Below are 144,179 nucleotides of genomic sequence, written 5' to 3'. Positions count from 1 at the left end.
GAAAAAAGTTCATATGGTCATTCTATGCTTGTAGTTATGGCCCAATTGAATAAATAAATATAAAGTAAACAAAAGTAGAAAGTATTAAACGCTATGAATTAGATGGTACACTCCAATGACCAAGATTAAGCACGTCGTGTACCACCGTGTACACTCGACTACAGTTCCTACTACAATGCATCTAAAGTGGAATCACCATTCATATAAATACAAAACTAAAACAAACAAAAGTAACGTAGCAGTGCAGGATTAACGTCACAGCTAAACAACCCATAGCTTAGGGATTCTCTCTTGGGGGTCCCAAAAATTGAATGAACATTTCGAAATTATACGAAAAACAATAAATAATATAAAATGTATATATGGCATTGTGTTTCGTGTTCTGTAGGCTCCTACGATATACGGTAAGTAATGGGTCCTTTCTGGCAGCCTGGTTCCTTTATTTTGTATATTGGGTGTCTACGTTCATCCGGACATATAAAGAGCCCCATTATCTCCATAGCTTACGGCCCCACGAAGCCTAAATCCAGATCTGAACACTAGACTAATAATCATGCCTTACGTTTTCTACGTTATCATTATTAACAATAAAAGTACAGTACGTATCTTGCACTTATGTAGAAATCCTTGCATATATATATATATATATGGGGTGTTGCAAAATAAGTGTTACAACTGTTGAGAGGTGACTACTGCCACTGAGACAAGAAAAAAGTTCTCTTGAACTTTCGGCTATCGGACATAGTTTCGGATCTATAAGGTGCCGAAAGCGTGGGAAAATTACTTTCGGACGCCAGTGGTTCGGAAACTATTGAACATCAAGAGGGCAGGTAAAAAAATCCTGGAAAAGTCATGCCTGCTGTATTGAATTTTACATGTTTCACAATCCTACCACAGACGCGCAAAAGATTCCCCACAGGAACGTAGGAAATCCCGGACAATGTGCCAAACGAAAATTGGTCTAAATGGATATGAATTGATAGGGTTTCTACCATGTGACAATAATTCATTTGCATTAAGTCGATAACTGGAACAAACACAAAATGGCGAACACCTTCACGACCGTTGTGTGTGTTGCATAATCGCCACCCACACAGCAATGAAATATTTTCAAAACGTTTCTAAAACGTACCATCATTTTCCTTCAGAAAATGTATCCTACTTCCCTTAAGGAAATATATTCTATATGTTGTTGAAAACATTTTCCAAATAATACTGAAAATATTTTCGCAATATACTCAAAAACGTTGTAGAAATATTTTATACGCCGTTAGAAAAGTTTTCCAAAAAATGTTTTCTGTACTATTTCCACACATTACTGAAAATGTATTTGAAACGTTTTATACAATGTTAACGGAATGTTTTTTAAAATGTTTCGCATGGAATATTTTAAAATCATTTGCCAATAACACTGAAAATCATTTGTCTACAATAAAGAAATTATCTCTAAATATTTTTACAATGTATTGGGTACTTAGTTTAAATGTTTTCTGAACATTTCTAATACATTTTTAACAAAAATTAATGTTCTGTAAAACAATAATTTAAAAATATTTTCCACTCATACCAAAAAATATTTTCTATACATGACAAAAAATATTTAGTGAATATTTTCCGTACATCACAGAAAATATTTACTGAACATTTTCTGTGCATGACAGAAAATATTTAGAGAATATTTTCTGTACATGACAAAATATTTAGAGAACATTTTCTGTACATGACAAAATATTTAGAGAACATTTTCTGCACATGACAAAATATTTAGAGAATATTTTCTGTACAAGATAGAAAATATTCAGAGAATATAAGGTAGACATATCAAAAACATTTTCAAATTGTTTTCCTTGGTGTTTTGTAACAGTAGAAAATGTTTAGAAAATATTAAACTAATTTCAGATATGAATTTGTGCTAAGAAAGAAGATATTTACGATTCATTTTTCAAATAGCAATTGATGTTTTTTATTTGTTATTGTATGTAGTTTCAGGACGTACTTAAAATACTTTCTAACGAATTCTGGTTTTCACATAGAATATTTTAAATTCTTTCTGAATATTTTTTCGTAATTACCACGATAACACCTACAGTTTGAAATACATTTCTTTCTTCAATACTGAAGGAAATGCACACTGAACAGTTTTCCAACTCTTGTAAGTTAAAATATCTGGATTTCATTTTTACAAATTGATGGGGTTGTAGAAGTCTGCGTATGTTGGAACCGGTTTAGAACACACGGATACTTCTATCATCACATAAATTTGTGGAAATAAATTCTAGTATTCTAACTTATAGGTTGAAGAAAGAAATGTATTTCAAACTGCAGGTGTTATGGTGGTAATGACGGAAAATTATTAGAAAGAATTTAAAATATTTCTCTGCAAAAACCAGAAAATGTTAGAAAATACTTTAAGTACGTACTGAAACTACATACAATAACAAATCAAAAATATATCAACTGCTATTTGAAGAATAAATCGTAAATATTTTCTTTTTTGTTAGCACAAATTCGTCTGAAATTAGTTTAGTATTTTCTTAACATTTGCTACTGCTACAAAACACCAATAAAAGTAATTTGAAAATGTTTTTGATTTGTCTACCTTATATTCTCTGAATATTTTCTATGTACAGAAATTTTTTTCTAAATATTTTGTCATGTACTCGGGATCCCTTAATATTACAAGCCGACACCACAGGGGGCACTGTGCAGTACAAGTGGAGAAAACTAAATTATCTCGGACACACTACATTCTATATCTATGCCAATATTCATTGTAAAATGATATAGAGGAACAATGACAATCGGAACAAATCACATGCATTTTGTGAAAAGTATTCTTAATGGAACTCCTAAAAAAATGCTATAGTACAGTTTCTTACAAAAGTATTAAAAATATACGAAACTTACAAACACGTGTATATAATGAGTTTTTCTTATAAAGAATCACTATAAAACGTGATAATATCACCATGAAAACATTTTATTGCACCATGACTCTTAACACAAGGACGACGTGGACCACTCACATGTCCACAGTCGAGGTGTCTTAATTGTGCTCTTCGTTGTATGTTTTACACAACACTAAAACAGCTATTGTAGTGCGTAGAATAAATGACAGCAGAAGAAAGACATCCCAGTTATCAACATGTGAGTGGTTCATGTCGTCTTTGTGTTGAAAGTGATGATGAAATACCTCGAGTATAAAGAAATCAGCTCTACTAAGCTAAAGTACATAATTACAAAAGGAAAGAAAATGCATGACTGGACTAAGATTTGAACCTGTAACTTCAACTTACCGTGTCGATGCATTAACCACTAGGCTACTCACTGTTTCCTAACAGTCATTCATTCTAACACTCCTGAAGTCAGTGCTCAAGCAACCAGACCGCATTGACTATACCGCAACTTGTGAAGTACTTGGGCAACCAGTGTCTATACTACAAAACCCCACTGGTGGTAAGATTTATACATGATAAATGGGGAAAATAACTTATTTTATATCATGTGAATATTTAATGCGATATACAATCGATAATTTCTTTGAGTTATCGTATATAATAGAGAAATTATCCTTAAAATGATCTAAATTCCACCATCCTACATTACTTATGATTACATAACAAACTGAAAGCCAAATAAACGAATGAACCTTTAAAAGACAATACATAAAATAAAAATCCTGTAGATTTATTGAGAATAATTACAATAATAATTACTTAATTTTACATTAAGTATACATTTGTAGTACACAATATATTTAATGTGAATACATAAACAAAAGGTCTATATTAATTTAAGTCTACTAATTGCATACCGTACATTATAATAGTTTGAAATGTATATACACCTCATCAGTGTATCAATTTTAACAAGTTTTATTTAACATTAAAAAAAAACACTTACTTTGTGAGAAAAGTTCGAACAGAGTTGCGCCTTACAAACTCTTCCCCACACCCTAGTATTGTAGTTCAGAAGATGACTGTACCAATCACCGAAAACCAAGCAGCAGAATCATGCGTTTACTTACGTCCCCCCACCTCTCAACACACACAAAATAAGTTAAACTATTTCTTGAAAAGTTCTCTGTCACCTTCATTTAAGAATATATTTAACGATACGAAGTAGGTATATTATACATTACTTTAGAATCTGAAGTGTGATTTAACTGCCATAAATTAAAACTAAACATAATATGCACGCAAATTAGCTTAAATGAGTACCATACACATCACACGAAGCGAGCTACGCCAATAAAAAAAATCACAGTCAATAAGAAGTAATTAGATCTTCAGTCTATATTTTTAAATTGGTGTTATGTTGACGCTCTGAATTTTGGGCTTCCTATACTAAATGTCTCTATGCCAAACTCTCTCTATATAAAACGTTTTTCGTCGAATCTGCAAATTGAGAATGCCGCGCGCTAATGATGGGAGGCTGATGGCAGTTCATCACATAGGAAGACACTTTTAAATGCTAGGTGAGTCTTCTTTTTTCTGGGATTCATCCTTGCTTACGGTCAAATTTGGTACCGTCTATGTAGTACCTGTGTGCGGCGTACTTTGAAATCATCTCGGTTGATAGCCTCCAAACACAGTGGACTCCTAAAATAAAGCAATTGTTGTAAAATTTTTAGCATGTGTGGCAAAATTTAAAAATATCTCAGAATCAAGGTTGTCAACCGAAGCGTTTTATGCGTTTTTTTTATCATACCTCAGGCTATCGAAAATACTAAAACATTCTTTCCTATACTTTTGGAAGTTGTATACTAAATATCTTAATAACTATCACTCAAATTTAGTACGCTGAATAAAGTTATAGTGTAGATATAGAATTGAAACTATGATCCAAACTTAAAATAATGATATTACAAAACACAATAAGCTTAACTTAGGATGAAAATGGAAACTGTAGATGCATGAGTATTACTGAGCGAAGGAAGGAAAGTAACTCAGCTGGGTTACGAGTTTGACAGAGTTCATACACAGAAATCGTTCGGTGGTTTATATTTCTTGCTTCGAATTAAAAGATAGAGAAGATAAGCTCGCTTTAAAAAGAGTTAAAAAGAAAAAAACTTTTAAAAGATTTAATTTATTCTGAATTTTTGTTCAGTATTTGTAAATAAATAATGTAGAAAACCGACACAGAGCTTGCCCGCTGGACTCTGGCACCCTAATCCCAACTCCGCTATATGCATGCCTGCCATAAAGTAATAGAGATATAAACTTATTTTTAAAAGTGCAGATTAAGGCTAGCTTAATATTTACATTTTTTTAACGATACCTACAGTATGGCGCTAAATTCGTCGTACAAAAGCAGAGGAGTGTTTCCAGAGATTAAAACAAACAAAAAAGTTCCAATAAACTTAGGGCGAAAAGCCCATCGTTCACGTGTTATAGGCTGCCAAAAACATGAAAAAATCAATTCCAAAGGTCCATAGCTCCAAAACTATGGGACCTACCAAAGTGAGGTCAAGACTTCACTTAGAAACTAATATGTGCTCTATCCAAAAATACATGTTTTAGAATCCTAAGGTACTCACGCAACAATTTTTATGGAGGTAGTTGGAGAGTACTTTATATCATAGGCCCGTAGTCAAACTCCCTCTATAAACATTGTTGTGGAAGCACCTCAGGATTCTGAAACACGCATTTCTGGATAGGGAACATACTAGTTTCTAAGTGAAGTCTTGACCGGACCAAGGTAGGTCCCATAGTTTTGGAGCTATGAACCTTTAAAGTTCATTTTTTCATGATTTCAGCAGCCTATAACACGTAAACGATGGGGTTTTTGCCCTATGTTTATTGGAACTTTTTTTTTTTTACTCTCAGGAATCATCCCTCTGCTTTTGTACACCGAATTTAGCGCTATACTGTATAAATTAATAAGGTAGAAGTATATGTGGTCCTTCTCACTATGCTCACTTATATATATCTTAAAGGCTAGTGATAAATAACACCAGCCCTCTGCTCCTATACCACCCTGTGATACCGGAGCAGGACGTTTGGGCGCGAGACGTTTGGAAGCAAAGCCGTATATCTAAATAGGTTAATCTACTTAAATGGGTTATAATGTACTTCAAAAACCGGATGATTACGTACTAAAAGCCTTAAAAATAGGCACTAATATCACTAAAACTCAAAAAATAACTGCACAACCTAAAATTAAAAAGTTCGGAAAGGTTAAATTTGATCCAAATTTTCTTTAAAATATCATCTTCAAGACTTTAAATTTTCGTTACGTTATAGTACTATGGCAAACAGTCACTGAAAGTCTCAGTTGCAACAAATGCTTAATTTAGTTCTAATATTTTTTTGTATAATGCAGAAAAATGGGTCTAATTATTTTGTTTTTAGAATGATATATCCTAATTTCAGGAAAATCGGAGACAATGACACGCAGAATTTTTTTTTTCAGCATGAATCTATATTGGGCTAAAATAAAATTTGCTGTAGGCATCCTACAACACCCCAAAGTAAACTTCTGTAAAGTTATCTTTACAATATCTCTAACGTAAAGGATATTCATAACATCATAGCAATTCATAACACTGCATTACTGCTTATTACTACGTAATTGCAAGACAGATAATTGGAAAGGAAACAACAGTGAAATCTAATATACTTATTGAATAATTTACTTTGTCTTATGTTACAATTACCATGACATTAACATTCCATGACGGAATAATGGGCCAAATCCAGCATTATTCTGCAATGTCAACAGTTTCAAAATTCTGTACGGCGTATTCTTTCATCAGCTTGCATATATTTTCTTCTTTCAGTTCAGTTGATTTTGAGTTTAACGTACAATTCATGAATTGTAGAAAACATGGAAAATGGTCAAATTCGGAGCCTCACAATTCAGCAATGGAGACATGTAGAGTTATAATTCTTGTTGTGGTATGTACATAGGGATATGAATAAACAATATTTTATTATAGTTTGGTTTGCGCATGCGTATCTTTTTGTACATAAATTAACAAATGAACGTAAGTTTATGTGAAAAGTCGAAGTTTATGCTTTTTTTCGAGCACTTCCGTTTCGAATTTTAAATTCCGTTTTCACGGTTGGTAAGACCTAGTTACCCGCTTTTCCCCCTCCCAAAAAAATGTATCGCTTCTGTGTGCAACCTTTTTATCGCAAAAAATTCGAGAAATCGTCAAATTTTCAAAAATCGAAATTTTCTCGAAAACATCATAATTTAAAATTCATAAATTTTGTCAGATGGTTCAACTGTACATGAATAATAAACACACCAAATAGCATTCTCGACCAATGCTTCATGAATGAAGTACAGCCTTTTTAAGTTAGCGAACTTTCGTTAACTTTGAAGTCACAATTGGCAACCATGAAAACAATGAAAGTGTAAAAACAAAGCTACCGCAAAGCATCGTGTAAAATTTCAAGATACAAATTCTATTTTACAGCATGTGGACTTCGCTTAAATTGGACTGTTATTCTGCAAAGGGAAGTTCAGAGTGATCACTGGAGAAACGAGCAAATCTCCTTCTTTACGGGAGTGATATATTATTATGAAACAACTGACAGTTTTCCGTAATAAGCGACGACAAAACACACGATTCGGCTCGTACTCATAGCCATGAATAAGATTCTAAAAATACTCGAAGAAAAGCGAAAATATACGTTATAGAAAAAGGTTCGAATACGTGAAAATAAGTGTCAACAATTTAATAAACCGTTTCAGTGATTTCTGATGCTGTTGCATTCCACTTTAAAAATTGCTTTCAGTTGTCCAAGACGCAGACAGGTCCGATAAAGCAGTGGCTTTTCAGTGAAACCAGCCGTGGTAAGGGTCTCTGTGACGTATTGGGGAGAAAGGGGATAAGAATCTGGCAACATGGAAAAACGAAAAACAGATTCACAGTATTAAACCTGCAGAAAAATTCCTGAGTATAGTGCAAGTACCAACTCCGGGTATTACTCTCGTCTTGTACCAAAAACCGAATTCGACAATTAAAAAAAAAAGTGGGAAAGTGTGCGACTGGTAACTGGTATTTACCGAAGTCATCTTTGGCTTTTATAGCAGTAACGGGTCACCATGGACTAACTTCATGCTTTCCCCAAAATCAGCTTCTGCAATTCAAAGTGTAGATTTAAGAAATCTACAAAAATGAACTTCTGTTATATACATATATGATAACCAGTGATGGATAGCAGAAATATTATCAATAAATTATAAATTACATGAAATTGCAGTGTTCTTTGTGTTTCCAGGAGACATGGTGGCAGAGTGGTAGAGCGTTCACTTCAGACAACACAAAAAATACGGGTCATTTAAAAAACATGTCTAGTTGCTATAAAAAAATCAACAATATCTGAGATGGTGATGGTACTTTTTTTTTTTTTTTGGCTGAGTTGAAATGGAAGGCATCAAACACTTATGTTATTTATATGTTGATTCATTTTGCAATAGCAATTTACATGTAACTATATATCTGAACCTTACATCTATTATAATATTTATCATAAGTAGAAATACGTAATACATAGTACTGCGTAAGGAAGCTATTATGAACTCAAGGCATTATGTAAAGTGATGATGCAGAACCACAGGAGTGAAGTAAAGCTATATTAGGTGCAAGGCATAGTTGTATGGGATATAAAATTTTTGCACTACTCTCGGTTACGTGCATATCCACCGTCGCTGACATGCCCACTCCATACGGAAGCACACCAAGCTCATCCTGCTACGCCCTCGTGCTCACTCTGTTAATAATATTCGTGCTTTCCAGTGGCTATTTAGCACTGGTTGGTTCGTATTTTTCGCACTGTCGTTCTATCATTGCTTTTTTTCATGGTAATCTTTACTTTCAATTTTCAATACATATATATTTGCACCTGATTTACATAAGAGTTGTACTTCTGCACTTCTGAAGTAGAGTTAAGTTTTTCTAAAGGAGTATATACTTTCGGAAAAACTTACTCTTTTCTATATCATAGCACTATCTTATTCTAGATTCCTCGTCCAACTAAATGAGGATTTCAACTTACGAAGTATCAATAACACTAAAACTGTATTCTGTAACCATAGCCGCCCGCTGCCGGGAGCACTTGCTTTAACAATGGATTTTTTAATTAGTATTAAAATATGCTAAATTTTCTTATTCACACACAACAGTTAGTGAAGTTAGCAGTGAGTTATGTTGTGTTTTTTTACATTAAATATTATGTGGTTCTAGGTATTTGTACCCGCGACTTTGCTTGTATGTCCGTCCTTTTCCCCACTCCCCCTGTAAAAAAATCCTGTGGGAGTTACTATGTCTACATTTCCCTTTAAAATTCGCTTATATTCTACATATACATCTATATAGCAACTAATTTTTAATAAAGATGAATATATTTATGATTACGCCAACCAAAACGATTAAATTAATCGAGAGCCGTAATTAGTAGACACTACTTTAATTGGTTAGTGCATCGCATACATGACAATGACATCTAGCATATCTGAGGATGTTTCATTCTGTGACCAGAAAAATTTACTTCGAAATATCCCATACTACAGCTAATTTAATATTATATAAGAATTTCGATACTCGAAAAGAAAGATCAATTGAGACGTGCTAATTTATCCTGAATAACTGAGTCCTGCAACCAAGGAAGAAGGGTTAAAATAACTAATTGTCTATAGCAGCCCAAGTACCGGCAATAATTAAGTGCAATGAGCAATTACAAAGACGAGACGGCTATTTTTTACCGCAAAACTGCACAGTTGTTATTCCTTATGCTTAATGTAACCAAGTAAGTTGGTTAACACCTTTTGACAATTTTCTTGGTAACTAAAGGTCAGAAGGTATAGCGTCGTTGGCTTCCCGCACTTAGACCTGCTCGTCACTGGGGGTGTGGTAGGATGATAGCAAATCACCAGCCACCATTCACTGCGCTCAACGAGCCACGAGTAACCAAGCTGGCAACTCCTTATAAACATTACTACAACTTTTCGCGGGAAAGCAACGACGTTATACCTTCCGTACTATAGTAATCCAGGAAAAGGCAAAGTGTAGTTTTACTGAGTACTGATCGGTTACTATTCGGCTACACGACTTCTAGCGTAGTTTTAACCGAAATTCGACTACCAGCAGCTAAGTTATCATTTAATTCTTACTCTGCACACGAAAAAAAACGAGTTCATATGGACCCGTTCATATTCAAACGTCTATAGTTACAGGCTGCCGAAAACGTGGGAAAAGGAAATTTAGAGGTCCAGAGTTCCACTACTGTGAGACCGATCCCAGTCGAGTCAACACATTACTTAAGAGCTAGTACGTGCCCTATCCAAATATCTATATTTCAGAATCTTGCGGCACTTACACATTAATTTTTATAGAGCCAGTTGAGGAATACTCACAAAAGTTGAAGTGCTCATAAACTGTCCATTGATACGCAAGCACCGCAGAATTCTGAAAGATGGGTATTTGAATAGGGCACATACTAGTTCGTAGGAGATGTCTTTCTTGACTGCGCTCGGTCCTACACTGAAGCTATAGATTTTTAAAGTTTATTTTCTTATGTCTTCCACAGTCTATAGCTTCGAAAGTATGAACTTTTGACCACACGTCAATATGAACTATTTCTTTGCTCTGATGGGAAAAATCACCGTAGCAGATTGACTTACGGAGGGCTCATTTTAAATAGTGTGGACTATGTCATAAGAAGTACAGTTCATGAAATACGAACAATGTTGTGCTATGTGGAAACTAAAAATCACAAATGCTATCTAACCGAGTCAGAGAGGGGGCGTGAGTCCGAATGGAGCAGGCGGGTCAGCGAAAATGAAGATAGTGGAAGAGCACACTTACACATACAATACTTTCACTATCACTCAAAATTTATTTCAATACGCTGTGCTCTGACGGTAATTATTTATATTCATACTCGCATTCCCTCACGAGAAATATTTCACATAATATTTTACCTTTAAATTTTCTATTTGCTAGAAACGTCTGCTCGAATGAACCTTATATCGGATTTTGGGGGCCGAACATTTTTGGTGAAAATTGCTACATTGTTAAATATTGGCTAATTTTGGTTACGTTATTTTAGTTTAGCTTAATTTAAGCCAGGTCTACTTTGCTACTTCGAAGTAATTAAATTTGTACAAATAGAAAGTTTACAGATAAAATACGATGTGAAACTTTTTCTTTTGTGAAGGAATGAGTGTGGATATAAGTAATTACTGTCAGTGCACACTGCACAGCATATTGAAATGAATCTTGAGTAACAGTGACAGCATTGTATGTGTTAGTGAGGTTACGTTCCAAAGATGGTCGTCCGTATGTAGTAAAATTTTGAAAATTTACCCGCAAGAAATAAATTTGCTTGTTCGTGTGCTTCATAATGTATAAGGAAAGCGAAAATTGTGTTTATTTTCTTATATAAACGGTTCTAAACATGAAACTATTTGGCAAGCGCAGAGAACTACTTGGCGCAAGGTTACTTCATGGTAGGATTATGGGAATGTAATGTGCATTTCTTTTTGAAAACATTGCTGGTGATAATCAGGAAAAGCTATTAAAAGTAAGTAAAAGTCATGGCTTAATAAACCTAAAAATGAATTGTAGAGAATGAGGTAAGCAAATAACTATAAAGAAACGTGGAGAAAGTTATATTATTTACTGTAACGGTAAGTGACATAATCAGCAAGGCAGCAATCTTCTAGAACACAGGCCCGTCTTTCCATTTTGCTGTAATAAAAACAGAAAACAACGTGCCCTGCGGGGCACTAACCCGTCTCCACTCGCTAACGCTCACTCGGCATTATTATGTGAATTAAATGTAAAACTACGTGCCTGAAGTTGCCCCCCCCTCTCCCAAATTACACCAAACGTTGCACATCGTTAGTGCATCGTTAGTGCACGTTAGTGCACTCAGAACTAACGTTAGTGCTATCAGCGTTTACGAGATATTGAAGATTTTTGGTGGGGGGGCCAACTTCATATGAAGTTAGCCCCCCCACACATCTTTATGCAGACAGATTTTCACAGAACTTAGCACATCGTTAGTGCACTTAAACGTACTAAGCACTGTCGTTAGTGCTACCATATTTTGGGATTTATTCAAGATTTTTGGTGGGGGGGCCAACTTCAGAAATATCAAATTCTATACAAATAGAGGTAGAAACATGGGGTTAACGGCAATCGTTAGTGCACCTAAACGCACTAAGCACTAACGTTAGTGCTACCATATTTTGGGATTTATTCAAGATTTTTGGTGGGGGGGCCAACTTCAGAAATATCAAATTCTATACAAATAGAGGTAGAAACATCGGGTTAACGGCAATCGTTAGAGCGTTGTTAGTGCACTTAAATGCACTAAGCACTAACGTTAGTGATACCAATTTTGGGATTTATTCAAATTTTTTGGTGGGGGCCAACTTCAGAAATATCAAATTCTATACAAATAGAGGTAGAAACATCGGGTTAACGGCAATCGTTAGAGCGTTGTTAGTGCACTTAAATGCACTAAGCACTAACGTTAGTGATACCACATTTTGGGATTTATTCAAATTTTTTGGTGGGGGCCAACTTCAGAAATATCAAATTCCATACAAAGTGTCAGTATTTTCAGGAAGCACTAACGAATGCACTAATTACTATGTTAGTGCTTGAAGTAGGCGCAAATTGACGCTGACCAAAAAATATATTTTACTTGTAGCACCTACACCAATTTAGCACTAACGTTAGGGGTTGGTGCGCGAAGAAGCACTAACGATGCACTAAGGATTGTACTAGAAATGATCATTAGTGCTTTTTAATTTGGTAGAAAATTGACAGTGAAAAACTCCCCTTAAACTTCTTATGTGATTTTCCTGAGATGTAACTGGCCATAACTATACTAATAGTGTTCGTTATTGGTTGAAGTGGGGGCGCCAAGTTCATGAAGGCTCCCAAAGGTTTTTTTACTTGTAGGACCTACATTAATGAAGAACTAACGTTAGGTGTTAGTGCACTATGAAGCAGTAACTATTTTAGTAGAAGAGGTCATTAGTGCTTTTGATTTTGGCGGAATTTTGACGCAATGAAAATTTCCCCATGAATTTCTTATGGGATTTTTGTGGCATATAATTGGCCATATCTACAGCATTAACGGAACTATGAGTGTTTTGCAGAAGCGCTAACGATACATTAACGAATGGACTTATTTTTCGTTAGTGCTTGAAGTGGGAACCAAGTTCACGCTGGTCCCCAAAGGTTTTTTTACTTGTAGCACTTACACTAATGAAGCACTAAACTTAGGTGTTTGTGCACTAGGAAGCACTAATGTTACAAGTAAAGAAAACTTTCGAAATTAGCGTGAACTTAGCTCCCACTACAAGCAGTAACGAAAAAAGTAGTTTTATTCGTTAGTGCATTGTTAGTACCTCTAGAAGGTACAAGTTGTTTCGTTAATGTTTCACCATTAGTGTAGATATGGCCAATTATAAGTCACAAAACTCCCATAAGAAACACATGGGGAATTATTCATTGTATCATATTCCCATCGCATTCAAAAGCACTAATTACCTCTGTTAGTGCATCGTAAGTGCTTCTTAGAGCACAAACGCCTAACGTTAGTGCTTCATTAGTGTAGATGTTACAAGTAAAAAAAACTTTGATGAAGTCAGCGTGAATTTCGCACCGACACTTTAAGCACTAACGGAAAAAATAGTGCAACTCGTTAGTGCTTCAATAAAGCACTAACAATTTCGTTAGTGCCTCACTATTAGTGTAATTATGGCCAATTACATATCACGAGACTCACAAGAAATTTATGGCAAATTTTTCATTGAATCAAATTTCCGCCAAATTCAAAATCACAAATGATTTCTTCTAGAGCAATCATTAGTGTATTGTTAGTGCTTCTTAGTGCATCTACACTTAAGGTTAGTGCTTCATTAGTATAGGTGCTACAATTAAAATAACTTTTAAGGCCAGAGTGAACTTAGCGCCCCACTTCAAGCACTAACTAAAAACTAAGTGCCATTCGTTAGTGCATTGTTAGTGCTTCTAGAAAACACTAACCCCATGTTTCTACCTCTATTTGTATAGAATTTGATATTTCTGAAGTTGGCCCCCCCCACCGAAAATCTTGAATAAATCCCAAAATATGGTAGCACTAACGTTAGTGCTTAGTGCGTTTAGGTGCACTAACGATGCACTAACGATTGCCGTTAACCCCATGTTTCTACCTCTATTTGTATAGAATTTGATATTTCTGAAGTTGGCCCCCCCACCAAAAATCTTGAATAAATCCCAAAATATGGTAGCACTAACGGTAGTGCTTAGTGTGTTTAAGTGCACTAACGATGTGCTAAGTTTTGTGAAAATCTGCCTGCATAAAGATGGGTGGGGGGGCTAACTTCATATGAAGTTGGCCCCCCACCAAAAATCTTCAATATCTCGTACACGCTGATAGCACTAACGTTAGTTCTGAGTGCACTAACGTGCACTAACGATGCACTAACGATGTGCAACGTTTGGTGTAATTTGGGAGAGGTGGGGGGCCAACTTCAGGCACGTTGTAAAACTTTGTAAAGAAAGGAACCAATTATTAGACTTTTAGCCAAAAAGTAGGCGACGATCAACTTCGGAATAATAGCCTGCTAGTATGCTATTCCACTATCATCGTTTATGCGCATAAACCCCGTCGCTGAAGCGCCCCCTCCCTACGGGCGAACCTTATCACTTAGGCTTTCGTGCTGCACTCCTGCCCTGACTCAGTTAGATAGCACTCGCGCTTTTCAGTGGCCACCTAGCACAAACTGGTTTGTGTTTTATGCACGGGTTAATTTACAACGGCCGCTCCAGCAGGTATACCCACTCAGAAAGGAGAAATTACACATTAATAATTTTATGAAAATGGATCAAAACTTACCTAATTTTAAGCTAACCCCTACCCTACTTATTTATATCTGACTCTACTTTACCTTACCATATTCTACTACATTTTTCCAATGGGCCTTACTTATCGATGCGCAGTTCGAGCGTGTCTTGTAGTAAAGTTTACCCTTATGCACTGTACCTTTCATATTGTACGTCCATACCGTCCTTATACTGACCTCCTCTTATGTTAATCTGCAAGTAGTAATGGATCTCTTTAATTATTGCATGCTCCGTTAACAGAAATACAAAGCTCTACCCTAACCTAAAAATGGAAGAAATTTGTCAAATGTTATATATATATATATATATATATATATATATATATATATATATATATATATATATATATATATATATATATATATATATATATATATATATAAACACTTAAGAGAGAGGGGGATAAGAGTACGCAGCGTCTAAGAGTGCGCGACCGTGTTTCTTGGGAAATGGTAGCACTGATCGAGATATCGAATGCATAACGTGATTGAGTGAGTCCCGCCAGTTGTATGTGAGTGTATTGAAATTGGTCGTCAGAAGGCACAGAAGAAAAACAGGTAAAGATTTTGGATATGCAATTGTTTTGCATACATTTCAAGTACGTTTATGATTTTCGAACATAAGCTTTTTTTCTCTGTAGAATAGTAATTACCAGGGTTGTTATATCACAAATAACTGTAATGTCTGTTGTTAGTGCCAACACTTTGTTATGGAAGCAGCATAACGTGGACTGTCACGTACGGACGATTTCAGGAAGCAAGTGAGGTGCGGGTAAGAATCCGCATGCACGAGACGGGTAAGAGTCCGCATGCGAACTCTTGCCGAGCCTAGGACAAATCTGCCAATTACCAAATGCGCCAAACGCGAAAATGACCAAATGCGCCAATTGTGAAAATGGACAAATCTGCCAATTACCAAATGCGCCAAACGCGAAAATGACCAAATGCGCCAATTGCGAAAATGAACAAATCAGCCAATTGACAAATCTGCCAATTACCAAATCTGCCAACTACCATATCTGCCAATTACCAAATCTGCCAATTACCAAATGCGCCAAACGCGAAAATGACCAAATGCGCCAATCGTGAGAATGAACAAATCTGCCAATTGACAAATCCGCCAATTACCAAATCTGCCAATTACCAAATGCGCCAATTGTGAAAATGGACAAATCTGCCAATTGACAAATCCGCCAATTACCAAATCTGCCAATGGATAAGTCACCGAACTATCATTTTACTTTAGATGTATTCTTAAATCATCGTCCCACAGTATTACAAAGAAGAAGAAGAGGAAGGAGAATTTATGAAAGAGCGGAAGAGGGTATTTTAATTTTAATGTGTGTTACTTTTATAAATTTGCAATTATGTTTCAAAATGAATGTTTACTGTTGGTTGTTGGAGTTTAGTATCCCATTGCTGTACTTAGGTTATATGAGACTTGACGTAACACGTTTGAATTTTAATGCCCTCTCACTGGGAATCGAACCCGAAAAGACTAATGTTTGTTGTAATTATTGGATAGCCAACAAGCCTATTAGGTCTTTCACTTAAGTAGCTATTGCTTCAATTCTGTTCATCCGATTATCTTGGTTCATATGCCATTCACTTCAGAATATACCGAGCTTGCAAATGGTACTATACGCATGCGTACATGATGTATAAGAAGAAAGAAATTCAAGGTAAAATTGGGAATTTCCCGTCCAAAAGTCCCTTTGTTCAAATGTAGCACCCCCTGGTACTGCCCCAACTAAAGGCACCCAAATATAATATACCTTTAAAACTACTGTAGTTTATAAATAATATATGTGCCAAGTTCCATTGTAATACCTACAATAGTTGTGACGGCAAAAATATTTCTCAGTTCTGCTAGACAATACCAAATTTCATATAGGAAGAAAGTGAGATAACTATAAAATCAAAATAATCCGAACAGTATTATTTATTTGAAATGAAATGAAATCTGAGTTTTACGTCCAACGGTTATGCCGGTAAGGCTAAAGGAGACGGTGATGATGAGTAATGAAAAAATGGTAGAATGAAGAAAGTGGGAGGAAACGGGAGAAACCCGAGGAAACTCACGCACACGATGTTTGTCCACCACAAAGTTCACTTGGCAGGGACTGGGATCGAACCCGGGACCCCAAGCACCAGAGGTGAACGCTCCACCACTGAGCCACCGCGGCCCTATTATTTATTTGAGTATCATGACTTATACGTCATTCTCTTCAGAATAAAACAGGCTTTCAACTGATATCATGATAATATGTGTGTGTGTATTGTACGAGAAAAGGGGAAATTAGGGTAAAATTGGGAATTTTCCGTCCAACAACAATCGGCAAGAGCAGAGTTGCTCCAGTAGCCCGGATATCGTTTCTCTATTACGGTTCTGGGTTCAAGCAGCATAGTGCTGCATGGTGCACACCATCCTCAACCAGCCTCCGCGGAGAACTCCCTATTCCTCGCCCTCAAATAATACAGCTTTGCACCATTTTATTTGTGAGCTCGGAAAGTTTATCCCCGCGACGATCGTTCGAGGGAGGCGCGACACACCTTACCGTTACGGTCCAGCTTCGGACGGATCACCTGGGCGAAGACCTAAGGCGTATTACGAAAATAGACGAGAGCATCACCTATTTTCGTGAATTGAACACAAGTTATCCAACAATCACGTTCTCGTTACGTCATGCAATCTGTGAAAGAAAATTGACAAAATTACATCTTATTGTGCCATTTATTGGAAATAAACTAACGTACCTGAGATAAACAAACTTTTCTTTACATTTGTCGCCCCATTTGTGTAACGAATTCGTAAGTATACTTTTTTATCACTCACTTCGATGTTTTCTGTCCGCCATGGCTTATAGACTGGTGTGATCACATTTTAGTTGGAACACTTTATATCCGTCGAATCCACTCACTAAAATCGTCCTTTCTTCCAATATTGAGAATTTAACAGACAGTCATTCCAAATGAACACAGTGATGGCATTATGTTGTGGTTTTAGATAAAGAATTGACTTGTTTTGATATATTTTTGTGTTAGTCGCTCACTACGTGTCCGTTGCCCTTGAGTGCCACCTTCCAAGTCCTTTGTTTCACTCTTAATCTTGATCACGCAACCTCGTTGTTATGCAATATTACTTAGGGTCGATTTACTTTAATAATGTTTTATTTCAAAACTACCAAAACATCCACATTAACAGCACTGTTTTAAAGGATGATTGCGCGATATCACGAATATTAAATTTTTCTTAAAAAAGAATATTACTATTTATATTCTTCAAAATGTTTTGGGTTCAGGATTCAGCGTTATTCTAAAATTTTAGCTGAGTCATTCATAGCACACACACACACCAACACACATTGAAGTCCAACTAAAAACTCCATTCTTTCCTTTTCCTCTTCTTCTAATCTGACTTTTAGTACCACTAGGCGGCAGCACGATCAACAAGAAGCATACACTGCACAAAGTGTACGAATTCAGATAAACGTCACATAATGCTCTAACGCAGAATTTGCGTTTATACGAAAAATATTTTAAGCAGAATTTTGGTACAGTTACATCTCCATCATAGATAATTTGGTAGAAATGTTTCCCATGTTCATCAATGACTGCTCTGCAATTTTCTGGGAAGAAATCTATGTGGGAGTGCAACATATGTATTTTTAGTGATACATTACACCCTATTGCTTGGTAGAAGGTATTAGGTGAAACTCTACTTTCTTATAGTTCTGAGACCGCTCGTTTTCCAAAACATTCGTCACCACTTTTCGGAAAGAATCTCATGCAATCACCTCTTCATTTTCTAACACTGCATCAAATTCAGGATCATTGAGGAGTTGAATTGAGGAGGCGAATTTGAGTGCCAATAAGGATTCATACCTGATTTTAGTTTCAGCAATTTGTGGAAGTTTACGCAGAATATATTTGAAGAATGTTTTTATGCGTCTATGAATAACCGCCATTCATTGAGATTATCGTCTATGTTAAGTTTACTCATAAGATCAGTTAGGCCTACATAGTTACAACGTAATATGTCACTTTCCACTGAAAATACTGTTTGGAGATTCTGACCTGTTGAAAACACGAACACTTTTAGATCTTCAGAATAAGCTCCCCACTTCTTGAGTTTGGATGCCAGCAGTTCTGCGCCACTTTTTGAAAACCCCAGGTAATTTAATTCAGGTTGAGTATCATATGGTGAATAGATAATGATATTTTGGTTTTGTGAGATTAGGATCGTTGGAAGACGATGAATCTGCAGCAGAATTTGACAATGTGAGTCGACATTGTGCACCTTTTGTTCTTCATCGGGTAAAACACTGGAGTAAGGTACGAGAAGTTGTGGAACCTTTAGTTCTTCAGAGTGTGGCTCAGTGATGAACATTTCAAGGAATATTTGAATTGAATAAGTATCAATCCACTTTTTTTTTCTTTTTTGGATATTCCTTTAATTGGAAGAACTATGCAAAAATAGCAGTTTGAAGTATGATCTGTCGGTTCTCTCCATATCATTGGAACTGCAAATGGCACGCATGGCCTTTTTCCGTGTAGCCAGTCCCGCAAATTTGTAGAACAAGTATTACAACATATATGTGGTGCTCAGTTCTTGTCCACATCTCCCACTTTACAGCCAAAGTACAAGTGATAGGCTTTCTTTATGATAGGAGCGAAATGCCACTTTTCGCTTCACTTCGTTAAAAACAACAATTTGCTCTTCACTGCAAACACATTTACGCGACATGTTCCTGCTTAGTATAGTCATAAAAAGATAAATAATAATAATAATAATAATAATAATAATAATAATAATAATAATAGCAGCACCCACCCACCCGCCCAATATACCACCACCACTACGTTCGAGATGGCAAATTGTAACTACAAAATAACGTTACACAACATGTTTTCTCTGTCAAACTCTTCAATACAAACTAAACCGTGAAGTGGTTGATATTTCTTTGTCAGCGATGAAGTGCGAGCAATATGTATAGCCAGAGACTACACAAGAATTTATTTCGGGAGGGGCCCTAAGCTTTTCGGGTGTCCAAATACAATTTGAAGCTAAATTATATTAAAATTTGTAAAATTTAACCTGAAATTAGACTAAATTTACAAACAAGTCGGGGTGTCAAGACCCACAGGACCCACTCCTGCGTATGTCCCTGAGGGGAGCAATGAAACTAACCGTCAAACAATGGAAGTTTATTGAAATAAGTAGACAGCTTCTGTTGCTACGAACCCTTAATTTGCCCAGCAGAGAACATCGGATGATAACGTATTTCTTTGAAACCCGAACCAATCTTCAAAAACTAATTTCATATTCGTTATCAGCACCCTAAAATTAGTAAGAATTGATTAGATTTTATCTCCGAAGCATTTTCACTGTTGACCAGTGTTTTCAGAGCAAGTTTCTCTTTATGTAGTTAATACGTTTAATGTGGATTAAATATGATCCAAGATCAGTTGATATAAAAGGAAAATTAGTATAATTGAGTTAACTTTTCATCTATTAGTAAATTCACATTAGCAACTAGTGTTTTGTAACTTGTATGCTTAGTGCATAAAATAATTTTGTGATCTTGATAACAGATTCCTAAAGTGAAAAATATTAACTGTTAACAATCGGATTGTACTTTTGTTGCTTGATTTCTCTTAACACTGACACACATATTTCCAAGAATGATACGCGTAGTCCTAATAGTCTTCCAATGACGAGACATATATCATTCCATTGATAATATTGAGGTAAACATAATGCCATGTAAAAACCCGTGTAAACTTTTCTAGAACATGTACTAAAACATCCTATTCGTAGATATGAAAATTGATGCTTTGTTACAGCTACTTACTGATATAAAAGTGAAACTGAATTATATCGTCATTAACCATGCGCGCTGATCTTGGGAATCGGCCTCCCTGGATGTAGATATCTTTATTCGAATTTGTGACAAGGAACTACACATATTTCAATGCCTCCCCAAAGTTATATAGAAGTCGTCGTCTCTTGTCATTAAGATCTTTATTACACCAATTCTAAGACTACATTACTCAGTTAATGAAATATAGTCCAGAATGTTGATTGATTTTCTTCCTTTAAAAATAATATATATATATGTCAAACACATTATATATGTAAAATCAATAAATCACATCGAACCAATTAAAGTAAGATGCTCGAGTACAAGTTTAGTTTATTTAAAAAAAAAATATGCTGCACTAACAACTGAATCTTTCGTTGCCAATAATCAGTGACAGCTTTCATTCATTGTCCTGGCAGTAGCGAACTAGCAGCTTGCTTGTCTTTTCGTAAGGTGACACACATATACTTTTTCGAACATGCTAGTTGTAATCGTAGGTAATAACAATCAAGTTAATTAAGAAGTCTTGGTAATAAGTAGTTTCAAATTGGTTAAAATGAATCCGAACCTGTTTTCGGGACGGGTAATTTGAATAGGGACATCAAAATATAAGCCGTCACTTTAGAATCTTTTTAAAGAAAATTACAAAAGTGTTTACTTAAAATATTTACTTTATTTATTATTTATAAGGCTATGAAAAAATATTTATTCACATTCTTTCAAATATTCACAACTTTCACAATTACAAATTAGAATTTCTCACTAAGTACAAGGTCGTACAAAAAATAAATACCAAAATTTATAGCTGTAAAACAATTTCTTCTATTATAACTTTCGGTTTTAAATTTCACGATTGTAAATCAGGTCAAGAGGACAACAGTTACTTGTAACATGGGCAAAGTTCCTACAGTCTAAGAACCCAGCAAAGCTGACTCTCAGTGAACTAAAGAAGCTGCTGGATGTATAAACTAACGTCTTATGATAATGTAGCCAACTACGAGTGGTGGTGAAGCTAGAATTAGAATCACAATGTTGAAATTCTTTCTTTTTCTTTTTTTTTTAAAAAAGAAAAAATTAGGAAAAGTGCTTCGTAGTTTACCGTACTTAGTACAGCATTACATAAATTGTGTTGCATTAACTGAAATTTTTCATGTTACAGAAATAAAAGTATACTGTCAGTCATGTGTGCCCGAAAGAGGGACAGGGGGTCGCTCCCCTAGTTAACGAAAACGTATTAAATTTCTTAATACAAATAAAAAATATCAAATGTAATAGGGTATATAGTAACCAGGGAGATGAGTTCCCTAGAAAATTTTCATCGGGCGCCCATGCTGTCATTATTTTTTCTGGATTAATGAATTATTAGATTTGAAAAATATTTCTGTAAATATTTTTATCTTTAATTTTGTTCTGAGTACCTATAATCTGTTCTGGTGTCTTGTTAATACATTTGAGCGTTTAATAAACATGCAAAAGTTCGATACTCTGGAAGTTTGGTGACTTTTTTCTTTTTTTGAGCATTGATGCCACTCTTACATAATTATGCAAACACGTATTTATTAATTTGGGATAGCGGATACTGGATACTGTAGGCAATGTTGTGAGAAATCATATGGTTTTACACTTGTTTAGTCATGGTTCTGGCCATTCTAAGCTATGTTGTCGGGTGCCTGCTTGGTTATCTGAAACCGTAATAATGCGACAAATCGAATGAATCGCTGATTAGAATATTTGAGGTCTATTAGTCTACTGGCACTCATAGCGAAAATACATGCGATAAAGCTAGTCTTAACACTGCAACAGAATATCGATTTATGAATATCTTAAAAGGACATGGATGTTTGTTCCAACTACAGTTTCAAAGCGTGCGAAAGCTCAGCTATAAAATTCAAGAAGTAGTTTTTTTTTTGTGTGTATGTAATATCGAATCCTCTTCTGGTGTTTTGTTCAATACATGACAAAATTGGTAATTTTGAAAAGAAAAAGCAATGTATGTTCAAGATGATATCAGAACAAGGGTTCGATATTACGAACTAAGAATTAATTTCAATTTTATTCTTATGGATATTATGCACGTCGTAGGTGCAACGCTTCTTTCATTCACTTTTGTGTTTTCTTTAGTTAAGTAGCCTTTAACACCAGTGGACCAGCGTGCACTCTAGTTGCATCCATCCAGGAAAAATTATTGCTAGCTAGTGTGTGTACTGATACAGTTTCCAGCAATTCGATGAAACTTGGATCAATATATATTGCCCAGCAAGAATTCTTACTGGATCTAGCAAGAGGGCACGCTGGACCGCCAAGGACCTCTAGATAGGGAATCGGTGTGATAATTACCATAAATCTTGTACGGTAATAACACACCTGTGTTTTTTTTTTAAAAAAACGATCCCTAAATTTTACGGTAAATTACCGTAAAATATACGGTACCAAATTTGTTTCTAAACACGGTCATTATTATTTTGCTTATAATATACGGTCTGCCGTTTTTATGAAAAAACGGTGGTCCGTAAAATTTAGGGTAATCGGATGGCAGCGAGAGTTGACGGTAATCGGTCAGTAAATTTAAGGCTAAGTTTTTTACAGTGTATATGAAAAATAACTAAATATTCTAAACTTTCTAAATATAGTACTCAAAAAAGATCTCAAGATACGTGTTTGTAAACAAGTCATGATTATACTAGCTACTGCTTACTTATTAACGATGTTATTATTGTTATAATAACTACATTTCTTCTTACTTTCCTTATCCATTTTCTGTTAAAGATTATAGCTTCTTATTGAAGACTTTTTATTATTAACTGATTACCAGCTGCATTCTTCTATTATAATAAGGAATACATATATTGGTTTATTTCGAAAATATAAAACAGAAGCTGACATCCGCTTAATGAATTAGGTCAGCCATAGACAGGGCTGCTCGTAGATTTTATAGTCTTTTACACAAATTCTATGAGAGGTCCAACCAAACTTGTGAAATCTCCATCCCCGTAAAGGTCGTCAGCATAGTTGTAATTTTGTTTTTGTTGAAATAGTAAAGTAACAATATTTATATGGTTCAAGTCCATTTTTATTATTTCTTCCCCTACTTTTAAAGGGCCTGAGACACATCCATAAGGTGTCTGGGCCACAACCCTTGATTTTGATGGAACTTGGTAGATTAATAGGACACTTTGCAAAACTAATGTAACTAGCAGGAATTTGTCGAAAAAGCTGTAGTTTCTGAGATTCGATTCAGTGCCAGTCGATTCATTAAAAATTACATTTGTCGTGATATCTCGGGAACGGTTCCACCGAGAACAAGCAAACTTTGCAAGCCATAGTAGATACATGATACCTTTGAAACGAAATTAAAACGAATTGTCTGCACCAGCGCAGAGCGTAAGGATACACTATCAGGCCTATGATCGTGGTCTATTGGAACACATCAGTGTTGCCACGAAACGAAACCTTTTTCATGTCTCGTCTCGTCTCGACAACGAGCAAACACTTCGAGACGAAAGCTGTCTATTATTTGCAAGACGAGACGCGCGACAGTGTTGTAAGGAGACAAAATGCGACAGCCCCAATATCCTGCCTCGTCTCGTAGCAATACTACCCAGTTGTATAAAGCAAAGGCTGACGTAAGAGATCCGCGACGGTAGTTACGCAGGCTTGTTCGGGTCAGGACTAGCATATAGTCGGTTTTCCCTTCAATTTTATCATGAGTTTTGTCTCGTAATGTTCTACGAGACGACACGACACCAGCATCGACACTGGCACAGGCTTCGAGACAAAGACACGAGACGACACCAGCATCTCATGTTTGCGACGAGACTGTTTCACGTGACGAGATGAGACAACACCAAAGGTTTCGTCTCATGGCCACACTAACTATATATAAGTAAACCCTATGACCTATGATTTTGACACTTTTCTTTGAAGCATAGATGTCTGCATCACACTGATGTGTTCGAATAGACTGCGTCTATAGGCCTGATAGTGTTTCCTTACGCTCTCTTAATACTGTGTTACTGTTGTGTAACATTGAAGACTTACAGTACTTGATATCACTACACCCGAATATGGTGACTATTAATGTTAACTATATGACTTCTACACAGGTGTAATGGAAATGTATGACTGAGAAGCCAGATAAAGTGCGTAACTAGAGGCGTGTGTCCGGGGCCAGACCACCCTAACATCTCACCTGAATTGCTTGAAAACGCTCACCTTTGAGTCTAGTTTTTTTTCTTGCATTATGTTATACTTGTCATGTAGTTCAAACTAAGCAAGAGAAAAATATATCGCAGTCTTCACGTTTTCGAGATATGCGAATGCGCACAATTATTTTCGCATTATGCACAGTTTTGCGCAGGTGCAAACAATTCGTTTTGATTTCTTTTAAAGCTATCATGTATCTACTATGGCTTGCAAAGTTTGCTTGTTTTCCGTGGATTCGTTCTCGAGATATCACGACAAATTTCGTCTTTAATGAATCGACTGTATCTCAGAAACTACAGATTTTTCGACAAATTCCTGCTAGTTACAGTAGTTTTGCAAAGTGTTCTATTAGTCTACCAAGATTCATCAAAATCGGTTGTTGTGACCCAGATACATTATGGAAGTGTCACAGGCCCTTTGAAAATTGAAAGAGCTTTTGTGTAAAGTGTATCCCTCTCATAGTGGGCTACTTACATGATGGTACACCACAGGCACTTCGTCGGTAACTTCAAACTTGAAATACTCATAATTGAATAAACAAAATAAAGAAAAGAAATAAACTGGCTCCAAAAGACTTGTCCAACAATATTTGCTACGGTTACACCCTTTTGGTCATATTAGTAAAGAAACGCAGTTTGTCCTTTACAAGATAATATTTCCTCGACATACATTTAAATTCTTTTTAAGATTAAATAATCGTCTCTACCGTGACATTTTTTAAAAATGCATTTTTTCCGCTCATTGAATCACCTAAGTTACATTCTTGCACTCGGTAAATTGATGTAAGTTAATTCCCAATAAAAACGGATTTTCAGTTCAAAGTTTGGAAGACATGTTTCACAAAGTTGTTCATGACAGAAAGGTATATGTTCACTTACGAATTTATGTCAGAAATATAATATTCACATTGCAGGAAACGTATATCTGAGCGCACATACAATGGATGGGCGTAAGTTGAATTCAGATCCGTATTAAAGCAATTGCGACTTCAAAATAAGCCACATTACGTTATATATTTTTTCTCCAATGCTTTATTGTAGGCGGTGAATAAGTAAACTAAATAATGTTGCAGTTTATGGCATTATTGGCGTTTCTTAAGTTTTACAGTGTGTATGGTTTTTGTAGTTGAGATGAAGAGAGTGATCAGGATGGACGGTGTTTCGCTATCGGATTAGGAAATATCCAGGCTTTTGGAGACAGACGACTTTGGACACTCCGTTACTGATAGTAGACTATCATACGATAGCGATGCCGACTTGGATTTTGAGGTGGACAAAGGTGAAAGTACTTCAAATTATGAAATGCTAATAGAAATAAATGTGGCCACAAAATCATCACATGCATCCAAAGCAAGGGACATACGAATCCCATGAACTGGAAAAAGAAGAAAGCCAAACTTAATCGTAATTTGTGTAAGAAATATGTTACCAGTGCTGGCAAAATTCGTGATTCGCGCAGAGTACCCAATTTTTCATGTAGATGCGTGTACAGTTGGTAACAAATTATCAAAGAAAAAAAACTGGGACTTTGTGCATCGTTTATACTGGAAACTAGGAGACATACATAGACAGAGAGATTATCTTCTGCGTCACATGAAGCGAAGGTTAAAGTTACGCGGAAAATATAACACCACTTCCAGAAGGCAATACACAGTTGACTATTATTTAACTATCGATGGGAAAATGATACAAGTTTGCAAGCAGTTTTTTCTTTGTACTCTTGTCGTTAGTGATAAAGTGTGTCGTTTCGTTTTGCAGAAAAAGCTTTCTTCGGGAAGTACAGGTCACGAGCTTTGAGGGAAACACAAACCGAAACACAGTTTAATATCAGCAGTCGAAAATATTGTAAAAGAGCATGTGCTATCGATGTCCCGAGTTGACTCTCATTATTGTCGATCTTTAACCTGCTATTATTATGTTGAGGCAGGACTGTCTTATGTGAAGCTTTACAACCTTTATAAGGAATACTGCAAGGAGAAGAAAGTCCCACCTGGAAATGTGATGGGGCTTACTTCATACTGGAAAATTCTGAAAGAAATGAATATCAAGATACACAAGCCGAAGAAAGATCAATATAAAACTTGTCAGTTTTAAAAATTTGTCTTCTGAGGAAAAAGAAAGAGAGAAATTGGTTTATGAATAACATTTGAAAAGAAAAGAAGCAAGGTAAGAAGAGCAAAAAGACAAAGAAAAAGCAACAAAGGACGATACTCATAGGCTTATAGCTATCTGTTTTGATCTCAAACAAGTAGTGACAACGCCTTCCCGTAAAACGGGTGTTATGTATTATGTTCGTAAACTTAATGTTTACAACCTCACCATCTACAATCTAGCCACGCGCGCAGGGGTTTGTTACATATGGGATGAAACATGGGGTAAGAGAGGCCCTGATGAAATTACCTCCTGCATTCTACTCTACTTGCAAAATTTACCTCCTGGAGTAAACAAGTGACGATATTCAGACTGTTGTAGTGGACAGAATTTGAACAAAGAAAATGCAAGGAATGTGTATGTATGCAGCCATAATACAAGTGTAACCTGTATTGACCACAAGTTTCTTGAACCAGAACACACTCAGATGGAAGTTGATTCCATGCATAGAGTCATAGAACGCGCAAAGAAGAACATAGATAATTATACACCTTCTGATTGGTGTATAGTTGCTAAGATGGCAAGACGAAAGCTGTAGACATTCACGGAACATTTGATGACAACAAAAGATTTCTATAATTTTGATGCAGCAAAAAGCTATTATAAGTTAGCTACATTCGAAGATCAGAACCGTGTTACTTTTCCATCGCAAAAGTTAAGATGGTTGAGATTCACAAAATACGAAAATAAGATTCTTTTCAAGGAAAGGATGACAGAGCCTTTCAGAGAATCCTCACATTCAAGATCCTTCTGAACACCTAGAAAGAAATACAATCCTTTTGTACTCAGGCTGCTACCAATTTCCAAGGAAATGAAGAATGATTTAATGAAACTCTAACACTAAAGTAATCCTGTAAGAGTATCACAGCTTTTTCATAAATCCTGTTACATTCGATTACGCTAAGGACTACTTAGAGATTTCCTACTCGGGCACTGAGTAAAAGTACTTGTGCGTAATCTGAAATAGCTAATGAAGATTGGAATTAATCTTGTTATGGCTAAAAATTAATCAGCACTATTGAATCTCACTATTGCATCTCTATGTATGAAAAAAAAAGTATTGAATATTATCTTTCGTTATCTTGGTTGTGTAAACAGAACGTGGTAAAGTCCAATCTGGAAAAATTACTATTCCTCTGATAGAAAAAAGTACTGACGGAAAGGACTACTGTTATAATTGTGTTTTTAATTCATTGTGTATACTGTATCATTGTGTATACTGTTTTATTATTGCTAAGTAAACAACAGCGGTATGTAGAAATTCATTTAAGTACTTTGTTGGAAATAAATTGTTTATGACATAAGGGCGTATGTACGACACTAACATGCAGAAATTCAATAAAAATGTTATGTATGAAAATGCACATGATAAAAGGCATAATAAATAAACTTTGACCTCAAATATCAAAATAACAAAAAAGATTTGGGTTTGTTTCTAATCTGAGAAAGTATCGAGAGATTCAAATCAAGCAAAATCTTTTTTCCTCTCTCCTGTAAAAAATTAAAAATACAACTAACGCCCCTCTACCATGAGGCCGACGAACATTACTCACATATTTATCTTCATATTCTCTTGTATTTCTTTCATTATAATATATTCATGGGCATGTTCAGTTTCGTCCTTTGGAACAAATGCTATAACTTCAATAAAAGTATCACAAGTTGCCTATTTATAATACAGTATATATAAAGTATATATATTCTCTTATTATTCGGGTAAGTGTTATTCTCTTACAATTTTCACTTTATGGTTTTCAATGAATAGGTTAGGTTCTCTAAAATAACGATTCGTATGACATGTTCCTTTTTCTGTACTTATAAATTTATTTACAACTATAAACTTATTTACACAAAACTTAACATTTCGACTCATATTTCTTTGATTTGCATAACTACTATAGTTATATATTTTTCATTAGTCATTTCGATAACCTGAGAATAGATATAAACTATAAATTTATAAAGTAAGTAGTCGTAACTTCGAAATCAACATGTATTCTTCTTCCATTTCTCATTCAGTTACCTTGTTTTAGATATAAAATGTACTTTTTTTTTACAATTGCAAACATAATATAGAGTCACAATTACACAATTTAATGGCATGTATAAATATTATAGTGTCTTACGTATGTTCGTTAAAATGTCATACATTAAAGCTTATACACACCACTTTCTTGATAAAGTTATTACAACCTATTGCATGCCAATAGAGGCATCTTAGGAAGAAGGGCAATGCATTATACGACATTACATTAGTAGAATCGCTTTTGGTGTTCTTTTAGGTACCTCATTGCAACCACAACATTGGCCTACACCATGGGATGTAGAAAGAGTAGAAACAACATTTTGATTTTTTTCCAGTGATTATGTAACAAATTTAAGAAAAAAGACGATAATAGTGAAATGAAGAAAGTGAGAGGAGGCGGAAATAACTGGAGAAAACTACACGATGTTTGTCCACAAGGCGCACTTGCTGGAAGCTTGGATCATAGCAGGGTCTTCCCCCCCCCCAAAAAAAAACACTAGATAACTTTGTTTAAGTCTAATGAAGATACTGTTATAGTATTGAAACTTCACATCTTATACAGTGTTTTTACTAAAAAGTGTTGTACCTTGTTACGACTATTGAGTTAAATATAAAATATGTTTACAAGGTCTACAGGTGGTTTATTTCACGTTAGAAATATTTTTTGAACATATCGTTGTGCATGTTAAGGAGATACAAAGAATTTTCACCTATACAAAATTAAACATCACTTTCATTACTGCTTACAGTAACTGTATACACATACGTAATTTTCAACTTAACCGATGGTTTTCATTTGATAATCAGACAAAAGTGTCAAGGAAAAGCATATATTATAATTACACATGAGACTGGATTTGAGACAGGTCTAGTGCTTAGGATATATCTGCAACACAGGAAGTCCTGGGTTCGATTCCCAGTGGGAGAGATTTTAAGTTTAAGCGCATTGTGGTGGTTCGGATCCCATCTCAAACTGTAGGTCCAAGTTATATATAGCCTCGGTGCTGGAAAGAAACGCTAAACACTAATAATTAACTAATCAGATGGGTGCTTCTAGGATCAAACATTTATAGAGGATTTTTGATAGGCGTTCAGCACCCGTAGTAGTTTTCGCTGGAATTTATTCCGAAATTTATCACTCTGATGCCGATCGATGCAGAGGAGAAAATGATTGTCACCTAAATTGAGGTTAACCAATGAATATCCCTATTTAATTGCACGAATCACTCTTAAAACGGTAGTTACAATCAATCCAACCCACTTTCCCTTTACTGTTTTTATCAGGCGCATACACAACAATTTCTTTCTAGAGGGGGGTCCAATTTCAATTTGAGAATAAAGAATTTTAAAATTTGTAAAATCGCTCCTAAAATTAGACTAAATTCACAGAAAAGCAGCTTTGGGGGGGGGAGCTGAGTCCGGACCACCAGAACCTATCGCCTGTGTATGTCCCTGGTTTGTATTTTATTGGTTAAACTAGCTGAAATGCCCGTCCTTCGAACGGGGAGATCAGGTTTATAAAAATATTTGAACTACCAACTACCCTAACAATATACATTTCAATAATTGATTACACGGTTCATCCCGACTATACATGTCATCCCCCATGTGACCCCGAAGGGTTGATAGGGGTTTATTAGCCACATTTGGAAAAAAACGCCATCGGGTTTGGCACCATTCATCTCCACAACCCCGAAAACCATGGATTCCAAACAAATATCGCTCATTTTCGATTATTTGTACGTCATTCCCCTTGTGACCCCCCTAGAGATGGTAGGGATATCTGAACTCTACTGAGACTGAAACGCTATCTGGATTGTCACCATTTATCGCCGTGACCCCGAAAACTGAGAAATCGACATTAATACCTGTCATTTTCGATTATTTGTATATGTCATCTCCCTGTGACCCTCTTGGGGATGGTAGGTATATCTCACCCCTACAACATTTTGTGTTGGTTATACAGGGTTTGTATGATAAGTAATGAGACCAGGTCTGGAAACATTGTTTTATTGATCTGATCTGTACAGGGACTTAAAAGCTTTCGAAGTACTCTCCTCTTGCGTCGATGCACTTCTGCAATCGATGTTTCCACGCTGCAAACGCCCCCTGGAAGTCAGCAGCCGGCATGTCCTTTAGAAATGTGGTCACGGCTGCTTGGATGGCTGTGACGTCTGCAAAACGGGTTCCTTTCAAGCGTGGCTTCAGCTTCGGGAAGAGGAAGAAGTCGGCCGGGCTCACATCTGGGCTGTAGGGTGGTTGTGGAAGGACTTCCACCCCAATCCGGGTCAAAAAGGAGGTCACTAAGAAGGCGGTGTGGGCAGGGGCATTGTCGTGATGCAACTTCCACCGGCTAGCGATCGCCGGTCTTTTCCGCTTGACGCTCCTGTGCAGTCTCTCAAGGACTTGTTTGTAGAAGGCGGCGTTGACGGCTTGTCCTTGGGGTACAAACTCCTTGTGGACCACCCCCACATTGTCAAAAAAAACAATCAACATTGTTTTCACCTTTGACTTCGACATTCTGGCCTTCTTGGGGCGCGGGGACGCAGGAGTGTGCCACTCCGCGCTTTGACGTTTCGTTTCAGGGTCGTACTGGAACACCCACGACTCGTCACCTGTTATGACGTCATCTTCAAAGTTAGGGTCACTGTTCATGAGGTTCAACAGTTCCTGACAACAATCAACACGTCGTTGCTTTTGTTCGTCAGTCAACACTCGCGGCACCAGTTTCGCACAGATTTTTCTCATTCCCAATTGTTCCGTCACAATCTTGTGCACTGTTGTGTGGTTCATATCGAGTTCATCAGCAATCAATCTCAACGATAATCGACGGTCTGAGTTCAGGAGATCCCTCACTTTTGCCACAGTTTCGTCCGTAGTCACTGTTGTCGGGCGTCCAGCCCTCTCCAGATCCTCAACGCTTTCCCGGCCGTTCCGGAACGCACTGTGCCAACGAAACACCTGGGCTTTGGATAGGGCTTCCTCTTTGTAGGCCTCCGTGATGAGAGAAAGCGTCTGAGTAGCCGTTTTCCCCAGGCGAACGCAAAATTTGATCGCATAACGCTGTTCGATGGAACCCTCCATGTTTGTTGATTTTCCGCCGTGACAAGAATGTTCACAAGGGCTTTGTCCAAGGCTTGTCCGCGCTCCACTAAGGCTCGGAGCCAACTGACGCGCGGTGCGTTGCTTTGCTCGGACCCCCCCCTACATCCTCCATCACCGACAAACCCGCTCCAGCGACACGCGCGCCGCGGCGCGGCGAGTCTCATTACTTATCATACAGACCTTGTAAGTAATATGTGTACCAAATTTCGTTAAAATTGCTCCGGGCGTTCCAGAGTTATGCTTCACAATATATAGATACATACAGACACACCTACATACTTTATTTTTTTTTACATATCATCCTCCTAGGGATGAAAGGGGTATCTTTCGCCCATAGTGTTTGTTTCCTCACTGTAAGTAATACGTGTACCAAGTTTGGTTGAAATTGCTCCAGGCATTCTAGAGTTATGCTCGAACATACATACATACACACATACATACATACATACATCCTTTTTATATGTATAGATAATGCCTTAAAAAGTTTGAAGTTTTTAATCTACGTACAGTACAACCACGTTTATCCGGCCCTCGTTCACCCGGATCTCCTGATAATCCAAACCGGATTTGTAGAAACTTTTTAAAATTTAATGTTCACATAGATAATAATTTTTAACTATGATAGCAAGAACGTAACCATAAGTACGACAAACATTTTCTTTTTGTTTTGATTAAATGTACAGTTCGTGTATAGATTTCACAGTAAATTATGGTAATACTGTACATAAAATGATTCTTATCGAGTTTTAGAAAACTTTACTCACAAGACGTTGAAGTGAATTGACTCAGGATTTGTTTTGCTTATTATCCATATTATCAGGATTATTCGGATTTTCGATTTTCCAGATTGCCTTTGGTCCCAGATAGTCTGGATAAACATGGATGTACTGTATATAAAAAATACGTATGTATGAATTGTGTATGTGTGTATATGTTCTAGCATAATTCTGGAACGCCTTGGGCAATTTCAACCAAACTTGGTACAAGTATTACTTACAGTGAGGAAACAAACACTATGTGCGAAAGATACCCCTTTCATCCTTAGGAGGGTCACAAGAGGATGATATGTAAAAAAATAATGTATGTAGGTGTGTCTGTATGTATCTATATATTGTGTAACATAACTCTGGAACGCCCGGAGCAATTTTAACGAAACTTTGTACACATATTACTTATAACCAGGAAAAAATGTTGTAGGGGTGAGATACATCTATCATCCCTAAGAGTGTCACAGGGGGATCACATATACAAATAATCGAAAATGACTGGTATTAGTGTCGAATTCCTATGTTAGTGTTCGGGGTCACGGAGATGAATGGTGACTCCCAATGCCATTACTGTAAAATATTGCCTCCACTGGTATGGGAAGTGAGGGGGGAGTTAAAAATAAAAAGTCACGGTGAGTATCACATGAACAAAGAATAGATTCAGTCGAAGTAAACCGGGTAATCAATCTTTGAAATGAGCATTATATGGGGAGTTGGGGGATTCAAATATTTTTCACAAACTTCGTCATACTGTGCGAAGAACTAGCATTTTAGCTAATATATATAGTGAAACTTGTATAAAACAAAAGGCGGTGGGTCCGAATTTTACTCGAAGGAATAACAGCGATAAGGACTGTGAGGAGTTTCCGTTATAGACAGATTTCCGTTTTATTCAAGTCATTTATTAGCCATACGGTTCTAATAATTTGGAAGATAAAGTAAAGAAATGGATATAAATTCCTTCCCGGGAATTTATAGGCCAGGGAAAAAACCCGGGAATATTCCCATTTTTTAAAAAAAATCCCTTCCCACTGGGAATATTCCCACTGCCCATCACTAGTAATATCCAAGAGGTCGGGCGCCCCAAAATATAACCTCAGTGCAGAAAGTGGCCAATCACTTCAGCAAATAACAAAAACATTCATTTTTAACAGTTATAAATTCATCAAAATTAACACATAATTACAAGCAAATTATCTCTCATTGCCTTAGAGCATGTACGATTTATTGAACTTTTACATCATATGTCTCTCCGTTCTTCACAAAATAACCAACTTTTTAAACATACAGGGGAGACCGGGACTGGTTGGCGAACTTTTCATTCTTTATTTTTTTTATTAGCAGATTGTGCACTGTATTGCAATGTAATGGATGTGTACGGACAGATCAATGTTTCCTCTAATAAATTCCATTTTTGTTTTTGTTTTGTTGCTTACAGTTTTCGAGAAATAATTTTTCTTTCTTTTGAAACGGAGTATGCCAACCGACCCCTACTGAGCGTCTGGTTGGCTGATAGCGTGGGGCTAGTTGGCATTCTTTTTAAATATAGCAAAGCACACAAAAAATTGGATTTATTAGAAATATACGTTATTTTTCGGAATTCTATTATATATATTGCAATGAAGTAGGCTATTTGAAGTTTCAAATTACTTTTATTCACACCATTTAAAAGAATCAGCATTATGAAATATGAAAACTTCTTTCTTTCATTCTGGCTTGGTTGTCATGACATTGAAAGCTACAAGATTATCAAACCACATCAGTTTTAATATGATTTGGTGTACGTTAATTTTTCATATTATTTCAAAATGTAATTAAAATAACTTAACTATCAAGAAAGGTAGTTTATTTCCCACTGTTCACAAAGTAGCTAAGAGAAACTAAGATATGTTTAGCTGAATTATCAAGAAATGCAATTTATTTCCTACTTTCCACAAAGAAAGAAAACGCAATAGCTAGGCCTCTATTTTTGTAACAAAAGAGCACATGCAAAATATTCTTGATCCTGAGAATTAGGCCTATTCAGAAAATTTAGAGTCCGGCATACAGTCTTTACTCGATTTCTAAATTTTGACAGCAATCCAATACCTGCATGCTATTCTATAACATTGAAGTAAAAGATTGGTAGAACTGTAAACTATTTGGTCTAGGAATTAATTCGTGCGGTTGGTACGCACACATTGAAGCTGTAGTACAAACACAAAATACATAAATACCTTAAGAAAAATATTGTCCATCGCTAGCCACCATTTAGCCCATCTGTCAGGCAATGTACGGATTCCGTGGCGAAAGAAGTCCTCATCCTTGGAAGCGATCCAGTCAGAGACCCATGTTTCGATATCTTCTGAAGAAGTAAACCGCTGTCCAATCAAATCGTTGTTCATGCAATCGAACAAGTAGTAGTCCGAAGGAGCAACGCCTGGTGAATACGGCGGGTGGGGTAAAACTTCCCATCCGACATTTTCTAAATAGGTTTTGACCGGTTTTGCGACATGTGGGCGAGCGTTATCATGTTGAACAATAAGTTTATCATGTCTGTTCTCCCATTCTGGCCAGAGCTTGCTTCAAACGCATTAATTGTCGTCGATAATGTTCTCCATTCATAGTTTCACCCGGTTGCAGCAGCTCATAGTACACCACACCTTTCATATCCCACCATATGCACAGCATAACCTTTGCACAGTGAATATCTCGTTTTGGTTGTGATGGACCTGGTTCACCTGGTTTCATCCAGGCCTTTTTTCGTTTAGGGTTCTCGTAATGGATCCACTTCTCATCACCCGTAATAATTCGATGCAGAAACCCCTTTCTGCTCTGTCGTTGAAGCAGCAATTCGCAAATGGTTTTTCGTCTTTCAACGTCTCTGTCTTTCAATTCATGTGGAACCCAATGTGACATCTTTTGAATCATTCCCATGGCTTTCAAGCGTTTGGAGACTGTTGTTTGATCAACGCCTAATGCTGCTGCAAGTTGTTCCTGCGTTTCACACGAATCCTGCTCGAGCAATGCTGTCAATTCTTTGTCTTGAAATTTTTTTGGCTGTCCAGCTCGCTCTTGGTCTGCCAAGCCGAAATCACCACTTCTAAACCGTGCAAACCACTTCTGACACGTTCGCTCAGCTAGAGCATGGTCACCATACACTTCCACCAAAATACGATGACTTTCAGTCGCACTTTTCTGCATGTTGAAGTAATGCAGCAGGACACCCCGCAAAAACACTTTATCAGGCACAAATTGCGCCATGTTCACTTAACTACAAACTGGTGTTGTTGACGCTTTAATCCACTGCCCTATACTACGAACGATACGCGATGACAGGGGTTTGCAACACATGTGTGGATACACGGAACTGTGGGACGCTCCGTTCGTTGCGCCATCTCTTGTCCACCCGCACGAATTAATTCCTAGACCAAATATATAACAATAAAACAAACAATGTAACAATAAAAATAAAATGAAATAAAATTTCACATGAGGTTGTTTGGCGCACTTGCCAACCAACCCCAAATGCTATACGCCAACTAATCCCAAGACAATTTTGTGCAACAAAGTCGTAATTACTCAGCAATTGTTTGGCATTTTCCGTTTTATTGTTTGAATATCCATAAAAACAAAGTTCAGATGTAACTAATGCTATATTACTTACCTCTGTACCCCAAGTAGTGACGATTCTGTGATGTTGTAACAGAGAACTGAAAAAAATACTTCAGACTGGCAAAAACACTCTTTATCTAATAGACACCATAATCCGCAAGTTACAAATTCCATATAAAGGTGGCAGCTGCATCCATAGGTCGCTCTTTTATAACAGTAGCAACAGCTCATTATGTTAATTAATGAAGGAGTTATATGCAGTTCGTCAACCAGCCCCGGTCTCCCCCAAAAAGTAAATGTTAATGCTATTGTAAATGGTTACCTCGTTCAAATCCTCAAATATTTGGGCGATGATTTGATTACTTTCTCTTAATTACTCTTAGTTTCTTGCTTGTTATTCATAAATACTTTCTTTCTTTATGTTTTTACTAGATTATCCAGTTATTTGATGATAATACAAACAGAGTTGGGTTTTTTCCGTTTGGCAGAATTGCCAATTGGAAGATTTGTCCATTTTCACGATTGGCGCATTTGGTAATTGGCAGGTTTGGTAATTGGCGGATTTGTCAATTGGCAGATTTGTCAATTGGCAGATTTGTCCATTGGCAGATTTGGTAATTGGCTCATTTGTCCATTCCCACGATTGGCGCATTTGGTCATTTTCGCGTTTGGCAGATTTGGTAATTGGCAGATTTGGTAATTGGCAGGTTTGGTAGTTGGCTGATTTGTCAATTGGCAGATTTGTCCATTCTCGCGATTGGCGCATTTGGTCATTTTCGCGTTTGGCGCATTTGGTAATTGGCAGATTTGGTAATTGGCAGATTTGTCAATTGGCAGATTTGGTAATTGGCAGATTTGTCAATTGGCAGATTTGGTAATTGGCAGATTTGTCCATTGGCTGATTTGTCCATGTTCACAATTGGCACATTTGGTCATTTTCGCGTTTGGCGCATTTGGTAGTTGGCAGATTTGTCCGGGTCCCCTCTTGCCCACCACTCAATATGTTTCAGGTATATTGTCTCAGACTAAAAATTTGACTGTAATATTAAAAGTGATCAATTTCTGCTTTATTTTTCGAACACATAGAATGACCAAGAAATTGCAACTACTAAATTAGGGGAGGGGTTTATGGCATTTAAAACTCTGCTACTATTTTATTGTTCGTTATCATCTTTGAGCTTTAAAACAATTAACAAGTTTTGTAACTTTGAAATGAAAATGAAATGAAATCTTTGAGTTTTACGGCCCACAGTGATGCCGATTAGGCTAAAGGAGACGGTGATGATGAGTAATGAATGAAATGGTGGAATGAAGAAAGTGGAAGGAAACGAGAGAACCCCGAGAAAACCCACGCACACGGTGTTTGTCCACCACAAAGTTTACTTGCCGGTTACTGGGATCGAACCCGGAACCGCAAGCACCAGAGGTGAACGCTCTACCACTGAGCCACCGCGGTTTACTCTGTTTAGTTTTACATTAAACGTAATTCATTTTCTGCTCTGTGTCGTTTCAGGGCACTATTCCGGATTCCTTAGGAAGATTTTGCAATGTGTTTGATATGGAAATGGAGAAAGAATTAGCGACTATATTCGACAAATGGATGAAAGGTTTTATGGCTTAACTCGCAGGCAACTCATGGATTTAGTTTATGAATTCGCGGAAAGATATGGTATTCATTCCAGATTCAATGCAACTAAGAAGAGAGCAGGAAAAGACTGGCTGCTGAGTTTTTGTAACAGGCAAAATCTATCCTTACGGACACCGGAACAATGTAGTACTGCCAGAGCTGTTGGATTCAACGAAGTCCAATGTAAAAGGTTCTTTGCCGATCTAGAGAGATGCTACAAAGACTCAAAGTTTCCACCAAACAGAATTTTTATTGTAGATGAGACGGGTATTTCGACTGTTCCTAACAAATTACCTAAAGTGTATTCGGGGAAGGGTAAACGCCATGTGAGCAAAGTTACATCTGCAGGACGTGGTGAACTAGTGACATCCGTATGTTGTGTTAGTGCTTCGGGTATATATATCCCTCCTGGGTTAATACTTTCCCGTAAAAGAATGAAGCCGGAATTGTTCTTTGGCGCCCCAACTGGAACTTTACAAATGGTGTCTGATAAAGGGCAAATGACAAGTAAGTTGTTTATAACGTGGCTCGAACATTTTACTAACTACATTAAGCCATCGCCAGACGACCCAGTTCTAATTTTAGATAATCATGTATCTCATTGTTCTCTTGGTGCAGTATTGTTTTGTTGAGCTCATTATATTACTCTTCTATCGATTCCACCTCACGCAAGTCATAAAATGCAGCCACTGGACAAAGGATTTTTCAGCTCATTGAAGAATGCTTATGAGCAAGAAGTTGACAAGTGGCTAACATCTAATCCTGGAAAAGTGGTTACAGTAATGCAAGTTGCCAGGCTTTTCAACGCTGCGTATACAAGAGTGGCGAATGTTCAGAAAGCAGAAAATGCCTTCTCAGCAACTGGCATCTACCCTTTCAATCCCGATATATTTTCCGATGAAGACTTCGCCCCATCAGAGGTAACCAAAATTACAGTCACGGATGATGATAACGCTACTGAGTGCGAGAATGTTCTACCTGTTCAGTCTGCAGATAAACAAACCAATATGACTGACAAAATAATTCAAACATCGTCTCAGACCAGCAAGCATTGTTCTGCATCGTCAAATTCTCCACAGCCCTCAACGTCTGGCAATGCTAACAGCTCTTCAAAGTCCATTTGCACAAAAGTTATCCACGTCAAAGTATTTTTGATGTGAGTCCATTACCAAGAGCTTCGATCACTAAGAAACGAAAATCTAGAGGGAAGCAGTCTGAAATATTATTATCGTCACTGTACAAGAACAAATTGCTGCAGAAGGTAACAGAAAACAAAGTGAACACTACCAAGAAAAAGAAACATTTAGAAAAAGCAAGGCCAAAGCCCAACAAGACTCCAGATGAAGAACAACTAGCAGTTCCAGGACCATCCTCAACCCAAGAGGACGAATTAAATGAAGCTGAAATAACTTTTTGTGTGGGATGTGGTAAATCATTTGATGATGACTGGGTTCAGTGTGGACAGTGCAAAGCATGGTGGCACGACGCTTGGTCGGGATACAAAGGACAGGGACCGTTCGTTTGTGATTATTGTTAATGCGCACTCTTACACATGTGTTTGCGCACTCTTAGACTCCTAGCAGTCTAAGAGTACGCATTTGACTTGTTTTGTTTAATTTGTTTTTTCTCAAACACACTATGTACCTTGGGTCTAGAATTGTATCGTTTTGTTGTCCAAGGATCAATGTTTCCATTCATGTATGAAACTTTCTTTTAGTTCTCAATATAATGTAGCTAGAACGAAATTAAGCTTATGTGCGTACTCTTACCCCCTTCTCCCTTACTTGTTTGAAATGTTAGCTTTGATCTTCTTTACTTCACATACGCTTCACAAACGAATGGTCCACCAATCTAACACTCGTTTTTCTTGTCTTCTTCACCATTATCGGTGTTCCTTATATAGCATCAGCTATTATCAGCTAGTATGCTATTAATGTATGTTATGTGTTTATTTAGTAAATCCAAGGATGTTATAAAATAGAGGTTCTGCCCTTACAACAAAATCTTGAAGCCATACGTCAGTTTCGCCACTCTTACTCTGCCCACTCCGCCCAATAGCATCGCAACGTTTTGAGCCAACAATCATGGCGGAAACGAAAGTAGCCAATCAGACGATGGCAGAAACGAGAGTATCCAATCAGACGTGCCGATCCTCGGCTGTTTTTTGGGTTCACTGATTTAATAGGATGAAGGTACGTACGAGCAAGATCCTCTATTTTATAACATCCTTGAGTAAATCCGTGATTAACACTCATTTGTTTTCAAAACTTGCTAGTTCAAATTAGCGTTGCCAGGCTGACAGCTCGGAATTATTCCAAAACCTGATCGAAATTATGCTAGATTCGGTCAAATTATGCTAGATCCTCATAACTACTAATTCAGGAGTTTAAAAAAAACGAAGTTGAGATACGATAACGTAACTTAAAATACGCAGAACGCAAGAATGCGTAGATAGAACTCAATAATTCACGCACCAAAGCTTTAACTCAACTAAACTAGTGCAGTCGTTGCCCGACTCAATGGCATATAGATCGTATAAATGAATGCAAAGTGTTTGTTTACATATTTTGAAAGAAAATTACCTAGCAGCATAAGCGGAGTTGGGAATTGTCTGCTGGGGGGGTGGGGGCAAATTTTTGGTCGGTCTCGGACCTTTCATTTCAGGAATAAAGATGGTCATGAAGTCAGAAATAAAAATGGTGAAGTTGTCAAAAAGTTGGGGGGAGAATATCTCCCATAGCTTCGACCATGCATCGCAGTTAAAGGATTAGAAAACCCTGGGTGGAGCCACAAAAAAAAGCCCAAAGCCGTTTTTAACTTACTTCGGAAAATAAGACTGTCTGTATGGTTTACCGACTATATGAATCGATGGAAGAGTATACATTTCTGTCGTTCTTTTTCTCCCCACGACCAACTTCTTTCTCATCTTCAGGTTTTACGGCTTTTTGATGAACTTGCTGAAATTATGCTAGATTTGGGCAGGATGCTAAAAGCAAGATGCTAGATTCTAAAGAAATGCAAATTATGCTAGATCTGGCAACGCTGGTTCAAATACTTGCGCCTGGCGCTGCATACTACAGGTAATAGAATGACGTGTAAGGCTGCGCCTTCATTACTTCCGAATGCGATTGCGAATGCGAATCAAGTTGCAATGTCTCTTTCAACGCTTCAATGTGAAATAGTTTTGCTTCAAAATTCGTACCTTAAAGTCTTGAGAGCACGAACAAGACGAATGCGGATAAATGACATATTTTGCACATTCAAAGGATAAATGGCATTTCCTTTGTATGCAAAATAGACTGAATGTCGCTCCCTTTATTATTATGCTTTCGTGGTAACCGCTACTATTTTCACTTTAAAATAAATTAACTACATAAAATTAGAGATTACAAAATCAATCTACTTTCTAAGAAACTTTTCTCCATGTGTAAAAGAAACCCGTTTTTGCTATTTCAAACATATTTATCAATAATTACGTATATTCCTAAAATCATTATTTAAGGAAGAAAAATAAAATATAAATTGAATAAAAAGTTTTGGTTCATGTATTAATTAAATCTTCATATTTTAAAGACAAAACAAAGAAAAATATACATACCTTCCACGCCAAGTTCCTTGCTTACATCTGCCCATAATTTGTTCACGACGTGTCGTTTGTGATAATCTGGATAATCTTGGTTCCACAATGCAACTTTATCAAAAGCACAATTTATTAAACCATGAACACCTACTTCCATCTTAATTTTTATTTTATCTCCGCACCTTGTAACGTCGTCTGCTTTCACCTAAAACAAACTTTATTTCTCTCGTAGCGCTCAATTCCTCTGCAGACAACTCTCCTTCGCACGTATTCGGACGAACAATCCCAACAGGTTGGAATATTCGCATCTCTTCGTCAATTTCCGCAATTTGCTGGTCGGAAGTAGTCGAGGCCTCTCCAATTTATTTACACGTGCTGGGAAATTCGCATTCGCAATCGCATTCGAAAGTAATAGAGGCGCGGCCTAAAAGACGTCCACATTTAGTTCGGATTCCACGTTAATCAGTAGGTCCACGCCTCGCTGCTAAAAGGGACGTTAAGCTCAATATCAACTCAACAATATATATATACGCCTTGAGCACGGGAGAGCATGGTTCGATTTCCGCTGGGAGCTCATGTAGTTGTTATACCACTTTAAACTGTAACCCATGTCTCAAATGGGCACACATATATAGGCTTTTCAAGCTATGTCTTTGGTACACTTATGTTCTTACTTGGGAGCCGTCGAAAATTTCGGAATACAGAGTCCCGTAGACCGAAAAGTAAGAAGCATGGGTACAGCATAAAACTGCCATGGAAAAAGCTTTTTAGGCTATGTTAATCCTTATATATAATGTACCTAGCTTGGCCAAGTTACGATGGAGGAAATGCAATCACCTTCAATATTCTAATAGAAAATATTCTCCAGATATTATTATCCTCCTCTCCTGCAGAATGAAAACGCAATATCATTTACATATAAACACAATCATATTTTGTGTAATATAACAAACACTGGCAGTTAGAATCCAGTGTTTTTTTGTTTTTCAGAAATCCTTCCGAGGGATAGATTCCATCTCCCCCTCCCCCAAGGACTAAAATAAATAAACACTAAGATTACTTGTTATTTTTGTACAAGGGACGCAATTAAAGTCCCAGTTCAGCACATTCACACATACTTTGAGCCTGGAAGAAAACCTGTTAGTATTGTCTCGAGGTTTCTCATGTGGTCTCACATACATAAAGTACAAGAGTGTAGAACATCATATGCCATCGTTAATGGAAATTTTTCCTGAAATTAGGAATTGGTATACGGATAAAATTAAAGGATGGAACATGTTTAGAGGACTTGCACGTGACATCCAACTATAGTTCTCAACAAATGTGTTACAGATAAAAATGTCTGTATTGATTCTACTTTCTGGTACTTACGTTTTATTTATTTATGTTCCTCAAATTCATTGGGAAGCAAGTAAAAACTGTGCCTGTGTGCGTGACAAACCGTAAATGTACCGTATAATTAAGGGATTTTTTAACTTTCTTAAAATAAAAACTACAATTTTAGTCCATCTCATATTTGCTAACAAAAGGAGGTAGCGGACCAAAGATAGCTGCTGTTTATTAAAGGTCGTTAACAGCAGGCGTTTCATTCAGTCAGAGGAAAAAAAAAGAATAATTGGAAGTTTCTATATTCGTTCGAACTGCAATATACTTCTTCCTATTATTTTAAGAACCATTTCCTTGCCATTTGTCTGCATCAGAAAGGAAACGCCAAAAATCACTAGAATATGCAGATTTATCCGAAGTAGCACTATTTCACTAGTTCAATAGCAAATCACTAAATCTAGTACGAAATTATTAAATGTGGCATCCCTGCTTTTGACCACATGTTCATAAACATTTTTTCATGTTTCGATGAGTAGATTCACCTCCCAAACGCTGTAAACAGTGCACGCGAACACCCTGTATATATATATATATATATATATATATATATATATATATATATATATATATATATATATATATATATATATTAGAGATCTGCAAGAGCCGAATGTTTCAGCCCGAACCTAATCCGGCTCGAATGTAGCTAGGCCCGACCCAGCCCAATGCAGGCTCTGAAGTTTTTGTCCGAAGCCTGGCCCGGCCCAAATTAATAGTGAAGCCAACTCGCCCACGCCCGGCCGGTCACTAGGGTGAACAATTAATTCTCTAGATAGAAAAAGTTGAGCCGCTAAGCAATACAAACTGTAAACGTTGCATTGGTTGTAATACCTTTCACTCCTCGTTAGTTTAATTGCAATTATCATTTAACTAAAGTCAATAATTATTAAAGAACTACAAATAATCGCCCGAACCCAGCCCTACTTGAAGCGCCCGCCCGCCCAAGCCCAGCCTGGGCTAAGGAAACAGCTGAGCTGGACCGCCTGAGCCAGACCCGTGCAGTGCACTAATATATATAGAGGAAAGTAGCCATATCCCGCACCCCAGTTTGTTTTTCAGTCGTATAATTGGCAGAATTAGAATTTGTCATTTTTAAGTATTCAATATAAAAAGTTAAACAAGTTTCTTATGTTCAGTTGGCAGTAGAAAATTGATAAGTCTAACGTGGTTGAAGCTATAAAGGTTTTTCTGAAACCTATCAAATTCATGAGTCTGAAAAAAGGTAGCCTAAATCAGCATCCTCGTATATTACTAGCAGTGAGTTACCTAAAAATTACCAAATAAACTGAAGAAAATTAAATATGACCAGATAATGACGTACCATGACTTTATTTCAGAAAATATAAACAATTTGACTGATAAAACATATAAATGTTGAAGAAATATAAACATTTTTATTTTCATTGTATGTATGCGCTTCTTGCGTAAACGTTCAATATAATTATGAAAACTATTCAATAAACAAACAAAAAGCACCAATCACAATCATCGGCAAACGTCACATATGTAATCGCCTTTGTCAGCTCCAATACATTCAACATGTGCCCAGTCTGAACACATGAGATGCATAACTCACATTTCATCATTGTCTGAACAGAACATACATGAATCGTCATTTTCTGGTGAAGCAGTGTATTCAATGAGAATTTCAAATGTTGAAAAGATAGCTGAATTCTGAGATACTGAGCTTTCTTTCATCACATTTCCTGCGATCTCACAGCAGTTATGGCCTCAGTCATATTTTCTTTTGGGCAATTATGATTATAGTGCGTGGTTTTCTTTCCGTTTCCCTAATTAAGGCAGCTTCTTTTCGGCGCTGCAACAATGAAAAACTTCCCCAGAACTCGAGCAACTCTATTTCATATACGACTATAGCCAATAAAGATTAGAAACTATAGGGTCTACTAATGACACATATGCCATTAAAGAGGGTGCCGGTTTAGGACTCCAAAGGGGGTGCCGGATTAGGGTTTCAGCACATGGCGGAAACAAACGTAATAGTTTCGCAATTAAAGCTTATAATGCATTACTAAACACGTATTTACTTACGTACTTTGTAGTTCCTTAATTAGCTACTATGATGAAAATTTTGCCTACCCATACTCCTTTATCGTGAAACTTCAGATTTCTGTGACACTACCAAAACTTGCAAGTCACTCAAATCACAATGCCTACTGATTCTTAGCCCCCAAACTTTGTAGGATGTAACTTCACCTTAGGTATAACAAGGAATATGTACTTTTATTGTAAGAGAAGCATATATTATGAGAATAATGTAAAAGTATTTCTTTGATATATAATAAAATACTATTAGCTAAAAGCACAAACTATATTTCATAAACATGATAGTAAACAGTTTCTATTCATTTTAATATCTGTTTTAACTTTTTTAATTAAACATTAGATAAAATATTCTGAAAATAATTCTAAAATATTGTATGAAAATATTTTATTTAACCCTAGGAAGTCCAAGGGAGGGGCTTCTCGAGCCCACTCGTTTGTATTTCTTGAAAAAAACCCCGTCGTAAGTCTTGATGAAAATATTGAGAATTTTATTTATTGTGTATTATTACTTCTTTGATAAATCCACATCATTAATGTGCATTTTTATTTAGTAATTTGTAAGTTAAAAATTATTTCAAAGTAGTGGGTTCATCGAACCCCCTCCTAGGTCTTCCATGTGACATATATTCTACAAGTATATTTTCTGAAAAACCCCGTCGTAAGTCTTGATGAAAATATTGAGAATTTTATTTATTGCGTATTATTACTTCTTTGATAAATCCACATCATTAATGTGCATTTTTATTTAGTAACTTGTAAGTTAAAAATTATCTCAAAGTAGTGGTTTCATCGAACCCCCTCATAGGTCTTCCATGTGACATAATTTCTACAAGTATATTTTCTGAAAACCTCCGTCGTAAGTCTTGATTAAAATATTGAAAATTTTATTTGTTGTCTATTATTACTTCTTTGATAAATCCACATCATTAATGTGCGTTAATATTTAGTAACTTGTAAATTAAAAATTATTTCTAAGTAGTGGGCTCATCGAACCCCCTCCTTGGACTTTCATGACATATTTTCAACAAATATATTTCCTGAACTTAGATTTTTTCGTTTGTATATAACAAGGATTATGTTCTTATGTTGGGAAATAACATATCAGCCACGAGTAAGTTCTGAACGCTTATTCTATATTCATTTCTTGTTAGATGGCACCATGTGAGTTATAGTATGTTATACTGTGGGTTCGAGGAACCCCTTTCCCCTTGGAACTACTTGAGACAAAAAAATTCTTGGACTTCCTACGGTAAAGTTACAGGAGAAGGTAACAAAAACATTTCCATACAAAATTAATAGATGTTTTAAAAATATTTCTGGAAAATATTTCTCATATTAGGAACGAATTTATTTTTAAAATATTCGAAACATTTTTAAAATTATATTTCATACGTTTTGTCGTAACAATAGAAAAGATTGCAAGTAACACGTTGGAAAACATTTGTAAAATCTATGGAATATATTCCCTATTGTGTTTTTTATATCATGTATGTAAAACATTTTCAGTATTACTTTGAAAACATTTTCTCTCTGAACATTGAAAACATATTGCATTACATTCAACACAATTGTAGAATTTGTGAAAATTTTCCTTAGATTATTTTTCTTCTAACGTTTTAAAAATATACTTATTGTACTACATAAAATGTTTTCCAAACATTTTTTACAAATTTTTCCGGTAAGTATTTGGGATATTTCTCAGATATAACAAGAAATATATTTTCTCCAGTAACGGAAGAGTATATTCTGAAAACAATGTAAAAATATTTCTATAATATATCAGAAAATGTTGTTCACTAAAACCAAAATATTTTCCAAAACATAACGGAAAACATTTTCTATTCATTTTTAATATGTTTGCTTTTCCCTCTTTTAGTTTTATATTCAAAATCCGATAAAATATTCTGGAAATAAGACTAAAATATTGTACGAAAATATTCAATTTAGGTTATAACAGAAGGTTACCAAAATACTTTTGTTAAAATTAAGTAACAATTTCAAAACATTTCTGAAAAATATTTCTTATATTACGAAAGAATTTATTTTTAAAATATTTTAAACGTTTTAGAAAATATATAACAAATAAAACACCAGAGCAGAGCAGAATGAAATATATTAAAAACTATACTTACAATGTGTTACAGTTTCAAGGACCTAACGTCCTCTTCATCAGACACAAACACTCTGTAAATGTAACACATTGTAAGTATAGTTTTTAATATATTTCATTCTGCTCTGGTCAGAACAGTGTTTTATTTGTTACTCTACTTATCCAGAGCCATGGAGTTTGTTCAAAAAATATATATTCAATATTTTTTTTTTTTTTTGTAAAAATAGAAAATATTGCATATAACCTATTAGAAAACACTTTTCAAATATATGGAATATATTTCCTTTCATTGTTTTCCATATCATATATTGAAAACATTTTTATTATCATTTCGAAAATATTTTCCTTATCAACAGTGAAAACATATTAGATTACATCCAATAAAATATTTCTAATACATTTTGTGAATATTTTCCTGGATATACTTTCCGACTAGCATTCTCAAAATGTACTTTCGGTAATTTCTAAAATGTTTTCTAAACATTTTTGGGGAAATATTTTCCAGAAATATTCGGAATACATTAGGGAAACCAGCATGGAAATCTCCAGAGGAAAACCTTTTGGAAACCAAGGAAAACATTTTCTTTTGTTTGAGAAAATATTCCTTGCTGTGTTGGCAGGTACGGATGCTGGCCAACAGTGACGTTCTGAGTATTAAGTATAGTGAATTTGTAATCAAATGCTCTAGAAAGACATATGAAGTGTCGGTAGAGCACGACAGATGAAGCAGGGAGATACACACGTGTGGAAACACTTAACGAAAGATGCCCAGAAATGCACTCGTACTCGTTAAACGTGAGTTCAAAGCGTCGGAAATGTAAGGATTAGCGTCAAGAACATGAAAGCCATTGCCAATTCACCAATAATATTCCCTCAAACCGATGCAATATGATGTGAACAGTTGCATACCAATAGGGATGCTACAAATAAGGCCAAGTTGAAATTATGCAAGGGGACTCACTGAGAAACTGGGTAAACTACATGAATGTCACTAGTGGGCTCGCATGACCGATATTGAAATGTGGCCAATATGTGTGTTGATACAGACATGGGCTATCTATGTGTTTAGTCATTTCCATTGTGAACCCAGTAGTAATGTAACGGCTAGAGTTCTGTGTTTGACAACGCAACGTTGATATATCAAGCTGGAAATGCAGTGAAATACCGTTATTTTTTGTTGGTACATTACACACTCTTTCTATAATTTACAATGCTAAACACAGATGGCAACGTCATTTCTGGGAAACAATGCTGGACAACGTCATTTCAAGAAGGAGAAGTGTGCCAAATCAGGTGCCCCATATTTTGTTTTCGTTTTGTGTGGTGATTGTACAGACGAATGCTGGTCCAAAGTGCAGTGAACAGAAAACCACGTTTAAAATATACTACCAAAATATACAAAGCATTAAAAACAAACTTACGGATAGTGCTATTAATATTAGTTAGTTGCTGGAATATGACTGGTTAGTGGTGAGTGAATTATAGATGAAAGATTCGGAAAAGAACAGTGAAATGCCTTTTTACAATCAATTCTCTATATAGAAGAACGACCGCAAGACCAGAGAGGGCGGAGCGTTAGTGCAAAATTACAAAGATGGAGCAGCAGAGGCAGAATGATCTCGTACATGAGCGTGAAATCATTTGAGCGCGGGCAAGTCTGTGCAAGAACACAAACTCCAACCGGTGTTTCTGCAGACCACATAGAAATAGTCATCGAAATATACTTGAAACATGCCATGAATCACTTTCAAATAACGTCACAAGGTAAGAAAGTTGCTCATTTTGGTGACTGTAACCTGAGACAACGGGCAGAGTGTTAGTGTGAACTACAAAGATGGAGCAGCAGAGGCAGAATGATCTCGTACATGAGCGTGAAATCATTTGAGCCCGGGCAAGTCTGTGCAAGAACACAAACTTCAACCGGTGTTTCTGCAGATCACATAAAAACAGTCATCGAAGTTTACTTGAAACTTTCAAATAACGTCACAAGGTAAGAAAGTTGTTCATTTTGGTGACTATAACTTGGGATAAGAATGGATCGACAGTAAACATGTGATAGCATCAGAGACAAATGAGACCCGTTCGTCGACTATTCCATTGAGGGACTCGATTTGGGATAGTACAATATGCATAAAGCGCGTAAAAATATCAGCTTTGAGTATGTCCTCTGTACTTTTTCGACAAAATCTATCATCTCATATAAAAAGTTACATCTCTTAGACCACGAGTCTCTAGAAGTGATCTACCGCGTACCCTCTCATACTCAATCCCCAAAAGCCAGCAATCCAACTAAAAAGGAAAGGTTCTATCTGAATGGGGGAAGGAACTTGCGGTGAAATTTGTAAAGTTCTATAGATCTTACCGTGGACACTTTTACTAGAAAGAACAATGTACGAGGCACTGGATTCCTTTGCCGATTTTCATAAAACAGTAAAAGATTTTGCACTGTTCATAAATTAAAAATTATGAAATTTCCGATATGGCACGTCAAAGAAGCTCGAGACACATTCCGAAATAAGAAAAAGACTTGCGATGTGTATTTCCAAATGAATATATATTGAGATATATATTTTTTTTTAATATAAGACATCACACGAAAAAGCTATTGAGCTGTAAATACCTATTATATTTTAAAAATTCAGACATCAGCATCAACAACACTAAACCATAATGGTTTCTTATCAGATCTAGGTCTAAACTTCTAGCACACATCCTCTAATGTAAAATGCTGTATTAAGTGCAAAAGATGAGGAGAGAACAAAATTTTAATGAATAGTTTTTTAACAAATTCTAAAAAGCACAATGAACGTACCTCTCTTTTTAATTCGTTACCTCATTTATCTATTTATCTATATCAGTCCTACGGAGGATCAGTTACTCTTATTTTCCCTCCGGCCGCAGAGAGCCTCTCCCGCGGACAATAGAAGCTAGACCTTTCTTAGTTCGACAGCATCTATTACTTCTTTTACACTTTCGCTCATTTTTAATAAATGTTTCAGGGAAAGCTGTTTTCCCTCTTCTTGGAAAACAGCCCGCGTCTCCCATTTATAAATCTGGATTGAAAAATCACATGTATCCTAAAGCAACATCTTGCTTCTCTCACACACCTAGATCGTCTGCTCTGAAAATTATCAAAGACAGAGTTTTCAAATTCACCTCTCCCTATCTTAACACAGCTCAACATGGTTTCATGTCTATAGCTTTTGCCTCACTAACATATTTAATCACGCTGTACATAGTGTTTCCAACAATGCAAAACTTGGCGCAATCTATTTCGGTTTATCTAGTGCCTTCAATTCCATTAACCATTCTTATCTAACTTACAAAATTCCCAATACATTCTGTATTCATGGGCCACTTATATCATTGGTGAATAGCTACTTGAAGGTCGCACTAGAGTCGTCTTGGTAAGATCGATTTCTAACTCTAACATCCGGAGAAGCACACGGAAGCGTAATTCAAACACTCGTATTGATATTGGACATGAATGACTCGACTAGATGCTACAACTCAAATTTTAAGAGAATGGTCTTATTTCCAGAAGACTGCAAAATCTTCAGAGAAGTATACACAATAGTGGACCCCGAGCTGCTTTAAAGCGACATTGATAATATTTCTTCCGGGTGTAACACATGGCTTCTAAAAGTTCATCCCGATAAGAGTAAATGCGTAACATTAGCCGTAAAGAAATATATTTACATACTTCATACAACATAAACGATTTAGCTATCTCAAGAATCAATACTCATAAGGATCTCAGAGTTACTTTTGACCCAACACTAACATTTACAGAACATGCAAACACTTTCACTAAGCATTCAATGCGTCTTCTAACACCTCTGAACACATTAACATAATTACGGAACATCTCATACTTAGCAACTTTCTACAGAGCAATACTCTTACAAAAAATTTCATATTATTCGTCTATCTGGAAATTGGTAGCTCCTACGAACTTATTTATTATTTATTTATTTATTTATTTATTTATTTATGACTTCTTTTACGTGGCAAAATTAAGGCTCTGCAGCCTTCTCCGAGCACTTAACCACGTGCATACATTATGTATTTTTTTTTAAAAAAAGCACCAATATATAGAAAATATTAACAATTACAATAAGAAAAGTACTGAACCACATAAAAAAAGAATATACTACTTAAAATAAAAAATGGTTAAACACTTCAAAAACAAAAATTGAAAATAATATACAATAGAGGAAACAAAAATAACATGGAGAAAACCTAAATTGCATATTGCCTATAGCGGTAAAAGAAGTATGAATATATAAGCTGTACAAATTAGCATAGGTTACCTATTGGTTATGTGTTCATATGTGGGTTATTAATAGTCTGGTAAAACGAAGATGCCTCATGTGCTACCAGTATCCTTATCTTTACTTAAGAGAAGGGAATTTACAGATTTTTTAAATTTGGCAACTGTGGAAACGTTGTGTATTAATTGAGGTAAACTGTTCCAGAGGCGTGTAGTACTTACTGTGAAGGATTTTGAGTATGAATCAGAATTGTGACTGGGTAAGGAGAGCAAGAAATTATTTTGTGAGCTTGTGCTTCTAGTATGAAATTCAGATAAATATAAAAATCTACGGGCTAGATACGATGGTTCTGACGTAGTCAGTATTTTGTACAATAGGGTAAGATTATGTAAATTTCTTCTTCCAGCTACCGTCAGCCATGACAGTGTTTTATAAAAAGATGTGAGATGTTCCCTGTAAGTATATTGGAAATAAATCTAATGCAGGCATTTTGGACTCTTTGCAAGCGCTTAGATTGATTTTCTGTTAGATCAGAATAGACTGAGTCGCAATGACCGGTCAAGATGTGGGAACACCAGTACCTTGACAAGTTTGATCTTCAAAGATATTGGTAAGAAATTTCTTAGTCGATTTAACGTATGCAGGGCACCAAATGCTCTCTTACAAACTCCATTTATTTGATCTGACCAGGAGAGATGTTGATTTAGTATGACTCTCAAATTTTTGACAGTTGTAGAGAATGGAATAACAGTATTGGACAATTTTATATTTGGGAGCTGATAGATATTAATAGAAGAAAGAATTCTTGGGGAGCCAATTAAGATGCACTGCAATTTTGTTGCATTTAATTTTAACCCATGAGCCGTAGGCCAGTCACTGATTTTGTTTAACTCGGTATTTATTTTCTCAATCGCATTATTAATATCTTGTTGGGGAAAAGAAGCATATAACTGAAAATCATCAGCGTAAATGTGGTATTTAGAATATGTGAGAATTTTAGGGAGATCATTAATGTAAAGGGCAAAGAGAAGGGGACCTAGTACGCTACCCTGCGGCACTCCACTGTTGATACAATGCCATGTCGATATGTGATCCTGATTGATCACTACTCTTTGTTTACGTTCGTGAAGGTAAGAATGAAACCATTTAACCACTGGTTCAGAAAAATTAAACACTAATGATAATTTCTGAAGTAATATGTCAAAATCAATCGTTTGAAATGCCTTACTATAGTCAAGTAGAGTAAGGAGCGTCAGTTTTCTGTTATCAATAGCCCATCTTATATCCTCCGTTACGTTTACTAGTGCAGTGCATGTGCTGTGATTACTTCGAAAACCAGATTGAACTTATATCGCATTAAATTTGTTCCAAGTTTAATGCTTGCAATTGTACGAATTAGTTTGCCTCACTCAAGTGCGATGACAAAACGCAAATTATTACGAACACTAAATATTCAACTCTCTAAAACTCGTCATAAAATCGTTGACCTCAAATATCTGTATCACTTACATATGGTAACCTCTGGTCCGAAACGCTAATCTCAAAATTTCACTTCCAAATTCTCTTCAGAGATACATGTAGCACATTCTTTTTTCATATAATACGTCATAGACATTCAATACTTCAACTTTCTTGGTTCAACAGGTTTCCTAAACTATAAAGCGAAATCCTGCATACACCCATACACTTCTTTAATTTTGAAGGAGCATATAACTCTGCACTACGACGTAATTTTAGTCGATAAACATTAGTCAGCTACTGTGAATAATTCTTATTAATCACATATTATTATTATTGTTATAGCTACTATGATTACTATTACTATTATTAGTGCATTATGCTATCATCTCTAAAATTTGTGAACTTCGACAAAATATCATGCAACACTCTTAGCACGTAGAAAGTTTGTCATCCGTGTTTTAACTTTTGTCTTAAGGAACGTGATATATACGAATTTTGTCGCACACATTGAACAAGTAAGATAAGGAATAATATGTCTCTCCGAGACTAAACGTAAACTAAATCATTCTTCATAATTTTCACACGTACAATCCCTCACATCTGTATTAATAAACCTGTTGCCAAATATGAACTCTAATGAAATCCACTCTACCCATTTAGAACGCTTTAGTTTCTTCATTCCTATAATACTTTTCATTGTGTATTTTATAATGTTCTTTGCAAAATGTATGTTTCGTATTCATCTTCTTTTCACGTGAAGCTTGCTGTATGTAAGATTTTTATCTGTCAGTTAAATGTCTTGGAGAATTTGAACGTAGAGCAAATATTTTTCCGCACTCAACGCATGTGTCAAAATTTTCACTTATGTATATTAAAATTTGTGTCACCAAATTTGATGCGAAACGAATTTCTAGTACGAAAAAATTTTACATCTGTGTAGTTATATGTCTTCCCATCCTTGAAAGCTAACTAAATTCTTTCCTGCACTCTCGGCTCCTATGAGAAATTTCAACTGTGTGTATCAAGATATTTAGCCGAACTTGAAACTAGACTAAACCGCTTTCCAACTTCATTGCACTTGTGAGGTTTTTGTGCTATGTAAATTAATTTGTTTCCCCAAAGCTGAAAGTACCGGAAACTCCTCTTCACACTACTGACGTTTGTGACGTTTTTGCACTGTGTGGATAAAGCTGTGTTTTGCCAAAGGCGAACGCTCACTAAACCCTTTTCAGCACTCGTGACATGTGTGAACTCTTTCACCTATGTGAAATAACAAGGTGAACTTTGTGAAATAACAAGGTGTTTGACAAGTGTGAACTTTGACGAAATCCCTCACTACAGTCTTGGCACATATGACGCTTCTCGCCTGTGTGAATTAACACGTTTAACCAAACTTGAACGTACATTAAACACCTTCTTATACTCTTTGAATGTGTGACTTTTTTTTCTCCTCAGTGGGTTAACATGTATCTTGCCAAACCAGAACGTAGAGTAAAACCCCTTCCACACTCTTCGCAAATATGTTTTTTGTTTCCCTTGTGGATTAAGATATGTTTAGCCAGACTTGAACGTCGAGTATATTCCTTTCCACACTCTTCACATTTGTAAGGTTTTTCACTTGTGTGAACTACCATGTGACATGTCAAGTGTGAACGTTGACGAAATCCCTTACCACACTCTTGGCATGTAAAAGGCTTCTCGCCTGTGTGGATTAACATGTGTCTAACCAAACTTAAACATTCATTAAATCCCTTTAAACACTCTTTACATGTGTGACTCTTTTCCCCTGTGTGGATTGACAAATGTGTAGTCAGAGTTGAACGTGTATTAAATCCCTTACCACAGTCTGCGCACGTGTAAGGTTTTTCCCCTGTATGGATTAAACTGTGTCTTGCCAAGCTTGAACGTTCAATAAAGCCCTTTCCGCATTCCACGCATGTGTTTGGTTTTTCTCCTGAGTGAATTAGTTTGTGACTTGACAAGTGCGAACGTTCACTAAATCTCTTTCCACGCTCTTTGCAACTGTGAGGTTTTTCAACTTTGTGGATTACCATGTGTTTAGCCAAAACTGAACGTGATCTAAATCCCTTTCCACACGTTTCGCATGTGTGACTTCTTTCTCCTGTGTGGATTAACATGTGTGTAGTCAGACTTGAACGTGCACTGAATCCCTTTCCACACTCTACGCATGTGTGAGGTTTTTCACCTGTGTGAATTAAGATGTGCTTTGACAAGTTCCAACGTTGACTAAATCTCCTTCCACAGTCTTTGCAACTGTAAGGTTTTTCAACTTCGTGTATTAACATGTGTTTAGCCAAATTTGAACGTACCCAAAATCTTTTTCCACATTTTTCGCAGTTATGAATCTTTTCTCCTGTGTGAATTAACGAGTGTGTAATCAGATTTGAACGTACAGCAAATTCCTTTCCACACTCTTGACATCTGTGAGGTTTTACTCCTGTGTGGGTTAACATGTGTCTTGCCAAGCAGGAACGTTCTGAAAATGCCTTACCACAATGTTCGCACGTGTGAAACTTTTCACCACTGTGTATCCTCATATGCCTTACCAGGTTTGAACGATTACCAAATCCTTTTCCGCACAGGCATGTGTAAGGTTTTTTTCCTTTGTGGATTAAGATGTGATTTGACAAATGCAAACTTCGACTAAATCTCTTTCCGCATTCTTGGCATGTGTGAGGCTTTTCTTCTGTGCGGATTAACGGGTGTTTAGCCAAATTTGAACAGTCACAAAATCCCTTTCCACCCTCTTTGTGTGTGTGGGATTTTTCTCCTTTTCGGATGTGCAAAGCCAAACTTGAACGTACCCTATATCCCACACCACACTGTTCGTACCGGTGGGATTTCTCAGCTGTATGTATGAACTTATGACTTGATGAAGTTAAACTTTGAGTATTGCGTTTATCATTCTTTCGGTACGTATGACGCTTCTCATTTTTATGAGTTACCATATTACTTGATAAACGTGACAGAATAATTCCTTTGCCGAACTGCTTCGTACTATCAGATTTCTCATCTGAATGAGAAATGGCTTCCTTTAATATAATACGCGTATTCGCTTCTCTTTGAAGATCATATTTGTTGTAGCGCCTGTAACAAGTTTAATAAAAAGGAAACGTGAATTGAGTTAATTAATAAGTAACAACCAAAAATGAAAAAATGAAATGAAATCTTTAAGTTTTACGTCCCACAGTTATGCCGGTTAAGCTAAAGGAGACGGTGATGATGAGAGTTGACTGAAATGGCGGAATGAAGAAAGTGGGAGGAAACGGGAGAACCTCAAGAAAACCCATGAGCGCGGTGTTTGTCCACCACAAAGTTCACTTGGTGGGGGCTGGGATGGAACCCGGGACCCCAAGCACCAGAGATGAACGCTCTACCACTGAGCCACCCCAACTAAAAATAAAATCATTCGTTATATTTCAAGATAAAATTATATTTATGTTTGTTCTTTTACATGAAATATTGTAGAAATATGGATCCGAGAACGGTCGAGGTGTTTCCATATCTATCTATTCTCGAAAAAAAAAAGTGTAATTTTCTTTACTATATCCAACTGTGCAATTATTTATATATACGATATTAGAGTTCAGTACATGTGAACGTATATATATATCTTGTGCTATGGAATAAATATTTCATTATTATCAGTGAAAATAGAGATTCTTTAACACTAAAATATTGATATATCATTAATTTTTGTGTCACAAAACTCAACAATCTTGTTGCAATTGCCGCTACAAAAAAATGATGTTGACAAAGAAACAAAGGAAAGGTATAATACTGCACAAAATGTGTGATTTGAATCAGTACACCAATCTCTAGGTGTTTCTAAAATAGTCTGATACTTTGAGATACTAAACTGTAATACGTAATACAATCTTTGCGTCTATTGATATATAGCTACGCGGTTACATCTGATACATACTTAAGCCCTCTTATTAAGTACATACTTTTGAGAGGCGGCGAGTATCTAATTTCTTGTAATTTTTATCTGTTTATTTGAAATACGTGACATTATAAGTCCACGTTAACGTAATGTGGACAAGCAGTAGTAACTTCGTCACCATTAGGCTATAGCTACTGCTATTGTACGTTTGTGCTCAAAACATATAAACTTCTGATAACCTGGTGTAATTCCATTCGGAGAAAATAATTCTATACTCGGTTTGGAAACATGCTATTACTTTTATTTCAAACAATGCCCGCAAGTCTTATCAGCATCGTGAAACACTTTAGTCATTATTGTTTTTTAGACTAAAAGTTAAAATGCGTTTAAAGATAAATGCTACACGATGAATAGAAAAAATGCAAGAAATGTTATATGCATCACATTACACAAGAATGGTTATCATAAGGACGGGAAGAAAATTAAATTTTTACGTGAAAAATTAAATTTTGACGGGTCTTTCTCTTTAGATATTGGACAGTTTCACATTAGGTTTTTTACTTTTGAAAAACTGACGCGAGCATCAATGTTTTGGCGAATACAACATTCAAGAGAGAGAAGGTGAACAATCTGCATATCGCCCTATAAGAACCAGAGGAAAGTAACTCCATTTTCGTAGGCTTACAAGCCAGAAGACAAAAATATTGTTTTCTTAGAAAGATGTGAATTTAATACGATGGTAATTGAACTATATTACAACAGACGATAGACAAGAAGAACAGATGGCGTTACGTTCTGTTTACACCAAGGGGGATTTCAAAATTGTCCAAACATGAAGAAAATGAAAACCGCATATTTGAAGTTACGTTCCTTTGGTTTTCATGAGACAATAATATATCTCAGTGAACAAACTCGACATCTAGCTAATGTGGCATTAGCCACGGAAATGAGTAAATCGATTGAAATTAGATTTTACATTGCAGGTAGCTGGGCGTGTATTTTAGCTAAAAGACTTCTTTTCTTTCTTCGATACTGTCATTAGAATGAAGGTCCTACGAGAAAGAGAACATTTAAATTTTAGGCGAAAACCAATGTATCTGACGAGTGGATTAGAGTAGGTAGGTGAAATTTGTCTTATAAAATCTCTAATCAATACCAGTGAGCAAGTGATCAACGCCTTACGACATGAAAACGGACAATTTCCGTACATTTGTTTATATATTAATATAATATATGCTATAAAATTAATATGTAATGTACAGAACTCCATGATGTATTCTCTGATGCACTTAAGTGATCACAATTTTGCTAGCATACAAGTAATTTTAAGAAAACTACGTTTTCAAGAGAATATTGTGAAATTACCCTGTAAATCCATGTTACTTCAAATCAACTTATAGACATATATATGTTTTAACATATGCAACGTAAAGACAGCACAAAAGCTTGTAGTATACGACTTAAGAATTAACTAATGGGAAGGAAAGCATCTTCATCATTTCCTTTTCAAATAACGATATTATAGTTTTCGAACTTGCTTCTTTACTTATATGGAGCATTCTACTTCATGGGAAAAACATCGAGGAATCACTACTTCCTCCTCCGGAATTCACATTAATATTCCATGTTTCATTCCCGCGTTACTACAATACAATACTCAAAGGAGAAGACTATGTATGTCTTCACCAAGTATGTCTACGTTGTTTTAAGGGCCTTATACATAATATATCTTCTATATGTCTAATATTATATAATACTATATGCCTAATATTACCATGAACACTGGAAATTTATAAACCATTACAACATAAAAACTACAAACGTAATTTAAATTTAACCCGAGAAAGCCCATGCTAATTTTAACCTTGAAAGGCAAAAGAGGTGCCTCTGAGACTCCCTGTTGCATATACAAGCTACCCGAACTCACCGTGACCATTTGTATTTTCCGTCATTAATAAGAAAGGTTAGTCACTACTTTGTTATAAAATCATTTGTCAATGGTAATAAACAATGAACAGTATCAAATATTTACAAATGAGAAAACTTCAAGAGGAGCCTCAGTTGCACCCCTTTGGCTTTTACGTTAGTATAAAAAACGCTATTCTTTGTGAAGTAAAGTAAAAAAAAATGCTTAGGAAACGCAATCAGAGGGTGTGTTTCAAAGAGATAGAATAATTCTAGAGTGCAGGACACGGGACCAAAATATATATTAAGAATAATGGCATTAAAATTGACCAGGGTGCCTCCGAGGGACCAATTGAGTAGTGATGGGCAGTGGAGATATTCCCGGTGGGAAGGAGTTTTAAAAAATGGGAATATTTCCGAGTGTTTTCCCGGCCTATAAATTCCCGGGAAGAAATTTATTTCCATTTCTTTACTTTATCTTCCAAATTATAATAACCGTATGACTGATTACATTATTTTAATATATTATGATTTACTTCTAGGTTTAAAAGAATTTGGAGGTTAAAAAATTTTAAGTTCTTTGACTGCACTTTATATAAGTAATAACATGAATTTTAAGTTCCATTTTCACTTGCACTAAAAAGTAGAGTAATTGTTTAGTATTAGGAACCCAAAACTAGGAAAAACTAGTTGATAGTGGTGTTTAAGTAGTCAAGAAATATCGAACAAAAATTATTTTAAGGCAGTAAGTGACTTGTACAAACCGTAAAGATAAGTATAAGTAATTTATGTGAAAAAAGGAAGTCAATTTTTGATAACGAAGATAGAAAACAAAGTACCCTGCAGGGCTCTACCCCGTCTTCACCCGCTAACGCGCGCTCGGCAATGCTGTCTGAATTTGATGTTGCTAACGAGTAGAATAGGTACCTAACCGTGAGCGCACTTTTCCCCCTCCGCCCTAACTACCAAAAAAAATTACGAAGCTGCCACTGACCATAGTATTTTAACAAAGAAGAATAGCACAAAGTAGATTGAGTATTGTACACTGTGCATTGACTTTTAACACATTTAAAATGATAAAATCTTATAACATATAGTGCTGTCCTTGATTGAAAAATAGTTTTTTTGTGCGCATAGGACTTTCTGATATTATAACCATAAAGTTTTAATGATTAGAAAATACATTTACAATTTAAACAATCCTCATTACTACATAAAAACTTGGAGTTAATAAACATAATTCTATAACAATTTTGATTTTATTCATTCTGGTATATATGTAGTTTTCCATTTTTAATATTTTTTTAAAGATGATCATAGTGCTTTTCGTATCTGGATGGTAGTTTTAATAAAGCTTTTTCTTCTTCTTCTTGTGATGATAAAACAGCATAAATTTCTCCATTAATAATTACATAATCAAAAATATCTTGTAGCCCTTCTAAATGAGTACCTTTAACTATAGTATATTTAAAGTCTGGTTTATTTTTTTCTACATTCTATACATTTTTTAGCATTTGCACATCTTGGGTTTATTTTAAATTCTTTTTGACACATTAAACATGTTAAGGGTGGTAATGTTTCGTACAGACCTTCACGACAAAGAGAATCTTTTTCTATATATCTAAATTGAGCTTTATATTTTTCTTTCTTACATTTCTTCAAAATTTTAATTTTACTATTTTCTTCATGTGTTTTAGTCTTATTATGTTTTTCTATATCTAATAAGTATTTGTTACATGGTTCACAAAGCGTCTTGCTGATATTTGTAGAAATATATGTATATTTTTATATTTAAATTCATTTTTATATAGCCTGGGAAAACTTTATATTTATATCCATAAAGTTATACTTATACCTAACTTGCATCTAAAACTACATCTCTTCTATTTTATAATGTCCCCATGGTAGAGTAGTTATTCCATTCTTTAAAACACATCTTTCATCGTCCACACAACTTAAAGCTAATTTATTTACTTCTAGAATGTACAAATCATGCTTATAACTTCTGATTAAATTCATCTTCTTATAATATTCATTTTGGTTGAACAAACAGTCTTTGTAATCGTTAAATGAAAGTTCTTTATTTATAACATTTTTCTTAACTCCGTTTGCTTTTTTACAATATTTATCCTTTTCGAACTTGATTGAATACATTTTCGATCTTAAACCAACAAATTCTTCGATGATGGTTCCTTTAGGTTCATCTTTCATCTTACCAAGTATTTTCTTATTCACCTGTGGCATCTTATATCTATTATCTTTAGGGTAATCACTCGTATCAAAGTAATCAATATAATTTTTCATGTCCTCATACACATCTTCTGTTCGGATATAGTATATATAATTATCAGTGCCTGTAAAACACACTTCTAATCTGTCTTGGTATTTTGACTTCATCACATTATAATGAAAGTTGTACATTAAATATTTTGATTAAGATACTCATTCCAACATATATTGGTTAATTGAAAGTTAATTTTGTTTTATTCATTATGATTGCACATAGATTCTCAGTATACATAATTCTATCTTTAAAATTTGGTTTAGCAATTAGTTTTTCTACTCTTCTTGGGTTACATTCTATTTTTATAGGTTTACATCTCTTTCTAATATTTTCCATAATCTATCCAAAAAGTGAATTGTTCATTAGCTTATAGAAGTCTTTCTCAAAGTCATTTGTTGCTCTAGTTCTCAACTGCGTGTTTAAATCTATGTAATTCTTTAACCAATCTGATTGCTCAAACTCTATTACACGATGAATTTTCTTAAGTTTTTATCCAAGTGATAAACATTGTTTTAAGTTTCGATAGTGAATTATATATTTTTCCTTATCGTATAGGGTTGTTAAGAGTTTTGATTGTTTTGCACCAGGTGGACACATGTTTTAAGGTGCTAATGGGTAGTCTTTGGTAGTCTTTGTGATAGTCATGTGATTCTTTAGAATATTCAACATCAACTTCTAATATGTAACCAGTACCAGAATCATCAGATATATTTGTGAAATCTATTTCTCTTATCTCGCCTTCACTTAACCATCTAAATCCCTTAAATGGTAAGTATTGACTCATTGCCCACCCATACAAGTTGTTAGCATCCAAGTACATCAAGCAAAAATATTCTTTATTTCCATCGTAACCTTTCATATACTTGTTTGCTTTTACATATCTTTTACTACATTGCGAAATTCCACCTCTTATACCTTTCTCTATCATCAGTACCATATCGTAATCAGTTAGTAACTCTTGTTTTATATTTGTCATCTTTAACATTGCATCCCAAGCTAAACATGGTGCTGTCATATACCAAACTGGATCAAGACCATAAGCTTTAAGGCATGTTTCGCTAAAGTTCTCAAACACATCTGCTAATAACAACACATCAGTTTTTAGATATAGGTCATGATACTGTCCGAGATTCTTAATTCTGTTTTCCACTTTCTTTGCATGCTTATAATCCTCATCACTTATATGTGTTTTGTTAAACTTGTTAAAAAATGCTTTCTTTGGAGGTAATTTTCTTTAAACTTATTCCAATCACCAACATAATCGTACGGGTTAACACCTTTTCTTGTTACAAGGTTAAATTGTTCTTCATTAGGGTAGAAGTGTTGTGAGTGAGTCATTTGTTCCCTCGTTAGGTTTGATGATAATTTATCTAAACTACATGCCATAAATCTAAATGAATCTACGAATTTTAATTTGATAGTTCCAACTCTTTTAATGAATGATATGTAACGTTGTTCGTTATTAGGTATTAATTCTATTTGTTCTTTATTACATCCTAGTTCTGTTATAAACAAGTGAGAGTCATATCCAGATAAGTTATGTATAATCACTGGTACAAACTTAGGTATTCTAACTTTTAAATTACAGTTGTTACATAATGCGGCTACAAACTCTCCTGTTATACGATCGTGATGTTTAACTTTGTAGTTTTCTGGTGTATATTTTACTTTACAGTAAGAGAAAGACTTGGATTTGTTGAAATCTTTTATCTGTTTACGTGTTAATGGTAATTCATTATTTTGTCTATATATGTTTGATATTTCTTTATCTTCTTTCTTTAACATTCTTATGAACTTCTTAGCTGCATCTTTACCTCTATACACAACAGGGTCTCTTTTACTTCCATAACTTTTTACAATATAGTAAGAGAATCCAGATGGCTTGTGCTGCTGATATTTTTTGGTATATGCTTCATCTTCTGGATAACATTCTTTACATTCCACAACCTTATGTAACAGGCATTCAAAATCAGCGAAAATCACGAATGGTAACTTCATTGTACAGGCATTTCTATCTTAACAGCTTCGTGAGTAGAACAATCTTTTTCGTGTTTATCTAATGCACTTTGCGAGTAAAAGTATAACAAGCATCTATCACATAAGTATTTTCGAGCTCTCCATTTGGCTATTTGACTACTTACTAATCTACTTAGGTCTTTAATCCAACAATAGTGTGTTTTATTTTATTCTTTTATATATAATAAATTCACATGGGTGTCTTTTTTGTTTTTAGTATGATATAAAACGTACACTATATATTTCCCATCATCATCATATGTATAAACGTTAAATGATATATCGAGTCGTCTTTCAATTTTTGGGATGGCAGTTAGTTTTACAGGATAATTGATGCCTTTTAATTTTTTTTCTAAGTCTATAACAACATGCTTGTACTTTGGTGGTCGTTGTGGGTCTTTTTCAAAAGGATGTAATGCAGAAGCAATTGAATACAAGAAACATTTTTCATCTTTGTTCTTTACATTGATAACAGCCCGTTTTCTTTTGGTTTCATTTGGCAGTTCTATGTATGATGATCCTCTATATGGTGCATATTTATTAAGAGCTAATTCTAGATAGTTTATATTTGTAAGAGCCAATCCAGAACCTCTAGCTTGGAACTCATCCATTCTTGTTCTTAATATTTCTTTAGCATCACTTATGAACTCTTTTAGATTGGTTGATTGAAATCTCTCTTCGTTATTAATGTTGAAGTAAATGTTTTGAATTTCTTTACCTTTCTTATATTGACAGCTTATTAGGAGATTAGCTATTAACGATCCATATTTTTGTAAGCTGATGTTCAATCTATTTACTAAAGCCTTTGGTGTTGAATTGATATATTGTTCTAGAGGATCATGCTCTTTATAAGTTGTTGTAAATCTCCATGTTTCTAATCTTGATTTGAATGCCGAGTTTTTAAGTTTTACGTTAATTGGCTGTGAGTCAGTATTTACTTTTGGTTCTTCAAATACGACTTTTTTAAATGGGAACAGCTTTAAAGCTTTCTTTCTACCTAATCTTTTAGGTTTTGGTTTTTCAAAAATGTCTTTTTGAAATGGAAATGTTTGGTTAAAGTTTAATCTGTTTTGTTCATCTTCATGCTCTTTAATTCGGTCTATCAGTTCTGCTTTTCTTAATCGGGAATAACCTTTTATCCCCTTTTCTTTACACAAGCTTTTTAATTCTATTACTGTATGCTTAATTAAACTCATTATTACTATATCACTTTTTATTATATAAAAAATAATTTTAATCATTTTCGTTTTCTAATACAACAGCTAATATTCATGCGACCTAGGAAATCTCAACGTCTATTAGCATATTGTATTAGAACATGGCTATCATGGGGAGACCCATCAAAGCTACTATTGATTTAATGAAAAATAATTCATTTTTATTACTCTTTTCTTAAATGTGCCTCCTCACCATCATTTTTGGACTCAATGTCTTCATCGCTATCCCAATTTCATTCTGGTGTAAATCTTTCTTTGAATAACATTTCTTGTTCTTTTAATAGCATTTCTTGTTCTTTTACTAATATCTGTTTTTCTAGTAGTGCTGTTAAGAGTTTAAGATCTTGATGAATAAGGATAAGCTTATTTTGTATCAATTTACAATGTGCTTCCATATTTATTATACAGAAAATTAGCAAAAATGATTACAATTTTTTTAAATTTCTATACAAAACGAGACTATGGAAAGGAAATCCATTCCTTAACTTAAAACAATACTGGAGAGAGAAAGGAATACATGGTTATTCAAAGCTTAGGAAAGCAGAACTAATAACCTTAATCAACGAGCACAGAAATAAGTCTCTAAGAACAACTACCACAAATTCACAACAACCAAATGAACAAGCTAAAAAAACTGCAATAAATTCAAACAACTAACTGAGCTTATAAAAGACATGGTTCAAAAATTAAATCCTGAGCATATTGTAAACTACTTTCAAAATCCACTTTGTAGAAATATGGTTATAGATGTACTTAATAACCGAAATGCCAAAGGATGGAAACAAATTTCAGAAATAAAGAGCTTATCCAATGAATTTCTACATACTTTCAAAAACAAGGTAAATTGGTATTTAGTTACATCAAACCATAATCTATCACTTTCGTTTATTGAAAATCATGAACACATCGATTGGGTCAGATTATCATAAAGACAAGACCTACTTAAACACGAAAACATCATTAACAAGTATGGTGATAAACTTTCCTGGGACAAATTGTGTAAACCAAAGTATAGATCAAGGTCTTATTCTCATTTAAAAACAGAATTCGTATTAAAACATAAAGAACATACAAGACAACATATTCATTGGGATTACTACACGTATGAATATGCTCGACGTGGGTTCCTGTCACCACGGCATGGCGCGTCCTCAGGTTGCGGATCGAGAAGGCCTCTAGATATAGAGGTTAGCTGCGAATATACTGAATAAGCAGTCGCGGACAGACGACTAGGAGTGGTCCTCCAGCTTGGGGGTTTGGGTAAGGCTAACACCCTCATCCTGTAAAAAAAGGTACTTGTTCAGAAACATTCACAAAAGCCTCGGACAAGGACTGATAACTTGGCACGACCTCAGCAAAAGAAAATGGACATGAGATTTGGAACATGGAATATTAGAAGTCTTTATAGGGCAGGCGCGTTAAAATCTGTAACGAATGAGTTAGAGAAATACAGGATGGATCTAGTAGGAGTTCAGGAAGTTAGGTGGGAAGGAAATGGATCTCAGAATTCTGGAAATTTTAAGTTCTTTTACGGGGAAGGCAATAAAAATCACCAGTTAGGAACAGGGTTTTTCGTTCACAAACGAATATTATCAGCAATTAAACGGGTTGAATTTGTTACTGACAGACTTTCTTTTATTACTCTCAAGGGACGGTGGTGCGATATTATTGTTTTAAATGTACATGCTCCAACTGAAGATAAGGGTGACGATATAAAAGATAGTTTTTACGAAGAAGTGGAACGGATATTTGACCAACTCCCGCGATACCATATGAAGATTCTATTAGGGGATTTCAATGCGAAGGTAGGAGAGAGGATATTTGCAAACCGATTATAGGAAACGAAAGTTTGCATAAGGAAAGTAATGACAACGGTGTTAGACTCGTGAATTTTGCAACATCCAAAAACCTAATCGTGAAGAGTACAAAATTCCCACATCGCGACGTTCATAAATACACTTGGACATCACCAGACGGAAAAACACATAATCAAATTGATCACGTTTTAGTAGATAGAAGGCAATCTAGCATAATTGACGTCCGGTCGTTTAGAGGGGCTGATTGTGACACTGATCACTACCTGGTAGTAGCGATAATACGGGAGAGATTATCGTTCAATAAAGGTAATATTCAATGTCCGAAAACGGAGAGATTTAATTTAAAGAAATTAGAAGAGAGCCAGGTAAGAGAGGAATACCAGATTGAAGTTTCGAATAGATTCTCGGTTTTAGAAGACTCGGAGTGCACTAGTGTTGAGGATATTTGGATTGAAATTAGAGATAGCATTAAAAGTTCAGCAATAGAAAAATTGGGACACGCGGAAATACGTAGGAACAAACCATGGTTCGACCAAGAATGCATTAAACTAGTAGAGAAGAGAAAACACGCAAAATTACGGTGGCTACAAAATCGGAATGAAATAACTACACAAAATTTCGCAGATATCAGGCGGGAAACTTCCAAAACTTTTAGAACAAAGAAACGCGATTTTTTGAAAGCTAAAATTAAGGAACTTGAAGATAATAGTAAAAATAAAAATATTCGGGACATGTATAAGGGGATCATCGAATTTAAGAAAGGCTATCAACCTCGTGCTTATATGTTAAAGAAAGCTGACGGAACAGTTCTCACTGATACGGATAGCCTCTTAAATAGATGGAAAGATTTCTTTGACGATTTGCTGAACACGCAGCCAAAAACTAATGTGCGTGGAGAAAAGGAGATACACACCGCAGAACCGTATATTCCAGAACCCAATCGAATAGAAGTAGAAGCCGCTATAAAGAAATTAAAGAAACACAAATCTCCGGGTGTAGATGAAATTCCGGCTGAGTTAATTTTAGCTGGAGGCGAAAAATTGTGGAACAAGATACACAAACTCATTCTCCTTATCTGGAACAAGGAAGAATTGCCACAAGAATGGAAAGAATCAATTATTGTTCCAATTCACAAGAAAGGCGACAAAACTGACTGTAATAATTATCGAGGCATTTCTCTTCTGTCAACATCCTATAAAATCCTTTCAAATATTCTATTAGCAAGACTGACCCCATACGCAGATGAAATTATTTGAGATTATCAGTGCGGATTTAGACAAAATCGATCAACTATTGACCAAATATTTACCATTCGCCAAATACTCGAAAAAAAGTGGGAATACAATACGCCGGTACATCAACTATTTATTGATTTTAGAAAGGCTTACGATTCGGTTAGGAGAGAAACATTGTACAACGTTCTTACAGAACTTGGAATACCGAGAAAGCTAATTGGATTAATTAAGATATGCTTAAGTGAATCCCAAAGTAAAGTCCGGGTAGGAAAATTTTTGTCCACGAGCTTTCACGTCGAAAATGGCCTGAAACAAGGAGATGCGTTGTCGCCATTATTATTTAACTTTGTGCTGGAATACGCTATAAGGAAAATCAAAGATAGCAACCAGGGCCTAGAGTTGAACGGCATTCATCAGGTGATGGCATATGCTGATGATGTAAATTTAATAGGGGATGATAGGAGAACAGTAGAAATAAATGCAGAGATCTTATTAAATGTTTGCAGCGACATGGGTTTAGAAGTAAATGCAGAGAAAACTAAATACATGGAAGTGCGTCGGGACCGTAATACGGCAAATTGTGGAGGCGTTAAAATATTAAATAATACTTTTGATAAAGTGGATACTTTCAAATATTTAGGATCAATATTAACAGACGAAAATCATATTCACGAAGAAATTAAATGTCGACTAAAAGCAGGGAATTCGTGTTACTATTCGGTTCAAAATCTCTTGTCGTCGCGAATTCTGTCGAAGAATTTGAAGCTTAAAATATATAAAACGATAATCATGCCTGTTGTTCTGTATGGTTGCGAAACATGGTCACTTACTCTGAGGGAAGAACATAGACTGAAAGTATTTGAGAACAAGATCCTGAGAAGAATATTCGGACCCAAGAGGAACGAGAATGGGGAATGGCGGAAACTTCATAACAAGGAACTACATAGTTTATACGGTTTACCCAACATTGTTAGGGTCGTCAAGTCTAGGAGGCTTAGGTGGGCAGGTCATGTAGCCAGAATGGAAGAAAGTAGAAACGCTTTCAAAGTCTTGACTGGAAGACCCATAGGAAAACGACCATTAGGAAGACCTAGGCGCAGATGCGAGGATAATATTAAGATGGATCTCGAAGAGATAGGAATACAAAGTAGAAACTGGATCCAATTAGCTAAGGATAGAAGTCAGTGGAGAGCTTTTGTGAACGCGGCACTGAACCTCCGTGTTCCATAGGCCATAGAGTTAGTTTAGTTAGTTATGAATATGCTCGACAAATGAGTGAAGATTTTCTTAATGAGTTTAAAGAAGAGATTGATTGGTTTGCGTTCAATGAAAAAAATAACTGGAGAAAGTATACACAGAAACAAGCTATTAAGTTTTGTACACAATTCAGAGAATACTTACATTGGGATATAATCTCTCATCATTCAAATTTGCTCAAACTTGCGTTCCTAAGAACCTTTAAAGATAAACTCCGTTGGAATATTGTTTCTAAAAGGTGTTACATTGAAAGAAAAGAACAAACCACCTTTTGAGCGAATTTAATTCTCTTCTCGATTGGCAAGCTCTTACACCACAACTAGATGAAACACATGTGAGAAAATACCAAAATAAAGTTTATTGGCCAAAAGTTAGTTTAGATGATAAAAGCGAAAAATTCATTCTCGAGTTTGAAAGAAAAGGCTTAGATTTAAGCAAGATAGTATATACTTGTTGGAATAGGAGGTTTTCTGAAAACTTTCTAATGGCGATTAAACGCAAGATCACTATATTTCAATTCTTAAGAGTAAATAAGCATGTTAGCAATCCCCTTAGAAAAAAAACAAATATTACTATCATCAGGTTTACACTTAATACAAAACTCAGAAGAATGTCTAATATGCAAAGAAACAAAAACTCAATTGTGTAAAACATTATGCGAACATGTGTTCTGTGTTGAGTGTATGCTTACCTGGTTAGGTAATAATAACACTTGTCCTTTGAGTAGAGCGGTTATACATAACAACAACAACGACAAAGACGATGACAACGATATTGAATATTCTGCAGAAGAACTTGACTTTGATAATCCGGTTCATTCTAGATATTCCGAAAGTCCTGATATTTATAGCACGTTTTTTATGAAGAAGAAGATTGGAATTAGGTTAGTGTAGATTAATTTAAACTTTTATGAATAATAATCATAAGTTATATTTAAAGCTTTTACATAGGATTAGATATTAATTGATCATATAAACCATCAATTTCTTTAACCAAATCTTTTTCTGATAGGGATGTCCAAAACTCATTACCCTTACCTTTAAGAAAATCTAGCTCTTGCTGCATTAGGTTAAATAACTTAATAGTGTTAGGATCTCTAATCTTTTCGTATATTATCTCATGATTCAGATATTTTTCTTCTGCTTCATTAAGAGGCATATATAAGCTTGTCTTTTGGCATCTCATAGCATAATAAGGGAAATGATCAGTAAGTTTGTTCTTCATGTATATGATTAGGCAATTATCTCTTGAATTATCGTCTGTATATGGTGCTGCAATTTCTTTTAAGCCCTCGTTTTGAATTCTCAATTTCTCCATTGTTTCTTCTATTTTTTGTACTCTCGTTTGCAACTCTTTTTGATCTTCTTGAATCTGTTTAAAACTAGAAACAAAATAGTCTTCAATAATATTATAACACTTATCGTAAAACTCATTCGAGATCCAAAACGAAATACTTAATATTAGTTCTTTTCTCACATATGTTCCTGTTAACTTTATATTTGTCTCTCTTTCTCCACCTTTGATTGTGTACATAGAGCGTTTGGTAGAATCGTCCCCAGCGCCTTTTTTATTATAATAGTCTATTAGTTCTTTTGATTTTTGTAACTAACCATTCTTTGAATATTTTACCTCCCTTTTGACACAACTTAGTAGCATTGAAATATCCTCTACTCTTATCTATAATCAATTTGAAATCACCAAAAATACCATACCAATAATTTTCTTTAATCTGTTCGTAACAAATATCGTTTAAACTTAGAGAACTATCCATAGTACCCATATTTATTGTTTAGAAAATATTTTTTTTTACTTATTTTCCTCGCTTTCTTCAAGTTTTATTTCGTAAGTTGCTTTAATAAAATTCCTAGAAGTAGAAGTATTAAGTTTTTTCGCTACATATGCTCCGGAAATAATAACATTTCTTTTTGCATCTGCTCCATCTTTTACTAGATACTTAGAGTGACTCAAGTGGAACGATTCGTTCCTATTAAACAAATTATTCTAGTCATATGGCTTAAATACAAGTGGAACGATTCGTTCCTATTAAACAAATTATTCTAGTCAGCTTAAACAATCATTCATCTATCTTCATTTAAACACAATCATCATTCATCTTAGCTTAAACACAAGTGGAACGATTTGTTCCTATTACATAAACAAAGGGGAACAATTCGTTATCAGTTTTCTCATTTACACTAGCATTTTATGGAATAAAAACCATAAAAGATAACATTTAAATCTACACTACAACATTATTTTTATCTATCCAACTATTATGTGAATCATCAAATCCTAACCATTTAACATATACTTTGTCACCTTTCTTTCTCAAAACCTTTCCCACCAAGTATTCATCTTTATGGCTCGTCTCTAATAGTTCTGGTTCGTAAAATCTGCCTTGTACATCCTCTTCTTCTAAATCTTTAATTCTATACGTAGGTGGATTAAATGGAATAACTTCGCTAATAACAAATACTTCTGATGACCAATTAGGTGTACATCCTTTCTCAAATAGCCCTTTCGATTTACTTATACGAACATAATCGGCTAATTTGTATTTGGGTTTAACACGCTTATATTCTTTTTGATACATTTTCTCCAATATTGTTTGCTCATTCTTCTTGTTAACTTCTATAGGCTTTAAACCAATTGTTCTATGCACACGATTATTATATTCGCTAACTAGTGTTGGTAATATCTCTATACATTTATAATTTCCTTGTGTTGTAAGTTTCTTCCACATGTTTTGTTTAGGAGTTCTATTGAATCTCTCAACAACAGAAGCTTTCTTACCACTATAGGTTGAGTAATGATTAATCTTATTTTTCTCCATCAACTTTTTAAATCCTTTATTGTAAAACTCTTTGCCTTGATCAGTTTGTAAGTTACTAGGTTTTTTCACTCTTAATATCGATTCAAATGCTTCTGTAACATTCTTATCGCTCTTATCTTAAGCAGTTACAGCAAACGCATATTTCGAAAACATATCTATAATCGTTAGCAAATACTTATAGCCTTTATTTAATTTGAAAACAACTTTTAATACTAATATCCATTTCTACAAGTTCTGCTTGCCATAAATCATCTATACATTTTGTAATAACACTTAGCCTAGGTTAATTCTTTCTGGAAGGTTTATGAATTTCTTCTATAATGTCTTCTCTAATACCTTTACCTTCTTCTAGTCAATCTTTCTTTTTGACGAATTGAGATTTAGTAACACCGCATACAGAACAAATACCTTGCTTAATATATCTTCCATTCTTTGTTTGTTCTATTTTAATGGTACCTTTCTTCGTATCTGTTGATTTCTTACACTCACCACAATACATCCTGTTTATTATATAGAAAATCATTTAAGTTCTCTTTCTACATACATAATAACAGATAGTAATTGTCCTTCTTCAAAAGTTGAATTTTTATCTGCTTGAAACGTAATTATATCACCATTTTTAACATCTAAAGGAAAAGTTTCAACTTAAGTATCGTTCAAAAATATATGTAGATAATATTTATCCAAACTTAAATCCATATGCATTATTTTCCTATTATAGAGAAACTTATAACCATTCGATAGATTAAATATTCTAAAGATTGCGTCTTTGATATTCTTAGTTCTCAATCGACATAATAGATTTATAGTTTCTTTCTTCATAATGAACATGTTTGCTTCTTTGTTTGATTTTTGGAAATCCTCTTTCGTAACAAATTTATCTATATCATTCTTTCTAACAAAATTCTCTAACTGCGATGACATTTCTGCTTTATTATTTATTGAATTCTGATATAGGAACCTTTGCACTAAACAAAAGAACTACATTATTATTAGTCTTTTGGATTTCTTCCATATATTCTTTTCAAAAGCGTTAATATTATCTATCTTTATGTATATGTTTTTATAATGATTTTAATACATCTTCAAATTTGTTTCTATCACTTTCTAATTGACTATTTATTGGTTCAAGCTGATGAAAAGTTACTACATCTTGTTGGTCAACAGCATCAGCTACATTAACAAGTCTTTTCTTTTTAAAATCAACCCATGTTCTATTATTTGATGTATAGATCACTAAGGTTTTTGAGCTCTTCGCTAATGTCATCATTCATCATACTTTTAACATTACCAAAGATATCCATATTTTTTATATACAAAATTTTTATCTATTTAACAGCGAGAAGAACAGTTATACGAGCTCCACTAAAATAAATCAAATCACCATTCTCATCTCGAATTGAAACTTTGAAATTATTAAATTTGTTGTGATGTATTAGGAAAAATATCTTTTTTCTAGGCTCGTATATAATTGGATCTCTAAATTCTGCATTTGTTCTAAATGTTGCGATTCAATCTGTTTCGTTATGTGTTGTATCATTATGTTTTAAAATCATACCTTCTGCTAAATCACAGTGAATATTTATAGTATCGAATGGGTGAAACTTTCGTATCTTATCTCCAACATGTTCTATGTTACTAGCCAAGTTTTCCTCGCTAAAACCTAATACAGTATTAATAATATCTAAGATTATGTTACAATGCTCGTTAAATATTTTAACTCTATTTTTCTCTCTGTTCTCAGTAAATTTAATATTTTTAAAAGGATCGGTGGAGTATGGAAGATTTAATTTAATATATTCTTCTAATTCTTTTAAATTATATTGACCAGGTTGAACTATGAGTTGTTTTGTAAGATGAGGATAGTCAGGAAGGATACTACAAAATTTTCATTTATTATTTCTTTCTGTAATGTTTGGAGTTAAGTATGTTGTATAAAATCCCGCAACAGTTAATTCTAAATCGTTTTCAAACGGATAATGCAAGTACATGCTTAGTACAGATGAATAAACGTTTAAATTAAATACTTTCATTTATTATATAATAAAAGTTAAAATGAATAAATGGGATATCCGAGTAAGGTTATCAGACCAAACTGTAAAAAAGAAGAATGGTATATTGCTACCTGATGATATAAGATATTTAATTGTAGGACCTAGTGGTTGTGGTAAAACAACACTAATGATTGATAACTTTTTACTAGCACCGGAGTGGCTTAAATATACAAATGTTTATATCTATTCTAAAAGTTTACATCAATCTAAATACCAACAGCTAATACAACTTTTCCAAGACAGAACGAGATATTAATAAGACAATTGCAATAGTAAAAGGAAACAACGAAGAGATTATTCCATTAGATGAGTGTGAGAACGATTCTGTGGTAGTGTATGATGATTTCATTTTAGAACAACAAAACCATGTTAGAGAATATTTTACTTGAGGTAGACATAAAGGTTTAAACTGTTTCTATCTCGGACAAACATATTCTAAAGTACTAAAACAACTAATAAGAGACAACATAAATTTACTTTGTATCTTTAGACAGGAAAATGTAAATTTAAAGCATATATATGATGAATTTGTTGGATCTGATATGACGTTTGAAAAATTACAATCACTCTGCAATAGGTGTTGGAAAGAGGAGCATGGTTTCTTAACAATAGATATGACTAGGAAAACGAATAATGGCAAATACAGAAATAAAATTAAAGATTTTTTAAAAGTATACACTCGAGCGAAACGTGATTGAACGTATCTAAACGTGTATGTTGTATTACGTTAGGTTACGTTTTTATTTTTTCTTTATATAATAAATGAGTCAGTTAGATGCTGCTGAAGCTAAGAATTATATAAAGTTAAAAGAAGAACTTGTTAAAAGATTTAAGGAAAATAAACAAGCTAATCGATGTAAATATGAAAAATATAAAGAGCAAGATCAGCCTGTTATAGATGCAATTGAAGGTTTAGGACAAAATATATCAAAAGTAGCAGAAGAAAATAAAAATTTAATTCAATAGTTCGTTCCAGTTTAAATAAAAGCGCAAAAAATAGATTCAAGCTTATTAGTAACTCCTCCTATGTATGAGAGTTCAATAGGTGAAAGTGATACGCCTATAACAGAAGAAATAAAACATATGAATAAACAAATTAAGTATAAAGTAGAAGGAATAGAATCTTTAGCAACTACCCATTTTGGTAAGATTGCTTCGAGATAATATGCAACTAGAGATGATAAAAGTTTTGGAATTCAATCATATGATGAAGATGGAAAAATCGTACATATGACTGGGAAAACGGAAGTTAAAATTCATGGTGATGATTTAGTTATTAATAATCGACATTACCCAGGAACAGAAGGTTCATTGGAGTTGCTAACAAAACATAATTATAAAAAAACTATAATGAAGATGATCTAGAAAAATATACAAACATAGTTATTGATTCTAATGTAGTATTTCATAAAAATGATCCAAATACAAGAAAACAACGATCTATTAGAAGTGAAAAATACAAAGAAATTATCAAACCTATTCGGCATGAATATATAAAACCAACACTAAAACCATCACCACCAACAAAGAAAACACCAAAGTCTGGAGAAGGAATAAAAATATACAACGAATTGCCTACAGAATATACAGATGGTGATCAGAAAAATGGAAACACCTGAACGAAATTGCAACTTACCAGATTAATATGGTGTCGGGAAACCTTTCGCCTTCAGAACAGCCTTGATGTGACGTGGGATGGAGGCATAGAGGTCGTGAATGGTAGCAAGTGGAATTTTACACTATTCCTCGCGCAGAGCATCGGGATGTTCTGTGAGAAAGGATGGAGGTGGAAATTGTCGCCGGAGTTGTGTTTCCAAGACGGACCACAGATGTTCAATTATGTTGAGATCTATGGATTGGGCGGGCAGGGGGAGGTTGAACTTCATTCCGATGTTCCTCAAACCACGCTGCAACAACGCCAGCTGTGTGAATGGGTGTATTATCATCCTGGAAGATGGCGTCATTGTCCGGGAACAACATCTGGACCATAGAATGCAAGTGGTCTCCTAAAATTGCGACATAATCGTTGGCAGTGATTCGTCCGCCAAGTGTGACCACAGGACCCAGTGGAAACCATGATATTGCGGGCCACAGCATCACCGAGCGGCCGCCATGTTTCACAGTTAGGCGGAGACACTGCAGATCATAAGCTTCTTTGGGCGTTCTCCACACATAAACACGGCCCGTGGTTGGGAATAGGGTGAAGGATGACTCATCCGACCATATCACACGTTTCCAGTCCTCAACGGTCTAAGTTGCATGGTCGCGGCACCATTTGTGGCGTGCGAAAGCGTTTTGGTCCCTGATGAGCAATTTGGCCCATGCAACACGACCCCGTAAGTTTGTAAAGTAATTTGCGGCGGACTGTGATTGTCGAAACATGGTGGGGGAGGTGCTGATTGAGGTCCTCCGTTACGTGCTGCGCAGTGGCACGACGGTTCTGCGTGACAATGCGCATTAATACACGGCATGACCTGTCACTCATGATTTTATTCCGCCCACTGTTCCGCTTCCCCGATGTGGTTTTCCCGTGTGTTGTGTAGGCCGTCACCACCTTCGACACTGTCCCACGCGACACACCTAACACAGTAGCCACTGCCGTCACACTCACTCCACATAACCGCGCACCAACAATTTGAAATCTGAGAGGTCTCACATTTCACACTATCTCTGTCTGCAGCAGCCACTGGACACTGCTGTTCCATTGCGCCTGACGTAGTATGAAGGCCGACCTAACACACCACCACCAGCGGTACGGCGCTGCGGGCGCCACAACACCACTGCCAACCCATACATCTGACGTGTTGCCAACTACAGGTGTTTCCATTTTTCTGATCACCATCTGTATATGGATGGATGATGTGAGAAAATTAATTGATCGATTAATAGTTATAGATGGAGAAGAAAAATCTGGAAATAATAAATTTTACAATGAGAAAGTAGGCATAATAGATATGATTAATTCTAAACTCACACAATTTATTCCTAATGATCCAAAGGGTATAGGTTATTTGATAAGGATATTGAATGCGTTACCACCAAAACTTTGGAACAGTGAGAAGTATGGAAAAGGATTAATGAATAGGATTTTAAAGATGAAGGGGATACCAGAGTTACATATACCGGGCTATGAATTTTGCTGGCCTTTTACGAAGCTGCAAGAAAGATTAGAAAGAGGAGACAAAGGTATTAATCCATTAGATGAAGCTTGTAGAGAACATGATATTTACTACAGAGATAATAAAGATATAGCTTCTAGACATATTGCAGACAAAGAATTAGAAAATAAAGCATGGGAAAGAGTTTTTGCTAAAGATGCTAATCTAGTAAGTGAGAAACTACCTGCTCTTGGAACTGCTTTAGCTACGAACACAAAAGTAAGGTTTGGTTTAGGTTTATAAGTATTGTGATTACTTTTTATGGATTTTTCCATAAAAGTTTTATAATAAATATAAGTATGAAGTTAAGTAGTTTTACATTTACAATTCCTAACGAGGAACTTAAACAATTAAATATTGATCACATTTTAACTAAGAGACAGATAAATGATAAAGGTAAAAAGATGAAAGAAGGTACAAAAATACATTTAACTCTTTCTATACCTCAAGTTAAGAAAATAAACAAAGAAATAAAGGCGAATGATAATAAAGTTCAACATCGAGGTTTTATATTTACTATTCTAACCATTTTAGCTTTAATAGGTGTTCTTTGTTCTGCTACTGCTGGAGTTGTTACTGTAGTCAAAACGGTAGATGTGAAAAAGAATAAAGCAGAATTAGAAGAACAAAAGAGACATAACTTAGCAATGGAAGAGAAACAAGGTGGTAAGCTTACAAAAAACGAAAAGCCCAAAAAAACAAAGAAAAAGAAGAAATTAAACCTTTAAGTAACTTGGATCTATTTCATCTTGTTAAACAGCTTAATATACGAAAATTTAGAGGTGTATTTATGAGCTATGAATTACCTAAACAACCAAAGAAGAATGAGTGTGGTATTGTTAACTTTGATACGTCTAAAAATATAGGAACTCATTGGATTTGTTATTGGAAAGAAGGAAATAGAAAGTGTGTGTTTGATTCATTCGGAGGTAATCCACCAAAAACACTTGTAAAATATCTTGGTTATAATATAGAGTACAGTAGCAATCGTATACAACATTTTAACGAGGTAATCTGTGGGCATTTTGTATTGTAGTATTAAAAATGTTTACAGATGGATATAGTTTTTTAGAAATCATTAGTCAGGTGAATAGAAATAAGGATATCTGGAGAAGTTATATTTAAGTTTGTTTTATGGGTTGAACTCATAAAACGATAACAATATTTTTTTTCTTTATAATAAATATGGATAAAATAGAGTCATATGAATTACAATCCTTTAAACCTAATCAAAAGACAATCGAAAATTTAAATAAGCCAAACAGATCTATTGAGTTTGATATAGATGTTGGGATTGGGTTCGTTCATCCTTATTATGCTGTTATGCTGATATTTATGTAACTTTTGAAATTAGAGGTAGAGATGCTAATGGAGAATATACTGCTGGTCAAAATATTAGACTTGTTAATAACTTCTTCCCACATCTGTTTTCTCAAATACAAGTTAGTAAGCATGGACAAATATTGGACATTATAGATTATCCTGTTTTAACTTCGACAGCTGTAAACACATGTACAATTTCAATACCACAAGCAAATCATTATGATGAATGTGGATGGGAAGGAATTACATGGCGAAGAACAGATGAAGAATTAGTATTTTTACTAAGACTTTTACCAGGATTTTGTTCTGATTATAAAGATATTATGTGGAAAGGAGGATTGAAATATACATTTAAAAGGTGGTTCTGATGATAATGCATTTGCTACTTGGAAAACTGAAAAGCAGGATGGAACGTATGAGAATGATCAACCACATCCAGGTAAAGTTAAGATTACAAATATGGAGTTTAGAATGCCTATTGTTAATTATGAACCTAACTATGCTACCTTGCTAAGAACTAACATGTTAAAAGAGGGTAAGATTCCTATTTCCTTCAACACATATCTATGTTTACAAAAATCAGTTACAGGCAAATATTTAGAATTCGATCTAACCACACAATTTAACTCTAGTGAATTTGATATGCCTAATTTTGTGATCGCATTTTTCCAAACTGATAGGAATGATAATCAAGAAAGAGATTCAAGCTATTTTGATCATTGTAAAGTACAGACTATGCATTTTCGTAATTCTAGAAATGAGTCTTTTCCTTTAGAATCTTTGAACTTAGATTTTGAAAAGCATAAATATCTCAAAGCTTACGAAATGTATACGATATACAAGACAGTTACAATTGGAAACACTGAGAAGTTTTATTATCCTAAAGAGTTTTAAGAAAATAGGCCCATGTTCGTAATTAACACAAGCAAGCATAAATCAGTAACTGTAAATGATAGAACTAATTTGAAATTAACTGTTAATTTTAAAAGCGATATACCAGATAAAACGATTTGTTATGTTGTAATGATTGGCAAGAAAAACCTTGAATATGATGTTCAAAAAGAAAAGATGATTGAGAAAATTTGAACTCGATTAGATGTTTTTTTAGTTTGTAAAGCGTTTTTATGGTAATTATCATAAAAACTTATATATAGACAAAGAAGATAAACAGATTGTGATCCAAACCGTTCAAAACGGAACGAATTGTTCCATTGTGTTTAAGCTAAAATGAATGATGATTGTGTTTAATAGGAACGAATCGTTCCACTTGTGTTTAAGCTACGATGAATGATGATTGTGTTTAATAGGAACGAATCATTCCACTTGTGTTTAAGCTAAAATGAAAGATGATTGTGTTTAATAGGAACGAATCGTTCCACTTGTGTTTAAGCTAGATGGCTAGAATAATTTGTTTAATAGGAACGAATCGTTCCACTTGTGTTTACTTAATGAAGCCAATAATTTAAAATTGACCATAAAAAAACTTACTTAATAAAATGAATATACCAGATAACATTCCACGAGAGAATCTAATTGTGTTAATTGAGGATACAATATTAACACTTGAAAATTTACTAGCAAAAAATAACACGAAATTTAAGAGGTTAAAATGTATTTATGTTACTCTTACTGGATTTTCGATACTACTTTCTGCTTCAACAGGGTTTATCAATATATTTATTCCTGTTACAGTCTATTCAATTATTACAACAGCATTTGCATCTGCTTCTGCCGTTATCACTGGTTTATCAACACGATATAATATAGCTTCGAAGAAAGAATTATAAAAATATGGTTACTCAAATTGCTATGTTTAAGGATGAGCTCAATGTTATTAAAGTAATGAATGGAGAATTAAAAGACGAACATATAAAAGACATTGTTGATAGAATTAACTATATATATAACGATATAAGATCACTACAAAAATGAACAAATTTTTAAAGTTTTATACAATAAATGAGAAATGGTCTCACAATTAAACAAGAAAAACAATATTAACATTTTAAAGCTTGTTAAATTGAAAGATCTGGAAGAAAGAAAATCATACGAAATAACCTCATAGAAATTGATACAAACAAAAGACACTGGGGAAAGGGTAATAGTACATCTAAATGAGAAATACAAAACCTTATTGCCACAGAAATATAATGAAGATACTGATCAAGTTATAAAAGAGATGAAAACTAAGAAACTGTTTATGAGGTATGATGGAATGAAAGATCTTTCTAATGGTTATAAAATACACCAGCTGCTCTTTAAAAATGATACTAAGAAGTAACAAAAATGATTTAAAAATTTTTCTAAAGTAAAAAAAAAATATTCTTACTAATAATTTCAATGTAATTGTGAAAAATGTGCAAACCAAAGTCCAAGTAGTTTTTGATATTAACGGCTGTCTATTCAGCTTGAATTATGATCAGTGGACAGAGTTTAAGAAATCATTGTTTCCGATAGAAAACGAGGTTAACAGGACATTCATTATCAGTATCCAAACTTGTAATTTTAAGTATGTTCTAAGTGTATAAGTGTTTTTATGGTTACAAAAATATAAAAACCGAGATCTTTAGACACACAGAACGCTATGTTATTTGTTTTTTAAAGATTCATACATAAATAAGAGATTTATTTCAGTTTTGTAATAGTATCCCTACATTTATGCAACCTACAAAACATTCAAAAGATAGCAAATTTGTTTGTCTATTGATTGCCGTTTGAATTTTGAAAATCGGTTAATATTTGACGAAATTACAGCAAATTCAAAATAGTATCCTTAGAGTTATGCAACCTACAATACATTCAAATATTTGCAAATTTATTTCTCTATCGGTTGTCGTTTGAATTTTGAAAATAGGTTAATATTTGACGAAGTTATAATAAATTCAAAATTTCGGAAATTTTTTAAGGGTCTATTTTTGAGTTTTCGGGAAAATGTTATTCTTTAAAAAAAAGTAGAACTTTATTTTTTATTTTTCAAATATCTGACTTTTTATTTTTGCAGAGGTGCAAACTCATTTTTTTCTGAAATTTGCCAAGTTTTTTATTTGATGAGTTAGCATATTGTAACTATGGAGGGGTAAAACTATCCTCTTAAAAATATTTGAGGTAAACACTATATTTGATAAGTGGGTTGACAACACTGACATTTTTTTCTTTTTTGAACATTGATGCTTAAGCTGAATATGGCGGCTAGGTGAACACATTCAAGCAGTTACACACTTACTCAATAGATTGCGTTGCATATTTAGTTTATCACTTTGCTAATAGGTGGCGTTGCTTGTTTCATATATAAGGACCGATTTTCGCTTGATTTCTTTCAGTACGTGTCAGCCGAGCTTGCTCGCTCATGGTCTGGCCAACTATGACTAGTTATCTGCGTGGTCGACGTCGCAGGTTCGAATCGCCTCCAAGCCGGAAGAAGGAATTACACTCTCTCCTCTACAAACCAACCTGATCAGAGGGAGTTGACGTGAATGGAGACTAGCGCTAGTCCGAAAAGGAAAACGAAGGCACAACGGAAGCAGCAGCAGAAAGAGAAACAGACAGAAAAAGGAGCCTGAGAGGCAGCCAAAAGCAAAACCAAACAAACATAAGAGAAAGGCGTAAGTCCTCTCAAATCCATCAGTGCACAGGTTTTGCTGCTTTTTACTTTGAAAATTTATTTATGTTACAGACTTTTTAGATGTAAGTTTTTAGATGTTACAGAGTTTTAGATGTCATAAAAGCTTATGCAACATACTAAACTTTATGTTCTTACAATTCAGCTAATTCTGAACCGATTTTCACAGAACAAAAACTATTTTTTCAATCAGACACAGCACTATAAGTTATAAGATTTTATCATTTTAAATGTGGTAAAAGTCAATGCACAGTGTACAATACTCAATCTACTTTGTGTTATTCTTCTTTGTTAAAGTACTATGGTCAGTGGCGGCTTCGTAATTTTTTTTGATAGTTAGGGGTGGAGGGGGAAAAGTGCGCTCACGGTTAGGTACCTATGCTACTGTAACGTAATTTAACATACAACACCAGAAAACAACCGGATTAGAATATCGCAAAAAGTAGGCGCAAAAGCTGGCCAGCCAAAGCTAAACAATAGAAAAATTAACAAAGTACTAATTTACAAATTATAAAAAGGAACCATTTTTAAAGTATTGTAGAATTACGTTGAAATAGAGATGAAGTACTATTAATAAACCCCGAACCACTGTTAGTAATAGACGTCGGTCTGTCTCCTGTCGCTGACCCGAATTTCTGAAAAGGTACTCACACTTCTCTAACATGTGAATTAACCCGTGAAATTTCGAGAAATAGGTATTAACAAAGGTCGTGTGTGGCAATCTTAAATGCTAAATTATAAAGATAAGAAAGTATCTTGCAGATATTGTGAACATACAAATTTATGCGCAAATGTTGACGAAATGGTGGGACATGTCTCTTCTGGCAGTTACGCAACTTAATTTGTTTATAACGTTTAAAAATTTAATATGTTTATATCAGTAGTACAGTCAAGTTTAGAAAATTCACTTACATGTAAATTTTAATTTTTTGGCGGTTTGAAAGTAAGTGGACTTACTATGCCATTTTTTGAAACATATTTACCTTCATAGAACATATTGTAAATAAATATCCATCTTTGCGTACTCCCTAATTGTAACAAAATAACATTGTTTAGAATATACATTTTAAAGACTCCTCTCGGGACAACAGTAATAATATACTGCGATAAAAAAAAGAATTTAACTTTTAAATTATAATATAGTAACAGAATGCAATTTTAATTGTGATTGAACGAAAATTCCCATTTTTGGGAATCTTCCCGGGAATATCCCTGAAAGATATTTTCCCGGGAATTTACCCATTACTCCCATGGGGCCTTTACGTCAATATAAAAAATAACCGTATTTTTTCTGAAGTAAAATAAGAAAACGTATGAACAACTTAATCACGGGCCATATTAAAAAGAGATGTTCTAGAGCGGAAGACACGCGACGAAATATCTATCAAGAATAATTGCATTAAAAGTGGACTAGGGTGCCTGTGAGGCACCCCCTGGGCTTAAAATAAAGTTTTAAGAATTTTTTTCCGGACTATACGAACACATTCCGAACAAAGTATAAAGTTTTTTATCTCAGAGAAAGTCCGTTTTGTTTGCGTCTTCGAACTGGCCCATATCTCATTAAAGTAGGAATTATGATCGAGATCCTGCACAAATCCTGAATCAGAGACAATAAGCAAAAGCTTGCTCCCGGTTGTATTTACTGAACGATCTGCGAAATTTGAAAGTTGAATTTAAAAATTGGTTTTCTGCACATTCTGTCGCAGATATCGCACCCTCGTGATCACGTTCGGCAACTTGGTACAACATACTGAGCACACGTACGCGAAATTATGAATAAAGGCCGAAAGAGTTAATTATTTTCCACAAACGTGGACCTTCCTTTGAAGTTTTCATAGTAATTTGCACGCTAATTTTAGCAGCAAATAGTAAAATCTCAAGAAAACAATATGTATACTTCACCTTAAACTTTAGTATACAAAACTCATTTACCAAATGACTAACGAAACCCGAACTCCCACACCTCATAAATGTAACTTCTCGAAAGAATAAAATCCTACACTAAACCATGCAAACTTGGATTATTATCACCATTCTTAGAGTATCGTATTGTATAATAATATCTTTTTGTATTTGACCTACTAAACTTTCACAAGAATTTTACAGTTCCCCTGCGTATTACTGACACGAGCGACGTGACCCGCAAATAATATATATATCGATTTCATTATATGTGTAAAAATATGTGATGTCTTCCTATTGTAAATATTAACTATATATAGCAACGTAAGCATTCTTTTATTTCATAAAACGCTAAGTAAGTTAATGAAAATTTAACGAGTTTTTTTTTTGTGTGTGTGTGTGTTAAGAAGCACCTTTAACCGTTTCAGCTCTCACGTACAAAACTGTACACATAGATAGGATCACCAATATATCCAATATCAGCACAACACGCACAATTGCGCAAGTTACTTTTTCCGAAAGCTATTAGTTTATAAAAGAAAACTAAACCACATTTATGAGAATCGGTAGATCATACTAGATTAGTAAAACCCTTTTCTGTTTCCTTTTTTTTTCTCAATAAATAAATAAAGTCGTACGGTGGAAAAGGGACATAAATCGATACCGTCGATTTGTGACAATTAAGTTTAATTGAAGGTGAGATAGAAGAGAAAATTATTCTTTTCTCAATTTGGTCTTTCTTGAGAATTGTTTGCAGTTGAGATTACATTTTGTAAATCTGGTCAAGATATTCTTACCTTTCTGATCGATTGCGAGTAAAACTGTAGCTGCATGATAGATATATTCTAACAACTTATTCCATTGATTACAGCAGCAGCTAACAATTACATAAATTACACTAGCCTGCGATGATTTCATTGCGTAAGTACAATATATTTCTGTGATGTGGTGATTGCCGCCTAAGACTAAGAGTAAAGTTAGTTTTGTCTCATCACATCACATTTTGTGACAAAATCAAGATAATCGTTTTACCTATTCATTCACATGCGTCTCAAACCAGGAGGACTAAACATTCTGATTGGCTGAAATGCTATTACTCTTATGGCGTGAAATGTTGTAACGGTACCTAAACAACAGCTTATCGTGTCCGCCTAGTGGCATTGTTTTGTTTCCTATATTGTTTTTCCTGCGAATGATTCGTACAGTTTCGTTGTAAACTACCTAATTGTGCTCAGTGCTTTGAAGCCTCTAATATCGTGGTGTGTGCTTAGTATTTATTGTCGAAAGTGAATCGCTTGTTCGTAGAGTTTCGGAATGCAGCGTCGAGATTGAAAGAATAATCCAGATATATTCTCTTATATATGTGTGACATTTGTGCCCATGAAACAACGGCACAATATAACTTCCTTTGTGCGAAAGGCTTATCTTGCTTATTTTGGTATAGCATTGGGAGATCAGGACAAGTCGTGGGCACCACATAAGGTTTGTCGAACATGCATCCAACAACTGCGGCAATGGGTGAAAGTAAAAGACGAGCATTGCCGTTCGGAATCCCCACTGTGTGGCATGAGTCTACTAAACACAGCACCAATTGCTACTTTTTGCTCTGTGAATATGAAAGGGTCCAACAGTAGGAACAGGGCTAAAATTGCTTACCCAACTACAATTCCATCCGTCCGTTTACCAGTATCCCATGGTTCTGACGTACCTGTCCCACAGCCACCAGACCAATTAAACGAAGCCTCTTCCGAATCTTCTAGTGACAACAATGTCAATTCAGACTTTGATCCACAAGAAGCAACAGAGCCTATACTTTTCGAGCAGAGTGGTTTAAATTGTTTAGTTCGTGACCTTGGTCTCACAAAGGAATCTGCCGAACTACTGCGATCACTACTAAAGGAGGGATACCTGTTGATACCTGAGACGACGTACTATATGCATCGTGAATAAGAATTTGTTGCTTTCTTTTCTGCAGAACAACATTTCGGAGTTAATACTACAATTAGGATCGCCTGACTATGATCGATCCCAATGGAGACTTTTCATCGATGCTTTCAAGCGGAGTTTGAAGTGTGTACTCCTAAACAACGGAAACAAGCTAGCATCCTTTCCAGTTGCTTATTCGGTTGTCATGAGGGAAAGCTACGACAACCTTGATTTGATGTTGAACAACATAAAGCACCACGAACATCAATGGCAAATATGTGAGGACTTTAAGGTCATTGGTATTCTGTTGGGTCAATAGTCAGGCTATACCAAATCCCCATGCTATCTGTGTGAGTGAGACAGTCAGGCAAGGGCAGTTTACTGGACTCAAAAGTAATGGCCAGATAGGCAGTAGAATATTGGTTCGAAAAACTTAAAACGTGCAGGTCTTGTTAATGCACATGATATACTGTTACCTTCCCTTCAGATGAAGCTTGGCTTATCGAAGTTATTTGTAAAGTCTCTAAATACTGAAGGTGAGTGCTTCAAATATCAGTGTCAAAAATTTCCTGGCATCAGTAATGCAAAAATTAAAGAGGGCATCTTCGATGGGCCAGATATTAGGAAAACTTTCAGTGACGCAAATTTCGAAAATGTCATGGGTCAGAACGAGCGATCAGCATGGCAAGCTTTCCGAGATACAGAGAAAACTTTCTTGGCAACAGAAAGGATCCAAATTATAAAAGTATGGTGGAAAGAATGCTGGTGTGTTTTAAAGAATTGGGTTGTAACATGAGTTTGAAAGTGCATATGCTGTTTTCCCATTTGGACTATTTTCCAGACAATCTTGGAGTCGTGAGTGAGGAACAAGGAGAGAAAATTCATCAAGACCTCAAGGAATTCGAACTCGTTATCAAGGAAAGTGGAATTGCAACAGGCTTGCAGACTACTGCTGGTTGTTGCAGAGAGAAGATTCTGTCACTAGTCACAAGCGGGCCGCGACAAGACGCAGTTTCTCAGGGAAGAGGCGTAAAACCCAGTAGTGTGGATTTTTTGTGTGGCATGTCATAACCTATTGGTGCGTTATTTCCTCCTTTAAAATGGTGCAGATAAGGACACAAATTCAAAAACACTATGTAGTTTACGTTTGCTTGGTTTAAGAGTCTTACTGTTTTATAGTGAATGCTTATCCATAAACATTCATCTTTTTTTTCGTTTTCTTGCCTTGTTTTTTTTTCTAATATCGTGATTACGTGTTAAGTTACTGTCGCATACAGCACTAGAAATACAAATATAATATATTAATATTGTTTATATTAGTAAGTGTACTAATATTCGTAGCAGTGTTATGAATAGCAATAAACCATTAGATACATCGATATTGGCAATGTTAATATGCAATTTGCATGAAAACCTGATGTGCAATGACTAAACCGATTTTTGTTCTGAATTCTGTACACCCTAAATATGAAAGGTGGCATACTATATTTCATGCAATGATCCAAAAGTTAAAATTCGCAGGCTAGTGTTATTATAAATCCAAAGCAAATGTCTCCTACAAAGTGATATTAATCCTTAATATTTTACAAACTAGTAAACTTTGAGGACATGCATACAAAATAAAGTTTAATGAACGGGACGGAGCTTTATGGAAATAAATATTCATGCACTAAAGAATATATCATTATATACCCAAAAACTGAGCCAAACGGGAATCAAACACATGAACTTACGATTTTATTATGAGACCTCGGCTTTAGCAGAGAGCTAATACCTTCAGCTATTCTTTATAAGCCAGTTAGTACAGGGAATGAATCAGGCAAAACATTGCATACAAATGGAAATAAGGAAATAAAGAAAGGTTAAAAATCACACAGAAACACGTTGTTTACGCTAAGACAACTAGCATGATCAAGAAAATACAAAATTTGTAAAATATTTGCGTTAATGAAGAAGTGATACGGCGTTAGCGGAAATTGTGAAATAACCAACGTAAATGTCGGAATAGTAAAAGCTTGCCATGTCATACACCATGGGCTGCAGATCAAAATAACAACATTCCTTTCTACTAGGATAACATTCCAAACCAGGATAGACTTGTAAACTGATGGTAGTGAAGGACAAACTGTAAAGGTGGCATTATTTTTTTTAACCATTCACATAACTTCTGCCAAATATGTGTTACATAGCCACAACATTTTAATGTATGACTAACAGTATCAACATGGTGGGGTGTATTACAAGGGTTATACTTTACTCACGGTGTGATAATAAGGCTTCCGAAATATGTGAATAAAATACTTAAATTCAATCATCTGTAAAAACTGGTTGATATAGAGTAACAAGATCGAAGATAGAATCTGTTTCTTAGAAGCTGAATCCATCTCAAAAACTATTACTAGCTATGCGTTACTCTTTTACTTTTATAGAGATAAATGTTGAAAAAATCGTTAATTTCAAGCACTTCGAAATTGAATAGAAAGGTAAGGAAGAAAATAGAACGTATCGTTGGGACGCTGATCCCGATCACAGAAGAGCTTCTCCACATCTTATAGTTTCTCAATATGGAAATCAGATAACAAGAATACTAACAATTTGCAAGAAAACAGCTCCTCGATACCTGTTACCATTTTCGCTTTATAATGATAAATGTTGAAACAGGGGACAGATAATTTTAATCGCTTCCGGTTTGAACAGGTCTTCAACGACAAAGATAGATCGTTCTCTCGGCAAGTTGACTCAACTGAACACAACCAAACCTCAATATCTCTTACCATTTTTGCTTTACGGAAATCAGTTTCAAACCAGAAGTAATAGTAAGTTCGAAGCACATATTGTGATATAGTTCTGTGAATAGTAGAGTTATGTTTGAAATGCTAAAACGCTTCTCACTATCTATTACTGTGTTTGTTTTCTGACGATAAACATTGAAACCAGAATCGGTTTATTCTAACCACTTCCAGTTTGACTGAACTTCAACGGAGGAAGTGAACATAGTATTAAAATGGAGAATCGATTACGAGAAACTGCAACCTCATAGATTTTAGCATTCTTCCCCTAAGAAAATAAGTAATAAAATTGAATCTAATGGTAAACTTGAACCACTTACGTATTTGATAGTGTCGCGAATTGTCATTATATATTGTATACAGACGCTTGCAGAAAACTTAATTTGGTTATATGGTATCGTTTTTGTTCTATGGCAATAAAAGTTGAAAAATATATTGAAACCGGTTTTAATAGTAAATTTGAACCATATTCGTTTCATGTAAGGTTCTGTGGATAATCATGATATGTTCAATTTAAACATTCAATCGTTTGCAGAAAGTTGCCTTTCGATATCTGTTACCTTTCCGTTCTGTAAGACTAAATGCTGAAACCGGAAATGGCTAACTTGAAATGCTTACCGTTTGAATAGAGGGTTAATGGAGGAGATGGGCCTATTCTCGAGAAGCTAAATGAATTGTACGAAACCGTATCTCAATATCCCTTATCGTCCTTACTCTACAGAAAACAGTATTAAAACTAACTTTTTAGAAACTTTCAACAACTTCCGGTTTCGTAAAGTGCTGTGGGTTGTTGTATGTCTACTCCAAACCCTCAATCGGTTGTACCAACTGTTTGTTACTGTTAGTTACCGTTTCCGTCCTATGATGACAAATATTAACACCACAAATGGTTCGTTTCAATCGATCCGCTTTGAATAGGGGTTACTGTAAAACCCTAACCGTGCTGACACATAATGTGTGGCCAGACAAGTGATTTCACAGAGCGTCTACGATCAGAAAACTGATGCTACCGGCACTAACAGTGAGTAAAAGGTTTAGCTGCAGAACACACTCCTTAAAGACCACTTTCCTGTCACAGGAATGATTTACGCAGTCAAAAGAAAGAAACAGAAATAATAAGATATTTGAGCAAACCTAGCCTCCACTAACCACAGGTCAATAAAATTTAAGAAATCTAAAAAAAATGCAGAAAACAAATTGTTAATAACAAAAGAGTGTGTTTTGAGGGTAAAAAATAACTTGTACCAACCGATATTTGAACGAGGGTTATTTCATAGAATAACACGACATCGTGCCGACGTATTCATGTGAGAGCTTGCAACTATCATTTTCGAAGTTTTATTTACACTGCACGTATATTACCTAACAAAGCTACGAGATGTCATTCACGCAAGGATTATTGGTGAGAACACCTCCTTCAATAGCTAGAACTGGCTTCGTTCTAATCCTCCTCAAAGAACTGGTGCAAATATCGTAAATTTAGGAAATCATTCTTTAAATTATCGATACCTTCCTGTTCACCCTAACCATAAATTGGTGGGCAACATGGAAATTTTGTAAACTATTCTCTCCTTTGGGAGATCAGTTTTAAAACTTGATAACATCTCTTCATCGTAACTGTCCATATATCTTATACCTGGTCAATCCGCTGCCTAGTTTTCCTATTGTTTTCCATCTATCAGCAAGTTGATCAAAATGGAATGCCAAATAAGATGGCCGAGCATGCTGTTTTTTCTTTTTTCTATTATTTTCATGATCTGTTGTCCTTCATTACCTTCCTTTCCTTCTTGTTCATACCTTTTTCTTCTTGTCCATGATATGCGCATCATTGTGCGCCAATACCACATTTCAAGTACTTCCAGCTTGGATATTTTAGCTTTTCTCAACGCAAATCCTCGAGTAGTCCTACGCATATGTAGGTGCAATAGTAAGTTCTGAAGATTGTGAATTAACTTTTGCCTGATCTTGATCTACAGATACAATGTTTTCTCTAAAGGCAGACGTTAAAAACCGTAAATAAAATTCAAACTTTAAATGAAACGGGGGCAATTCCATGACAATGTTTTATGCCAGACTTAAACATACGCCTTAGATTGTGCACCTACAGAGACAACGTGTGAGCCTCATTCGAAAGGTTCTAGGTTCGAATCGCAGCCTGGAATTACAGTTTGTTTTCCAGGAAATTAAACATCGTAAATTATGTGTACTATTGCCACTAAAAAAGATTTACTGAATAAGGGAAGAGAAAACCCACAACAGAAAAATGGGGCACGAGGAAAATGCAGACTATCTATGCTTAAAATTTAAAATTTCGTTGTTCTTTCCATGGCTTCTCTGTCTTTGCATTATGCATATTATTATATTCATTTTGTTTGCATTAATTTTCATCTCTTAGAACTCAACGTAAATATAATTTATGCTATCCTTCTACTGGTTCCCTAACTAATACCGAAATATTAATTCGTTCCTGCTCCAATTGGAGGAATATCCTGGCGTGTCATTTTCTGTGTCCAACTATCAGACATAAACTGAAACAATTCAACTGGATGAAGGAGCTACTATTTGTTAGAACGCCAACCTCCATAAATTTTAATGGTTAACTGACTAGGATAAGTAATAAAAAAATGGAATAAAAAGAAATAATTAGCAAACATTTGTAAATAATTGGAAAAATTCCGATTAGTAATAAAGCTAAATGCAATCATCGAAAGAAAATGCACACATATTAAAAATTAACCAAAAAGCACAAAATGGAATAATATATTCCGACTATTGAAATTAGGAAAGGAAAAAGAGAATTAAACAAAGAAACAATGGAAATTGAAAAGATCATGGTCCCTTTAATTCTTAAACTAAAAGATTAAATATCGATTATGATTAAACATGTTACTGCATGGTAGACAAAAGGCCGGAAGAAATCAGCGTTGGTCTAACCTAGCGGCCCACGGTTTACGCTATCTACAAGCAAAAGCTTTTGGGTCAAATATAGTAAAATACCACATGATAGTTTTTGTGAAGTTTGAACCTACAGAAATAAAGTAATCTAAGTATGGGACCATCCTATCTTTGAATTGTATTATATTCGACTTTTCAATTTAAATTTCAGGCCATTTTGTACATGTTTAAATATTTGGATGTCTAGCGATATTCTGCACATTTGAAGTTCGTAACACTGTTATCCTGGATGTGTAGGCCTTAATCAGAAATATTCGATTAAACATTTCTTTTCAAACATAAATGTTATAAAACTGCCTTCTGGCAATTTTGATAACTCGCTACGGTACCTCTATTAAGACAAATTTACAAACATGGTAGCTTATTATGACATAGTTATCATTTCGTTACGTTCACTGCGTTTTGTTTTGGAAGAAGAAGGTAAGATGAATACTGTATAGTAGTTGTATCGTATAAGAGCTATAAAGAGTAATCACCAACCGTAGCTTTCAAGATTTGTTTGTTTTAAGATTCGTGAATGCACTGGGTATATACTATTTATTTCCCTCCGTTTGCTTGATTGGAAATTGTTCCGCAGGTGTCAGTTTCGCTGATGATTACACTAGGAAAACAGTACCAGAATCGTGTGCTGCGATGTCATGATACTATTGCCACCTCCATTCAGTTTTGATATTCTGTTACTTTTCACATCACACTCAGTTAAAATATAAAGGAATTGATTTAAAAAAATTTTTAGACTATAAACAAGTAATAAAAATCTCATTTAAATTTAATAGACGATTCTCTTGGATACTAAATTAAAAATATCTATGTTGCATTCGTTAGTGGGCTCCAGTTCTAAAACTGTGTTGTTCATCACGGAGAAAATTTCCCACGAGGCATTTCACACTAGGTGTTGGCAATTAGATAAAACTGGTTTTGCATAAGCAATGTCGTTGTAAGCCACAAGCAGCGTAACAGATCAAGCGGAGAAGGACGTTTAAAGGATACTGAGAGCTGGAGAGGGGAAGGTGACGTAGTTACGAGCAGGGGACATAAGTTTCGCTCTGATAAACTCATATGAACTGTGCATACAGTTCCCTGCGATAGTATAAAACATTTCTTTCCATAGAGTGTAATTGTGTGAACTGAATTGTCATGTCATGAAATCATAGGAAATACAGAAGAGAAAAGTTTCAGATTGTGTATTTTCAATGATGTCCTTTACAAAATCAAAGTATGACTAACCGGTATTCAAAACACGAAAACCTTTCCCATGACTTGGTGTGTTTCGATCCAAGGCGGATTTCTGATTTAAAATTCAAACTACCCTAAAAACGGATCAACAAAATCTGTGAGCCCAGCATAGATAAAGGGAAATTTATTGACGAACTAAAATTATTTGCAGAGGTTCGATCCAAAACATCTAAAGCAGATGTTGTGAGTGAACATGAAGAGGAAACATGATGAGACGATACTGAACGAGAGATGTAAATATCAACTTGAAGAGAACTTGCAAGTCTTGCCTCACGTGTGCGTTCAAAATTATATATGAATGTCGCATGTATGTCTTATGTTATACATAGCTCTTTAAAGTGTACAAATTCCTCCTTACGATCCCTCTAACACAAGTAAATTGTTAACGAGCGTTTTTCAAACTCAAGATTATTAAATCTAGAGTAAGGTCGAACATCGGTCAAGACCACATTGAATCGTTTCTGTTAATGCAGTATGAAATGGATATACTAAACAAAGTGAATAAAGATATAATAATTAACAAACTCAAACTCTGTCATGATAGTATACAATTAAAAATATTTCTCATGTATCGTAAGAATGTCCTTGTTTCTTGTCATGTAAACAGATCAAAGTGATAAAAGTTAAATGCTATATACATAATGTGGCAATGCACCAATAGTAATCAAGCTGTCTGAAACCAAATTGAACTATCATAACTGCATTTTTCGAAATGTCAACAAGTACGTGTAAAACTTTAAACCCATTATCTCAAATACCACATAAAAGGTAGATTGCTACATTGTTACATCATCTTTTAATGTGAATTTATCTATCACTGTTTTCAAAAACGCTTATTTATCATAAATCATTAAAAAATACATAGTTCAAACTGGCTACAGATAATTCGAAAGTACATTTAGTTCACTGTTTTCACACTGCTCAAATGAGAGCCCCATAATAAAAGGGATCTAAGTTATACATGACGTTTCCAATAAGATTTATTTATATTCAGAAATGTACTCTCCGCAGCACAATATGCTAACTAGAAGAATAACATCACAGTCCACTTGAGAGTTTACAAATGATTGAACTGCATCGTGGTTCTCCTCCAAGTTTATATATTTCACTATGGATAATCCATTTCCTGGGCATAAATAAACTTACTTCAAAAGTCAATTAGTCCCCTTGACCTCCTAAATCTTTACGTTATTATAGATCTTTACGATTTTACGTTAGATGTTTTATTGAGTTGAGTTGATTTTGAGTTTAACGTCCCTTTTCAGAAGCGAGGCTATATGAGACGTGGACCTACTGATTAACGTGGAATCCGAACCACATGAGCTCCCGCCGCGAATCGAACCCGGGTCTCCTACGCTAACCGCTTAGCCACGGAGAAGCTCTAGATGTTTTATTGAGTTTAACGGAATAAAATTATGTGGTTCTGAAACGTACAGTTTGAGCGTTTAAACGGTCTACGATGATAGTTTTAATAGGACATTATATACTACTGTTGATCATCCAATTTAACATAAAATACGCATATGTAAAAACGTCTCTATGTTAGACGTTTATACCATCATTATGATTCTACTACGAATAAGAAAACTATTGATATTAGAAAAAAACTAATCCAGAAGCATGGGATAACATCAGATCGTAAAATATAGAATTAAATTAATTACAGAACTTAGCTAAACATATAAACAAGAATATGACGATGGGAAAAACACGTGGAAAACAAGAAAAAGGTAGTACACTAATTTAGCACAGATTATAAATCTTTATAAAAGAAAACGTGAAAGTTTGTTATAAAAAATTAACTTCTATGGAAATAACCTGGAACAGGTGAACATCATTTTCGTTTTGCTAATAAACGTTATAATACATGTTTGTGATTCGAGATGTGTTTGTGTTTAGTGTAGCAACAAATCAATAGCAAGAGAGGACAAACAATAACCAAATGATATTGGGAACCATGATAAGAAAGCCGAGAACAGACTTTTTTAGATGATATTTTTCTTGATTGGCAGAAGTATTTTCTTACATTCTTTCCATTTTAACTCGAACTTTATCCTATCCACTTTAAGACGATACTAATGGGAATTAATATCGAAGGATTTATCCAAATAATAACATTAACTTTAACTGAAGACAAAGAAGAGAAAGTAGTTTTTTCATTAACTCCCAGCTATTTTAGGATTACCATGTGTGTAAGGTATATGCTTTTAGAGTAATTTTAAAATTCAAAAAATAACATAAAAAATAGAAGGAAACCAAGGAGAAAGGGATTGAGTTTAACTTCAGATATCTGCAACATTTAAAATGCATAACCGTAACCTATTCAGCTATAACTAACCAGAAAAGGGTGGCAACGGAAATAGACAATTACAAGGAAGAAAAAGGCATGAGGCAAGTGCCCTAGCTAAGACTGAAAGTGGTCGACAAAGAAAGGGAGGATGCAGGCTATAAACTTAAAAGGAAACAATAGTATTAATTAAAGAGATCCACTTAATAATGGAAACTCTTTTAAAGGGTTATGCATAAGCTTAAAAACATCTTAACCAGTATTCCATGAGCCATCTGCAAAGGCCAATCGAACAAATGTTAAGCACGCAACATTTTGTTGGTAAACTATGAGTATTTTGGTAACCTGTATTTTCAAATAATGAAAATAAAATCTTTAAGTTTTACGTCCCACGGTTCTGCCGGTTAGGCTAAAGGAGACGGTGATGATGAGTAATGAGTGAAATGAAAAGTGGGAGGAAACGGGAGAACCCCCGAAATACCCTACGCACACGGTATTTGTCCACCACAAAGTTCACTTGGCGGGGGTGGGATCGAACCCGAGATCCCAAGCATCAGAGGTGGTTTGTATTTTCAAAACTTACATCGAAAACAATCTCAGCTTTCCACTTTTTTTTCGCCACCTGATAATACTATTTGAAGGTTAAATTCAACTATAATTTTTAAAGCTTCACCTGTCAACTTCCTGATTTTATATCGAATAGCTCAGCGTTTACATCTTCAAGTGCAAAATGTATGAACCTGTGCAAAAACACAGTAAGGAGTATGATAAATGCTATGAATACACGAGTACTGACAAGATGATAGAAAACTTAGATCCTGGTGGAATACAGGCGAAAAGACCGTAAAACAATATTTAAAAAAATGAGAAAAACTGCAAATTAAAGAAAAGAAAAAATACGTGGAAACAAAATAATTTTTAAAAAAATTACATTCAAGGAAACTATAAACCCTTGGCTTAATAACCTTCTCATCTCTCTTGGTTCCTTGTACTCTCACGCTCTTGCACTTTCGATTGGAACACAGAATATGTTCCAACGTGCAAGAAATCTAACAAAAGGGGACAATAGTTTTTCTTAAGGCAGTATACATCTTTTCTCTCATAAAACCTTGGATTTACAGCCATCATTGTGCTTTTGCAATGTAAACCTGCATTAAAGAATGAAACGCTGCTTAAAAGGGTATTTTTCTATGCTACTATGAAACTTTTGTTCAAAAGGCGGGATGTACTTAATAGTTTCGTATTGAAGATTATATTCTGAATCTGGACTGTAGAGGACTAATTTAAAAGCAAATAAATAAATAAATAAATAACGCTTTCCTCGCATTTTGCGAGTACAACATTACACTGCAATGAAAACTTAACATCGCTTTGAAAACAATCTAAATAATGATTATGTCAGCCTAAAAGTGTTCTAAAAAAAAGAACGAAAAGCCGTTAATAAAATACCCTTTTAAAAATATTAGGAGGATATTGTCTGAGAAAATGCTGCGGCTCTTAACAAAAATTGAGAATAACCTTGCTTTGAAATCGATTTGTAGTCAAAATGATTATCTCCTACTAAAGGGAATCCACAGAAAAAGAAAACAACGTCGGGCATCTTTTTAAAGCGTGTTAAGATTCTATTTTGGAAAAAAAAGATACTTTGCCTAGTTATTATGTACTGATAAATGTCTTCTTAATCTTCTATTCAAAAGCAATTAAAATCCTCTGCAGTTAAAAGCAAAATAGCGTCCAATAGCTGTTAAAGTTCGAAACATGTTTCAACTAGAATAATTGGGATTTTTTTTTTTTTTTTTTTTTTGGTCCTGGGATATTCTTACATTACTTTATATTCTCAAATAAGATCTTATCTCATTCCAGTCGTCTAAAAGAAATGAATGATCTCAGAATTATACCATCTACAGTTAGAATCAGAGTAGGAGCCGTTCTGAACAACAAGTTTAATGCTGCGATCAAGATTTCTTTCATTGTTTATCAGTACGGATATTATACACTTCCTCCTTCATTCAAAAAAAAAATCACGATTTACTTCCCTCTTCTACTAGGGATAGCACGATATCAGAAACAGATATCTACAATAGTCTCAGAGCAACGCAAACAGAAAGTTCGAATCGGAAAGCGCTTGAAATAGAACGAAATAGAACTTACTTTGTATTTTCCAGCTAGGGATGTTCTTACAAATTTCTAATTTCTAGAAAGCACAAACTCTTAATATTTACACTTAACTACTAAAAATGAAAAGTAATAAGTTATTCATTCTCCAAAATTCGTTGTAGAACAGTTACATTTAAAGGAACAAATCCGAAACATGTTACGAAAATGTATGCAACTCTTAAAGTTGAAATATTATCGAACTAGTGGTTAGAATATAGTTTGAAATTATCTTATCCGCATTAACTGAGGGAAACATATAATTTGTTGTTATCTGATACAATATAAAAGTTACAAGTATGTTCGCAGATAACAGAAACTAAGATTATCCATTTCTTCTGTTTTTTACCTATTATAAATTTTGACCTCTCATTTACGTGCTCTCAGGAACTAAGGCTTCACTTCAAATTACGTTATCGGTATTCGATGAGTGAAATAATTAGCTATTATTTTCTACAATCTAAGAAAGGATAAAATTACCTTAGGTATAAGCTATAAAAAATTCCCAATCGTTTTATCTGTAACACGTTTTGAATCTGGATCTATTAATGCCGAGCATACGGCTTCTAAACATAAGGGTTAGAATTGGAAAACATCGCCATTTTGTAAGATAAATGAAATGACTTTAAATTTTGGAGGATCTTAAACTAAGAACGGCCCCAGAAATGAGTCACAAATTATTTCCTACTTTTGTATTTATTTGAGACGTGTTTCGACACTGTACGGAGTACTGATGCCTAAAAATTGTTATAAATATTTTTATACATCAGTGGAATAATTGTGTATTGTCCTGGGTTACTCAATAGGTTATTACTAATAATCTATACTTTGGAGTTATATTTTATATTTCTTGTATGCTATGTTCAAACACTGACATACACACACACACACACACATACACATACACACACACACACACACATATATATATATATATATATATATATATATATATATATATATATATATATATATATATATATATATATACTTACAAGTTTAGGTAAAAATACTTTCATAATACTGTACAAACTTGTATTTTTCCATGTATCAGGCGAAATAGCACTAGCTTCAGGAAAAAAGAATGCTTATATAAAATATTTTGAAATAAGGAACTGACAAGAATAAATAAGAGCAACGTTCTTGCAAAATCCATGTCCATTCCCGATACAATTGCCATTTCTAATCATAATTATAATTATTTTTATAAAAATTTAGCAAAATTAATACTAATAAGCAAGAACTACTGCGATTAAAAACTATGGATTTCATACTGATAGCGGCCCTATTTGATTAATTCATCATCTCTACTCTTGGGCTCTTTAATCTCTATAGTACTCTTTCCATATTGCTAGTCATAAGTGAATGTGAACTTGCTGTTATAAATTAGTATACGAATCAAGCTTCATCTTTCTAACGTGATCAAAGAGAGAGTAAATTCTCAACATCTTCTTTAACACTTCCTTTTCTCCTGTTATTGTAAAAGAATAATTATACATAGCCTACAGTTTCTTCAAAATTCTGATGTCTTGCATAAAAGTATCGTTCTTTGATACAAACTCTACGGTGTGAATCTGTATACAATACCAACCAATACGAAAACATTAACTGGTCGAGGTTTACTATAAAACTTTAAGAACTAATTCTTAATAACATTTTAAATAATAATATATTGTGAATGTTATATACAAATTCGGTCACAAAATAGCTAGCAACCACTGTAAGCGACATGAACAACAAAATTCAATGTGCAAATTGATGACACGGAAAAAAAAATGAGTGGGAGTTAAGGAATCCACATTGGTAAGAAATTTACGTTTCTAATGTACTATGTTACTTTGCAACACAAATATGCAAGCAATGACAGCATTTCAGTATGTAACTCATAATATCTTTAGGTACGTACAAATACATATTCAACACGTATGATATGTAGGCTTATGTTATATACAGTATTTTGCGCTATCTTCGTTTTCGTGTATACTTATTTGCGTTGACCCAATTGATCCTAACCGACATATCCCTTTGATCCCAGTCGAACCAACACCCTACGCCTTACCCTAATTTACATAGCGATCTTTTTGTTCTACCGACCATCTAGCACATATTGGTTACTGTTGTTTGTACAGCAGTGGACACTTCTAAATGGTACAGCCATATGGAGATTTACGGTTAAGGTGTACCATTTAGAAGTGTCCCCCGCTGTACAATAATTCTTGTATTGCCTACGTGCAATAAGACCCTAAAGTGAACCTGTATGCAGAAATAGATGTCTATATCCTAGAAATGATTGCTGAATATATAAAAAGTCGACTTTCTTGAAAGAAATGAGTACCGGTATGAAATAAATTTCTGCCTGTATAGTCATCTACAATTAATGAACATCCATTGTTGGTTAGAATACTCTTTTATCTTGTATTTTGTTAATGTCTTTCAAAGCCCTCCCGAATGGTGAGGTTAGAGTCATTCGAGAAAAATCCCTGAATAAAATAACAAACGTCCTTAGTTTTTGTTCCAGTATAACACATTTCACTTTAAATTTCGAAAATTTTAGGATAAATTTAATTATCGCAATCTGTCACTTTATATAAGTATCTATATAAATAAAACACTATCGTCGAGCACCCATATTGTAAATATATACAAGAATAAAGAATTTGGTGAGAAATGCATACTTAATAATAAAGAATCATTATTTTATCAAGATACGAACTACATAAGATTTGTAACGGTATCGATCTTCTCTATATATATGGTCTACGGAACTCGCAGGATAAATTCCGCGTTCACAAAAGCTCTCCACTGGCTTCTACCCTTAGCTAACTGCATCCAGTTTCTACTTTGTATTCCAATCTCTGCGAAATCCATCTTAATATTGTCCTCCCATCTGCGCCTAGGTCTTCCTAATGGTCATTTTCCGATTGGTCTTCCAGTCAAGGTATCGATCTTATTATAATTTTGTATACAGTTAGTCTATGTGTGCCATACCATTTCTAACATGCAGATTAGTAATTTACGTTCGAGATATATCCCATACCTAAATATTTCTCTTGAAGTATTGCTTCTAGCCTACAAACTTTCCGAACCCATGTATCCGTATTATTAATCTGAGCCAATTACTTGATGAAAAATTGAACATTACCTTTCTGGCCGAACTGAATTTAAACTTTTTCTTGTTAATTGTTGGGAGTCCTTAGAGTGCGATGCGCAAGTCTCTTGAACCACTAGTTTTCTTAGCGTTTCTATATCACTTTCATATGCAGGATTTTCTACTGCAAATTCTGATTTCACCGTATCAATGTTTAGTTTCTCATCCAAAGAATACATAGCTGCATCCTTCTCCATTGTTTGCTCTCCTTCCGTCTTAGATGATTCTTTATTGTCAGTCGTCAGTTCGTATGTCCACCCTTTCCCTTCGAGTGGATCTTCCTGAGGTAAGTCATAATCAATTTCCTCTTTGCACATCAATTCCAACTTAACAGATGCCTCAGCAGCCATTATGACTTGAAATTTAATAAGAATTTGACAGTGTTCTTATATTTACCTTGTCTTTTAACCTGCCAGTGTTAATGAACGTTCACAGCAACTTTACACTTGCAATCAAACATACGATCAAATTTTAATAAAATACAGAATAAATGCAGTTTGAAACAATGTCCCAGGTAACAAAGACTATTGGGCAGTTATTACCTGTATTAAGCGTATAATAAATTATAAAATCGAATTACTTAAAAGATGTAAAGTATAAAGTAGATAATTATGCGAAGAGAGGTCTTACCACCTCCCACGCCGTGCCGTGAACAGTGATGCCAATTCCTTCAGAGCCGTTTTCCCTTCACAAGCTTCAGAATTTCCCTTTTCCGTACAAAATTTCCCTTCGTCCAAACCGTTCAAGTACTGTATTTAGTAAACGTATTTTTAATCGTTTTCACTACCACTCCCTCACCCGATCTTATAACCACATACAAGCAGATACCTGACAGACTTTCTTTGAGCTTACGCACAATTTGAACTTGATTTGTTGTTTAGGTATCTAAGGCGTCGCGATAGAGAAGGGGAAAGGATATGGAAAGGTGTAGGCCAGGACCTATGTTAAATAGTGCTCTCAACGGGTCGGGTCGGGTCGGGTTGAAGACCGACCCGACCCGACCCGTGACCCGAATTGACTGACCCGACCCGACCCGACTGACCCGAACCGTGATCCGATCTGATTGACCTGACCCGATAACCCGACCCGAGCTGACCCGGTTGACCCGACCCGAATAACCCGACCCGACCTGACCCGATTGACCCGACCCGACAACCCGACCCGAGCTGACCCGATTGACCCGACCCGACAACCCGACCCGAATAACCCGACCCGACAACCCGACCCGAGTTGACCCGACTGACCCGACCCGACAACCCGACCCGAGTTGACCCGACCCGACCCGACCCGAACTGACCCGATCCGAGTCGGGTCGGGTCGGGTCAACCCGACCCGTTTCAGAGCACTATGGTCACTACTCTGGGTGAACACCAAAATGCACTCACATTGGGGAACTAGTTTTAAAAGCATAATTTTAGAAAATAAAGCATAAAGCATAATTTAAAATATAGCACAATTCTTGGAAAATTCTCTTTAACTGAAAGTTTAACATACTGTGTTAATATCTTTAAAGCCAATATTTACAATGCAAAATCATTGAGAACATAACAATGCAAACAATGAAAAGCTTATTTTTATTTCTGTAAACTTTTCGGTGAAATCCTTTGATGTGGAGAAAAGAAAAATGTAAAAGAAGAAATTTTTCTGCCAACAATGAATAGTATGCAAGAACTCCATACTATATTGTTACAGTGACGACGCCAGCTTTAAGTTCTTAGGTGGGCAAAGGAGGGGCAGATACATTTTCGGGGGGGGGCTATTTGCCATACCAAAAATGACATATTTATTACGTTTTACTTATTTTACATTACATTGTGTATTTCGTTGCTGTTTTTATGTTAGATCTATATGATTATAAATTAAACTTATTTCAAATAAAATTTGTAACTAACAAATAAATAACGTCTGCACATGAAATATTTTTCAATGAAACTTTTGAAGCCTAAACATAAATTGAATTACTTTCGCGTATGATACAAGTAACACATTCGTCTATATGCTACATCTCTCTCTCTCTCTCTCTAATATATATATATATATATATATATATATATATATATATATATAGCCAGAGAGAGAATTTACGAGGAGCTGCTGAAAATGTCGTAGTCCAATCCAGAAGGAGTGTAGGTACTAGGTAGAAAAATGAAACCGTAGTTTAGAAAAACATATCTCTGTATGTACAAATATAAATGTTCATATTAATAATGAAATTCTTATTGTTTCTCAGGCCTCTGAAGTGATTATGTGTGCCCAAACAGATAATTTCACGAACATCCAGATCCTTACTGTTATAACATTTTTGTTCCACCAAGAAAAGTCACCGAAGTAAATTAATTAGGAAATCAGTGAAACACCACGGGACTCTCCTCCGTTATATACAGTGGTGAAGAAGTAAGTGGCTTAGTATAAACGTAGCAATTTCTCAACAAATTATGCTTTACATCCAGGATGATTAAAAGCAGTGACTCTTCCTGGAATCATGGATGCAATTTGTGACATTATTCTTGAAAATTGCAGCATTTCACCCAGTGGTGGATATAGCCCGGGGCCGGAGGGCCTAGGCCACCCCAGTTTGACAGTGTGACAAAAATAATTTAAGCTATTATTTATATAGTTTTTAAAGTGTATAGTAAACTCACGATATATTTATTATAGTCTGAGATCTGCACCCCGCTTTCTCAGTTTTTACCTTTTCAGCAAAACTTGTGTCAGAGATTCTGGGCATTTCTTTGGTACTCGTCGGTAGCATAATTCAGAATGGCTTGGGTATGTGCAAGTTCTCGGCATAATGGGTTCCCAAAATATATGTCAGGAGAATAAAAGGGTAACGGCATTAAGAGAAGTCTTCTTCCAATTTGACTGTAATGCTGATCAATTTCGCTGACGAATAGTAACCATAGATGAAATATGGTTGTACCACTATGATCCTGAATCGGAACAACAGTCAATGGAGTAGTAGCACTCATTTCTCCATCGTCCCAAAAAGTTCAAGACACAGAAGTAGGTTGAGAAACTGTTTGGAACATTTTTCTGGTATAAGTATGGAGTGGTAAACTACCTCCTCAATGGTCAGATATTTAATCCAGAATCTATACATTACTTACAAAACTGAAAGAAAAATTCAAAGTTCAACGCTGCGGAAAATGAAAAGAAAGGAATTCTGTTCCTTCAGAAGAATACACCTGTCCATCAAGCCCCTGCGAACATAACTGACATTGCATAATCTAGGATTTCAATGTCTAGATCATCATTCTTATTCCGCAGATTTAGCTCCGTGTAACTATTACGTGTACTTATTTCCCAAACTTAAATAACACTTGAAAGACGCCATTTTAGATCTGATAGGGGTAGTGCTACGAACAGTGGTGCGAGGAAGTCTAGATTTTTTTTAACTTTTCTGCAAAAGCTGGAGCACTGTACAAGGTAGTATATTGACTCTCGGGGGAAGAGAAGAAGAAGTAAAACTTCACCAATCCACGTGCACTCCTTCTGGGTTGGGCTGCGAATTTTTCAGCAGTTCATAGTCAATATGGTAGACGTCACGTCAGTACTTTGAAACAAAATAAGTAAAGGAGCACTAGTATAAACCAATTACTAACTAAAGATCAGCACTCTGACAATACATTTTATTGGGAATCAATTTCTTCCATAATTTTATTATTATCATTTGCAGGAAGGGAAAACACAACTCTTTTTATCTCCTTCAAAAAATTAAGCCCTGGTAGTTGCAAACTAAGCTGTTATAAGCACATCCTCTGAATATTGAAAGCCGAGAATAATGTTTCAGAAAAAAGAAGTTTTAAATAAAACAAAATATGAAACTGAAAACTTCAAACCTGGATAAATACAAACAAGTTACGTAACTGGTTTTACCTTTCTTTTGTTTCCAATCGAAGTTGATCCAATGAGAAGAAAACAAGTCGACCAAATCTACTATTGTTCGCTAGGCACAATTATTAAAAATCATAAGAAAGAAGTATAACTAAAATTTACCTCAAAAGGGGCTAAATTAGAAAACAGAAATATGCGTACATACCCAGACGCTCAAAGAAGAAAGCTTGAGGATTAATCTGCCACATAGTAAATTCATGGAAAGTAGATTACAATTTGTCAATGAGATTGGTTATGATACTGATATAAAATACTACGTGAAGAATGTTTAAAGATTGTACGAGTCTGGAGGGGCAGTCTAGGTGGCAGTCAGAGGGGCAGAAGTAGCTACTAGGGGTCGCTCGCCCCTCTTGCCCCCCTCTGGCGTCGTCACTGTATTGTTATGTTTACTTTTTGAACTTAAGCACTTTCTGTACTTTTTGGTGGCATCTTTTACTTTCCCTTTCTGTATATATGTACCTGTAAGACGCACACAAATGATAGAAAAAAATTATTCGAGCAAAGCACATCTCTTTACAATGAATTAAGTAGAAAGTTCATTAAATATGAGAGAAACTAGTTGCAAAAAAATATCAATAAATAGATCAAGATATTTAGAATATTTAATGTATAATAAATATACATTATACACGATTAATGTAAAATAATCATTGAAATTAACAATAAAGCATAATTAAAAAAAAAGCATAATTAAACAAGAAATAAAGCATAATGTGGGTTGCTCTAACAATTAAGTTGTATGAAGACGAGAAGAAAACGAAAGCTGATTCCTTAACGAATTTCGTTGATCTTCTTTGTGTCTACAAAAACGCATTCCTAGAAACCTACAAGCTAGGTATCATCTCTGTGATTATATCAGTTTCTAGTGCTACATGTGAAAGGTCATTCTCTTCTTTGAAAAGATTGAAGACTTGTATACGCAATTCAATGACTCATGATAGATTGAAAAACTTAGTGTTACTTTATTTTGAGAAGAAAATTGCTAAATCGTTAGATCTTTAACAAGTTGTGGATATGTTTGCTGCTGCCCACACGGATAGAAAGATCCTCTTCAAGTAGAGGCATAGACCTATAAGTTATTTTCTTTACCTGTAAAAGTGTATTTGCTTCCATTTAAGTCAACTAGCTACACATATTTTAAACGCCATGATTAAATAACTATTTACTTCTATTAGAAATCAATTGCATTAATGAATCCTAGTTGTTTGAGGCAGGGGTGCCCATCCCCCCCAAAGCCGATGGCGCACTCCCCCCCAAAACTAATAATCTCTTCCCTCCTCAGAACTCAAGTCCTCTAAAAACAATTGCCCAGTGTAGCAGTAGTTTTTACAGTACTAGTAATTGTTATTTTTTTTTAATTTCCTGTAGTAGTAGTATAGAATGCTTGTAGTAGTAGTAGGGGCAGTAGTAATTATAAAAATGGCATTACTTTTATTAGTAGTCTTGGTAGTGTACAATACTAAATATGTTCTATAAGGGTATTGAAGGGTATAAAAACTTCTACACACTGTGTATGGCACAGGTATTCTTTTTTTACAATTAGTAGTAGACCTATTATTTTTTTTTTCTTTACAAAATATTGATATAATTCCCTTGTACATGAAAAGTAAGACGCAAGTTACAAGTTATTGAGTTTGATACCAAAAGAAAATGTTATCCTCAAAATTAGCCTACAAAAAGAAGTGATATCCAACAAAAAACATTCCTGTAAAAGAGCCAAGTACGAGTAGCCTTAAAAAGAATTGAAATCACAAAAATAGGCGGCAAGTTCTGGTGGACAACAGTTACAAACACTCACTGGCTCACTTCAAATTTAGATTTGAAACTTGGCTGTTGTCTGTATGGTTACCACTAGCTCACAATTATGTCAAACTACTTTATAATTTTCAACAGACAACATAGGCAAGTTTCAAATCTAAATTTGAAAGTGATTCCTTGAGTGTTTGTAACTGTTGTTCACCAGAACTTGGCGCCATCCTTTCATATAGCATTTTGCGCGGTACTTCATTCATAGAGTTTCTAAGCAGGGGGTAGGGGGATTCATTCTCGAGATTTTAAAAAAAATCGCATCGTGTTCCAATGTTATTCTGACGACAGCAAAATTACTTATTCGACATTAGAGTAAAATTCTTCCCAAATTTTTTTTATTTCCCCCATTTTTTTTTTCGATGGCACAACTTGTGCCATTCATCCCTCCTGTGGGCGGCCCTTCTCTCTTAAAACGAACCAACCTTTCCTTTCATACGGCTACTTGCGCGGTACTTCATTCATCGAGTATCGAAGCAGGGGGTACGGGGGTTCACCCCGGAAAATTTTTGAAAATTAGCTTCTCAAAATCGTGTTTTAATGCTATTCCGACAGTAAAATTGCTAGTTCGAAAGTAGAGTAAAATCCCCCCCAAAATTTTTCTCAATGGCGCAGCTTGCGCCATACAATCCCCCTGTGGGCGGCCCTGGTTTGAGGTACTAAATTCTTATATTTTCACTATTTCCAAAGAGTAAAATCATGAACAATAAAGATGGAAACATTCACCTTGAATACACACACATACACACACACACACATATATATATATATATATATATATTGGAGATGTCCCCCTCAAAATCCTCTTGGGCCCTTCATTGCCCCCCCCTGAAAAAAAAACTCTAGCTACGCTACTGAACACCATGCACCAGAGATGAATTCTCTACCACTGAGCCACCGTGGCCCTGCTTGGGCTTGGTCGTCCATATCCAATATCTCTTTTGGCGTTGCTTAAACAACTTCTAGTTTTCTTCTAAATCCAGACTCCATATTGGCGTAGATATTAATATTACAGTCGATTGGTAAAATCAATCTTCCACATTTAAAAATTAAAGTACACACAAGTAGAAAAATAAGCATTTATCATAAAAACACTAGCTGCAAGTGTTCAAAATAGATTTATGGTTTCTATAAAATCAATTGAAAATTGCTATTTTTAATTAGGCAGCTAGTGAAAAACAGCAGCTTTCGACTCCAGCCGAGTTTAAACTCAACCTGAACTCAGTTGACCAAAGTGAACTGACCCGAATAACCCGACCCGACAACCCGACCCGATAACCCGACCCGACAACCCGACCCGATAACCCGACCCGACAACCCGACCCGATAACCCGACCCGATTGACCCGACCCGATAACCCGACCCGAGTGACCCGACCCGACAACCCGACCCGAATAACCCGACCCGACAACCCGACCCGACCTGACCCGATTGACCCGACCCGACAACCCGACCCGAATAACCGACCCGACAACCCGACCCGAGCTGACCCGATTGACCCGACCCGACAACCCGACCCGAATAACCCGACCCGACAACCCGACCCGAGCTGACCCGACTGACCCGACCCGATAACCCGACCCGAGTAGCCTGACCCGACAACCCGACCCGAGCTGACCCGACTGACCCGACCCGAGTTGACCTGACCCGACCCGACCCGTAACCCGACCCGAGCTGACCCGACCCGACTCGGGTCGGGTCGGGTCATGGGTCGGGTCGGGTCAACCCGACCCGTTTGAGAGCACTAATGTTAAAGGTGCAATCTCTGCATTTGCCTGGTGTGACTGAGGAAAAACCCTATAAATACCTTGGTCAGGACGGACAACCTAAATAAAACATAAAAAATATAAAATAAATATTATGTAAATTTAATTTTTATACTAGATATCATGATAGATTTTAATATTAATGTAACCTAAGGTACAAAGAAAATATTAAGTATATATTTGGTATGTACTTACTTAAGAACAGCACTCCCATATTTACTGAAACGAATACGAACAGCTACAAAAAAAACTCTAGCTGCTACTGTCTTTGGCTGTACACGAGAAATGTTCGTAAGCACAATACAAACTAAATCAAAGTTTAGAGATGCGGAATTCTTAAGAATTTATAATTCTGTGCGCACAGTCACCAGAAAATTTGTAAACTTACACAAACACACATACAATAATGATCCAGTATTCGCCCATATATACATATTTACATTCACGACACGCAGATTTTCTTCTCTTACATCGATTAATCCTCTTCACAATCAATTTTCTGGTTGGGAAAAAGATCTTCTGATAGAGAAAACCAAACTGTTATAATGGTTGGAGTGATAATTTAATTGAGAAATATTTCATCTTATTGCATTTCATTTAATTCAACAATGGGAAGATTAATTATGATAAAAGATTTTAAAAAAGCATTGTTGTAATGTTTCGAATTTAACTGAATATGTTTATCGATGTGTAATGTTGATAAATATTAATGAATGCAAAGCATGACAACCTGTGACAATTTATGTGAAATATGTGCAACGGATTATGTTTGGAACAAATAACATGTTGAATTTATACTGAATTTTAATTAAATTAATCAGATACGTAACTACATCCAATCTATAAATGATTGAACAGAGGTTCAAATTTCCCTGCAATATTCAGAGATTACAAGCAATTACCCTTTGTCCCTTTTCTCCAAAATTTACTCAAAATTTCCCTGTGCCAAGGGAAATTTCCTTTCAATTGGCATCACTGGCCGTCAACGTGAATAAAGATGGAAAGTGAGAATATTTCCAGTGGAAAGGAAAATAAAAAATGGGAATGTTCCCGTTTTTTTCCATCGCATATATATTCCCGCGAAGGAATTTATTTCCATTTCTTTACTTTATCTTCCAAATTATAAGAACCATATGACTAAGTACTTTATTTTTATTTATTATGATTTACTTCTAGGTTTTAAATAATTTGCAGGTTAAAAAAGTTAAAATTCCTTGGCTGTATTTTATATAACTAATAATATGACTTTTTAAGTTCCATTTCAATTTGCACTAAAATGAAGCAAACAACTAATTTACAAATAATTAAAAGGAACCAGTTTGTAAAGTAATGTAGAATTTCTGTAGAAATAGAGGTGAAGTAGTATCAATATACCCCGAACTACAGTTAATAATAGGCGTCGGTCTGTCTCCTGACTCGAATTTCTCAACAGGTACTCGGACTTTACTTATATGTGAATTAACGCATGACATTTCCAGAAATAGGGAGGAAGAAAGGTCTTAAGGTACTGTGGCAATGTTACATGCAAAATTATAAAGATAAGTCAGTATGTTGCAAATATTATGAACATAAAATGCATGAGAAAATTTTGTTAAAATGCTGAGGCATGTGACTTCTGCTAGTTACATCAACTAATTTATTTATATCATTTAAAAATGTAATATGTTTTAATATCAGTAGTAGAATTAAGTTTAGAAAATCCACTTACATATAAATTTAAACTGTTTAGCGGTGTAAAAATATGTGGATTTACTATACCATTTTTCCCACATATTTACTTGCATAGAACATGTGAGTAAATATACATTTATGTGTACTCTTTAAATATAATAAAATATTAATAAAATAATATAATATAGTCCAGAATATACATTTTAAAGAATCCTCTGGAGACAAAAGTAATAACACACAGTGATAAAGAAAAAAAATTAATTAGAAATCGTAATATAGTAATAGAATGCACTTTTTGTGATTGCAAATAAATTGCCAGAATATCCCCGATTTTGGGGAATTTTTCCGGGAATATTCCCAGGGAAGATTCTCGAAAAATATTTTCCCGGGAATTTACCCATCACTAGCCGTGAATAGTAATGGGTAAATTCTCGGGAAGATATTTTCCCAAAAACGAGAATTTTCCGGGAATTTATGTACAGTTACATAGGAAATTGCATTCTATTGCTATAATTCGATTTTAAAGTTAAATTAATTTTTTATCACAGTATATTATTATTGTTGTCCCCAGAGGTGTTTTTAAAATGTATATTCTGAATGGTATTATGTTATTTTATTAATATTTTATTATATTAAGAGAATACGCATAAATGTATATGTATTTACAATATGTTCTATGCAGGTAAATATGTGGAAAAATGGTATATTAAGTCAACATTCTTTAAAACCTCTAAACAGTTAAAATTTATATGTAAGTGGATTTTCTAAGCTTGACTCTACTATTGATATTATACACATATTAAATTTGTAAACGTTATAAATAAATATGGTTGGGGAACTGTCATAACGCATGTCCCAGCATTTTATTAAAATTTGCGCATAAATATTTATGTTCACAATATTGGAAAAATACTGACTTATCTTTAAAATTTTGCACGTAACATTGCCACAGAGGAACTTTCTTTCTAGGCCCTACCCATTTCTCGAAATTTTCCTGCGTTAATTCACATGTAAGAGAAGTCCGAGTACCTCTTCAAAAATTCGAGTCAGAGAGAGGAGACAGACCTACGAATATGAATAACGGTTTTTCGGGATTTATTAATTGTACTTCATATCTATTTCTACATAATTTCTACAAAACTTGCAAAATGGTTCTTTTCATCATTTGTAAATTAGTACTTTGCTACTCTTTAGAGCAAACGAAAATGGAACTTTAAAAAATCATATTATTAGTTGTATGAAGTACAGTGAACAAATTTTATCTTTTTAATCTCGAAATTATTTAAAACCTAGAAGTAAATCATAATAAATGAATATAAAGTATTTAATCGTATGTTTGTTATAATTTGGAAGATAAACGTAAAGAAATGGAAATAAATTCCTCTCCCGGAATTTATATGCCAGGGAAAAACCCGAGAATATTCCCATTTTTATTTTCCTTCCCACCAGGAATGTTCCCACTGCCCATCTCTAGCCGTGAAATGAATCAGAATACATTTCTCACTTGTTGTTGCTACTGAGGCTGAATGAGTGTTCCAAGCAGGGTAAAAAACAGATACCGCCTTATGCAGAGTCGTTTTGACGTATGATTAACGTCATACTAAAGGCCTGACTACTACGGGAACCTTATGTTAGTCGAACTCTTTAGTATGGCACTAATCATACGTCAAAATGACTCTGCAAACGGCCCATAGTGTTTAGTACTAAAAATATTCTAATGTAAGATATTTTTGGTTGTCATTTCGTCAATATTAGTTGCAATAGACATTGACAAAGATTATAGCTAAATAGATAGATAGAAAAAACACATAGGTAATATTACAAACTTTATCCCACTATAAATAAAGTTTTGATTGTATAATAATATCCTGTATTCAATAACTCTGGGTTTAGTTTCACTATACGTATCCATAGAAGTAGTGAATTCAAGAGGTAGCCAGGGAGAATGTCTCCCCAGAAAAAATTCATTCTCCTCGTGGAAACTTAAAATTTCATTCGCAAAATGTAGAATTACCTCACCCAATTATTTGCTTTCCTTTCCGTGCACGTACTGACAAAATATGATGTGTCAATAAGACGAGGCCCCATTCTATATAAGTATTAATTAACATGTAACACCTTAGATAAAATAACAACTACTTAATATAATCTATGTCTCTTAACGCTATCAGCGAGTTTGGCAGAAAATGAAATGGTCAACTGATGATGAAAGGTTGATATTTTAATAGGTACTATACTCTCGCTCTATATTATATATTAGTATAGATTGAGATATGAAAGGAATGATAGGGAAGATTCTTCGATCATTCCATGTTATCTCAAATGTCTACAAACTTCAGCACTTCAAAATGAATAGTACTTACATTATTTGAAATAGAGCAAACTAAATCCCACTTTTCGCATATATTATGTATTAGTAGAGATTAACATAGGATAAGAAAAGATAGAGAAAATCTTTTGATCATGCCTTCTGATCTCATATTAACCCTTAAATGCATTACATAGGTCTCAGAGGCCCGGCACATGGAAGAAAGTGCATTGATTTAGTCATTTTTCAGATTTTCATGCTAATTCTGTCTGAGGTCTTTCATAATATGTTACGGAATATCTGCATTGAAGCAATTTACTTAAATTTGCCAAAAAGAACACATTTATTGATAGTTTTTCATTTATAACCCGTTATTACATAACATGGGTCTCAGAGGCCCGCTAAAGATTTTACGCTAGTTTGTCCAGTATCTATCACGGAAAGGTTATGTTTTTCGTTTCTTAAATTAGAGTTATGTGTTTTTCTGTTTTTGAAGTTAACGGCGTCTCAGAAGTGGAAGCTCCTGTGATTGTGGTGTATCTGGAGGAGAGTACAGGAAGAAATTATTTTGTTTTATAAGTATTTTCAGTTATATATAAAAACAAGAGTTGCTGGTGTGTTATTTGCACGTTTGTAAACCTTGAATCTGGCAGAAGGGTCAAATCGATTTCCAGACCACAGTTAATTATTTAGTAGCATAAGAAGATCGAAACTGTTAAATTTCCTGAGTTGCCGGTTTCCTGAGTATAGTATGGGTGTCCTGGGTTGAATTGAAATCTAAAGAAGTTCATGTCTGTCTTTGTGTAATTGTTCAATATGAATAACGTAACTGAAGTAAAATAGGGTATAGGTTTGTGTAACTAAACACATACACCAGATTACAATGTATCTACCATTTCAGAGGCAAGTCAGAAGTCAATATTTAGCTATCTCTCATAAAAATCTACACTTGAATAAATTTATTTTCAGTGGCAATGAAGTACAGATAATTTAGCTTTGCTATTTGGTTTGCTTTTCTTTAGGAAAAATAAAAGTATCGTTAGTTGGTGACGAGATAAGAAATATTACGGAACGAAGGCTGGACGAGAGAGGAGGAAAATAGCTCGGGTATAAACATATATGCCTCATATGATGAATATTCAGATGCGGAACCGTTAGCCTCAATTTCTTTGACCCAACCGTCAGATTCATGTGATAATACTGCAAATACAAGTGCTTCTTCGAATGGGCATACATAAACGCTTCAAGGGAATAACTGTGTGTCTAAATCTAATACAATTAGATCTTCTGATCCTCCGTCAAATTATTAAACACCGGTCTGGAACAATACGTTTCAGGGATGGACCTAATCGTAACGCAAGTACTTCTTATATATAAAAAGTTCATTTTTGCTCTTTGTGTCTTCAGAAATACTTTCCGAAATTTTCATATGCACTAAGAAAGAAAAATGATGTTAGCAGTTCAAGCCAAAATTACTTGGAAGTATGTAACTACGAAATAACTCGTAGATTTCATTCGAATATTATTATCGGAAGTTTAAAAGAACGGAGACACTTCAGTCCGTGAGTTGTTTTGTTCTGATAGTAATCCACAGTCTATTTGCGAATAGACTTCAAACAAGAAGAAAGTTGTTTGACGATAAAAGGAAAAGGAACGAGAAGGTAAAAACAGATCTACTGGTTTCTTTTCGATACGTGACGAACAGTTTGTTCCTTTTAGAGGACTGTCAATTCCTTCAATACACAAATAGGAAACCAACCAAATATGGACTTAATATATTTTGCTGGTATAATACGAAAAATATCTATGTATAATGATGGAATGATATACATGAGAGGAGAGGCAAATAACCCTGCAGCCAGTGGCGTATTTACTACGTTGTTTCCGGGTGCTTTGCCTGAAAATGTGAACATTCTGCAAGATATTTCATATACGAGGGTCATCCAGAAAGTGGTACCCGTTTGCGCCGCATGAAGCTCTGACGACTCGGGCAGCCGTTGGGCAAGGTCAGACCGCGTCCGTGGTTTGTCTGCCTGCTAGGTTGCGTGACGCTAGCAGTGCCTGTGTTGTGTCTGTGCTCGTTTATAATGATTAAACGAATTGAGAACCCCGTCAGTTGTGAAGTGAGGGACGTGATTAAATTTCTTAATGCACGAAACGTTCGACGTTGTGAAATTCATCGCCAATTAAAGGAGGTGTATGGAGACAATGTGATTTTCATCTCTTTACGAAACTTAGACTTTCTGGCGGGAAAAAGATTTGACAGCGATGAAGAACTTAAACGAGGCGTAACTACGTATCTCAATACGCTGGCGGCGTAGGACTATGACGCTGGAATACAAAAATTCGTCACTAGGTATGACAAATGCCTCAATTTGCTTGGTGATTATGTGCAAAAAATCCCACGGTTATGCCGGTTAGGCTAAAGGAGACGGTGATGATGAGAGATGAGTGAAATGGTGGAATGAAGAAAGTGGGAGGAAACGGGAGAACCTCGAGAAAACCCACGAGCGCGGTGTTTGTCCACCACAAAGTTCACTTGGCGGGGGCTGGGAGCGAACCCGGGACCCCAAAGGTGATTATGTGCAGAAGTAGTGTAAAGTATGCTCTTTCCAATAAAAATGTGTATATTTGTTAATATGTACTACTGTGTCTTTATTGCACGAACGGGTACCACTTTCCAGATGGCCCTCGTAATTTACTATAGTAAGATTTCGGGGGGCTTAACCCCGGAAGCCCAACTCCCTAAATACACTACTGCCTCTAGCAAAAGATTTGGCAAAAAGATAGTTCTTGAGTTAGAGTAGTTCTTCTCAGCACAACGCACAAAGACAAAAATATTATTCTAGAGATTGAGAACAAACTAGATATAATCATATATTACAATAAAACGAAAGAAGCAGTGTATTTTAAGGACCAGATCTCAAGAAACTACGCCACAAAACTAAAATCAAAGTGATGACCATGTGTTTTGTTTTTCAGCATACTAGATGTAGCATGTGTAAAACTTTCCTATGTATGAGTCACATGTAATATCTTTCTCAATAAATCATTCAAGAGAAGAATTTTTCTAAAATGTGCTAGCAAAAGAACTAACGTTACCCTATATTCAAGAAAAAAATAAAATTACGCATCTTCGAAAAACAACAATAACTGCATTTGAACTCTGTGGACTAAATCCCCGTGAAAATTGACACGATTCTTTTCCAGAAAAAACGAAAGTGATGCTATAAATGTCTAGTAAGCAGAGAAACAAAAAGTAAACTGGTGTGTTTCGATTGCACACAAACTGTATGTGGTGAGCACAGTGTAATTGTGTGCAGTGAATGCAAGCACTACGAGCTTAGTTTCAAAAGGAACAATTTGCTGGAAATATGTCACAAAGAAAAGCAACCGCGTGTTATCACATAAATTAACTGTAAAAACACTTCAAAGTTCAGCGTATTAATGTACTATAGTATTATGTACTAATACAGTTTGTAATGTAATGAATAGAGTGGTGAAACTTTTTGGCGTTATCTGACCTACTGCGCATGCGCAAACTGTTCCGGTTCCGGTTCCGATTCCTGCTCTGAACCCTGTTCCGACTAAAGTTCCTGTACCAGTTCCGGTTCCCCCGAAACAGACTACGCGCAACGAGTAGCCTTTTACGGCTATGAACAGCACACAAAAACACGCATGCGCAGAAACATTACACATAATAACAAGTCTATGAACGACCATAGCACTGCCGGTAGTCTTTTTGTTATCTATTATATAACATCAAGGATGTACTCGTTCTCTATATTCTCACCCAAATCTTTCCTCACTTTGGTAATCACATATCGTTTTATTGATGCTTTAACTTTCAAATGTAAGTTGAATATATCGCTTTTATGGTTAATTTGTGAAAAAATATCATCTACCTGATAATAATGACCTGGCAAAATGGTAGTTATGCGCCAGTCTTTTTTATCTGTTAAACGATAATAAATGTTATTAGTATATATGGAAAAACTCTGAAATGAAGCTACATAATGTACTTCAACAACTGCTGTCTCCCACACACCTATCTCCAGTACAAGAGGATGATATAATTAGCCGTCTCCTTTAGCCTAACCGGCATAACCGTGGGACGTAAAACTCACAGATGATATAATTAGGTCTATAACATGACAAAGTATTTTGTGGAAAATATTCCATAGAACTGTTATTTGGGAGGGTGAGGTAAAAACTACATTGCTCCATAGTTTAATTAAAAATATGTTTTCCTTTTCTTCTTCAACTGCTCTTACAACGTGTCTGAGCAAAGTGATTTTTTCTTTTTCTCTTACCTGGCCCATCTAAAACCTGATTTAATTTATTTTGAGCTTTTGTTTGAAATTAAATTTTGCTTCCTCCCACCGTGACTGTAAAGCCTTGTCACTAGTACACCCAGTACATCTCCGGCTACATTAATACTTGTAAGTAATAGTTTTTTTATCAAGTTTTTGCACTTTGTTTTATTAATAAATACATTACGAAATAAACCACCTAGAAAACTAGCCAATACTATACCCTTCTTAGAGGGACGCACTACGTTACACATTATAAAAACTACCAGCCTAATGGGAATAATATTGAAAATAAGGGTTGTTCATTACGCTATATACTGAAATATATCACCATTTTATAATATAGTATTATTGTTGTTGTTGCTAAATACTCTTTAAATTCCTCTCAGGAATACAGGAATTAAATGATGCAGGGTGCCCGTGTAAACGAACAAGCACCCGTTTACCTTTCACATCTAAAATTTCATCTATTTCAAAAACACTGGGTAACGGTACCTGATGTAATTCCTCTTCGTAAACTGTACCGTCAATCACTTCACCATTTATATCCTCCAACACATAAAAAACTTTTTCCCCTTTTATATTGTACGTGTTTTATTTTAAATATTTCCACTGTCCAATTTTCTCTGTAGTCTTTTTTAAAAAATGCGTTGTGCTTTAGTAATGCGCACAATATCACCTTCTTTATATTTTGCAACCTTAACAACACTAGTATGCGACGATATTCAATTTTTCCACACTTGTTTAAATGTATCCTGGTTTACACTGACTGGTGGTAATTGATGCGCTCTATGTTGGCGAGAATTATATGCCTCAACCAACTTGGGCAACGTGTCTATGTAACGATACGTCTTCTTCGATGTAAAATATTTCCACATTCGCTGCTTAAGAGAGCGATTAAAGCGTTCCACTATACTTGCCTTAATATCGGTCTTTCTGTTGTGAAAAACTGAATATTTTGCTTTTTCAAATACATTTGGAATGGTCTATTAACAAACTCTGTTCCTTTATCTGTTTGTAGACGTAGAGGTTTACGCTGTGTAGATGTAATATTTTCTTAAATGCATTTATAATCCCGGCACTAGTTTATGTACACACAGGCACGGCCCATGCATACCGAATAAATATATTTTTACTATTAAAATATATCTGTACAATCATTATTTTTTGTGCACTTTGCATATCGTTTAAATCATCTTGCTTCTGATCATCAATATTAAACACTAGATAGGAATTACGTGAAAATTGTTTTCGTGCAGGCTTATGTAGTGTATATGCCGGTTGTTCTTTTAACCATTGTTGCACACCATTTAAGGGTACTGATTTCTTTACTTATTCCCATAATGCCAATGCAGTTGAAAATGAAGCAGGATGTGAGGAGTTAAATAAACGGCAGCTAGCTTCATATTTTATAGTCATGCCATTTACGTTTACGTATCGGCTCCTCCTTTTCTTTGTCTTTTTGATCAGTTGTTAGCTTACGAATATACGCTATACGAAGAAGGTTAGTTATATACTCTAAGGGGATATTAGATTTTGCTAATAGTACAGGAAAGGGCTCCAACCGGCTGTTCGAATATTTTTCTTACGGCATCTAACAAAATGTTATATTTAATCAGCTATATTAGCACCTGTAAATAATTCATTATAAATATTAACATTATCATCGCACTAAATGTAGAGATTCTGTTTCAATTTTTCTAATAAAGGTCTTGTTTATTAGTTGCGTCTTGGTATGTTTCCTGCACAAATTTTGTGTTACCTGGATACAATTCACGTGCTAGGTAATTAATTTGAGCCTGATAACGTGCATGTTCAATCATACCAAATAATGACAATTTCACGATATGTATCGCATACTTCTGTTCTGATGAAAAATATTTTGCCTCATAAAAGTGAAACGTAAATTTCGGTGATGGCTACCTTTAGAAAAAGTCTACAACCTTATTATTAAACTGACGCATTAAAACGTCAATTATAATAAGATGCGGAACTTCTTCCACTGAAAATTCAACTAATTTTGGCATTCCATCTTTAAATGTTCAACCTGAGGAGAGAGTTTCATTCAGAGGATGACACTCACAATAACACCATACTATATTTTTTTCATTTTTCAGCATAGTATTTTAAAAACTAAACAAGTATGATTTACTACACCCGAAGGGATCGTCTATAATACAAGTTAATGGATATTGAATCTCTATATTCTAATACATCACAAAATAATTAAGAATATAAAGAAATATTATTATTATTACGCTTCAACGTGAATACTTATAGTGCAATTCGTTCAGATGATATAATAATAGTAGTAGTAAATTGTGGAATGGTAGTAGTGCTCTGTTTCAGACATGTTTGAGCATACTTTGTAACATCTTTACGTAATTGGGAACAGGTAAATATGGCCTGCTGAATGCATGGCAAATATAGATGGAGGTTTCTCCATGTACAAACAGAAAAATTTACTTGACAATTACTATTATCATCTGATGAGAGAATAGAACATTGACGAATACCTTTGAGAGTATCTGACAATAGTACCTCATAATTATGTCCCACAAAAAATTTCTGCGCAATGAAGAATCTGTAATAGCATAAAAGTAGTTCTCAATATGTACATATTATGATAGAAAAGTATACCACTCATCAGGTGAAAGACGAATAGGGTGATAGTAATTATGTACAGTGATAATAACAGAAAATTCTCCCCATCATATTATGGCAGACACACATTTCAATTTCATTAAATAAATAATAATGATTTAAAATTTGATTATCATTTTTCTTTCTACTTAATCAAAAACTGTGGTTTCTGGTAATACTGTATTTACCCTATACGTTTTCTTTTATACCCTTATGGATGTGTGCCAAATTATCTATTCGTTTTCTTTTACTGGATGTAAGGGGCGCGGTGGCTCAAGAGTAGAGCGTTCACCTCCGGTGTTTGGATCCCTGGTTCGATCCCTGCTCGCGCCATGTAGACTTTGTGGTGGACAAACACCGTGTTCGTGGGTTTTCTTAGGGTTCTCCCGTTTCCTCCCATATTCTTCATTCCACGATTTCATTAATTTCTCATTTTACCGTCTCCTTTAGCCTAACCGGCATACCGTGGTACGTAAAACAAAGATTTCATTTCATTTTCTTTTACTGGAAAGTAACCAGGTAGATTTTATGCGCTTCCGGCTTAGTAATTAATTTATGATCTTTTTAGTACGTACAATTTGTCGACGGAGAGGAACGCTAATAAAGGTGAATTATTTAAAACAAAATATTTCATTTGATCGAAGTTAACATATTTTAACGTTTTATTATTCAGTGTCATATCTTTGATTTTACATATTGTCTTTGTTTGATCATTAAAAGTGTTAACAAATGTGTAGCCATAACATTTGGGACAATCAGCACAAAATTCTTCGATCTATGCATCTGGTCCATGCTCTGCTAACTCTTTTTTCCAATCTCCTAAATACAATCCTATTTTTAACTTAGGCTCACCTGGAGATTGGCTGTAAATAACACTGTCGATATCATAATATAACACACACTCGTCAAGTAAATCCAAGTAACGGACTAACTCGAGGCGAGCGTGTATCGTGGTGTATACGGCAATTCCTATGTTGATATTTTTTGCTGGAACAACTACGCTATCATTAACACTCCAGATGAGCACGCAGATTTTTTCGCCAATTGGAATACGCGATTTAACTTCAATATTGAGATTTGTTAATTTATCGAAATACTCCACGGGACTTTTAATGAAAGCGATTTGCTCCACGTATTCACGCTGTGCGAATTTACCCCACAGGCAGTTTACACCAAGCTTTGTAATACGTTTCTTAGGCTTGTTGCGCGTAACTTTTTTCGGTCGAAGTGGATATCCTCTTTTTCATAATATTCGTGTATGAACTGGTCGTTTTGTTGTTCGGTGGCGTATCCTGCGCGCCAGCCGTTACATTTAGTCTTGATCTTCAAAAACAGGTTAATGTACTCTGTAAAAGACCGCCCGCTTTCTTTTCAGCGTCTTACATTACGACCTTATAGCTTCATATCTCGTGTTTTTCTATCACTCTGTATCCTTTCCGAACAGCTACTCGCACCTCATCTGCTTCCCATACACCGGTCAAAGCTCTCCTCATCCGAGTAAGTGCAATCTTCTTAATTCAGTGTGTCCGCACATGTTGGGCATAGGGGGAATAATTTTCCACCACTCCGATAGGGTAACACGGGATGGTAGAGATCGTCCGGGGCTATTACCGTACACTTTATTATTCCGTCAAATTCCCAAATATCGCCGAAATCGGTAGTTCTTCTTACAATAGGATATTTTTCATCTTACTACAATAAGGATAAATATAGATTATACCGGTATACATGATACGCTCTCCCTCTTTAAACTTTTGTAGAGTTTCATTCTGTCGACCCTTCCACCATACAGGGCATCCCGCGGAAGAATTGTATATTATTTAGTCATGTTGTTCTTTTTTTACAAATTTAATTACATCGGATGTTCTTTGAGAAACTCTCGCCAATGGCACTACCATAATTCATGCTCTATATATCCCAGTTCTTTTAATTTTGTTAATTTTTTATAGTATTCTCAGCGCACATTAAAAGTAGTGTATGGGTCGTTATATATGGTGTTATCACGGCCTGTTGGATAACACAGCTGGCAACCATGAAATAGACACCCTTGGTACTGCCAAACATGTTCCGCTGTGTTATGGCTCGCATAAGCATCCATTTCAAATATAAACCACGCACGTCTCGTCCGTTACCAGAAAGCTGGATTTGTGTTTTTAATCGGTACGTCTCGTACACGAGCCACACAACGGCGCCAACAGATTGGTTGTCCCGCCACCTGCACTCACTATGTGGGATAATACCTATCGTGTCTGATTGCAAGAACTTTTTCCTATACATTAAATTACATGCGCTTGCAATACTTAAAATTTCTAGAAACGGGTTGACTCCCGATATAAGCTCAAATTCATTCATAAATTTTATGCACGCATTGCGCAGCACGTTCAGGTCTTATACAGTATTTTATTAATTGTTCTTTTGAAATAAAACCCGTATCTTTTCTTTTCCTCATTATACCACTTGACAAAACTCTGTTTCTGTTTCTTTTTAAGTTACCCACATCATAATACTCGAGGCCGGGTAACGATACGCTTGATTGGTCTTCGTGTTAAATAAATTAGGGAAATGGCCCTTCGTAAGGGGCAAATCGAACGCATCGCTTAATTTTGTCAAAGGTATTGGTAGAAAATTTAGGCTATCAATAAATTTTAAATATAAATATACCATGGCTAAAGTTTTACACCCACGCATAATTATTCGAGTCCACTCTTTCTCAAGCATTATGGTGCCCCTTCCATACATGAAAAATTAATTAAGGGGAGAATATTGAAAACTCTCAAAGCCATACGAATAAATATTATTTCTAAGGTCCCAAATGGTAGACATTTTAACTGAAATGGGACCACGACTGATTTTTGTTTTATTTGCCTTTTCTGTGCTGTTTTGTTTATATAACGTAGTAAACCTGTTTGATGTTTCATTTATAATTTCATGTTCGTATCATATATGGAGTAAGAAAATTTTGCCTTAAGATGGGCCCCCCTAGATCAGCGGGAAGCTTCCCTCGCGGGGAAGATGCCACCCCTGTGCCCAAAAGTTACTTCCTGAATATGCGATCAATATGCAAATGATGCACTGCGAACGGAAAGTCTTAAATAAAATAGAATTTTGTCAACTATCTTCATATATCTTTTAGGGAGGCTTGAGACACTAACCGGCAGGAATGAGACGTTTCAAAGCTCCCCCTACCTTAATCTCTCAAAACTCTCTTTCCTGCTCGTTCCTTAAAACCTTTGTGTACAAACACACTCTCAATAGCAAAGCGGCTTCATGTCTACCCAATTAACAATAAAATATCCAGTTTAATGGTCATGCAGAAACAGAAAAAAAATTCTAATACATTACGTGTCGAAAGCATTTTATTTGTTACACGTGAAAAAACAATCAGCTTCATATTGTTTCTTCTGTTTTCTTCAAAGACAACTTGGACCTCGCTCAATCAGCACAGTGCAATAAGTGAGGCAGGAAATACGCTCTTAGTGAGCTTAAGAAGAATGTCAGTGTTGCAAACAACACAGAATACGGCGCAGTGGATGACTCCTCCCTTGTATTAAACTCCCTATTCTCCTCTAATTTAGATAGAGTATACCATTAGGCGGCAGGCGAAAGGATACACTAGTAGGGAATTTATGTTCTTGTGGGTCCAGAATTTACTAAAAAGTACAAGATTCACAGGATATATTAGTTAAAGAAAGGAAGCGAATAGGCCTATCATATCGGTAGAGAATTGAGTGTAAGTATAATCTAACTACTAAGTATAATCTAACTACTAAAAGTATTACTACTACTACTACTACTACTACTGTTGCTAAAACTACAACTGCTACTACTACAAAAACAACGTCTACTTCTACTTCTACAACTGTAATTAATGTCGAGAAGAGAACACAACGAGCTCTGTGGGGTTTCTAACTCTCCTTCGCTCGCAAATAATGTCTGAATTAAGTATTAAACATTCTTGTGGATGGCTACTACTACTGCTCCTGCTGTTTCTACCAGGGGCGTATCCAGGACGGACATCTGGAGGGGGCGATGGATTGTAATACTGCTAATTTTAAGAGCTCCAAACTCTGGGATTGGTTTTATTTATATATAAAATAAGAAAGTTCCCTCTTCTGGGGGGCGATTGCCCCCCCCTGAATCCGCCCCTGGTTTCTACTGTTATTCAGTCTTTTTTGGTCGAGAAAAGTAGCTCAACTCTGCATAAATGCCTACTGGCCCCTCACATCGACATAAAGGCCATCCGTAGTAAGTAATTGACAGGAAAGTTAGTATTCACAGTTGTAATGGCAAGTAGCTATGTGTTGAATGTAAGCGAGCTGCAGAATAACCAAGTACTACTACTACAACTGCAATTAATGTCGAGAACAGAGCTAGTGATGGGATTTTTACCGGTAAATATTTTTTGGGTATTTACCTTGGGTAAATATAAGGGTTTTCCTTTTCAATCATATATGTGATACAGATGTTCTTGAGCAGTACATAAAAATAATGAAAAAGTAACAACTGATCGAGTAGAAGCTACAACAAATGTCAGAAGGCATTAAAATTATTATTTTCATTAATAGATATGAGTTATGTGGTCGTTCCTGTTTTGATATTTCTTCACAGAGCATATTTTTAAGAACTGATGACTTTGAAAATGACTACATTTACTTTTTCTACAAGTAAAGAAATTAAACAAGTACATGGAACGCGGCTTTTCTTTTAATTTACATTCTGTAAGTGACTATTGGCGACAAGTCATTACAACTGACATGACTTGAAATATACATTCTGTTACATCATACATGCTTTAATAGCTACAAATGGAACACAGTAGGAGTAAGAGTATATGTGAGGGCTTCCACACTTCACTGCACTTGCTAGCTAGGCATCAACATATAATAAACAATTGAGCTGTCTGAAGCCAGAATGAACTAACTGCATTTTCATGTTTTGGAGAAATTAGCATTCTTGGAAACAAAATAGATAAAATGCCATTGGATAATGGGCTTCACATGACGGTTACGTCAGTTTCTTTAATTAGTTTCTGATTGGGTGGTATCAGAATCATACGCCTAATTGAAATGATTTCATGCTTTAATTTAGAATTGGGCAAAATTCAGTTACTTTTCTCTGGTTTCAAACACCTCAATTGGCAGCATCAAGCTAATAAAAGTACAAAAGAACTACAGAACATTCAGGACTTAGTAACGTTCCCGAAATATTCTATACACATAAGGGCAAAACGTTATCTCATTATGAGATGGCATTTTTAGCATTACTCATTAGATTCATCGGGAACATGAAATTAATATATGGAATCATCGCTAGTAATGTCTCCATCTATCTCTCACACGGAAGAAGTGTCACTGTCACTGTATTCTTCAAAGGTTCTCCTTTTTCTTGCTACCATGGTGCATTTCAAGTGTGATGAACTTGTATCTCCCGATAACTTATTTTTTAAGTTTTTCTGCTGCTCTGACTCCACAGTCTTTTCTGTCTCTTTACGCTGTGTTGATACTTTTGGCTTCTGTTCCCGGTGATGCAACTTCCAGTTATAAGCTATATACGTAATTTTTCCGGCTCTGGAAACAGTCAGTCTATTCCTTGACTTAGTGTGAATTTTTGAAAAGGTTCTGTGGCGGCTTATGATATCGATGCTGTTAATATCTTCTGTACGACTTCAGATAATGGGTACTACCACACAAAACTGCCACCAAATTACTGGGTTCATTTCACCAGAACTTGTTCAAATGAACTTCTTGCCTCACAAACTTTACTTTATCTTGTAATGTGCGAAATCCTTTATAACATTTACAAGATCTGCTTTCATGTTCTCTGCAATCTTGTGTATGAACTCCAATCCATCAACATATTGTTCTTGAGTCAAGTCAAACCCCTGTGATGATGGATCTAGCAATGCTTCGGCATAGTGAATCGGTTGCAGTGCTGGAGCTTTTCTGCTTTCGAAATTGTTAAGAATATTTGTTTCTTCTACTTTGGACAACGAGCATTCGGGAAGAGCCTTTCTTAGTTGCTCTTCGATTTCTTCGATAACAGGAAAAACTCGATGTATGTTACATTCATCAGATTCTAATATATTTATCCAGGACACTATTGGCTTAAGAACATATATTAGCTTTTCGATTGTCACACAGAAAACCTCATCATCAAGCAGCTTTGCTTTATGGTCTTTGATAAATGCTGTATATCTTGCAGTGGTTTCATGAACAGTTCGGTTCTGTAGAGTGACGTTTGAATCTTTCAGACTTTCAGGAGATTGTAAATAGCTTCCCCAGCGGGATTTATATGGAAGAGTAAGGGAAATGTGAATGTTTTTCTCATTGTTAATTGCATGAAAAGTGCATTCAGTACCTGAGTATTTCTAACCATTTTAATGACGTCTAAAACATTTCCCATAAATGATAAAATGGAAGAACACTTCAGAGTATCACTGCAGTGGTTGCAAATGGAGATACGCTTTTCTTGGACAAGAGCAAAAACTTCTGCATATTTACTGCATTATCACCAGAACAAAGAACTTGCTGGGGTCGTATTTTTAATGACCTCAAATTCTTGATCTCTAATGCACTGAGCAGTGTGACGGTTATCTTTGGTGTTGATAAAATGAACAAATATTGAATGGGGTTTTGTAATATTGAAGTTGATTATTCCTTCATTATGAACATTACTCCAACTGTCACATTGAAGATTTAGATACTTCAAATCTTGTAACTCTACACACAGCTGTGTTTGCATTTCATTACACTAGGCATCAAGTTGTCCCTAAAAGTTTTAACTGATTTGACCATGTGGCCATTATTTTGCAAATACTTGTAAATTGTTTTACCAATCCCTTTTCAAACATTGTTTTTTTGACTCGATTTACAAGGTTATATGGCAAGTTCGTGAATTATATGAAATAAAATTACTTATATTAATAGGAAACACTTGCACTGGGCTAGGGTAAATGCAATGTCGTATATAAGGAACCAATTGTTGAATTTATTACATAAGTAGTTAACTGCCCTTTCCCATTTGAAATTTTTATCTGAACTTTGAGACAACTTATAGACACTGCAAGCCAGCAAACTACTCCCTTATCGCTCAACCCAAAACGTAACTTGATATGTGATGTGTGTGAGAGCTCATTAACTCATTAATTTACATGTGTTACGGTATGCATACATATATAGTCTACTTGCAGTTTCATCAGCTGTCATTGTATCCATAAAAGTGGTAATGCTACTACATGAACTTTGTACATTGATGGAGGAACTCTTCATATATGAAACTCTTTCAAAGTTTTATCAGCCACCCTCGTCACTAAAGAGTCATCAATGCTTTTATTGTTACTACAACTTGATGTAGGTTGTTCACTTTCATTCACTTCTTCTGTGTCAGTATTTTGCCAACAATCAAACAAACGTCTCCCTTGTAAATCTTTTACAATTGCTTTCTTTAGACTTTCAGGACACCTAAAACATGTATTTACATGATCTGACATTTCATTTACATTTGCGTGTTTATAGTTTTTACCACAGTACTTGCAATTTTACTGATTTATCACTTCGTACATTATATGCGCTCCAAACATTACTTTTCTTTTACCCATTTTCAGTTTTTTTCTCTCCCTGAATAAAGGAAAACAAAAAAATTTAACTAAGATAAGAGGCACGTCTACTCTCAACAACTCTGAAATCAGTACCAGTACTGAACTTAATTAGAAAAGGAATTGTTCGAAGCAATGTTACCAGATATAAATCATGTTTGCATCTTTTTTTAGCCACATTTGTATCTGGAAGATTTTATTCTGCTAGTTTAGAACCCACTGTGTCTTCTTATTACGTAATCTTGCAGTTTGTAATAAATACCCATTTTTTGGGTAGGTAAATAAAATTTGGGTATTTACCGGGTATTTACCCAATTTTTATTTACCTATCCAGTGGGTAAATACCCAAGTCCCATCCCTAAACAGAGCACAACGATCCTTGTGGGGCTTCTAACCCGCCTTCGTTCGCTCGGCAATACTGTGTGAATTAAGTATTAAACCTCTTGTGCGAAGCTGCTATTACTTCGACCACTACTACTGCTATTCAGTCTTTTTTATCGAAAGAAAAGTGGTTTCTCAATTCTCCATAAATGCCAAAATGGGGAAGAGTATATAATACTGGTCCACTCTATACATTCCTGACAGCGTGCAGTTTTACTATATAGATCCATAGTATAAGTAGTAATTGGAGTAGGAATAGGGATGGGGATAGCAATAGGAGTAGGAACAGGTTAGAAGCCCCGCAGGGATTCGTTGGGTTCTGTTCCTGACATAAAATGGGCAAATTAAAGACTTCCACATTTTTTTCGAAAATTTTACAATCTGTGGATCTGTGGGCAACGAACTCTCACACGCCCACAACATTATGATATCCTAAAGTTTTTTTTTAGTTCTTTCCCCCTGAGTTTGCTTATAAACGAACAGATGGCACCAACAGGGCTTGGCTGTCATTCTCCTGCTCAAAATTATTTTTTGCAGCTTATTTTACAGAATGAACAAACACGTTTCTCATAGGTTCTGTACGCACGAACTTAACACTAGACCCTCTATATCAGCAGTAAGGGAAAACGACTCTTTCCAAATGCATCAAACCAGCGTGGATTCTTACATATCTAACAAAAGAGAACATAGTGTTAAGAAACTAGTTTCCCGTGGACAGATAAAATAACGGTACTATCAGGATGAGAAAGGCAGACAGGTAATGCACCGAGTTGTTGAAGTGCTGAAACTCATTCGTAAAAGAGGGCTCAATTACGAATATACTCAAATTTGTCGTATGTGATCTGTAGACTTCGGATTTTTGCATATCTGCATGTTTTTTTCCTGATGTGATATTGATATGCTCTTTAAACAGAAATTCGTTTCAGCTGTTTTGGAGTAAAATAGTAGTTTTATAGTGCATATATTTGCATATTTCGGAATTTAGTGCATGTTTATGTCGTTATTGCATATAAAAGCATATTTAAAGAAACGATCAAATTGATAATTTTTAACGTGCAATAACTTTCGTCATAAATGGAATTCCAAGTTTCTAAAATAAAAAGACTCAAGAACTTGAAATGGTTCTTTGTTATCTGCTTATTTATATCGTTAAGATATAAATAACCGTGTCAAATCACCTAGAACAAAATTTCCACGTCACCCATCTCGCAAGTTAAAGTTGCTACTGTTGTGTGGTGTGTGTGTGGATTTGAAATTGTGTGGTCCTGTGGCAGTATAAAAATACCGAAAGAAATATCTTCTAGAACTTATCTCCTGAAACAGGGTCCAGTTAGTTGTAGTGTGACATCTTCAAATTGAATTTTAACTAGCTTAGAATTTTGTCTAATTTTTGTCCAACCTAGAACAAATTTTGTAACATTCAAATAAACAAAGGGGGAAATATTTCAAAATTTGGGTTACTTTGATGACCTGTAGTGCCACATTTTCAAATCTGAAATTTAACTACCTCAGAATTTTGTCCAATTTTTGTCCATTCTTGTCCACCGATGAAAAACTTTACGTAAAATTACAGTAAGCGAGGGAGGGCTATTTAAAAACTTGGCCACTTTGATGACCTTTAGTGCGAGACCTTCAAATTCGAAATTTAACTAGCTCAAAATTTTGTCTAATTTTCCTTCGTTTTTGTCTACCCAAAAAACACTTTTGAAAATTCAAATAAACGAGGGAAAACCATTTAAAAATTTTGCCACTTTGATGACCTGTTGCATCTTCAAATTTGAATTTTAAATACTTCAGAATTTTGTCAAATTTTTGGTCCATTTTTGTCCACCCAAGAAATCCTTTTCATAAAATTCAAGTAAAAGAGGGAGGGCCATTTCAAAATTTGGCCACTTCGATCATCTGTAGTGACGGATCTTCAAGTTTGAAATTTAACTAGCTCACAATTTGATGCAATTTTCGTCCATTTCTATTCACAGGAAAAAAACAAATGTACCATTCAAATAAACGAGGGAGGGCCACTTCAATTACCTGTAATGCGACATGTTCAAAATCTGAATTTTAAATAGCTCATAATTTTGTCCGATTTTTGTACATTTTTGTGCCGCCAAGAAAAATTATGTACCATTGAAATAAACGAGGGAGGGCCATATCGATCAGTGTGACATGCTCAAATTCGCATTTTAACAAGCTTAGAGTTTTGTCCAATCTTTGTATATCATACAAAACATTTTGTACCATCCAAATAAACATGGAACGTCATTTCAAAATTTCACTAATTAGACCACCTGTAATGTGACATTTTCTAATTCGAATTTTAATAAAATATTTTGTCAATTTTTGTACATTTTTGTACCACCAAGAAAAATTTCAACACTCAAATTAACAAAGGAGGGTCATTTCAAAAATTTTGGCCACATCGTTCACCAGTAGTGTAACATTTTTATATTCAAATTCTAACTAGCTAAGAATTTTCACTGTTTTTGTGGAGTTTTGTACCACCAAGCTAGTTAAAATTCAAACTTGAAGTGTCTCACTACAGGTGAACGAAGTGGCCAAATTTTTAAATGTTTGTTCCTGGTTTATTTGAACTGAACGAAATTTTTCCTGGTGGTAAAAATGTGCAAATATTCAAAAAATTCTAGCTAATTAAAATTCGAATTTGAAGTCTCACTACAGGTGATCGAAGTGACCAAATTTCGAAATGAACTTCCCTCGTTCATTTGAATGATATATATCTTTTTGTTGGTGGTTCAAGAATGAGAAAAATTGGCGAAAATTCTAAGCATGTTAAAATTCGAATTTAGAAGATGTCTCACTACAGGTGATCGATGTGGCACAATTTTAATGGCTCTGTCGCTTGTTTCAACTGTAAAAAAATTTTCTTTGTGGTTCACTAATTTATAAAACGGGAAAAATTATGATCTAATTAAAATTCGAAGTTGAAGATGGCGCACTAAAGGTGATCGAAATGGCCAAATTTTGAAATGGGCCTACTTTGTTAAATTGCATGGTGCAAAATTTTTTCTTGGATTGAAAAAGTGGACAATAATTGGACAAAATTCTGAGCTAGTTAAAATTCGAATTTGGAGATGTCGCACGACAGGTGATCGAAATGGCCCAAATTTTGAAATAGCCTTCCGTCATTTATTTAAATGGTACAAATTTTTTCTTGGGTGCAGAAAATGGACAAAATTCTGCTCTAGTTAAAATTAAAATTTGAAGTTGGAACACTACAATTAATGAACCCTCTGAAACAATGGATTGAAGTCGAGAGACGTTAACAATTCAAGGAGAAAATATATTTTGCAAAGTGAATGGTAAACAAGTAATATTTTCAAAGTAAGTATGCTGGTCTTTAGAAGAGGACATTTCCATTTCTTCGATAGCAAACCTTAAACTTCAGCAGCGCCCTACTTTTTGGGCTTCTTATATAGCAGTTTCAAGTCTGGTAAGGACTTCTACAAATATGAAACAATCCAGGTGTGATTTTTTTTCATACTCGACAGAGTTCATCCCAAAGAAACACTTTAAAATGTATTTCGGGACGAAATGAACAACCCTTTTGAAAATAAACTCTTCAATTAATTTAAATATTTGCTTTACAAAATCTAAAACTTGTCGCAGCAGTTAGTTTTTGAGATAAGTTTCCGAGTTTTCCTTTAAGGAGTTTATGAGATTATTTAAATATAAGCTTGTGTTGCTTTGATATGCACCTCAGTCTCTCGAAATGTAACCTAGCTACTAAGTCTTCTGTGATGTTTTCGATAACTTAACTTTCTTCCCATTCATGTTCCATGTCTTGCTCAAATCAGTTTATTCCATTTAAAGTATCAACATTATACATTGTAAATTATGGCTGTTTGAAACCGACAATGTTACGTTAGAAGAAAATATTCTAGGATTAACACATAATTGGATAAAGAAAGTAATTTCAAGTGGATTTATTTTCTTTTAAACAAGACCATAAGGTTTTAAATGCAGGCTTTTAATACAGTACAAATTGCCTACAACAGGTCCCTTATTAAATGGAAATATTTCACGGTCTCTCCGCCCAAAAAAAAAAGTGTTAAACTCTCTTGATTAGTCGGAACCTCTTGATTAGTTTTGATTAGATGATTAGTTAAAATTAGTATTGCCTTTTGAAAGGTATCACCTTTTGTGTTATTGCAGAATTTTGGGATAAACGAGAAAGGTAAAAATAGTAATCTAAGTTTTCTAAAAGTCAAGCACCCACACCCCGCTTAAATTTTTGAATATCTCTGATTTTGAAATCCTGGCAGAAACCCTGCTGCGAATGGACATTTTAGGAACAAATGTCTACAAAAGCGTCCTCCAGTTATTGCGGAAACAAGATGGTGGTAAACGCTCTGCTTTGCAAAAAAAAAAAAAAAAAAAAAAATGGGCACTTTTCTAACTCACAAAGTGCTTTGTACTACTATGAGCAAAATAAATGACGCGTCTCTTTATTTTGAAGTTGTTTGAAAATATCTCCGTTGTCTTTATATGTTCGAAATTTCGGAAGGTTTCTCCAGCAGGACAGGTTAATAACAAACCTGTTTTTAATATTTGTGTTAGATATTAGCTTAAAATAAATAAATTAGAAGCAAAAAACATTAAATCGACAGAAATCTCGAGAATTACCAACTCTGCTAAAGTGGGAAATTTTCAAGAACGCGAGGGAATTCTGCAGTTCAACACCAAGCAGCGACATCTATGTCATTGAGAGAAATGTGGATTAGATCTTCAAACGAAAATTTTAACGAAATATTTCTTATATGTCTTATTACGTGCATTATCAGCGAAATCCAAATATATGAATATATGCTAAGTATTAACGTATGGATAGAGCAAATAGTGAAAATTACCTATGGAAAAAGACGAATTGTTAGCCCAATCGTAATGAAAAATCGTCTTTACTGTAGAACAGGTTCAGTATACGTAAGAAAGCAAATGGCTCAGTTAGTTAAAGCAACGAGTCTGTATGCCGAAGGTAGTGGGTACGAACCCCGTGGAAGTGCTGTTGTCATTTTTATCACTAAGGTTATTTTATTTATTTTTTATTTGGGAAAGAAAAAAATTGTAACATACGTGTAAAACTCATGACGATACCAAAAAAGGAGGAAATGTCGTCGCATTTGCATTAGTGTCTCTAATTTTTGTTTGCAAACAGTTTCGCAATTATTTCCTCTGTGCTCACTGATGCATAACGAATGTTTTCCAGTAAATGTTAATTCTAATTAGGAGAATTTTATAGTTTCACAACGTTTCTCACTACATAGTCTTCTATCTACGTGTTTGGATATTTTGATAACAGATTTCCCTATTAAATGTTTAATTTTTCCTATAAATATTTGTCTTAAATTGAAATTGTTTTGAATTTACTACATAAGGAAAGTTGCCCGAAGGAGGAGAACTCAAGTAATTGATATTCTACGTAAAAGCAACCTATTGTAGAATGATGATGCTTCTTACCTTCAGCACATAATCTCAACGTTAGAGAGTCAGAGAGAGAAAAATCCTGTTTTTTCCTCCCCTATGACCACTCATCTTAAAGCTCTACCTATAATGATTCGTGTCACATAATTTCGGCTCTCCAAAGACATTCATATTTATTATTATTATTATTATTATTATTATTATTATTATTATTATTATTATTCCTGAATATGCCACCCTTACATAATGTAGTAACTTTAGACATCTTAGTTTAAAGTGCTTTCTTTAGTAATAATTTGCGCAACCACGTCACAAAATTTAAAATGTATGAGGGGGCAAGACGTTTTATTTCCCCCCTCTATTTTCAGCACCCTCCAACAGAAAGTATATAATTTCTGAGAAGCAGGGCAGACAAAATGAATAAGAAATATATTTAGAGCATCCTTTCCTCCTTCGTGAATGCAATATCACGTAGCATTTTTTATTCTACTGAAGACGACCATAGGCCGTTATGGTTAGGTAACGAAAGAAATACCTAATATATTTATAGCGCCCCTTAACTGTAATATTACCTCTTCTTTATTTGTTCGAGGCTGCCCTACACAACCAAGGGTGACAAAAAGAATAGGAAAAGTGTCTAAAGATTACAAAACACTCTATATTTTGTCAGAAACAAAGCAGTATATACACAGCATTGCTTTCGTTAACAAATGTTTCACCCTTCAGTCGCTTATAAAATTAGGCAGAATAACTTTTGCCGATCATTGTTCTAGAGGGATTTGCCCAGGATGGTTTGGTGTGGAGCTAATAACGATGAGTATGTTTATTTACATCACCGTTAAAGAAATAGCAAACTTTCTGAAAGGAACTTACTTAGGAAACAGATCTTCCTTCTACTTAGCCAGAGCCCACTCTGAAAAATTGCATCTGGCATTCTGAGTGAAAGTTCTATGGGACTATTAGAAAAATATATTCCCGTTTCCACGCTGATGGTAGAATTTCTTAAGCAGCTATTGAATTACGTTCGAAGCGTAGCACAGTGAGAGATTTCATCGATCTAAGGGAACTTTATTCAGTGTGTGATGCACATTTGAATGTGGCAGATTTTGACGTTCTATTCGGTTGAAATATGCGATTTCTTTGATAAAGAATGTTGTTTGTGTATTTTTACCAAAGAAGTAACACATTTGTGAGAAATGTAAACAAGATTGCACACACAATGGATAACTATAGGATTGATGTAATCAGCTTGTATCTAAATAAATTTCTACTGATAACGAGTAGGCCCTACATTACACTAAGTAGTCTGAACAATAATAAACAAGAGTCAGCGAGTACACAAAACTGACGGGGAAAAATATGTTCATTAGTCTGAATCAGTGTTGTGTTCGGAATGATCAGAGGAATCATTCACATGAGGTGCTTCTAGAAATCGTAGTACCTCGTACATTATGTCTTAACGTTTGGTTTTGGCAGGAGCACGTTTACTGGCAATATATAGATCAGAGGTGATTAGCAATTTATCAATTAAATCCGCATTGATATTAACCCTGGATGAATTTCTTGTAAAGAGTTCCTGTATTTTTTATTGTCCTTATTTTGAGCCTCCTGTGCTTCTTCGAAAAGCTGGCTTATCGGTAGAATACATGCGGTAATAACATTTCTCCTATGCAATAGGATTTTATGTACGCTTAAGGGTATATGATACCAAAAATACTCTCGCAAATACAGTTCCAAAGTGCAACGAGCGTACTCATCAAATTTGTTTGCATCAATCGGAAAACCACAAATTAAGCATTCTAAAATGATGTGAAATCGCTAAATTAAGTCCACATATTCCCCATTTATTTCGGACGATTTTTCAACATTCAAAAAAATGTGCGGTTTATATTGCTATAATTGGTGTTTTCTGCTTGTTGCTTCGGCATATCTCCCAATAGTCCGAGCTCACTACGAAATTTTGCTTGGACACGTTTCTTTTTTTTTCTTCCCATTTCATCCGATTCTCTTTGCCTCGTATCTGCCATGCTTTAATGCCTAGTCGGTAGGCAATGTGCAGAATGCATTACATATAGCATATGCAAGTATGAAGCAGAGAGAGTGTAAAGCCAAAAAGTTCGGATCTGCAGTTTTATGAGAAAGACTACCGAGATCATTTATCTTTCTCGATTTCGCTCCACATAAATAACACGTTTGCTTAAACGTGCATGAGAATAGAGAATTACACACTTTTCCATCAATCATACAAAAATATGACCGAACGATAAGTTCTTTGTCACTATAGTTATTATGGTCGGAGTGAATTTCTCAATTTGGTCTATACTTTCTGAACTTCGTTTTGTAAAACGTCAATCGTTTCTTTTGCAAACACAAAACTTATAGGACAACAATATCTGGTAGAAGATGGAACGGGATTTTGCCAAATGTTACAGTTACGATTGTTAGTGGCATTATACATCACCAAATGTTCATCTAAAAAGGGTTGGCGGTACATACTTTGTTGTGCATCATCATAGCCCCACTTAACAACAATGATAATGTTGCGAACATCGGACAAAGTTCGAAACACATTCTCGAACTCTCTCGAGTCCTCTTACGGTATGTTCAAGAAGAGATTGTACCGGTATATCAACGGATATTTCTGTGATTTTTATTTAATCTGGACATCAACGTTGCGTAGCATCTCTAACCTTATCATAGGATGGATACATTTTGCAGTCTGCTCTTTTTTGCCTGATCACGCACGAAATTATACTCGTTTTTCGAAAGATTCGCATCAACTAGTAACACCAAAACCTTCATCTTCTGATAATTTCGCAAGAACTGGAAGTGCAGCGCTTCGAGATTTCTTGAATTTCGTACCCTGTGTGGGGGAAGAACAACAAAGCTTCTTGACGATCGCTGCCGAGTAGCGTTTCTCTACCCTTCGTAGTTTTAATTCAGTCGCCTTCGACAGTTTCTCGTTGCTGATTGATTTAGTAAGTTCTTTTAACTTTTCTATTTTGCACTTACGAGGTACATTTTGCAAGTACTTTCTTCGATCTATCGAGTTTATTTTCACCAGAAGTATCCGTTGGTGAAACAGGCGTTATGTTGAAGTCCATTTCATTCTCCAACCACGTTGCGTTGTGCTGTGTTCTAGAAACCTCTCCCGGTGCCGATTAGCTTTGCCCCATTTACCCTGTATATCATAAACACATTTTCTTATTCTTGCTCGGGAACCAGTCGCCAGTTCTGCAACCCCGGTTTCGTCCATTATGTAATTCGTTAAACCTTCCAACCGCTTTGTTGGCGCATGTTGTTTCCACACGTCGAATATATCAAACGCCATGAAATCACGGGAGCCATTTTCGAACTACGTCTTCACGTTTTCGCGCAAACTTCCGCAAGGTTTTTCGATTGTTCTCACTTCTAATCTCAATAAGCTCTCAGGTAAACCTAATGCGCAGGCTGAACACTACAAAACACCTATTTGAAACCTTGTTTGTAATTCATATACAAGATTTTTTCCCACACCTCCATATATACTCTTTTTCCACGCTGTTATCCTGGAGCCCGACAATGCAATGCAAACTTCAAATACTCATCTTCTTTTTGGACACCCTCAATACTATTCCAGTACTGCATTGATCACTATGTGTCAGCACAACAGGACACAAGTCAAATGAACTGCTAGCACAAAGCGTACCTATCACAGGCTCTGAGCACCTGCACTTCGTTGCCTCCATTCAGACCATATTTGCAACTGTTACACGCGACCATCGCCCGAATTCCTTGCATTTTCATACCAACGGCATAATTAGCTCTCTACATCACAGGTATTCTTTGTTATATTGCATGGTCGCAAAATTGAATAAAGTTCCCTCAGATCCATGAAATCTCCCACTGTGTGTAGGCGTAAATAGCGCCCGCCCCCGCAACCCTGTGGCGTGAGGACCGCACAAGCTGCAAGGCCAAAAAATATACAGAAAATACGCAGGGGCGGAGCAGGTCTAATTTTCACACGGGCAAAGTGACTTTTTGGCGCCCTTCCCCTAGTACTAGCCTATATTTTACATTTTATCATAGTATTTTTAATATTTTAAATAAAACCATTTTTCAAAAAGAAATCCATTACCTAGGTAAACTTCACAAAGAATATGGCCCGCTATAAACAATACGAACTCCGCCCCCCTCTGGTCTAGTGGCTAGCACGCCTGCCTTCTGTGGTACCGGGTCCAATTCCCGGTGGATTACTGTTGAACGATAAAAGTGGTTCGGATTCCACTATAATTAGTATCCACATCTCCCTTGGCCATTAAGGCATAACCGTGGAACGCTAAACTCAAGCAAACAAACAAACAATACTTAATTCCCGGCACTCTTTATTCTACATGCCATCTCTCCATTTTTCGATACAGCTCCCTTGGTACTATGAAACTCTCTTCTTCCATAGTGAAATGGAAAAAGATCATGTAATTGCCACTACTTTACAAGAATATAAACCAAAAACGTCAGTGGAAAACACATTATAAAATTTACTTTTTGAAGCTCGTTTTGGCGCCCCTCTTTCTCTGGCGCCCCGGGAAGTCGCCCGGCCCTTGGTCCGCCCCTGAAAGTACGGACGAATAACTAAGGACTGCGGAGGACAGGTTAACCTTCATGTTATGCCACTGGTTTGACGTGTTTGAAATGTTCAGTAAGTGATCGGTTAGTGAAATAATTTCGACGGTTACTGATGTTTAAAGTTTAGCTAAGACAAAGCTACCTAACCAAATACATTTGATATCGCGATGTCACAATTTGATTTTTCCTCACACAAAATAGATAAAACAATAGTAATAAAACCCCTTACTCGTACTGGGCTCCTAACTAACAACCTAATTCGTACAGACTAGTTGCTCTGACCAACTGAGTTTCGATTTCTTACGCGAAAGAAGTCTGTTATATTAAGAGGCATGCTTTTCATTATCAAAACTGTTCGAAGTAATACGAACATGGCTTAAGAACAGAGACGGAACTGTATTGCCACTCGATTGACCTTGAGGGCAAATCACCAAAGGGTAGCTATAAACGTAAATTCAGCATGCATTTCTGTGGAGTTCTGTTCAGTATTCCTATCTGCCAGTCATGCTTGTTCGTAGGAGTAATATTTTACAAACCTAACCTTTTGATAAAGCACAATGACAGAGAATCAGAGGAAAGGAATTCTTGCCCTTGTGAACGTAGGATACCACCATGTGCAATAAAACTGACGCGTCTCCTTGAAGTGATATTTCATCGAAAATAACTCGTTTTCCTTTATATAGTCTATCCGAAGTTTTTGATGGTTTCAAAATGAGGAAACGTTACTCATAAACAAGGACGCATTTAGGGGTGGGTCCAGGGGGTCCGGACCCCCTCTGAAATCCCAACTTTTCTGTAAATTTAGCGTAATTTTGGGGATTACCTTTTAAAATTTTATTATAATTTATCCTAATATTGAAGTCGGACCCCTCCCGAAATAAATTACTGCATACGTGTCTGCTGACAATTTTCAATATATTCGTTAAATAATAAAGTAAAATAACTAAATTAGGAGCAAAAAGCTTCAACACGGGCTAACTTTTGTCCACTGCCAATATTGCTAGAAAGGATATTAATAGCAAAAACTGCTAGTCAATGCTGAACCTTGGAACGTCATCCCGAACAACAAGCCTATTATTGAGAACTACATATGAAACATGTTATCAAAACTTATCCAGCTTTTATCTGGCATGAAATTATTATATACACCAAAATGCTCTCTCCTAAAATGTGTATCTAAACATTACTCTACGTATCTATGAAGCAATGAAAATTTTTTAGGGAAATATGTGAGCAGGAAACTCTAACAGCCAGCTATTTTATTTAAATCGTAATAAACCCTGTAACCGTGCGTTAACGTGAAGACAAAGCTTGGTCCATTGGTAAAATGTTGGAAGAATAAAAACTCAATATTCGTAGGTTCGAATCTATCCAGTCACCACAACATTTTATTCTTATGTCTAACGATGAAATAAGAAAGAAAAAATGTATAACCGTTAAGACAAAACTTCAACCAAGTCTGAAGAAACAATACCAAAATAGTAACACAATGACGTCAACCAAAAATTATTTCATGTAGCGTTTGGACGAAATTACAGCAGTCAACAATTGCAGAAGTAAAAACAGGCTGATAGGTGTAATGCAGTCTAGACTTCTGAATGCTTTTACTTCCTGGAAACTTCCGTCTCGTCATTGGTATGCCGTTAATCATCGTAAAACCTTTCAATTGGAAGTGAAATGACACAAACTAAAACAGTTTTAAATCAATAAATGTCTATGTGTAAAAGTAGGTGTCTCTTATCTGTAGTTCTGAGTTCGTTTTACTTTGAAGTGACAAATGAGAGAAGAAAGTATGATGTTCGAAAAAAAAATCAAATTTGAGATTTCAACGAATTTACACGTCTTATAGCCCCTAACACCGAAAAAGTTATTTTTCGATACATATCCATCTGTTCGTCCGTCCGTTCGCTACACTTTTCTGTGCACTCGCCTAGAGGCCATACCGTTCAACTTATCTCCACCAAATTTTAGTTTAAGATTTGCATAGTATTTCCTATAGTTTTTTATTTCCCTCCTACTCCCAAAACAAGGGTAGTTTCCTGTACGATGAAAATAGAAAAAAGATATTTTCTCATAACTGGCTCTAACGATCTTGTTTTCTTTCTTTTTTTATAAATCAATATTTAATTAGCAACCCTATTTTGTGGTATAAGGCATTTATCTGAGAAAAATCTACAAGGGGTAGTTTATACTAAGGGGTGAGTTTTTTTCTCAGTGATTTTCTCAAAATGGACTCAAGTGTTTTCGTTCATATTTCATAAATAAAGATTTCATTAATAGCTTATCAATATGGCATAACTCGTTTGTCCAAAAAAATGATGCAAGGGGTAGTTTATTCTTGGTGGAGTGTTGTCTGGATGATTTTCTCAAAAACGGCTCAAAAGAGTTTATTCATATTTCACACTGTTCAACAAATTTTGATCGAAAGTATGTAAATTCTTTGAAATTGCGATTTCTACATTCATTTAAGCATAATATGAAATGAAATGATAATAGAAGAATTTTCTTAGCTCAGGTTGTGAAAAAACGCCCTTGTACAACAGTAGCTGTATATATACAAATGTATTAATATTTATAGAACATTTAAGCAAAATCCTTGTAAAAACCTACATTTTATTACTTTTTTTTATCTATTTCACTGTGAGTAATAAGCTGGGGAGTTAAGAAGTACCCTAACCTATAGCTTTCTATACCCTTGTACTTCCTTTTTCAAAATTGCGCAAATACCAGTTTAACAGCGATACAGAAAATAAAGTAACCGTGGTCAAGTTAAACATTAACAATTCCGTAATAAAAATCAGTATTAACATCAAAACATGAAAAATATGTACAATCAGCGGCAAAAAACCTGCAACATAATCATGTAAGTTTATTGTGAAATGACGAAGTCTTTTGCTCCAAAATAAGTGTTCACGGGAGGACGCCGAGGTTTATCCTGGCGTTATTCGTGCCAGTTAGACGTTATGTTGATTCCCTGTGCTGTTAGCCATAGTATCACAATAAACTTACATTTTCATGTTGCAGGTTTTTTGCCGCGGATTGTACAAATACCTTTTTGTGCAAGAACTACACTGCAATGTAGACAAAAGTTTCAAGTGATCCCTTGTACAGGATTATTTTTATTTTATTTTGAGCGTCTTCGCTTGGCTTGCCTTTTGTAGGTTACATCTGGAGCATCCCTTGCAATAGTCCAACAGTAGTCGGCCAATATGTTAGAACTCCACTTTCCCTCATATCTCTTCTCCATGGCTGCAATATCTTGATGGAAACGCTCACCATGTTCGTCACTTACTGCTCCACAATCTTCGGGAAAGAAGTCTAGATGTGAATGAAGATAGTGGAGTTTCAGAGACACATTGCAACCAAGATTTTCGTAGCACAATTACAACTTTGCTACCAGTTGTTTGTAATTTGTTGCTCGGTGTCTTCCCAAGAACTGTGAACAAACACTCTTCAAGCTTTCCCACGCAGCTTTCTCCTCACCTTGGAGAATTTCTTCGAACTTGTGATCTTTGAATAGTTGCCTAATCTGTGGCCCTATGAAAAAACCCTCTTTAACTTTGGCATCACTTAATCGAGGGAATTGTCCTCTTAGGTACTTATAGGCCTCATCCTCTTGGTTCATGCTCTTAACAAAACTTTTCATAAGACCTAATTTAATATGTAGAGGGGGAAGCAAAATTCGGTTACGATCTACCAGTGGTTCATGCTGCACATTTTTCACTCCCGGTTGAAGAGTTTCTCTGGTACTCCAATCACTTTTGCGGTAATGAGATCCACGGTCTCTACTGTCCCATTCACATATAAAGCAACAATACTTTGTATACCCTAACTGCATACCTAGCAACAGTGCTATTACTTTAAGGTCACCACAAATGAGCCACTGAAAATCGTAATATTTAATGGCTTGAAGTAAACGTTTCAAGTTTTCATAAGATTCCTTCATATGAACTGCGTAACCTACAGGAATTGAAGGAAGTTCATTTCCAATATGTAAAAGCACTGTCTTTAAACTCACCTTGGACGAATCTATAAAGAGCCTCCACTCCGTAGGTTCGTAATTAATTTTAAGTGCCCTCATGAGACCATTTACATCTGTACATGCCACAAGTGTGTCTTCCATAGTAAAAAATGAAGTGAAAATCTTCTCCCTATTCCGATACACTGAAATATTTACTTTTTCCTGCAATAAATTCCATTGCTTTAAGCGTGACGCTAAAATTTCGGCTTTGCTTTTCGATAGGTCCAAGTCTCTGATTAGATCACTTAGTTCCTCTTGAGTAAGTCTATGTGGTTCACATGGAGGTTCTTCTACAACAAACGTAGGGTCCTTCGAAGTACTTGATTCAGGAGCTTCAACTTCTTGATCATCAGAAAAAAGATCGTATTCTTTAGGTGGATCAGGAACAGGTAGTCCTTCTCCATGTGGAACAAGGCGCATTGCAGAAGGAATGTTAGGATAGATCATGGCCCGCTTCTTCTTCGTGGAAATTCCCTTCTTGACGGAAGGAACCATACAAAAATAAGTCTCTGATGTGGTCGCTTGGCTCTCTCCAAATTATGGGCACTGCAAAAGCATTGAGCGCCCCTTCCCATTAATCCAATTTCTTAGATTGCTGGCACAAATGTTACACACAATGTGGGGTGCCCAAGATTTATCTTGGTCTCCAATTTTACAACCAAAGTAATATTGATAAGCTTTTCTTATTAGTGGTGTTATAGTCTGCTTTTGTGAGGAAAATGTCACCTCCCCACACACGTAGCAGAAGCTATCCGCACTGTTTACACAATTTCGCGGCATTTTTGTTTATTGAAATCCTCAAAATGTCACTTGAAATAGTTTCGACAACTATTTAAAAATATACATTAGAAATACCAGTATTTTTGAGTACTTGTAGTTGTATTTTTATGTCCTGCACTACACAAACGTCACACCCAAAACGCTGATAACTGCACTAAACCTGTCTTTTCTAACAATAGCAGAACACTACTGAGATAAGGAACACAATGAAACCAAGTGTTCATATAGTTGCTCCAGTGTTGCCAGATCAGTGTAACATTTTACCCCAAACGAAGCGAATATTTTTATTTTTAAAGCGTTATTATTAGACATGCCTGTAAAATGAAAAGTAGAGCTAATATTCGAAAATAACTTTCAAATTCGTAATCAGCACCACAAAATCAATAAGAATTAGCTGATTTTGTTCAATTTACATTTTCGTTGTTGAACAGTGTAACCGAACAATATGGCAAAACTCGTTTGTCCTGAAAAAATATGCGAGGGGTAATTTACTCTTGGGGTGTTTTTCCTCCACGATTTTCTCAAAAATGATTCAAGCAATTTTGTTCGTACTCAGAAATAAATATTTCATTAAAAAGCTAGTAATATGGAATAACTCGCTTACCCTGAAAGAATCCTCAAGAGGGGGTTATTCGGGGAGTTTCACGATTTTCTCAAAAATTACTCGGACAATTTTATTGATAATTCATAAATAAGTATTTCATTAATAACCCTATATTTTAGTATAATTCATTTCCATGAAAAACAATTACAACGGATAGTTTATTTTGGGGGTCAAGGTTATTTCCCCGACAATTTTCTCGAACGACAGGCGATTTTGTTCAAATTTCGCAAATAAATATTTCATTAATAACCAAAAGTATATCTTAACTCATTGTTCGAAACAATTCACAAGAGGTAAGTTACTCCTGTCGTGTTCTTTTTGAACGACTTTCTCAAAAATGACTCATTGATTTTTTTCATATTTCATAAAGAATGATTGCATTAATTGGTCTATTATATGTCTAATGAAAATGTGCTCAAAGTATGAGTTAGTTTTGTAGTGTGGATTTTCTTCAATCGAAGTTTTTTATTCGATAATCTGACATTCGACGTATTTGAATAATACGATAATTTTATTTGTATTATCCAAATACACACTTCAGTAACAACTGCAGCCTAACACAGTTAAGAAATTGAATTGAAAAAGTTTAGTGCGGTGGCCCTGTAATTGAATATTTTTTGGTAAACTCCCTAGCTTTTTGCGGTAAATTCAGGTTTTTCATTTTCGAGCGACAAAAGAGAGAAGAAAATATAGTGATTGTGAAAATAATATAACAAATTCAGATTTCAACGGATTTACATGTTTCATGGCGTCTACATACCGAAAATGTGACTTTTCGACACCCGTCCTTCCGGTCCGTCCGTTCGGCACACTTTTCTATGCACTTGCTTAGAGACCATACCGTTCAACTTATCTACACCAAATTTTAAACTTAGGGTTTACATAGTATTCCTACAAGAGCTTTTCCATTTTTTCCTACCACCTAAAATAAGTGTGGTTTACTAACAGCCGAAAATCGAAAAAAGAAATTTTCTCAAAAATGGTTTTAACAATTTTGTTTATTTTTCATTAATCAATATTTAATTAACAACCGTATATTGCAGTATCAGATATTTCTCTTAGAAAAATTTACGAGGGGTAGTTTATTCTTGGAGGTGACTTTTTCTCGACGATTTTCTCAGAAAAGACTCTGGTGAATTTTGTACACACTTCATAAATAAATATTTAACCTTACAACATGGTATAAGTCAATTGACCTCAAAATATATGAGTAGTAGTTTATTCTTGGAGTTGAATTTATTCCCAGTGAGTTTCTCAAACACGACCAGTTGGCAACCCTGTATCTCGACAACAAAGCTGAATTCGAAAACTGCAAGAGGATCATTTGTCTCCTTTTGATGTTACGAATCATCTCCCGAAGTTTGTGGACATCTTTCAGGTTCACCTTTAATGAAGCTTCTTTTCGAAAAGTTAACTATTAACTTTAGGCATTGTTTATCTTTCTTAAATCACAAATGCCGTTATTAATTTTAAGGCAGAGAACTACTTCTGAGAGAATAGATCTTGAAAAATAATTTTAAAACTTAGACTTTTGTTTTCGAGACATTCCAGACAAGACGAGACATTTTACAAGCTATCTCGTGTCCAAAACATTTGCCTCGTCTTATCTTGGATGTCACAAAGCGCGTCTCGTCTCTTTCTCGAGACATGTCTTATCTCGTGCGCATTCGTTAACACTTGGAAAGGATTATCTTTCTACTCAAAGCAGTTTTTATAATGGTTGCATATTTATGATAATTGGTGTCAACATAAATTACAGTCCTTTTAGTTGAATTAATTTTTATTACTATTATTGAAATTGCAATATCTAGTTTAAAGTTGGACGATTATGCACCTACGCTAAGGGAGAATGATGATGATTGAAATGATGAAATGAAGAAAGTGGGAGGAAAATGGAAAATCTTAAGAAAAAACATACCCATGCACACGGTATTTATCCACCTCAAATTTCACTTGGCGCGAAGTGGAATCGAGCCACGGACCTTATGCACCAAAGGTGAATGCTCTATTATTATTATTATTATTATTATTATTATTATTATTATTATTATTAATAATAATAATAATAATAATAATAATAATAATAATAATAATAATAATAATAATAATAATAATAATAATTGAAGCGAGCTTAACGAGTTTCAAGCGACCGACTCAACCAACGTTTGGGTGCCTGTTCGTTCGTCTGCTCCATGACAACTTCTCATAAAAGACATTTCATTTTAATGAAACTAGTAAGTG

At 35.2% G+C, this 144,179-nt stretch overlaps 1 protein-coding gene across 1 annotated transcript; it reads right to left on the bottom strand.

Annotated features, from left to right (window-relative positions):
• Positions 1-44,482: 44,482 nt before the first annotated feature.
• Positions 44,483-100,760, bottom strand: LOC145670512 (uncharacterized). The gene is made up of 2 exons (XM_081739263.1): positions 100,108-100,760; positions 44,483-56,199 (listed from the first exon to the last, which is right to left on the bottom strand). The coding sequence occupies exons 1-2, from the start codon at positions 100,461-100,463 to the stop codon at positions 54,543-54,545; spliced, it is 2,013 nt and encodes a 670-aa protein (XP_081595389.1). The 5' UTR covers positions 100,464-100,760; the 3' UTR covers positions 44,483-54,542.
• Positions 100,761-144,179: the final 43,419 nt, after the last annotated feature.

Source organism: Thermobia domestica, chromosome 14, assembly GCF_964235325.1.
Source record: "Thermobia domestica chromosome 14, izTheDome1.hap1.1, whole genome shotgun sequence".
Taxonomy (NCBI): Eukaryota; Metazoa; Arthropoda; class Insecta; order Zygentoma; family Lepismatidae; genus Thermobia; species Thermobia domestica.
Note: the sequence above shows the minus strand (reverse complement) of the source record. Positions and strands in the feature narration are given on the sequence as shown.

Bases quoted from the DNA above. Each gene is read 5' to 3' on its own strand.
- LOC145670512 (XM_081739263.1), bottom strand. From the start codon at position 100,463: ATGGCTGCTGAGGCATCTGTTAAGTTGGAATTGATGTGCAAAGAGGAA. The intron at 56,200-100,107 runs GTAATGTTCAAT...AACTTGTTACAG, and splicing joins AATTCAGTTCGGCCAGAAAG to GCGCTACAACAAATATGATC.